General features: G+C 37.8%; 1 protein-coding gene and 2 pseudogenes across 1 annotated transcript; all 3 read left to right on the top strand.

Moving 5' to 3' along the window:
- Positions 1-28716: 28716 nt before the first annotated feature.
- On the top strand, positions 28717-99238 carry LOC133092401 (all-trans-retinol dehydrogenase [NAD(+)] ADH4-like). The gene is given in 6 exon segments (XM_061191698.1): positions 28717-28920; positions 84870-85130; positions 88604-88646; positions 88649-88738; positions 89227-89365; positions 99214-99238. Coding segments are annotated over 6 exon segments (753 nt in total). The 5' UTR covers positions 28717-28725.
- On the top strand, positions 32150-41152 carry LOC133092490 (uncharacterized; annotated as a pseudogene).
- Positions 89746-97520, top strand: LOC133092491 (DNA (cytosine-5)-methyltransferase 1-like; annotated as a pseudogene).
- Positions 99239-104101: the final 4863 nt, after the last annotated feature.

Raw genomic sequence — 104101 nt, forward strand, 5'->3', positions numbered from 1 at the left:
CATAAATCTCTGGAAGGCTATCTCAGGACACAGTAAGCTATTTTCTATCCTGAGGTCTTCATACCATCCTATGCCTGTATCTATGACATGTTGAGGCACAGTTCCCATCTGCTTTCACACACACAAGCACATTTGGGAATCTTGCCACCTGCACCCCTAGGAAGCATGCATGGGGCTCTCTCAGGGGAACGCATCCATACCTACAACCTCATAACTTCCTTTCAAGTCTTTTCTCTTCACCAAACCTAAACCAATACAATCATTTCCTCATTAGGGTTGGGAGATTGGGAGAAGGGGAAAAAACAGCTCCCCGTATCTAGATTAGATTAGAGAGACACTAAGTTGACTCTAATGCATCAAAATTGTTGCTTCCTCTTATCAGTCTTTTCCTCTGTGATTGACCTTTGAACAATTTTATAAAAACAGAGTCTTAGTTAGTTGTATTTCTGTAGCCTTCATAATATCTCTTTTCTACCTCATAGCCCTTAGGGTGTTTCCCTCTATTTCTAACACTGTCTTCGAAATGTCTCCAGTTATTTATTAGTGAAAACTTCATTTCACACACTTACTTCTGTTTTCTTTACCACCAGTTGCCTCATGTTCTGTCCTCCCTAGGACAGTTGGGTAGGTTTTATATCTTGTCTGCTTTTGAAAAAAAAAACAACCCAGATTTGAATCAGATAATTTCCCTAAGTAAAGAATTATTAATTACATAACATCTTTCTTAGATTTCAAGAAGTCAAAGTGTTATGGGGTCATTATTTCTCTTGTGAGATCACAATAGCACCATCACACTTTACGAATATTATCTCTTGGTTTATCGTTTACGGCAAGTCCTGTGCCTTTCATATCTTTATCCCCTGTATGTAGCACAAAGTAAGTGCTCAATGAATTTTTTTGAGAGAATAAATCAGAAAAATTAAAGCCAAATTAAGAAGCTTTGCTCACTGCTGTAGGCTAAAACAACAAGTATTTTCAGAAATAAGGAAGGCAGAAAGGCAGGAAGAAAGGAGAATAATAGTCTAAGAATCTCCAATTCAGAAAGCACCAGAATAATGAAGATGCAGGAAGATGAGATGATGGAACAGGGCTAGAATGGATAAGGATTTGTATCCACTGTTATGTTTAAAGGTGAAGATTAAAAATTATCTGCCTGGTGATTTCAATTTTTATCTACTATACACAATGGATGCTGGAAGTTCGAAGAGTAATATGACATTCCCTTCCTAAATAAGCCACCAGAGTATAATTGAGTACTTACTAAATACTAGTCACTGTGCTAAGTACTCCATAATCATCATGTAATCTTCATCTCTGCCCTATATGTTGGGGAATATTATCTTCATTTCACAGATGAAATAACTAAGATACAGAGAGATTAATTAATTTGCTCAACATCAAATAGTTGACACAACAAAGACTAAAATCTAGGCAATGTAATCATAGTGTCTGTCCTCTTAAATCATTTTTCTTTATTACCATTTAGCAAGGAGTTCATAAACATATAAGGCTATTATTTATTATAATTTCTGTATTTGTGATATAAATAAATTGCTGTGAGAGAAGCACAAAGGATATGATCTGGTGGTACAAGAGCTCCAAAAACTGAGTAGAGAGTGAAAACACAGACTGAATTCATTTCAGATTGTGAAGGAAATGGAACAGTAGAGAATGGAAGAAACGGGCAGTCAGGGATTATTTTTTGTGCCTTGAATTTTAAAAATGGAAAGAGCTGATGCTTGATGTCTCAGCAACTCTGCTTTTAAAATGTGGCCTAAATACATATGGATATGGACACAGATATGGATATGGATATGGATATGGGACCCCTGGCTGCCCAGGTGTTTTTCCCAAGCTCATAGGACAGAAGACCATAAGCTAGACCCAGCCAGCTAACTTTCATTTCTTACCTCTCATAATTGGAATCATAGAGAACCATAGAGATTGAATGGAGGTGGAAAGAAAACAGCACATATAACTTCAATCAGATTCGCCTCCTCTCTCCTTGTCAATATTCCATGACTGTACCAAACCTGTGAAGTGCTGTTAATTGTTGGTGTTTTCAGCTGGGCCATAAACTGGCTAATATGTACCAAAACTATTTTTTCATTCCTCTAATCTGGGTTGTAAAGAAGATGAAGTTCTTTTACCTTGCACTTTACTTCTTATGTACTATTTGAATTTTTAGTATAAACATGCATAGCTGATGCATATAGAAGTGATGTAAAAACAAAAACTGAGTACATGAATTTTTTAAATATATATATGGCCTTGAATTACAACTAAATAATATTTTTAGGGTATGAGACTGGGCTAAATACCATATTGACTTTTAAAAGTTTTAGACATAAAAAGAACAAGAGAAAATTAAATGGTCAAATGTAGTTTTTAAAATCAAAATTGTGAACTATTCTAAATGGAAAGGACCTCAACAACCATTCACTGATTTCATTAACCAGTGGAAAGCATGTATCCCACATGGCATAGCTTTAAATGACACAAATAACTGAAGCCAATTTTCAACATGTTATACTAATATTGGCTCAAGTCCCCAATGAGAAAAACCTGGGGACGTGCCTGTAAGGAGTAGGAAACTTGCCTATCTTGTTTACCTTTTAAATATGAGCAACTGTCTCAGAATCTGGTTCACAGTAGGTGATCAAATGTTATTTGCAATAATGAATTAATGAATCCATGAAAGTGATGAGGCCACTTTTTCTGAAGTGGAGTGACAATGTCTGAAATCAGCTCAAAGAGCTATCTAGAATTCCAATAATGGAATTCTTTAAGAATCAACATGTTAGAAATTTTGATAAAACTTCTTCCTGAATTTTGGGATGAATGTGGACAACATAGACCTATTGCCTCTTAGCTCCTAAAATGTGCCCAAACTAATCATATAGTCATTAGCAAATCCTACAAAAATACATGAATATTCATATCTTAGTGTCTTCCCAGAGCTGAGAAAACATGACCCCTATTTATTTATTGGGGCAGAGACCACTAATCATCCCTCATGTATATTTGCCGTTTAATAATAAAAATGTTGAAATTTACTGTTTTAAATTTTAATAATAAAAACCTTCAATAATAAAAACATTGAAATTTAGCTTTTTAGAATAATGACCACGTTATTAGTCTCACTAACAGATGGGTATGGCAATGTGACCAAATTGTGGTCAATGGGATTTCAGCAAAAAATGATGAATGAAGTCCTTGGTGATGCTCCTACAGGGTAGAGCATTTTTCCATTGTATCCCCTTCCAACTAGCTGGGATAAGATCATGATAAAGGCCATCTTGGCCACAAGACAAAAACTCCATGTTGAAGATGACATAGCAGCATGACAGTAAGGAGCCTGGGTCCCTGACGGTTATGGAGCTGCCATGATAGCTTCAGACAACCTACTGGACACACATGACAAAAAAATAAGCTTCCATCCTGTTTAAGCCACTATAATTTGGGGTATTTATGTTATTAAAGCAGCCAAATAATATCCTATCTAATACACTGGCAGAAGGTCAATCATAGTCTGAACAGATCCAACTATCAAATTTTAGATATTGAAAATTATTAAAAAGCAAAGCATTCAGGTAAGTTAAATGAGAGAATATAAGAATTTTAGCATAGTACCTGGCACACAGTAACTGAACTATTACCATATTTTCAATTATTAAAACACAAGATAAATATTCATAGAAAAAAATGGTGGTTTTAAAACACAAGACCTACTATACAAAGCAATCTACGGATTTAATGCAATCCCTATCAAACCACCATTGGCATTTTTCACAGAACTAGAACAAAAAATTTCACAATTTGTATGGAAACACAAAAGACCCCGAATAGCCAAAGCAATCTTGAGAAAGAAAAATGGAGCTGGAGGAATCAGGCTCCTGGACTTCAGACTATACTACAAAGCTACAGTAATCAAGACAGTATGGTACTGGCACAAAAACAGAAATATAGATCAATGGAACAGGATAGAAAGCCCAGAGACAAACCCATGCACATATGGTCACCTTATCTTTGATAAAGGGGGCAAGAATATACAGTGGAAAAAAGACAGCCTCTTCCATAAGTGGTGCTGGGAAAACTGGACAGCTACATGGAAAAGAATGAAATTAGAACACTCCCTAACACCATACACAAAAATAAACTCAAAATGGATTAAAGACCTAAATGTAAGGCTGGACACTATCAAACTCTTAGAGGAAAACATAGGCAGAACACTCTATGACATAAATCACAGCAAGATCCTTTTTGACCCACCTCCTAGAGAAATGGAAATAAAAACAAAAATAAACAAATGGGACCTAATGAAACTTAAAACCTTTTGCACAGCAAACGAAACCATAAACAAGACAAAAAGACAACCCTCAGAATGGGAGAAAATATTTGCAAATGAAGCAACTGACAAAGGATTAATCTCCAAAATTTACAAGCAGCTCATGCAGCTCAATATCAAAAAAACAAACAACCCAATCCAAAAATGGGCAGAAGACCTAAATAGACATTTCTCCAAAGAAGATATACAGATTGCCAACAAACACATGAAAGAATGCTCAACATCATTAATCATTAGAGAAATGCAAATCAAAACTACAATGAGATATAATCTCACACTGGTCAGAATGGCCATCATCAAAAAATCTAGAAACAATAAATGCTGGAGAGGGTGTGGAGAAAAGGGAACCCTCTTGCACTGTTGGTGGGAACGTAAATTGATACAGCCACTATGGAGAACAGTATGGAGGTTCCTTAAAAAACTAAAAATAGAACTATCATACGACCCAGCAATCCCACTACTGGGCATATACCCTGAGAAAACCATAATTCAAAAAGAGTCATGTACTAAAATGTTCATTGCAGCTTTATTTACAATAGCCAGGACATGGAAGCAACCGAAGTGTCTATCAACAGATGAATGGATAAAGAAGATGTGGCACATATATACAATGGAATATTACTCAGCCATAAAAAGAAACGAAATGGAGTTATTTGTAGTGAGGTGGATGGACCTAGAGTCTGTCATACAGAGTGAAGTAAGTCAGAAAGAGAAAAACAAATACCATAAGCTAACACATATATATGGAATCTAAGAAAAAAAAAAAAAAAAAAGGGTCATGAAGAACCTAGGGGCAAAACGGGAATAAAGACACAGACCTACTAGAGAATGGACTTGAGGATATGGGGAGGGGGAAGGGTAAGCTGTGACAAAGTGAGAGAGTGGCATGGACATATACACACTACCAAATGTAAAATAGATAGCTAGTGGGAAGCAGCCGCATAGCACAGGGAAATCAGCTCTGTGTTTTGTGACCACCTAGAGGGGTGGGATAGGGAGGGTGGGAGGGAGGGAGATGCAAGAGGGAAGAGATATGGGAACATATGTATATGTATAACTGATTCACTTTGTTATAAAGCAGAAAGTAACACACCATTGTAAAGCAATTATACTCCAATAAAGATGTTGGAAAAAAAAACAACACAAGACCAATACTAGTAATTCAGATACTTGCCAAAGTTATCTTCAATTCTGTTTTATATATTATCTGCCATATACCTAATAAATACATACACTGCATTGTTCTTATTCTGGAGATATGGTGATCAACAAGGAAAATAAAATCCCCAGTCTTATTTTCCAGGTATATGGGGAGTGACATAATGAATAAGTGAATAAATAAGTGAACAAATTGTGAAGGTAGTTATAAAGAAAATAAAAGAGGGTGATGTGCCAGAGAATGTCTGAGTAAACTATTCTTGATTGGGTGGTCAGTGTGTGTGTGTGTGTGTGTGTGTGTGTGTGTGTGTGTGTGTGTTTAGGATACAGCAAAGAACGAATATGAACATATTCAGGATTTTGGGTCTAATAACAGAAAAACTTACATCAAAAAAAAAAAATCACATAGAAGCACAGAATTTTTAGAGCTGGAAGTTAAAGGAGATACTACAGTCCAGTCTCCTGATTTCATAGACAAGGAAATTGAAGTCTGGAAATTTAAGAACCCTGTCCAATGGGAAAATTTAACTCAAAGTGAGTCAGTACCAGAGCTCAGGCCTTTTTACTCCCAGTTCAGAGCTATATTCTCTTCATCAAAATTGAATCATTTGTAATGGTTACCAAAGGAGAAAGGTGGGGGGGAGGGATAAATTAGGAGTTTGGGATTAATGTATACACACTACTATACATAAACTAGATAATCAACAAGGACCTACTGTATAGCACAGTGGACTGTACTCAATATTCTGTAATAACCTATATGGGAAAAGAATCTGAAAAAGAATTGATATGTGTATATGTATATGTACAACTGAATCACTTTGCTGTACATCTGAAACTAACACAACATTGTAAATCAAATATACTCCAATATAAAATAAAAGTTAAATTAAAAGATAAATAAAATTACATTATAGACGAAAAAAATAAAATTTTCAAATATCAAAAAAAATTGAATCATTTGTAGAATTGCTTCCTGAAGACAATTTATTTTCATCAGTTTCCTTTTGGTGGTTTTGGAGTGCTTAGCAAAAATCAGGCACAGAAAAACTGAGATGAACCACACTGGATTTCCTTCAGCTGGAAAAAAGCTGTATCTCAATCTACAGAAACAAATGACTGATACAGCTGCTGTAACTGTCAATCATGCAGACATGCTGTGAATATGAGGATGGAGAAGGGGTAAGGAGAAAGGGCAGTTATTTTTAATATATATATCCAGGCACATTGATAAACCATTGTGGCAGGCAGAATTCTAAAATGCATTCCATACCCCACCAAGATTCCCCACCTTAATCCTTGGGACTGTGAATTGGATGAATGTTATCTCCATTATTATGTTACATGGCCAAAGGAGATTATCTAAACTGGCCTGATCTAATTACAAGAGCCCTTAAAAGCTGGGGGAGAAATCAGAGAGATTTGAAACACAAGGATTCAATGCACTGATGCTGGCTTGAAGATGGAGGTGCCATGTGCAAGGAAGGGCTGTAGAGTAGTCTCTAAGAGCTAAGAGTGACCCCTGGGTGACAGCCATCAAGGAAATGGAGACCTCAGTCCTACAACTACAAGGGACTGGATTCTGCCAATAACCTGAATGCGCTTAGAAGAGGATTCTTCCCCAGAGCTTCCAGATAAGAGCCCAGCCCAGCCAACACCTTGACGCTGGCCTTTTGAGGACGCAGTTGAGCCTGCCTAGACTTCTGACCTACATTGCCGGTCAGCTAATAAGTACGTGTTGTTTTAAGCCACTGAGTCTGTGAGGTTTTTTCTTTGTTTGTTTAGTTACACAGCAATAAAAACTAATGCAGCTCTCAAAATAATTGGTCATATTTAAACCACAATAAGGACATAAAAAGGAGGGTGTTATTAGCCCCCTTTTTCAAGCAAGAAAAATAAGAGACAGAGATATTAGGTGACTTGCCCAAGGTTACACAGATAGGGGAATCTAAATTTAGTTTGACTCTTTTTACAAAGAAGTTATGTGGTGCTAAGTATGTAGGAAGTTAGCCTTCAGAATAATTTGACAATATTTTAAATTGGAAAACCAGCCATTCTAACTAGTCGTTCCAACTCATAGATTAGTAAAAGTTGCAGACATTTTACAAACTCTGTGTGTTTCATTTGGATGTCTAGAGACCTAAATTTGTGTTCTTTTTTTTTTATCACTCCCTTATAAGTATTAAAGTTAAAAAAGAAAAGGATCCAGTATTTTTAAAAGTCAAGGTTTGTGTTGATTAGATGAGTCCCTAAGTCTATGGCTAACCAGGGTAGCATATTCTAATTTTGAATGTTTTGCTTTATGTTTATCACATGAATTTTAAAAATACATTTGAAATTAGTTTGACTTGCTTCAAGTATTTAAACACAAATGGTAATATTAATACTATGAAGCAAGAAGAGAATGGTATGAAAGGGGAACAGAGAAGAAAGAGTTCCTGGAAAGTTAAAATGATTTCTAAGTTTTTTTAAAAAATAATAATAATGGAAGCCTTTAAGAGCCATCCAAGAAAACCTTCAAAAAAAGAGAAAAAGATAAAACAGAAATCTGCAAATATGAAAACAGAAATCATGACAGGAAAAACAACTAAGGGGAGCAACATATAATACCAAACATGCAACTAACTGAAATTTCAACAAGTGAAGAAGCAAAAAGTCAGGAAATTATGAAAGAAATAAGTAGAAAATTTCCAAGATCTGAAAACATAGAATACTTCCCTCTCCACCCCAGAAAAGCTCTCATCAAGTACCAAAAACAATTAATGAAAAAAGTACCCACAAGTGGGTCATCATTATGACATTTCAGGACACCAAGGAAGAAAGAAGATTTTTTTTAAATCTTCCAGAAAAAAGCACATCATGACAATAAATTCATAAGTAAATAGATAAATAAAAATTTAAAATCAGGCTGATCTCATACCTCTTATCAGCTTCATTAGTGATATTAAAATATTAATGATGGCTTCAGAATCATAATGGAAACTATTTTGAACCTATTTTCTAAACCCAGCTATATCCAGATTGGAGAGAAAGAGCATAGGAGTCTGGGAGAGGTCCAGAGATCCAGAAAGTGGATCCTGTGCAAAAGAACCTATTACTGAGGGTTCAGACACTACAAATGTCCATGGCACATACCTAAATTTAAGTTCTTTTTTTTATTTGCTTAAATTTAGTAATTATCAATTATATTTTACTTCACTACTTGTCATATTTTCAGATTTTAATTAGAATACAAGTGTTGCAAATGTTTGCAGTTTGGGCCCACCTGGGATATATTTGCCACTCAAATTGGCAAAAGCACCAATTTATCTTTAGAGTAACACAGCCCTCCCCATGGTGGTCTAATTTCTGGCCTCAGCCAGGCTCCTGAGAATCTATCCAAGGATTTCCACTGGAGCTTTGTGAAAGAGGTCAGCTATTTCTGCCAGGGTTGCTAAGTTGGTAGAACATTTCTGACCAGCTCCAGGCAGCTAAAAACAACTGACCTAAAAGTGAAACCAAAACACAGGAAAGGCAATCCAAGAGATGGAGAGAGGTTGCATCCTCACCACATTGCTTTTACTCACCATTCTATGTACTGGACCTAGCATGTGCCTGGTACGTTAAGTTACTCAAGAGATGTCTGATTGAATTACTGACAATTAAATCTATTTACACTTACTATAATTACTGATATACTTGATTTCATTTCTTCATCATTTTTATGCTATCCTTCTATGTTGTGTTGTCTTTTCTATGTTCTTTCCTTTCTTCTTTTTGAGTACCTCACACCATTTCCTTTTGTGTGCTAGTTTAGAAGTTATACTAAACATTTTAATATACGTACTTATTTATAAACTATCTTTACCATTCTCTGAACAATATGGGGAACTTATAACAGTAACTCAAGTCATCCTGCTTCTCCATCTTTAATCTATATGGTTAAGAGGTCTTTTCTCTACAAAGAAATACACTAAATTTCTAAGCCCCTAGGAGCATGTGCCACCTATAGAAGAGTTTCATTCAATATTTATAGTAGCTTCTTACAGTAATCGAAACAGTGTGGTATTGGCACGAAAACAGACATATGGATCAATGGAACAGAACAGAGAACCCAGAAGTAAACCCACACACCTATGGTCAATTAATCTTTGACAAAGGAGGAAAAATATACAATGGGGAAAAGGTCTCTTCAGCAAGCAGTGTTGGGAAAGTTGGACAACTGCACGCAAATCAATGAAGTTAGAACACACCCTCACACTATACACAAAAATAAACTCAAAATGGCTTAAAGACTTAAATATAAGACATGACACCATAAAACTCCTAGAAGAGAACATAGGCAAAACATTCTCTGACATAAATCGTACCAATGTTTTCTTAGGTGAGTCTCCCAAGGCAATAGAAATAAAAGCAAAAATAAACAAATGGGATGTAATCAAACTTTTGCACAGCAAAGGAAACCATAAACAAAACGAAAAGACAACCCATGGACTGGGAGAAAATATTTGCAAATGATGGGACCAACAAGGGCTTAATTTCCAAAATATACAAACAGTTCATACAACTCAATAACAAAAAAAGCAAACAACCCAATCAAAAAATGGGTAGAAGACCTAAATAGACATTTCTCTAAAGAAGACATACAGATGGCCAATAGGCATATGAAAAGATGCTCATCATCACTAATTATTTGAGAAATGCAACTCAAAACTACAATGAGGTACCACCTCACACTGGTCAGAATGGTCATCATTAAAAAGTCTACAAATAACAAATCCTGGAGAGGGTGTGGAGAAAAGGGAACCCTCCTACACTGTTGGGGGGGGTGTAAATTGGTGCAGCCACTATGGAGAACAGTATGGAGGTTCCTCAAAAAACTAAAAATAGAGTTGCCATATGATCCAGCAATCCCACTCCTGGGCACATATCCAGACAAAACTATAATTCGAAAAGATGCATGCACCCCTATGTTCATAGCAGCACTATTTACAATAGCCAAGACATGGAAATAACATAAATGTCCATCAACAGATGAATGGATAAAGAAGATGTGGTGTGTATATATATATATATATATATATATATATATATATATATATATACACACACATATATATATATACACACACACACACATACGTATATATATACAATGGAATATTACTCAGCCATAAAAAAGAATGGAATAATGCCATTTGCAGCAACATGGTTGGACCTAGAGATTATCATACTAAGCAAAGTAAGTCAGAAAGAGAAAGACAAATACCATATGATACTACTTATATGTGGAATCTAAAATACGATGCAAGTGAACATATCTACGAAACAGAAACAGACTCACAGATACAGAGAACAAACTTGTGGTCACCAAAGGGGAGGGCGGATGCGGAAGGGAAGGATTGGGGGTGTGGGATTAGCAGATACAAACTATTATATATAGGATGGATAAACAACAAGGTCCTATTGTATAGCACAGGGTACTATGCTCAATGTCCTGTGATAAACCATAATGGAAAAGAATATGAAAAGAAATATACATATATATATCTGAATCACTTTGATGTACAGCAGAGATTAACACAACATTGTAAATCAAATATATTTCAATAAAATTTTTAAAAACATATATTTATAGTAGCTTCCACGTATTGAATGCTTTGAGGCTTCACACACTATGCTAAGTGCTTCACAGGCCCCTCTGGTTATCCTGACAAAAGCCTTATGATGTAAGTTTTCTTCATTCTACGTATGAACAAACAGAGGCTCTGGAAAATTAAACATATTTTTCAAGGTCAGCAATTAGGTAGTCGCAGAAATGGCTTTCAAACGAAGGCCTTTCTGATTCCCTTCTGTGCTGCTAGCACTAAACTAGATTACCAAGAGAAAGCATCACTACGGTATACATTCATTTATTCAGAATATGAATTTAGCACTTTTTATGTGCTAAATAGTTATAAAAGATACAGCAATGAACAAAACATATGTGATGCCTACCCACATGCCATGGATATTGGTGTCACTCTTGGGTATAGTTTTCCATGATCTTCAGGAAGATAATTTACATACATATCAACTTTTCTAATAATTAGAAAATTTATTTCTATTGAAATCTATTTGCCCAGGTTAACTTTAAATAGCAGAGATGGCTATGTGATCATATGTCACTATAATCTTAAGAGCTAATGGATGGATCCACCATACAAAATTTATGGTATTTAAATAACTTTATTAATCTTATGAGTCAGTTCAAACTGATAATCACCTTACATTTTCCTCTTCTTATTGATAATATTCTCATGTTTCCTTGTTGATGGTGCAGAGAGTGTACCTCCTTTTTAGGCCCCCAAATATGTCTTTTCCTAAAAATGAAGAGTTGGTTTCTTTCACTGACAACTTCTCACCAAAATTGCTTACTTCGTCACAAGTATTTATCCAGAGCTGAGCTTTTTATTTAACTCTTGTTACTGTATGCTTCCGTGTTATTGCAGAAAAATAAACTCCCTCTTGCTAGATGGACTGGATGGAAGTAATAGGTTTATTTTCAGAGGAAGATTTTTAAAATTTTTGTGGCACAAGAATGTTCACAGTATGTACTACCTGATAGGAGAGTACAGGTGTAAAAATGGTGAATTGTCCACACACTACAGAGCTATTGTTAGGCATGCCTGAGTGTTTCAGAGACATTGTCTATACAATGAACTAACGTTGCCAAGTCAGTCAAAGCGGTGGTGGTTTTGCTGATGATACAGGTTCATCCAGCAAAACAAGTTGAACAAGGTAACTTCTGAGTGCTCAGGTCACAACATGTTCCACCTGTATGACCAGTGAACATGGGGGAATGTTTTCAGCCATCATCTTGAAGTTCAGAGCAACTGGTGCTTCCACTGGGCTCATCAGCACTGACATCAGATGTGAGGAGAAACTCCCAGGAGAAGCTTTGAGGGATTGCCTCAACCCTCAGAACTTCAAAATGCTCGTCCATCAGGTGGTGGTGGAAGTGACTGGTTTGGGCACTGATTTTGCTTTTCAGGCAACCAAGCTCATCAATACACTGAATATTGGTTTTGGACACAGAGAAAGGGTATCAAATATCAATTGTGACTACACACTGAATTGATCTCATGTAGACAAAAATTTTTTAATTATAATAAGTGGTCTTTTTGAGCACTACGTTTAAGAATTTTATGAAGTGCTTCCTATAAACTCGCCTATGTAACTGTCTAAACAGCAAAAATCAAGTTTTATAGATTAAAAACTGATACTTTAAACCATTAACACATTTTCTCCATAACAACTCAGGTTATTACCTGAGTAATATTATCTTGTTAGATACCAAGACAAAATTTGAAGCCCATTCTAATTATACATTACCTGCACATAAAACTGAAAATAAATCCTGGGATTACAAATAAAAAACTAATCCCAGAGAGTGAGACCAGCAAGATGGCTGAACAGGAAGTCCTAGTCCTCCTTTCCCCACAGAAACATCAATTTAATAAAGATATACAAACCCAAACATCTTTATGTGAATTCCAGATTCCAGTTAAGAAGTTGCAGTACCACAAGCAAACACAAAACCAAGAACAGCTGCACTGAAAAGGTTAAGAAAAGCAATATCACTTTACCTGTATCAGCTCCACCGCCAAGCTAACATAGCTCACTGCCAAGAGAGAAAGACCTCAACTTGCAACTTCTACTTTGGGGGGAAAAAGAGAGTGGACCTTGCATCCCACACCAGCTTTCCAGAGCCCTGGTTTCTGCCTCGCCTCACTTTTCACTCAGAGCTGCTAACAGAACCACCGTAGGTTGGAGGCCCAGAGGCAGCTGAGGACAGTGGAAAACCGGAAGGCCCAGCTGGCACAGTTTTGCTTAATTGGGATAAATCCATCACCCTGAGACTTCTCTGGGAGGGAGGGAGGGAGGGAGGAAGAAAGAGGAGCAAAACATGCCTCCTACATCTGCGATTTTCTGAAAGCTGCCTGAAGGACTAGTTTCTGTCTCTCCTCACCCCTCAATCAGGGCTGAGGGAATCAGCACAGTGTGGCGGCCTGGGGCTCAGCAGAGATGCTGGAAAGTGGTGGGCAGCTTCAAGCACTGGCACAACTTTGTGCAATGGAGAGAAGGTGCACAACCTGAGACTTCTCCCCCAGGAGGAAGAGAAGGGAGTAGTGTGCCACCAACATACCAACCTTTCTGAGAGCAGCCTGCCAGATGGACCGATTTTTGTCTCACCTCACTCAGAGTGAGAGAGAAAGTGAGGAGCAGGGTGTGCACCCAGGGGAAGGCATTTCAGAGGAGTGTTCAAGGGGCTGAAATCTCTCTGGCCTGATTCAGGGCCCTGATGAGGGAGCTGCCTGGTAGACCAGGGAGAATAGAATGGCTTGTTACTGTAGAATCAGAGAACCTGCAGAGCCACAGACAGAAAACAGAGAAAACAAGATATAACAAGCTCCTGAAAAAAGAAACTGGCAAATCCCTCTAATTAGCACTTTACATACACAAGTTCAGAGAAAACACATCCACAGAAAAGGTTTGAAGCAAAATAAAAACTTTCTCAGACAAACATAAACTGAGGGAATTTATTGCCAGGAGACCTGCCTTGTAAGGCATGTTAAAAGAAGTTCTTTTGAAAGGAGAATTATATAGGTCTGACTCAGATCTACATAAAGAAGAGAAGCGCATCAGAGAATGAACAGGTGAAGGAAAAGTAAAAACTTTTACTTTTTCTAAATTGAAATAGCAGATAACAGTTTGTCCAAAATAGAAGAAATGTATTCAATTATTTGTGCTTGTGTATATACATTATATGCTTAGATTTAAGTGAAATGAATGACAGCAATGATACAAGAGAAAGGAGGGAGGAATTAGGATCATTTTGTAATTATAAGGTACTCATTACCCATGAAGCAGTATCGTGTTATTTGAAAATGGACTTGTATTAGCTACAAATGTATATTGCAAACCCTAGGGCAACTACTAAAAAAATAAGTAGAACTGTTATGCTAAGAAAAGAGAGTTGTCTGGGAGTGACATCAGCAAGATGGCAAAAGAGAAGTTTTTAATCCATCATCCTCCCACATAACACTGATTTTGGCAGCCACCCGGGGATGAGAGTACCTTTGTGGGAGTCTGAGAGTCCAGCAGAGAAGTTCCAGCATATTGTTGGAGCAAAAATTTCTAAGAACGACACATTGAAGAGGGGAAACAGAACATTTCACTTTGTCTGCATTACTCCTCCCCCAAAGCAGCATGGCCTGGTGCCAGGAGAGACCCCTGTGACAGACAATTTCTCCCAAGGGGGAAAGTGAGAGCGTAGAAGTGAGCGTCCAGCTTCCCCAGCCATGTGAAACACTTCCCAGGAGGCCCACTTGTTTCTCACCTGACCCAAATTTCTAAGGTAATCTGCAAAGTGGAGGGGCTGGGAGAGGCTGGAAGCATAGCAGCCAGGGCTCAGAACTCATCAAAGAGACTCTACTAACCACTTCATGGTTCTTTCTACCAACCATTTCATGGTCTCCACCAGGAATCCTGCCCAGGAGCCACTGGGGTGCCTCATCTATGGACCCCCAGCTGACCCACTGTCACCCCCAACACTCCAAGTGCCTCACACATGCCCTCCATCCTCTCTGTCCATCCATGGCCAGCAAGAGCAAGCCTTTGCAGACAGCTGATGCGGAAGTGCAGAAAGCTGGCCCAGCGCTGCAGGATGGAGAGAAGGCTCACAAACGTGAGCAGTCCAGGGCACCATCCTAGGGAAACAAATGAGGGGCTCTCAACACCTGGCCTGGTTTTGCAGGATTGAGAGAAGGCATACAATCTTAAGAATGCCCCTCTTCCAAGAGGGAACAAGAAATGTGTAGCAGGTGCATCAATATAGAGGTCTGAGAAAGCCTCAGAATACCTAGCCGGACTAACAGGTGAACCCAAAGCCAGTTGGTAAAGACTGGAGGAGGTTACTGCTTCTTCAGAGTGAAAACAGCAGTACAAGACTTCGAGAAACATGAAAAATCAAGAAAACATGACACTACCAAAGGAACATAATTTTCCAGTAACAAACCTCAAAGAAATGGAGATATGCAAATTGCCTGACAAAGAGCTTAAATGGATAGACAGTGGAGATTATCATCCCTTTTTTAAATAGGTCTTGTATAATGGCTTTCAACCCTTAAAAGCCCTATTCTAATTTATATAGTGCTGTATCAACTATTTTAACTAGGGGTGAGGGGTTATTTTTGCAAACCAAGTGCCAGAGATTTAATTTAATTTAATTTAATTTATTACTTATTGGGCCAGAGTATCCATGGCCACTAGGAGATATTTTAGGACAAGGACGCTATATAACCATGGGAAATTTAAGCAAGGCAATAGTTCTGATGGTTAAGACGAGGAATACCTAATTTTCCTCTATTTTATATTTGGTAACTCCCCTAAGAGTATAGGGAGCCTTTTATTTAAATTTAGTCAAATCTCCATGTAGGGGGTACCTTGTTTAAATGCAGTAGGATCCCCAGTTATAACTATACCTTGAGTCCTAATATTAAGTCCATGAAAGTTTGTCTATTGTTGTAGACAATTTAGAACCTACATGATAGAAGCACAAAACCTATTTTTGGTTTGTTTTTCTGTTGTATAAAGTTTTAGTAGTTTTGGATTTCCAATTGGGTCAAATTGTGGATGTCTCTTTTTTGGTAGTAACTGGCTATACTTTGAGGAAATCCTCTCTGCTCTATTTATATTTAGTTTCTTCCTCCAGAGAGTCTCATATGAGCATTGTCAGGGTTCAGGGCCTCCCCTACAGCAGTGCTTGCTCTATAGGGTTTAAGGACCCCCAGCTTAAGTTGGCTGTGCCATGGGTATTTTTCCCTATAATCCTGAGAAACAGGATCTTCGTTGGTGACAGAGGCATAGGCAGCGGCAGGAGCAAAGCATTATGTAGGGTCCTAGTGAATAACCTGTTTTAGGAATGTGAACCTCTCAGCTAAAATCTGTTCAAATGTGCACTGATGATGTCACATATGTACCAAGAGGGTGTGAAAAGATTTATTACTAACATAAGCTTTATGAAGAGAGCAGACATGCTCTTAAGCAGTTTCAAAAATGGCTTGAGAGAACTAGGTGGGGTGACTGGCTTTGGCCTTTATTGTGGTTAAGGGGTGGATCAGGGTGAGCAGGTCACGGCATGTGGTTTGAATTTTCCCCCAGAACCAAAGGAGAGTATTCAGGATTTCTTATAATACTGATCAGATGTGGGGCAAGAATAGAATAGGGATGGGTGAGGGCTTAAAAGCAGTCAGCAGTCAAATGTCCAAAATGGAATCAGACTCTGTTACTAGGATTAAATGTAGAATGTCTCCCTCATCTCTCATTAATGATTCTGCACCAATTTACTACATAATGTAGGATGTTTTAATTTTTGATGGCTCTAATTTTTTTAACCTTGTGTTAATATTTGCTTTTTACTTTCAAAGGGTGTTAAAACCACTGTGTTACCAAAGTGATAACCAACTACCTGCCAAAAGAATCAATATAAACCCACTTATAACCCATAAGTTACCTTTGGACAGAACCAATGAAGATTTTTAAATACCCTGAGCTGGAAAATGTTGAGAATATTGTTCATTGATCTCCCAGATGCCTCAACTTTGTTTTGAAAATCCTAAGGGATGTGTCTTTTAGGGTCCTCTGAGAAGTAGTTAGCAAGACAGAATTAGATATTCATTGGTTAAAAACTTGTGAAGGATAAAGAGGAAAGGAGCTGAAATGGGCAGAAAGGGATTCCAAAATGCAATGCTGATCCAATGCCTGTTAAAGGAGAGAGAGAAGGAAGGATTGAGTGGGAAGAAACTTATACCACAGCGTAGTTTTACAAAAATGTTGGGCATGCCAATGGCGTGTCCCCAACAAAAAAGTTTCCCTTTACACCAGGGGTTGGCAAACTTTCTCTTGAAAGGCCAGTGTTAAGCACCAGATTGTGTACCTTCTAGAAAAAGAATTTAAAAAGATATGTTGAGGTCCTAAGCCCTAGTATCTCAAAACGTGGCCTTGTTTGGAAATACAGTCACAGATGTTATTAGTTAAGTTGAGATGAGGTCATACTGTAGGAGAGTGGGCCCCCAATCCCACATGACTGGTGTCCTAAGAAGAAGCCAGCCATGTGAAGGCAGAGACACACAGGGAGAATTCATGTGTTGATAAAGTCAGAGACTGGAGTTAGGCAGCTGCAAGTCAAGGAACCTAGGATGTCATGGTGGCCAAAGATTGCCAGTAACCACCAGCAGCTAGGAGAGGGCAAGGAAGGAATACCGCCACAGTTTTCAGAGGGAACGTGTCCCTGCTGACATCTTGATTTTGGACTTCTAGCTTCCAGAACTATAAGACAATAAATTTCTGTTGTTTTAAATCACCCAGTTTATGTTACATTGTTGCAGTAGTCCTAGGAAACTAACACAGCCAAATAGTAAATATGTTAGGCTGTGAATGCCATATGGCCTCTGTCACAACTACCCAAGTCAGCCATTGTACCATAAAGCAGCCATAGGCAATGCATAAATGGATGAGCATGATTGCATTTCAATAAAGCTTTATTTGCAAAAACAGATAGCGGGCCAGATTTGACTGTGGGCTGTAATTTACTGAACACTGCATTAAAGGAATCCCTGGGAGCAACCAGAAGGAAGTGCAGTGTCATCATTTGTGGGAGTGGCCTTCCATCTACTATGCTCCCCACAACATTTATATATATATATAAATGATATATATATAATTATATATAATGGGAGAAGACTATTCTATTAATGTGGCAAAGTCAATTTTGGGAATCAACTGGGAATTTTCATAAAATAAAGTTTCACAATAATTTCATGACAAAATAATTTCCCTCTCTGCTAATTTATGTGCTCTTGCTTGATAGAAAGCAATTCTTCAAGGAGCTAATATAATTGAAAGCCAACTCAAACAGCTTTTAACAGATTAAAAAATAAACCTAGAATAGAAAGGCCTCGCTATTAACAACCCTAGGGATGGAAACTCCCTGTTGAGACCTAGAGGATATTTCTTTAAAGTGTGTATGCCTTTAAAATGTCTGTGGTAGGGCTTCCCTGGTGGCACAGTGGTTAAGAATCCGCCTGCCAATGCAGGGGACAAGTGTTTGAGCCCTGGTCCGGGAAGATCCCACATGCCGCGGAGCAACTAAGCGTGTGCGCCACAACTACTGAGCCTGCGCTCTAGAGCCTGTGAGCCTAGAGCCCGCGCTTAGCAACAAGAGAAGCCACCGCAATGAGAAGCCCACGCACCGCAACAGAGACCCAACACAGCCAAATAAATAAATAAAAATAAATAAAATTTTTTAAAAATGGTTGAAATTGTAAATTAAAAAAACAAATCTAGAGATTAAGACCTGGTCAAATTTGACTACGGAGTGCAAATAATACACAAATAATTTATAGTATCTTCTTACACCATTCCTGTCTGTGTCTAAGTCCCTGATCCTATGATTTCAACCTTCTTAATTACCTAAGACTTCTGTGAATTGTAATTTGTAAGTTTATATGTAATGTTAGGCACTATATATATAATGTAGGCAACCTCCTGGAACAAAATGAATAGTTGACAAAACAAAATCCAACAGGAATACTAGGGTATTATTTTTTTTTATCCCTTTGTAACAAAAGGGATAAAAGTAAATGAGGAAGGCCAGGACAAGACCCTACTCAAATTCTCTACTGAAAAGTTCAAAACAATTCAAGAAAAAAAAAAAAAGGTACAATGTATTTAACAACATGAAAAGATGCAGGAGTCCATAAACAAATCATTAGATGCAGGTTCTAGAGTAAGCAATCTAAAGTCTTATTGTATGGGGAGTGCTCCCTGGGATGCCTACACACTGTCAGCCTGGTGCTTGTACCAAAGAAGCTCCTACCTTGGCCATCTCACTTCCCACCATGTTGTTGCTTGCTCATTCTACAAGAGCTCCAGGACGTTCTTTCAATTCCTTAAATGTGCCAAGCTCATTAACACCTCAAGTTTTTGCAATGGTTTCCTCTGCTTGAAACTTCCCTCAGCTCTATGTGTGGCTAGAAATATAGTAGGTGCTCAATAAATATTTGTCAAGAAAAGGAAGAGCTGGATGGAAACTACTAACAAAATTTGATTGAAAGGCTAAAAGAGACTAATACAGAGAACGACAGCACTTGAAGCTACAAGGAAAAGGGATAATAAATTGGATAAAATTGCTCTACCAGCTATTGTTCTATTTAATGAAGAAACTAAAAAAAAAAGAAAGGTATCAGTGATTCAATCATTGAGTGCCTACATTTGCACAAGATTCATTAATACACATAGTAAAATAAGATACTATTCCTCATAGGTCATCTAATTCAACCTATGCTTACACAGATGAGGAAACACTGAGACAGACAGCTCCTGAATCACAAGTTTACATTGGCTCAAGTTCAGATAAAAACCTGTAAAAAGGTCTGTGATGAGGATCCACCATGACTTTTTAAAAATATATTTATTTACTTATTTTGGCTGTGCCAGGTCTTAGTTGTGGCACGCGGGATCGTCACTGCAGCATGAGGGATCTTTAGTGGCAGCATGCGGACGCTTAGTTGCTGCATACGAACTCTTAGTCGTGGCATACATATAGGATCCAGTTCCCCGACCAGGAATCGAACCCGGGCCCTCTGCATTGGGAGTGTGGAGTCTTACCCTCTGGACCACCAGGGAAGTCCCCACCATGACTTTCGTTTTTTTTGCCTTTTGAATTTTATTTATTTTTTTATACAGCAGGTTCTTATTAGTTATCTATTTTATACATATTGGTGTATATATGTCAATCCCAACCTCCCAATTCATCCCACCAGCACCACCTGCCCCCGCTTTCCCCCCTTGGTGTCCATACGTTTGTTCTCTACATCTGTGTCTCTATTTCTGCCTTGCAAACTGGTTCATCTGTACCCACCATGACTTTCTTACTAACCTTTTTATTCTCCATTGACTAGCCCAAGGTGTGGCATATATTAATAGACACAATTTTAAAAGTTGATGAATAAAGAAATGAATAAAATAAAAAGTCAGAGAGACATTGGGGTATTATTCTTTTTGTTTCTCAAATAGACTGAACAAAACTTAATTTAACCTGAAATTCCATCTCACCTCCCATCTGGACTGATCAAAACACAATCAAAGTAAAGTGAGAGGTGAGGAAACCTGAATAATTAAATGCTTCAGCATCACAAAGAACGTTCAAATCATCACAGTTTTCAAAAGAAATAATTTTGAAATAGTTTTGGAAAAGTGAATAAAGTGTTCAACTTAGCGTATTTTTATAAAAGTTGCTGTAAATTACATAAGCCACAATATGTTATAAAATATAACATTTATCTGAGGATTCATGAGAGATTATTCCATTATCTAATCTACTTGTTTAAAATTGGCATAAAACAGTAATTTTCAAATGTAGTGTGATAGAAGTAATAAATCTAAACTGTACTATCCTGATAGGTAGGGTTTTATGCTTCCATGTCTGAAGACGAGATCATGTTGAGTGCCCAGAGCAAGCAAATGAGCAGCAAAGGCAGAAACCACTCCTGACCCCTTTAGTCCCTTCTTCTCGCATCTCATCTACCCATTACTTTCCTAATATTCTTATTTTCTATCATGTCCTTTCATTTTTTCATTCATATTATTGTTTTTTCTTGAAAAATATGACATCCTATCTTGGGATATGAATTAAAAAGTGAGAGAACGAAATACAAATTATCTTATTTTCGTCATTTCAATTTAAAATTATAAATGTAACCAGTAGAAGAACTAAAAATAATAATGAGAAGCTCTAAGGAAGAGGAAGAAAGAGAGAGTTGGCTGTATCTTGCACAATATATTATTTTGTTTAAAATTAATAAATAAGGTATAGGCATATTACTTCATTCTATGGAGTAACTACCAAAAGATCTAAAATCAGGAAATTTTAAGTGTGTATACCTCTGTTTAGTGAAGTTGGACATGGTAAATTGTTTTCTCATTATAGGTTCTTCTGTTCTATTTTATTTTTGTTATGCACTTATATTACTTAATAAAAAAAATAGAAAATAAGGTTAAAATGGGAAGTTTAAGGTGGACTGTCTAAAATCCAAGACAGGGGGATTCTATTCATTAGCTCAGAGGCAGATCCCAATAATTCTGGGTGTTCCGATGCTGGTGGTCTCGCCAAGCCACATTTTGAGAAACACTGATTTAAGTATTATCCCATTTATGTAAGTCTAGTTATCTTTTTTATAGATACATATGTAGATAGACTCCATAGATATATAATGGAATGGAATGGAGGGGAGAGGAGGGGAGGGGAGGAGAGGAGAGGAGAGGAGAGGGGAGGGGAGGGGAGTGGAATAGAATAGAACAGAATAGAATAGGAAAGAAAATGTTCTGAAAGGATGTTCACTCAAAAGTCAATAGTGACTATGCTAGTACTGTGAAGTTTCAGCTAATTCTTACCTTCAAATTGTACTACTACGAATTGTTTTTTATGCAATGATCATGTATAATTTTCCAAAAAAACAATAAAGTCACATTTGTTTAAAATTCTTCCTTGAAAAGAAAAAAGTAAGCTTAAAGAAAAAGAACAGATTGAAAATTTAAAATAAAAATACGAGGCAAAAAGATAAAATGGTAAATTGAAAAATGAGATAAAATAAGTGAGTTTTAAAATAAAGCCCACATTGAGGCAGGTTTCAACCAGAGATGGAGAGATACTCTGTCTTATTTACAGCATCTTTACTCATCACTATTTCCATCAACACAGAAAGTACCTGAGGAACAGCAGGCAACCAGTAAATACATATTTACAGATTGAGTGTCAAGGTTGCAAAAGCTTGCTCTAGATCCTTCTGTTTCTAAAACCAGATGACGTGGATTATTTGGTTACTTGAGCCACTAAATACCCATTTTTGCAGTTTGAGTTAGGTTTCTGTCCTAACACAGTTCTTTTCTAAATAATCTCTTTAATTTTGTTTTCTTTTATGTTCTTTCCCTGCTATCTTTCACCAATCTTTACCATTCTTTCTAAACTTTTCTCTCTTCTCATCATTTCTTACATTTTTCTTCATTATTTGGCCCCCTAAATCATGGAATTTGAAATCAGAAATCTTATTTGAGCTGTAGCTAAAATTATATTTGTGAAACTCAGTCTCCTTATTAATAAAGGGATGATATGAACAATTAGTCTAGAGGTTGGGTTAAGAATAAAATGAGATTATGGATGTAGAATTTCCAAACCGTAAAGCACCACATACATTGTAAGAAAAGTTTGTTATTTTTACTTTATCTCTTTTATTTTTCCTTCTAAAACCCCCATTTACTTTCATTTTTTCCTTTCAAAAATCCTCCTTCCTTTCTCTTTAAATTGTTCTCATCCTCATCCTTCACCTCCCCATTTTATATCTTTCATTTTCCTTCTCCCTGTCTCCCTCAGTTTTTCATTTCTCCCCTCCCTTCATCTCTCCATCCCTGATTGGTGTGTAATGGCTATGAATCACGCTGAGGTCTGAGAACAATGTCATACTCAGTCTGGACTGGTGAGGGGAAGAGACAAAAGTTCTCACTTCTGCACCAGTCAAAGGGAATGATGGAGCAAGCTAAACTCTCCACAGAAATAGCTAGCAAAGTAAGGCATGGTTTACTCTTGAAATGTAGTCCTGTGTATGATCTTACTAGTGGGTGAAACTTTATTATCTAAGGCTGTGTTGAAGTTGCCATGGGAATACACGTGCACCATGTTTTACACAATGGAAGTATTCCTGGTAAATTGTAAGTCAATTTTTAAGAAATAAGATCATAATTGTGATAAAATAAGAACAATTATTATTTAAAGAAACATCTTAATCAATCATTCTGTAAAGTAAAAATATCCTTCTATAAAACTAAAATCATCCTCCAGTTGCAGCCAGCTACTAACATAGGGAAAAAATCGATAGATAATTATCTAAGCTTGAACTGTACAGAGATTTAAAAATAAAAATGCAATAAATGAATACGAGCTATAAGACACAGGAACTAAGCACCAAGATAAGATAAAATGTTCCTCATGATGTTTTACAAGAATGAATTTGACTAAAGAAGAAAACTAATATTGTTTCTTTTGTCCTATAACCAAAGTAACATCCAACTTTTCTTATAATTTTCTTTACATGAAGAATTATAATTTTCCCTATTTTAAATAAATGATTAATATTAGAACATATAATGCAGAAATTTAGACTCTATAAACTGAACTGTGCTCCATAGATCAGTTGGCTAAGATTAACCTCTCGGGCCATTTGGAATGAAAGAAATCCTTTAAGAGTGAAGTATATTAATCAGATGCCTGGGATAAAACAATTTTTAAATAAAGACTATCTATGTACCAATATCACAGAATGACATGAGATATATGAGAGGTATATACATAGGCTTACTTTTCTCTACAGATAGCTAAATTGATAGATATCACTGATTTCACATTACAACATTTTATATTATATATATTCACATGTATATACGCTATTGTTTCCTATGAATGAAGTAGATTATCTGCATTTCAAAGTGAGATAACCAGAATGACCAGTTAGCATAGTAGAAGTGAATTTAACTACATATTTCATCCAATTTTTGTTTAATAGCAATAAGCCCATTTCACCGTTTTATCTTTTTTTATGTTTTTTAAAAAATAAATTTATTTATTTATTTATTTTTGGCAGCGTTGAGTCTTCATTGCTGCATGCGGGCTTTCTCTAGTTGCAGCGAGTGGGGGCTACTCTTCATTGCAGTACACAGGCTTCTCATTGCGGTGGCTTCTCTTGTTGCAGAGCACAGGCTATAGGCCCGCGGGCTTTAGTAGTTGTGGCATGCAGGCTCAGTAGTTGTGGCTCGCGGACTCTAGAGTGCAGGCTCAGTAGTTGTTGCACAAGGGTTTAGTTGCTCCGCGGCATGTCGGATCTTCCCGGACCAGGGCTTGAACTCGTGTCCCCCACATTGGCAGGTGGATTCTTAAACACTGTGCCACCAGGGAAGTCCCACCATTTTATGTTTTTTTAAAATAGATTATCACATCCAGGCAGCCATTGCCTGGACAGCAAATGCTCCCCCATCCACTGAAGAGATTGAAGTTGATCCAACAAAGGCTGGTGAAGTTCGAATTAATGTAAATATAAATGAGACTTTTAGCAGGTGTGGATGTGGATATATGTGTTTATAATAATTGTATAAATTTAGGAGAACAAATGGCATTTTTTCTACTGAAAAATAATTAAGGCTCTCTCCAATTTATACTTAGATCTATAGGACCATACATAATAGTAAAAATCATTTCATTTTGTTAAAGTGGCACAAATATAGATAAATACTGAAATGTCATCAAATGTTTTAGATACACTTTTGGTTTTTTGGGTTTTTTTTTTTGGCTACGTTGGGTCTTCCTTGCTGTGTGCGGGCTTTCTCTACTTGTGGTGAGTGGGAGCTAATCTTCGTTGCAGTCCATGGGCTTCTCATTATGTTGGCTTCTCTTGTTGCGGAGCATGGGCTCTACGTGCATGGGCTTCAGTAGTTGTGCCGCGCGGGCTCTAGAGTGCAGGCTCAGTAGTTGTGGCAAACGGGCTTAGTTGCTCCACGGCATGTGGTATCTTCCTGGACCAGGGATCGAACCCATGTCCTCTGCATAGGCAGGCGGATTCTTAGCCACTGCACCACCAGAGAAGTCCCTACACTTTTGTTTTTAAACATTATGAAAGTTAACACAGGCAATTACTGACCGTAAGCTTCTTATTTTTTTCACAATTATATAGTATTTCTGACATGCAGTTATATAGTACATCAGACACCCTATCTCCAGGGGCTGAGAAGGCAGAGGCTCTCTTCCCCCACCCGGCTCCCATCCATAGAGGCTCTACTCCAGACGTGGCCAACCTAGATTACTGGGACCCAGATAACCTCCCTTTTCCTCCCCAGCTTTCACTGCTAGGCTCCACACTGGAGGGCAAGATGAGAAGAACTCAGGATACCATTTGCTGGCTCACTACCCTCACTCCCAACTCTGATGTAGTAGTGTAGAAAATCTAACTAAGGGGAAGGCAAGAAAGGAGAACTGGCAACTGCAGTTCTATTGAGTGGGCAGACTTTATTGGGAAGACAGTGTGGAGGAACTCAGGCTTTAAGGCATTGTCAAAAACAATAGAGGTCTGGGCTTCCCTGGTGGCGCAGTGGTTAAGAATGCACCTGCCAATGCAGGGGACACGGGTTCGAGCCCTGGTTCAGGAAGATCCCACATGCCGCGGAGCAAATAAGCCCGTGCACCACAACAACTGAGCCTGCGCTCTAGAGCCCGTGAGCCACAACTACTGAGCCCGTGTGCCACAACTACTGAAGCCCGTGTGGCTAGAGCCTGAGCTCCGCAACAAGAGAAGCCACAGCAATGAGAAGCCCGCGCAGCATAACGAAGAGTAGCCCCACTTGCCGCAACTAGAGAAAGCCTGTACACAGCAATGAAGACCCAATGCAGCCAAAATAAATAAATAAATAAATAAATAAATTTATAAAAAAAAATAATAGAGGTCTTAGTGATGAGCAAATAAAAGAAGGTTAAAAGCTCCATGAAACTAGTAGCAGCAACTTTAACACAGAACTGCGGAAAGAAACAGTTAAAAGAGGTCCTGCTAAGATCACATTTGTCCCAGAAGGCTGTGGGCATGCACTAAGGCTGCTCCCACTCAGGAGCAACCAGAGTGGGTACGTGAGAGCTACTAGTCACTGGGTGAACATGGGGAAGTCTTGAAAGCATTCCCCAAGATATATGCAATTCATCAGCAAAGAATACAGGCCTTACTGGCTCAAGGAGCTTGAGCACAACCTCTGATCAAGCACTAGTCAAATAGTAAGCCATGCTGATCCAAGGGTAACTTTTAGGTTTTATTTTATTTAAAAATGAAACCAAAGGAAAAAGGTGAAAACCTAAACATGACATCAGAGACTACACAATGGTGGAGAGTGGGGGAGAGGGAAATAGACTTCATAGAATTAGTCTATGTAAGCCACTAAACAAACTAACAAAAACAACAACATCAACAAGCCCCAATGGGAATGGAGGAGGAAGGGGAAACTAATCAGAATCCAGAGATGCTGCAATATATTATCGAAAATATCCAGTTTTGAGCAAAATATTACAAGACATATAAAGAAACAGGAAAGTGTGACCCTTAAACAAGAAAAAGAAAAGACAATCAAAATTACACTTGAGACGTCCCAGAGATTAGACTTAGCAGACAAATACTTGAGATCAGCTATTATAAATATATTCAAAAAACTAAAGAAAATCATATTGAAATAATTAAAAGAAAGCATGATGACAATGACTCATCAAAAAGTGAAAATCAACGAAGTAGACATTTTTTTAAAAAAAGAACCAAATGGAGTTGAAAAGTATAATCGCCAAAATGAAAATTTCACTGGAGGTGCTCACTGGAGTAGATTTGAGTTGGCAGAAGAAATCAGTAAACTTTAAGATAGATCATTAGAGATTATACAATCAGAAGAACAAAAAGAAAAATGAATGAAGAAAAACAAAGAGACCCTCAGAGACCTGTGGTATGCTATTAAGCATATCAACATATACATAATGGGTGTCTCAGAAGAGAGAGAAAAGGAAGCAAAAAAAAATTGAAAGAATTAACTGCTGAAAACATTACCAAATATGCTGAAAAACGTTAATCTACATATCCAAGAAGCTCAATGAATTTCAAGTATGATAAACGCAGAGATCCACACCTAGACATATTCATAGCCAAAGTCTGTGTTCAAAGACAAAGATAAAGAGAAAATCTTGAAAGAAGCATGAGAAAAATGACACATCACATAAAAAGGAACCCCAATAAGACTAACAATTAATATCAGAAACAATTAATTCCAGAGGGCAGTATTTAAAGTGCTTAAAGAAAAAAACTGCCAGCCAAAAATCCAACTAAACTATCTTTCAAACGTGAAGGTGAAATACATTCATAGATTTTTAAAAGACTGAGTTAATGCGTTGCTCACAGGCCTGACTTACAAGAAATACTCAAGGAAGGTCTTCAGGCTGAATTACAAGGAGTAATAATATTTCTTGAATGAAAAATTTGAAGTGAAAATTTTTACTTCCCACATGAAATAGTCACTGAATCTAAATTACAAATGTCTTTTTAAAATTATTTATTTATTTGGCTGTGCTGTGTCTTAGTTGTGGCATGCGGGCTGCAGCATGTGAACTCTTAGTTGCGGCATGTGGGATCTAAAAAAGTATGTATGATTAAGAGCTTTTTTTCTACATATGCACACGCACACACACACGTGCACATGATAATCCTTTAAATTGTCAGAAGGAGGCATTATTATTCTAACAACGATTATTGTAACAATGAACATATGTCATAGATATTTGGTGCCCCTTTTATGTATGAAGAAATAGAAGCTTTGGCAAATTAATTATCTTATCTTCAGTTGATTTAGCAACTTAATGGCAGAGTTAGGATTAAAACACAGCCTTCCTTACCTCAAATTCTGGGCTCTTAATCAATACTATAATATCTCAAAATGAATACTAATTCTAGCATTAACACTAGAGTATTAATTCATTCTTTCAACAAATATTAATTAAACACATACTAGGTACAACACTCTGCTAAGCTCCTGGGATAGAACACTAACCAAAATACATAAGCTTCATACCACAAATATTGGTGTCATTCTTAGACTTAGCTCGCTATTACTTTTGAACTTCAATGTTATTAGAGACAAATTTTTAATTTTTATTTTGTATTTTGAAGGTCCATTTGCATTAAAATTGATCTGTTTCTATTCTAAAGCAAAATGATAATTAACTTCAAAAATAATAACTGTCATTACAACAAACTGATAATATCTAGTATAAACAATTTCCTATCAATAAATATGGTATTTATCGCATTCCATGCCTCCACCCAAGCTGAGAATCACTTTCTTTGATCTTCTTTCCTTAGGAGATAAAGTCTTAATGTTCCCTCTTCCAGAGACTGTGGCTCCTGCGGGTGCGTCAAGAGCAATTTATGCTTGAAGGAAAGTTAGCTCCAATTCCCTTGACCTCCTTTCATCTAATTTGCTTTCACTGGTGCACGTATTGACTGGGAGCTAAAATCCTATATTTCTCTCCTTGTCAATTTATGTATCTGTGAAGCAGTATTCTTTCTCCAAATGGATTAATGTTAGATGGAACCAGATTTACCTGCAGAGGAAGGCAGATTTATCATCTTTATGGCACTAGCACATTCACTGAATATACTGTTAGGCGTGAAATTGCAGTGGGTAAAATTGATGCTGCTGCTCCCAAGGATAAAGTCTGTATCATAAGCTGTGAGGTGCCTACAGGCTTTGGACCTATGTTTAACACTGCAAAGGTAAGAATATACTTTTGTGTTGTTTTTCCATGACTCTATCAACATTCAGGGAGCCATGAAGTCAGAGAGCTTCTCCTACCGGAGATAAAACCAAAGTGACTTTTTTCTTTCCTATTAACACAGGAGCATCAGCTTTGAATGACTAATAGAAGTTTATCTTCTAAACTTGTAGGTCACCCCCCCTCTCCCTACATGGTCTTTGGACTTGGAGGAATCTACTCAGCCATTGTTATGGCATGCAAAGCCTTGTTGCTTCTGGGATCATCAGAGTTGACATCAATGAGGAGAAATTTCCCCAGGCAAGAGCATTAGGGGGTCACTGATTGTCGCAACCCTCAGAACTTCAAGAAGCCCATCCAGCAGGTAGTGGTGGAAATGATGGGCTCTGGGGTCAACTTTGCCTTTGAGGCCATCAGACTCAGTGATACTAGGGTATGTGGTCTTGGGGCAGAGTGACGGTCAGCTGCCTGACAACCTGTGGGTACACATTAAATTAACTTTATGAAGATATAATATTACTATAATTTTTAACCAGTCTTTTTGAGGACATCTTATGTGCCTTGCACTACGCCAAGATATTTACATACTTTATCCCATTCAATCTTAACATCATTTTATAAATTAAGTACTAACATCCTCATTTTAAAGACTGAAAAACTTAATTGTAATTAATTGCCTAAGATCTCACAGGGGGTGTACCATATGTTCTACTCTATATTATTTTTCTCATATAGCTACCTGGAAAATATGTTTTAGGATTGTAAGAAGAGGTGTGATTTGGGGCCACTGAGATGCTAATCAGTCTATTTCTGAAATTAGGTCATGGTTTTGGAGTCATGCCATCTAAGCTATGGAGTACACATGATTATTGGAGTAGCACTGTCAAATGCACAGCTCTCCTTTGACCCAATGCTGATTTTCTCTGGGAGAACCATAAAAGGTGATGTCATGGGAGGTAGGTCTCTGACTTCACATCATCTTTTCCAGAAATCTGGATACCTTGCATTCTCCTTGGCAAGAAATGGAGGGGTGAAAAGGTAGGAAAAATATTCCTCCATGAAAGGAAATAGAAGACAATGTGTTAAAATAGAGAAGCATAACTTTACCTTCCCCACAGGTATTTCTTACCTGTCCTGTGGAAACAAAAATAGATTAATATCCTGACATTATTAATAAGATATGGAACAGTCACATTTCAGTGTTCTCACTGGCACCCAGACATTCCATAATTGGGAAGTCATTTTACTTCTCTGGGCCACTCCCCAGCAAAGGATAAGACCAGAAGACAATCTCACTGTATTGACCTGCAATTCTCACCTTAACTGTCACCCTAATTTGCTATTTAAGAACAAAACAGACAATTCTAATGTGTTGTGTTATTTGAATTTCTCTTCTCCAAACAACACCTCCAAATCTCTCTCTCACCACCCCTCACACCCACAGCCAGTATGCTTCCAGACCAGCTCTGTCCAAGAGAATTTTCTGCGATGATGAAAATGTTCTATAGCTTATTGTCCAACTCAGTAGCCACAAGCCATATATAGCTATTGAACACTTGAAGTATGGCTAGTGTAGCTGGAAAACTCGCTTTTTAATTATACTTAATTTCAAGTAATTTAAATTTAAATAGGCACATACGGCTAGCGGCACAGTTGAGAGTATCTTGTTCTCTGGTTTTTGCTCAGATGCTTGGATAAGATTAATTTGAGGAAACTATGGCATAAAGCTTAAACACATGGGCTTTGCTTTCAGATCACTTACTAGACATGCGACCTTAGCAAGTTTTGTTTTCTTTTTTTAACGTCTTTATTGGAGTATAATTGCTTTACAATGGTGTGTTAGTTTCTGCTTTATAACAAAGTGAATCAGCTATACATATACATATATCCCCATATCTCCTCCCTCTTGCGTCTCCCTCCCACCCTCCCTATCCCACCCCTCTAGGTGGACACAAAGCACCGAGCTGGTCTCCCTGTGCTATGAGGCTGCTTCCCACTAGCTATCTATTTTACATTTGGTAGTGTATATATAAGTCCATGCCACTCTCTCACTTCGTCCCAGCTTACCCTTCCCCCTCCCCATGTCCTCAAGTCCATTCTCTACGTCTACATCTTTATTCCTGTCCTGCCCCTAGGTTCTTCATAACCATTTTTTTAGCATGTTTTTTAAACTCCTTAATTGCCAGTCCCATCATCTGAAAAATAGGGTAAATATAGTAGTTCTTTTCTTACCTAGTGTAGTGAGAACTAAAGGAGAAAATGCAGGTAAAGCACTTGGCAAACAAGCTGACACGTTAGGCACAAAATTAACGTTTAATTGTAGCAGAAACAAAAATGATAACAGTAGCTTAATGGCCCAGACAAAAGTTGAGGAGAAAGGCACATATATTGCAAAAGATAAGTGAAGGATTTCTTGCTGCTTTAAGATATCTGGGTGCTCTTTTATTTCTTCATTGGTGCGGTTTTCCATGAGTTGATTAAATGTAAATAAAATTGTATAAGTACTTCAATGTCAAATACTAGAGAAAACTTTACCATTGACCAACCTCCTATCATGAAAGTTTCTTTTTCCAGAAACTCTAGATGTCTGAATTTCCAATTTGAATAAAAACCTAATTTAAAAATTAAACCATTTCAAAAGTGATGAGGCTGGTGCTTGGAATGACTAAGCATAATTGACACTGATATTTCTTCTCAGCGCTAACCCTTTGCTTCATTGAAGGAATTTATTCACATTTTCTAACATTCCTCATGTATCTGCCATGTCTCCATTCTCTCTCACTATATGCAACACACTGAAGAAAATCACCCTTAATAAGATTCTTGTTTTGGATGGAAAAATCTGTGATGGGTTTTTCCTATCGTTCAATTCCATGCTGACAAGTTTCTAAGTTACTCAAAATCTTGTATAACAATTACATAATATTTTAGTAAAAATTGTCCTATTAGGCAAAATAAAATATTTGAGGCCAAGGCTCTGATAAAGTGTACTAGCTGTCTTTTATAAAAAGAAGTCAATCCCTTTTTTTTTTTTTTTTACCATATCCTAACATTTCAAAATAGCCTTAAATGCAATTTTACATAACATTTATAAAGAACATAATGTTGTAGAAACACAACCCTGCTAGGAATATAAAGACCTGGGTTCTAGGTTCAGCACTTCCACTTTCTAGATGTGCCATCAGTGTCTTAAAATGTACCCAGGATTTGATTTAGTCAGATATGGTACGATGACAGACACAGAGACAACTGCCTTGAAAGAAGAGTTTATTACCCACAGTTCCCCTAAAAGAAGGGAGCATGCCACGCCATGCAGGGCCATATGGGGAAGCCCAGGGTCAGTCAGGAGGCAGAAAGACCTAAGGAAAAGCATGGGCCAGAGCCTTTATTGTGGATTTCAGGAAAAGGAACAGGTAAGGTGGGGTAGGCAAGCTAAGTGAGTTTCAATGGGTTCTGGGCCATAGGGGTGGTCCCAGTTATCTGGTAACTGGCCCTGGGGTGATTTAGGGCAGGAGGATAGTGTCCCAGAATGTTGGCACCAACAAAAGGAGGTGGATGGGGCATATGGATTCGAGATTGGTTGGCTTGCATATCAAAGATGTACTGAAGCAAGCTGTTTGCTATCTCTGGAAATTAGCTAACCCTGGGAGAGGCAGTCCCTCGCTGGGTCCACAAGGTCCCAAGATATCAAAGTATTCTAAAATATATTTTAAAAAAAGAAAAACATAGTAAATACAATCCGTAAAAAATATTTAACCTCTCCGAACATCAGTCCCCTCAAAGTTAGAAAAATAGGGAAAATAATGCCTGCTTCTGCCTTACTCACTGTGATCAACTAGTAAATGGGATATAGGCAGGATGCCACCAGCATCCTCTGCAACTACTCTACTACATTACTCTCAAAACACTATTAAAGTACAGAATTTTATTTCTGAGGTTGAAATGTTAGGTTTGTGAAGGAGATATATCTAGAGCCTCAGAGAGGCTTGGTACATGGTAACTCAAATCATACCAGCTGGAGGGTAAGCTGTTATAGGAAATCACTGGTGCCCTGAGCACAAAGGAGAGCTGCGGGCTGATGGTCTGCGATCATGGCAGTACTGGATCCACTCCAACAGTCCACTATAGCCCATGTAGGGCTCAGCTACCATACTGGTAATCTTAGTACTACTGAGCAGTAACTGGATTCTGCTATGAATTAAATTACCTTGCTTTTGATGATTAGGAAAGGAGTCAAAAAGTAAATGGTTTACTATCCCCCATGAATGCTTTTGCCAATTTTCTACATAAACAGTTCATTTGATTCTTTGTTTAGTTTTGATTTTTTTTCACAAGTCTTGTTATTATTGACCTCTCCTTCTACAGAGTTTAAAACCAGAGACTCTATTCCTAAACTGTTAACTGACTACTTGTAAAAAAAATTTAAATAGATCTACTTATAACCCATAAGTTGCCTTTATTTATTTATTTATTTTTGGCTGCATTGGGTCTTCATTGCTGCGCGCGGGCTTTCTCTAGTTGCGGCGAGCGGGGGCTACTCTTCGTTGTGGTGTGCGGGCTTCTCATTGTGGTGGCTTCTCTTGTTACAGAGCACGGGCTCTACGTGCACGGGCTCAGTAGTTGTGGCATGCAGGCTCAGTAGCTGTGGCTCGTGGGCTCTAGAGCGCAGGCTCAGTAGTTGTGGTACACGGGCTTAGTTGCTCCGCGACATGTGGGATCTTCCCGGACCCGGGCTTGAACCTGTGTCTCTTGCATTGGCAGGCAGATTCTTAACCACTGCGCCACCAGGGAAGTCCCCCCATAAGTTGCCTTTTGAAAGAAATCAATAAGGCATTTGAATTGCTCCAAGATGGAAATTGGTATTTGTGTGTATGTGTGTTTGTGTAATGTGAGGTATCCTATGCATATGACTCTTACACCCAAGATTTTATGAGAAGTGAGAGGTCTCAGATCAAGTATAAAAGAGGGTGGCTGTGGGAAACCGTTTAGAGAATGGCAATGAAAGAGCTTTAAGTCAGTTGTGAAGAGCCCTTTAAGCAGTCACTGTGTGACCCCAGATGGCTACCTTTGCCCATGTCATCACTGTCCTCATCTATTAAATGGGGAAAATGATACCTCTTTTCTTGAGAAACAGGTATGAAGATCAAATGTGAAAATAAAAGGAAAGACCAATGAAAGAAAAAAATACTACAAAATTATGTTACAATAAAATTTTCATTGTGATTTGTTTGAGTACTGATATATATGACCAATAAATTAAATTAAATTGGTAATTAAATTAAATTATAGTACAACTTAATTAGCAACCAACTATAACACAATTCTGAAATGACTTAACTTCCTCCAAAAAATTATTTATTTATTTACAAGGTACAATTTGTGCTGCTTTTATGGGTTTATTTTCAATCAACAGTTTACAGTTTGATATTTCAGAAATATTTCTCTTCAGCATACATTCATTAAACATTTAATAACAACATTGTGCTAGACACACTGGAAAAGCAGAGTTGAATGAAATCCAGAAGACTACAGATTCAAGGCATAGAGACCTCATTTCTGACTGGAAGACTGGGGAAGCCCTCGGGCAGCAGGTCAGCCCTAAGCTGAGCCTTGGGAGCTTACAGAACTACAACATGAACAACAGGGTAAAAGACATTGTAGAAATTGGAACTGTGTGTAAGAACCCATAAAAGAGAGAACAAAACTTGCATATGGTAAGCAGCAAACAATTCTATTTGCAAGGGCCAGATTGTGTTTGTGTAGAGTACTGAGTGAGTTTAAAGGTCTTGATTGCAAAATATTTTCTATGTAAACAAGTAAGAGTGCAAGAATTTTTACATCTAAAGAGAACTGGGTTTTCCTAGGATATTATCTTGCATTTCCTGGGCCTTACTATATGATACTGCTATGCAGTCCCACCTAGTAGTGATTGACATAAATCAACAATAATTTTGGTTGAAATTATTAAAGTGCACTTTGTAGCTTGACTGAAATCAGTCAAGCTACAAAGCATCTCAAAAATACAGGTGTTGGAGTGTTTGACCTTGAAGCCACTTTCTAGCTCTATGAGTCTGCCCATGCTTCTATGTATATTGAGTTCAGAGCTGATGAGACTATGGTTATGGGTTCTGAAACAATGTGACCCAAATACTTTTTATGGAACTCTGAAACTGACCCTTAAGTAGCTCTCCTTTAAAAATCTTCAGCTAAATATTTCACTCCTATCTCCCGGCAGTATTTAAATAAATGTATCCTATTTTGTCACCAGCAGTAAGAGAGTACCAAAATCCATCCATCACTAGCCTAGAAAAACAATAGACAGTTCCCACATTATTGACTGTGGATTGAAGCTTCACATTCATAGGAAAAGATAAGCATGCTGAGAATTTAGAACTTAGATTCTTCTCCACTGAAGCATGAGGTTAACACAATGTTTCATACAATGGTGTATGCGAGAAAATCTAAACTGAAAATTAAATAACACATAGATTTTCAAGCATTTTAAATTTAGTGTTCTCAAAATATTTAAAGACCATGGTCACCAAATCGTGGGTGAAAATGCAAAAGGTGAATCTAATTTCCTGAGGAGATGAGGTAGGCATTGATGCTAATTTGATGGAGAACATGCATTTATTGCTAAATAGCCACTTTTGCAGAGTTTACAAGCACATAAAAAGATCAGAAAAGTTGCCACTTCTGCTCTTCACATTTACTATGACTAACAGGTAGTGACTATAAATAAGCCCCAGATACTAATTTAATATAGTCATCTTCCCTACCTTGAAACCTAATTTCAGAATTTGACCCTAGAAACAGGCAGTTTTTTCCAACTTATTCACAAAGTCCTCAAGCAATTTACATTACTGAATTGGAATAGGAGGAAATGTTACTTCTCTTTAAATTTACTTTATTGGAGTTGGCTTGATAATTATCTATGATTTAGCAACATTAGACTTTGGTACCAAAGGTTAAAATAAATAACATTACTCTTTGTAATATTAACAGTGTATGTAGTAATAGAACAAAATAGTATGTAGTAATACAACAAAACGGAGTGCAAAGAAACTGAGATGAACTTTCAAGAGAAAAATAAAATGCAGACCAAGCTTCTGGGTTTTATACAGATTCCTGGGATAGAATATTATTAACCCTTCCCAACCCCACTAACAGAAGCCATTTGTAGAAACCGTTCTGCAAAGGGACTTATTGAACTTAGCTTTGATAGGGTATGGGCAGATGTAATTTCTGAGGTCATTTGGCTGTCACCTTCATTTTATGGGGAAGAAAATCAAGACCCAGGGAAGTGCAGTGTAGTGACTTACCAGGATCACATAGCCAATTGCCAGCTGAGTAAATTTTGTATTCTTACCACTCCTTTCTCTACATGAATCTTCCATGTTACTCTCACATCTTTCATTTCACTCCTTGCGCACAGTGCCTCAATTACACTGAGCTTCTTTCAGGCTTCTCCCAGTCCCTGCCCCTCAAAAGATACCAGGCTCCCTTGTCTCTGAGCCTTCACACATGTAGTTCCTTGTTCTGAAACCCATCCATGCCCAAACCTCATCCCCACCAAACTCCATGTTCCTTAACTCCCAGCCATTGTCCAAATCACATTATAGCAGGGCCCTCGAGCTCCCAGAAATCTAGGTTACATATACTTCCTCTCTGTTCCTATTGCACCCTCTACTCCCCCCATTATAACATGTCAAACACTATATTGTAATTGTCTGATTAATTATTTGTTTGCACTATTAGACTGTGAACTCTTTGAATATCACATCCATCATCATTACCACAGCATCAAATGCAATGCCTGAAATATGGGATTGGCTCAGTAAAAAAAAAAAAAAAAAAAAAAAAAAAAGCTGTTTCAATAAATGAATAAATAAGAACATGTGTTAATGAGCCAAGGTACTACAAATGCATTTAGAACAATGGAATTCGAATACTGCACACATCTAGGGTACCTGCCACTATACAATGTATAATGCTTATTATTCTTCCTAACAGAGAACTGTTTTACAGCTATTGAAAGTGGTTGTGTAGCACCACAGGAGATGAGGGATGAAGCTAAGAAGCTGACATTTGAAGTGGAATACTATAATGATTCTCATGTAGCCATTCACAATTAGAAAACAGATGCTGTGGGAATCCTCCCTTTCCCATCATACCAGCTCGTGGGCAGCTACAAGGTGATTAAACGTCATGGAGTGAACAGTAAAAAATCAGATTTGTAGTTACTAGAGGTAGGGGTTGGGAGGGGGTGAGTTAGATGAAGGTAGTCAAAAGGTACAAACTTCCAGTTATAAGATAAATAAGTACTAGGGATATAATGCACACATGATAAATATAATTAAAACCGCTGTACATTATATATGAAAGATGTTAAGAGTAAATCCTAGGGGGCGGAGTCAAGATGGCAGTGTGGGAGGACTCGGAGTTTGCATCTCCCCACAACTAGGGCTCCTGCTGGATGCTGATGGGGGACCTCAACGCCCAAGGAGATGGGAGGAACCCCAAAGCAAACTGGTAGGATGTGTGGTGACTGAGCGGGGGAGGAGAAATGGAGGCCGAACAGGACTGGCGCCCCTGAGGGGTGTGGCTGAGAGGGGTGAGGGGTTCCCATGCCTGGAGGGACGCTCGGGGGCTCGGATCGTGGAGTGTGTGCCCAGTGTATCCCCTGCCCAATCGGCCAGGGATGTCTGCGGGCTCTCGGGCAGGGTCCTACGCCCTCAGAGGCCCCCTCTGGGCCGCACTGGTCTTGGGGGCATGGGAGGGAGGCTGGGGGAGAACAGGAGAGGCAGGCGGGAGGGGCCATCCAGGACCAGAGGAGCAGGGGAAGGAGCAGAGGGCGTTGGCACCACCCGCTAGAGCCCGGGAAACCTACTGAGCTCCCAGGCCAGTCCCCTGCCCTCCAAAGCCCCCTCCAGGCTGCGTGGGTCCTGGGGGCATAGGAGGGAGGCCAGGGGAGAAAGTACGAGAGGCAGTCAGGAGGGGCCCTCCAGGACCGGAAGAGCGGGAGAGGAGTGGAGGATGTTTGCCTCACCCACTCGAGCCCGGGAAAACTGCTGAGCTCCCTGGTGGGGTCCCCCGTCCTCTGAGACCAGAGGTGGGAGGCACGGCTGGGCCCCTTCTGTTCCATTGAGCCAAGGCCCCACACCCCATGCCCCCAGGGCCTTTTCCAGCCCTGTGGGTCCTAAGCATAGGCCCCGCCCACCACCCAAACCCCACCCCTGCTTAGGCCCCGCCCTCCACAGCCAAGGCCTTTCCACCTTTTTTTTTTTTTTTCTCCTCTTTTTTACTATTGTGGTTCTGTTTTACCTTCTGGTTGTTGTTTCATCTATATATATATTTTTTCTTTCTAACATATCTGTTTGTTTCCTAGTCTAATTTTATTTTTTACTTTGTTATTGTTCTCCTCTTTTTTTTTTTTTTTTGCCACCCTGTGCAGCTTGCGGGATCTTGGTTCATGAGCCAGGGGTCAGCTGAAGCTCCTGTGGTGGAAGCTCCAAGTCTGAACCACTGGACTAACAGAGAACCTCAGACTCCTGGAAATATTCTTCGGAGTGAGGTCTCCCGGAGGTCCTCATCTCAGCACCAAGACCCAGCTCTACCCAACAGCCTACAAACTCCAGTGTTGGAAGCCTCAGGCCAAACAACCAGTAAGACAGGAACACAATCTCACTCATAAAAAAAAAAAAAAAAAAAGAGATGGCAAAAAACTATGTCACAGATGAAGGAGCAAGGTAAAAACCTACAAGACCAAATAAATGAAGAAGAAATAGGCAATCTACCTGAAAAAAGAATTCAGAGTAATGATAGTAAAGGTGATCCAGAATCTCGAAAATAGAATGGAGGCACAGATTGAGAAAATACAAGAAATGTTTAACAAAGATCTAGAAAAACGAAAGAACAAACAAATGGAGATGAACAACACAATAACTGAAATGAAAAATACACTAGAAGGAATCAATAACAGAATAACTGAGGCAGAAGAACAAATAAGTGAGCTGGAAGACAAAATGGTGGAAATAACTGCCAAGGAGCAGAATAAAGAAAAAAGAATGAAAAGAATTGAAGACAATCTCAGAGACCTCTGGGACAACACTAAATGCACCAACATTCGAATTATAGGGGCCCCAGAAGAAGAAGAGAAAAAGAAAGGGTCTGAGAAAATATTTGAAGAGATTATAGTTGAAAACTTCCCTAACATGGGAAAGGAAATAGTCAATCAAGTCCAGGAAGCATAGAGAGTCCCATACAGAATAAACCCTAGGAGAAACACACTAAGACACATATTAATCAAACTAACAAAAATTAAATTCAAAGAAAAAGTATTAAAAGCAGCAAGGGAAAAACAACAGATAACATACAAAGGAATCCCCATGAGGTTATCAGCTGATTTTTCAGCAGAAACTCTGCAGGCCACAAGGGAGTGGCAGATATACTTAAAGTGATGAAAGAGAAAAACCTACAACCAAGATTACTCTACCCAGCAAGGATCTCATTCAGATTCCACAGAGATATCAAAAGCTTTTCAAACAAGCAAAAGCTAAGAGAATTCAGCACCACCAAACCAGCTTTACAACAAATGCTAAAGGAACTTCTCTAGGCAGGAAACACAAGATATGAAAAAGACCCACAAAAACAAACCCAAAACAATTAAGAAAATGGTAATAGGAACATACATATTGGTAATAACCTTGAATATAAATGGATTAAATGCCCCAACCAGAAGACAAAGACTGGCTGAATGGATACAAAAACAAGACCTGTTTATATGGTGTCTACAAAAGACCCACTTCAGATCTAGGGACACATGCAGACTGAAACTGAAGGGCTGGAAAAAGATATTACATGCAAATGGAAATCAAAAGAAAGCTGGAGTAACAATTCTCATATCAGATAAAATAGACTTTAAAGACTGTTACAAGAGATAAGGAAGGACACTACATAATGATCAAGGGATCAATCCAAGAAGAAGACATAACAATTATAAATGTTTATGTAACCAACATAGGAGCACCTCAATACATAAGGCAAATGCTAACAGCCACGAAAGGGGAAATCAACAGTAACACAATAATAGTAGGGGACTTTAACACCCCCTTAAATCAATAGACAGATCATCCAAACAGAAAATAAATGAGGAAACACAAGGTTTAAATGACACAATAGACCAGAGAGATTTAATTGATATTTATAGAATATTCCACCTGAAAGTGGCAGAATACACTTTCTTCTCAACTGCACATGGAACATTCTCCAGGACAGATCACATCTTGGGTCACAAATCAAACCTTGGAAAATTTAAGAAAATTGAAATCATATCAAGCATCTTTTCTGACCACAATGCTATGAGATTGGAAGTCAATTACTGGGAAAAAAAACTGTAAAAACCACAAATACATGGAGGCTAAACAGTGAACTACTAAATAACCAAGAGATCACTGAAGAAATCAAAGAAGAAATTAAAAAATACATAGAAACACGCACTTCCGCGGTCGCCGGCGTTCCGGAGCCCAGACGCAGCATCTGAGTCACCCGGCACCTTCTGTTCGGTCAGTGGCGTGAGGGTCTCGCCGTGGTGTGTCGTCCGCGCCGCTAGGCCTGTTGTACGCCCGTGCGCTCGCCCAGCCGGCCGGCCTGCGGAGCTCCCGCCTGTGTCCCCCGGCTGGTCCAGGGGGTCCGGGCACCGCCTCAACGGCAGCTCTGCGGGACGCGCGGACTGGACCGCAGCCCGCACCCCGAGCGGACAGTGTCACGAGGCACCTGCGGTACTTCTGCCACGGCCAGGTGGTGCGGGGCTTCGCTCGCGGCTCCAAGCAGCTGCGCATCCCTACAGCTAACTTTCCTGAACAAGTAGTAGATAATCTTCCAGCTGATGTATCCACTGGCATATATTATGGTTGGGCCAGTGTTGGAAGTGGAGACGTCCATAAGATGGTGGTGAGCATAGGACGGAACCCATACTACAAGAATACAAAAAAGTCCATGGAAACTCACATCATGCATGCATACTTTCAAAGAGGACTTCTATAGGGAAATTCTCAACGTGGCCATCGTTGGCTACCTCAGACCAGAAAAGAACTTTCTTTAGAGTCACTTATTTCAGCAATTCAAGGTGATACTGAGGAAGCTAAGAAACGACTAGATTTACCAGAACACTGAAACTCAAAGAAGACAATTTCTTCCAGGTTCCTAAAAGCAAAATAATGAATAGCCACTGATGGAAAAGCATCTTATTTATTCACTCACTGTTTTCTAATATTTTACTGCTCATAACTCTACAGTCTCATTTTGGTTATATTTTAAAAATCAAACATTTTCCTACAGCTGTGAATGAAACAGTACAATGTAGTTACCATATAATGTTCCAACTGTTCAATTAAACCCATCATGTTACACTACTAAAAAGGTTCATTTTAAAAATCAAGATTCTTTTTTACGTCATATGTTGATTAAAATGTACCACTGGAAAGGTCTTAAGTGTTTAATAATGGAAATGAAATATATATAAATATGGGTAACAGGCAAGTCACTATTTTGAGATGAGAACTATAATTCTCATGGTAAAATTCTAGCATGCATGTACCTGTATAGCATGCTCTGCTAATCAGAAGGCTTATAAAAGTAACTATATTAAGCAGACCTAATATTAGGTTTATTACAAACCTAAGGGGAAAAATCCAGACTTCGTATTTTTGATATTTTGTGCATTTATATATTATTATAGAAATGAAGACTTGTGAAATTTCATTTTAGATAGTCATTTCCTTTAAGGGCTCAAATCACTGTACTGTGTTCCATTTTTGTTACAGCTGCCTCAGTTCTAATTGGTCTAGACTCTCTCCCTATTATTTTTTTGTTTTTCTTTTAAAACAGTAAAATGAGTGTTTTTCGAATCTCTAGCTCTCATTTTTGTGTTGTATAACACTTCTCTCTTTTTAAGAGTAGATATTCTTCAACATTTTTCTTAACCTTTGTTTCCTGTAAACAATTGTCAGTGTCAGTTCTTCCATTTAGAATATCCAACTCTACATTTACAAAATGTAGAGTTTCACCTGCGCCTGTATCTGCCATCCCATCCCTTCACTATATGAACAGTGATTAAGTGCATATCTCTTGCATTTTAGAAAAAACACCCAAAAGTTCATCTGTAGGTTTCCTCAAAGTTTAAACGAACACCTAGCATTTCATTTATATATATCAGTTTCTTAAACAACACAAAATACTTGTTTCTCCCCCTAGGGAAACTATTTAAGAGCCAACTAAACTATGAAATACAAAGTTATTTGTTTTTAACGTGATTATATGTTCCTGACCAAATGCAAACTGTTGTAGTTGTGTGTGCACAATGTAATTTAACACTAAAGAGTGCTATCTAGAAGATAATTTTAAAGATAACTTATTATAAAACCATTTTCCCCTAATCTCCATAAATGAGAGAACTGATTTTAACAAAACTGTTTATAATATTTAGAAGAACATCTAAAGCTAATGTTGGAGAAGGGGGAAGCAGGAATAAATTCAGTTGGATTCTTTTGACTTTTTGGTGTATGAATTTATGGCAAACAATGTAGTATGTGTCTTTTTCATTTCTTCTTTATACAAATACTTAGAAAATGTAATTTAATGTTAGAAATCCTATACTTGAAAAAAGCCTCAAGTATCAGTGGTTCTATGAAACAAAGTTAAAAACAAACATGGAGGGCTTCCCTGGTGGCGCAGTGGTTGAGAATCTGCCTGCCAATGCAGGGGACACGGGTTCGAGCCCTGGTCTGGGAGGATCCCACATGCCGCGGAGCAACTGGGCCCGTGAGCCACAACTACTGAGCCTGCGCGTCTGGAGCCCATGCTCCACAACAACAGAGGCCGCGATAGTGAGAGGCCCGCGCACCGCGATGAAGAGTGGCCCCCGTTTGCCGCAACTAGAGAAAGCCCTCGTATAGAAACGAAGACCCAACACAGCCATAAATAAATAAATAAATTTTAAAAAAACAAACAAACAAACATGGAAAGTGTAAAAAAGATTTGTGTTTGAGTAGCTTGTGACTGATTGTGTCCTCATTAAGTGTGAAAATTTTTTGATATTGTCACCTTACATTTTGTTAAATAACTATTGCTTTTGAAAAGCCTATTGTGTGTGGTTTAGGAGTTAGTTAATAGTGTCTACATTTTTTTAAGTTTTATATTAAGTATTTATATATTATAAGAAATTGCAGTAGGGCCATTTTCGATTAGTCAGTGTTTTCAGGCCTTGAAATAAATCTTGACCAAGTGAAAAAAACGAAAATACATAGAAACAAATGACAATGAAAACGTGATGACCCAAAACCTATGGGACATGGCAAAAGCAGTTCTAAGAGGGAAGTTTATAGCAATTCAATCTCACCTCAAAAAACAAGAAAAGTCTAAAATAAACAATCTAACCCTACACCTAAAGCAACTAGAGAAAGAACAAACAAAACCCAAAGTCAGTAGAAGCAAAGAAATCATAAAGATCAGAGCAGAAATAAAGAAATAGTGGCTGTATCAATTTACATTCCCACCAACAGTGCAAGAGGGTTCCCTTTTCTCCCCACCCTCTCCAGCATTTGTTGTTTGTAGATTTTCTGATGATGCCCATTCTAAGCAGTGTGAGGTGATACCTCATGGTAGTTTTGATTTGCATTTCTCTAATAATTAGTAATGTTGGGCAGCTTTTCATATGCCTCTTGGCCATCTGTATGTCTTCGCTGGAGAAATGTCTATTTAGATCTTCCCCCCATTTTTGATTGGGTTGTTTGTTTTTTTAATATTGAGCTGCATGAGGTGTTTATATATTTTGGAGATTAATCCTTTGTCCGTTGATTCATTTGCAAATATTTTCTCCCATTCTGAGGGTTGTCTTTTTGTCTTATTTATAGTTTCCTTTGCTGTGCAAAAGCTTTTAAGCTTTATTAGGTCCCATTTGTTTATTTTTGTTTTTATTTCCATTTCTCTAGGAGGTGGGTCAAAAAGGATCTTGTGGTGATTTATGTCCAAGAGTGCTCTTCCTATGTTTTCCTCTAAAAGTTTTATAGTGTCTGGTCTTACATTTATGTCTTTAATCCATTTTGAGTTTATTTTTGTGTATGGTATTAGGAAGTGTTCTAATTTCATTCTTTTACATGTAGCTGTCCAGTTTTCCCAGCACCACTTATTGAAGAGACTGTCTTTTCTCCATTGTATATCCTTGCCTCCTTTGTCATAGATTAGTTGACAATAAGTGCGTGGGTTTATCTCTGGGTTTTCTATCCTGTTCCATTGATCTATATTTCTGTTTTTGTGCCAGTACCATATTGTCTTGATTACTGTAGCTTTGTAGTATAGTCTGAAGTCAGGTAGTCTGATTCCTCCAGCTCCGTTTTTTTCCCCTCAAGATTTCTTTGGCAATTTGGGGTCTTTTGTGTCTCCATACAAATTTTAAGATTTTTTGTTCTAATTCTGTAAAAAATGCCATTGGTAATTTGATAGGGCTTGTACTGAATCTGTAGATTGCTTTGGGTAGTAGAGTCATTTTCACAATATTGATTCTTCCAATCCAAGAACATGGTATATCTCTCCATCTGTTTGTGTCATCTTTGACTTCTTTCATCAGTGTCTTATAGTTTTCTAAGTACAGGTCTTCTACCTCCTTAGTTACGTTTATTCCTAGGTATTTTATTCTTTTTGTTGCGATGGTAAATGTGACTGTTTCCTTAATTTCTCTTTCTGATCTTTCATTGTAAGTGTATAGGAATGCAAGAGATTTCTGTGTATTAATTTTGTATCCTGCAACTTTACCAAATTCATTGATTAGCTCTAGTAGAGGGAACCCTCTTGCACTGTTGGTGGGAATGTAAATTGATACAACCACTATGGAGAACAGTATGCAGGGTCCTTAAAAAACTAAAAATAGAATTACCATATGACCCAGCAATCCCACTACTGGGCGTATACCCAGAGAAAACCATAATTCAAAAAGACACATGCATGACAATGTTCATTGCAGCACTGTTTACAATAGCCAGGTCATGGAAGCAACCTAAATGCCCATCAACAGATGCATGGAAAAAGAAGACGTGGTACATATATACAATGGACTATTACTCAGCCATAAAAAAGGAATGAAATTGGGTCATTTGTAGAGACGTGGATGGACCTAGAGACCGTCATACAGAGTGAAGTCAGAGAGAGAAAAACAAATATCGTATATTAATGCATATATGTGGAATCTAGAAAAATGGTACAGATGAACCAATTTGCAGGGCAGAAATAGAGACACAGATGTAGAGACCAAACGTATGGACACCAAAGGGGGAAAGTGGGGGTGGTGGGATAGTAGGGGGATGAATAGAAAGATTGGGATTGACATATATAGTCTAAGATGTATAAAATAGATAACTAATAAGAACCTGCTGTATAAAAAATAAAATACTATAAAATTCAAAAAATAAGACCTATCTGATAAAGGACTTATCCAAAATACATAAAAACCTCTTAAATCTCAACAAGAAAACACTCTATTAAAAAGTCGGCCAAATACTTAACAGACACCTCACCAAAGAAGATATACAAATAGCAAATAAAGCTATAAAAATATGTTTGATATCACATGTCATTAGAGAATTGCAAATTAAAACAACGAGATGGCACTACACACCTACTAGCACAGCAAAAATCCTAAACACTCACACACCAAATGCAGGGATGTGGAGCAACAGGAACTCTCACTCATTGCTGTTAGGAAAGCAAAATGGTGCAGCCACTTTGGAAGTTATTTTTGTGATTTCTTAAAAAAACTAAACATACTCTAACTACATAATTCAGAAACTATGCTCCTTGGTACTTACCCAAAAGAACTGAAAACTGTTCATACAAAATATCCATACAAAAACCTGCACATGAATGTTTATAACAGCTTTTTTCATAACTGCGAAAACTTAGAAGCAACCAAGATGTCCTTCAGTAAGTGAATGGATACACAAAACTGTGGTACATACAAACAGTGGAATATTATTCAGTGCTGAAAAGAAATGAGCTTTCCAGCCATGAAAAGACATGGAGGAAATTTAAATGGATATTTCTAAGTGAAAGAAGGCAATCTGAAAAGGCTACACAGGGGCTTCCCTGGTGGTGCAGTGGTTGAGCATCCGCCTGCCAATGCAGGGGACACGGGTTCGAGCCCTGGTCTGGGAGGATCCCACATGCCGCGGAGCAACTGGGTCCGTGAGCCACAACTACTGAGCCTGCGTGTCTGGAGCCTGTGCTCCACAACAAGAGAGGCCGCGATAGTGAGAGGCCTGCGCACCGTGATGAAGAGTGGCCCCCGCTCGCCGCAACTAAAGAAAGCCCTCACACAGAAACGAAGACCCAACACAGCCAATAAATTAATTAATTAATTAATTAATTTTTTTAAAAAAAGGCTACACACTGTATGATTCCAACTATATGACATTCAGGAAAAGACAAATCTATGGAAACAACAAAAGGAGCAGTGGTTATAAGGGGTTAATGGGGCAGGGGAGGGATAAATAGGCAGACTACAGAGGATTTTTAGGACAATGAATCTATTCTGTATGATATTACAATGGGTACATGTTATTATACATTTGTCAAACCCACAGAATGTACAATGCCAAGAGTGAACCCTAATATAAATTAATGATTTGGGGTGATAATGATATGTCAATATATGTTCATTGACTGTAACAAATGTACCACTGTAGTACAGATGCTCATAGTGGGGAAGTATGTACATGTGTGGGAATGGGCGTATATGAGAATTCACTGTACTTTCCAAACAATTTTGCTGTGAACATAAAACTGCTATAAAAAATAAAGTTAATTTAAAAAATTTTAAAAGAAGAAATAATGAAATAGAAAAGAAGAAAACATTAGCAAAGATCAATAAAACTAAAAGCTGCTTCTTTGAGAAGATAAACAAAATTGATAAACCCTTAGCCAGACTCATCAAGAAAAAAAAGGATAGGACACAAATCGATAAAATTAGAAATGAAAAAGGAGAAATCACAACTGACACCACAGAAATACAAAGGATTATAAGAGACTACTACAAAAAACTATATGACAATAAAATGGACAACCATGGAGAAATGGACAAATTCTTGGAAAGGTACAGTTTTCCAAAACTGAACCAGAAAGATTTAGAAAATATAAACAGACCTATCAAAAGTAATGAAATTCAAACTACAATTAAAAATCTTCCTACAAACAAAAGTCCAGGACCAGATGGCTTCACAGGCGAATTCTATCAAACATTTAGAGAAGAGCTAATACTGATCCTTCTCAAACTCTTCCAAAAAATTGCAGAGGGAGGAACATTGCCAAATTCATTCTATGAAGCCACCATCACCCTGATACCAAAACCAGAAAAAGATATCACAAAAAAGAAAATTATAGACCAATACCACTGATGAACATCAATGCAAAAATCCTGAACTAAATACTAGCAAACAGAATCCAACAACATATTAAAAGGATAATACACCATGATCAAGTGGGATTTATTCCAGGAATGCAAGGATTCTTCAATATACACAAATCAATCAATGTGATACACCATATTAACAAATTAAGGAATAAAAACCGTATATCATCTCAATAGATGCAGAAAAAGCTTTTGACAAAATTCAACACCCATTTATGATAAAAAACTCTCCAGAAAATGGGCATAGAGGGAAACTACCTCAACATAATAAAGGCCATATATGACAAACCCACAGCAAACATCATACTCAATGGTGAAAAACTGAAAGCATTTCCACTAAGATCAGGAACAAGACAAGGAAGTCCACTCTCACCACTCTTATTCAACATAGTTTTGGAAGTCTTAGCCATGGCAATCAGAGAAGAAAAAGAAATAAAAGGAATACAAATTGGAAAAGAAGAAGTAAAACTGTCACTGTTTGCAGATGACATGAGACTATACATAGAAAATCCTAAAGATGCCATCAGAAAACTACTAGAACTAACCAATGAATTTGGTAAGGTTGCAGGATACAAAATTAATGAACAGAAATCTCTGGCATTCCTATACACTAACAACAAAAAATCAGAAAGAGAAATTAAGGAAACAATCCCATTTACCATCGCAACAAAAAGAATAAAATATCTAGGAATAAACCTACCTAAGGAGGTAAAAGACCTGTACTTAGAAAACTATAAGACACTGATGAAAGAAGCAAAGATGACACAAACAGATGGAGAGATATACCATGTTCTTGGATTGGAAGAATCAATATTGTGAAAATGACTATACTACCCAAAGCAATCTACAGATTCAGTGTAATCCCTATCAAACTACCAATGGCATTATTCACAGAATTAGAACAAAAAATTTTACAATTCACATGGAAACACAAAAGACCCTGAATAGCCAAACCAATCTTGAGGGAAAAAAACGGAGCTGGAGGAATCAGGCTCCCTGACTTCAAACTATACTACAAAGCTATAGTAATCAAGACAGTATCGTACTGTCACAAAAACAGAAATATAGATCAATAGTACAGGATAGAAAGCCCAGAGATAAATCCACGCACATATGGTCACCTAATTTATGACAAAGGAGGTAAGAACATACAGTGGAGAAAAGACAGCCTCTTCAATAAGTGGTGCTGGGAAAACTGGACAGCTACATGTAAAAGAATGAAATTAAAACATTCCCTAACACCATACACAAAAATAAACTCAAAATGGATTAAAGACCTAAATGTAAGGCCAGACCCTATAAAACTCTTAGAGGAAAACATAGGAAAAACACTCTTTGACATAAAACACGGCAAGATCTTTTTTGACCCACCTCTTACAGTAATGAAAAGAAAAAGAGAAAGAAACAAATTGGACCTAATTAATCTTCAAAGCTTTTGCACAGCAAAGGACACCATAAACAAGACAAAAAGACAACTCTCAGAATGGGAGAAAATATTTGCAAACGAAGCAACTGACAAAGGATTAATCTCCAAAATATACAAACAGTTCATGCAGCTCAATATTAAAAAACAAACAACCCAATCAAAAAATGGGGGGAAGATCTGAAGAGACATTTCTCCAAAGAAGACATACAGATGGCCAAAAAGCATGTGAAAATATGCTCAACATCACTAATTATTAGAGAAATGCAAGTCAAAACTACAATGAGGTATCACCTCACACCAGTCAGAATGGCCATCATCAAAAAATCTCGAAACAGTAAATGCTGGAAAGGGTGTAGTGAAAAGGGAACCCTCCTGCACTGTTGGTGGGGATGTAAATTGATACAGCCACTATGGAGAACAGTATGGAGGTTCCTTAAAAAACTAAAAGTAGAACTACCATATGACCCAGCAATCCCACTACTGGGCATATACCCTGAGAAAACCATAATTCAAAAAGAGACATGTACCCCAATGTTCATTGCAGCACTATTTACAATAGCCAGGACATGGAAGCAACCTAAATGTCCATCAACAGATGAATGGATAAAGAAGATGTGACACATATATACAATGGACTATTACTCAGCCATAAAAAGAAACAAAACTGAGTTATTTGTAGTGAGGTGGATGGACCTAGAGTCTGTCATACAGCGTGAAGTAAGTCAGAAAGAGAAAAACAAATACCATATGCTAACACAAATATATGGAATCTAAAAAAAAAAAATGGTACTGATGAACCTAGTGGCAGGGCAGGAATAAAGATGTAGACATAGAGAATGGACTTGAGGACACGGCAGGGAGATGGGGACGCTGAGACGAAGTGAGAGAGTGGCATGGACATATATACACTACCAAATATAAAATAGTTAGCTAGTGGGAAGCAGCTGCATAGCACAGGGAGATCACCTCGGTGTTTTGCGACCACCTAGAGGGGTGGGATAGGGAAGATGGGAGGGAGGCTCAAGAGGGAGGGGATATGGGGATATATGTATGCATATGGCTGATTCACTTTGTTGTACAACAGAAACTAACACAGTATTGTGAAGAAATTATACTCCAATAAAGATCTATTAAAAAAAAGAGTAAATCCTAAGAGTTCTCATCACAAGGAAAAAAAATGTTTCTATTTCTTTAATTTTGTATCTATATGAGATAATCTATGTTCACTAAACTTACTGTGGTAATCATTTCATGATGTATGTAAGTCAAATCATTATGCTTTACACCTTAAACTTACACTGTATGTCAATTATATCTCAATAAAACTGGAAGAAAAGAAAAAGAAATGCAAAAAAAAAAGTGAAGGAGTGAAGTGCACCCTATAACTACGGATCCAAATGAGATGACTTCCAGGGCTCATAAGCAGAGATGATTATTGTCTCTGCTTCCTATTACTAAAGTCAAATCCTATGATTGCCAGTTACCCACTGGACTTGATTCAGGGGACATTTTCTGGTGCCTATGGGGAAAGAGGGGAGATAAATGCAGACATAACAAATGGGGGCAGGTAGACAATTTTGTCCTTTAAAATACTCATGCTGTAGTTATTTTGTCCTAGCCACATTTATGCAGGCAAGTCAGTCATTTCAGTGCTTGAATTTTTGTGTTTCAACATCCACTGTGGCTTCTCGTTTTGAGATCCCAGATGATGAAAATGGAGCATGAACATCCTCAGCAATGCTCGTTTCTGCTTTTTCCACTAATAAACCTACTGATTAAAGTTTGACATTAATTTGTAGGGTTTTTTTGGTATGAGTTTAATCCATCTACATTATTTTTTTAATTGAAGTATAGTTGATTTACAATGCTGTGTTAATTTTAGGTATATAGCACAGTGATTCAGTTATACGTATGTATGTATACATCTATTTTTTTTCAGATTCTTTTCCCTTATAGGTTATTACAAAATATTGAGTATAGTTCCCTGTGCTATACAGTAGGCCCTTGTTGGTTATCTATTTTATATATAGTCGTGTGTATATGTTAATCCCAAACTCCTAATTTATCCCTCCCCCCTTTCCCTTTTGGTAACCATAAGTTTGTTTTCTATGTCTGTGGGTCTATTTCTGTTTTGTATATAAGTTCATTTGTATCTTTTTTTTTAAGATTCCACATATAATGCATCTACATTATTTTGTTTGCTGATATTTTTATAATTATTTCTTATATTGTGTGGGGTTTGGGGGGTTTTCAATTTGTTTGTTTGTTTGCTTTCTGAAAGGTGGAGAGAAGGCAGAAGGCTAGAGACCTGGAGACCCAAGGAAGCTATGGGTGTGAGTCACCTGGGTTTTCTGTATGCCTCATATATCTCAGACTTGGAGCTGAAGAAGCCAGAAACCTCAGAACACCAACAGGCACAGATAAAAAAATAAGGCCCCAACAAAAGCCTGCTCTCTCTAACCAAAGAGTTAGAAAAAGGGCAGCCTAGTAAAACAGAAAACATTTAGATAATAGCTGCTCTACTCCCACCAAACACAACAGAAAGAACTGTAGCCCCACCCACCAGGGTGCGTCAGAGAAGGCAAAGGAAGGATCTGGGAATTTCAACCCCACGTGGCAGTAATGAGCACCCACCCCATAGTGTGGGTGGGAAGCCTAGACTCCCATGCCCACCCAGCAATAATGAGGTACCCCTCCCCTCCTTCCTGAGGTGGTGTCAGAGGAGCCCTGGTGAAGAGTCAGAACTTTCACCACCACCCAGCAATAATTAGGCTACCCTTACACACATACACACACACACACACACACGTGCACACACACTCACTCCCCACTGTGTCACAGGGGCCATGTGATAGCAGTAACAAGGCACTGCTATCCTTTCCAACTGGGGAGGTGTCAGTGGAAGCTGAACGGAGAGTTGGAATTCTCACCTCTGTCCAGAAGTAACAAGGAGCAGTCTCCGCCTCAGGAGTTGATGATAGCTAGTGGGGAACCTGAATTCCACTCCCCCTGACAGTAATGAGTCAGTCTCTCCCTCCCCTTCCCCTGCATAGCTACCATGGACCCCCTGCAGATTTCACCAGTTTTCACCCCAGATTTCACTCAGCAGCCTGAGTCCCTCCCTGCTCCTTCTCCTTCCTCCCTGCCAGAGCCTGGGATTGCACAGGCAGCCAGCCCCAGCCTCTGTACAAGTGCAAAGACACCAGCCTAGACCCCTGTGGCTGACCCCCACCACTGTGCACATGCTCAGGGCTAGCGCCTCCAGCTGTGCATCTGCATGCTGCCAGCCTGACTCCCACTTCCAGCCTCCACTGCCAAGTGCATACCCACGGCAAAACCCTGCAGCCTTGCGAATGCAGCCCCACAGCTCCTTGTGGGTCTTGATTTCGCCCTATCTCCAGTCACTAGCCTGCACTGCTGGGCCTACCTGCAATGAGCCCCTCCAGCTTTGCCCCTGCACTCCACTGGCCCAAGCCTGTCCACTGCCATGTGCCAGTTGCAAGACCCTGCAGCCACAGGAGTGTACACCAACAACAAGGGCGCCATAGCTGCTTGTCAGCCCCGACCTGACTGATTCCTGTCACTGGCCTGCACCACTGTGCTCACTTACAGCTAGCCAGTCTACCCATACAACTGCATCCCACCAGCCTGACTTCTGTCACCAGCCTCCACTGCTACACACATGCCCATGGCAAGACCCTATACCACAGGAGTTCTTGCCAACAGCCAGGGCCCCCAGAGCTGTAGGTGCACCCACAGCTGGCCCCAGCCTTTGCTACTAGCAATGGCCCTTGCCACTGCATGTGTGTCTGCAACCAGCCCCTGCCACTACACAGACACTTGCAGCTTCTTCCCACAGCTGAGCCGCTGCACAGACACCACCATTGCCTGCCTTGGTCCCTAGCCATTGGACCTAGAGGTACCCCTGAGAACCCCAATAGCTCTTGCAGCCACTGCAGACCCTTCCACAGCACTCACCAGGCCCATGCAGTTGTCAGTTGACAAGTGTACCAAGACATCCAATAGAGAAAGAATATCTTTTCAACAAATGGTGCTAGGACAACTGGATATCCTCACACGAAAGAAAATGTTGGATCTTCACCTCACATCATATACAAATTAACTCAAAATGGATCAAAGACCTAAATGTAAACACTAAAACTATAAAACTTAGAAAAAATTGATCAGTGTAAATCTTTGTAACATTGGAGTAGGCAGTGGTTTCTTAGATACAACACGAGAAGAAGAAGAAGAAGAAGAAGAAGAAGAAGAAGAAGGGGAGGGGAAGAAGAAGAGGAAATAAATAAGTTGGACTTCATCAAAATAAAAAATTTTTGTGCTTCTAAGGACATTATCGAGAAAATGAAAAGACAACCCACAGAACGGTAGATAATATTTTCAAATCATATATTTGATAAGAGATATGTGTATCTAGAGTAAAGAATTCTTCTAACTTAATAAAAAAGACAAAGAGCTTAATTGAAAACAGGCAAATAATCTGAATAGACATTTTTCCAAAGAAGATATACAGATGGCGAGTAAGCACATGAAAAGATGGTCGACATCATTAGACGTCAGAAAAATTCGAATCAAAATCACAATGAGATACCACTTTGTACCTACTAGGACGGCTATAATTTTAAAAATCGGATAATATCAGATGTTGACAAGGATGTGGAGAAATCATAATCGTCATACATTGCTGGTGGGAATGTAAAAGGGTTCAACCACTCTGGAAAACAGTCTGGCAGTTCCTCAAAGAATTAAACATAGAGTTCTACCATATAACCCAGCAATTTATTTTCTAAGTATACACCCAAGAGAAAAAAAAACATATGTCCACACAAAATTGTGCATGAATGACTATAGCAGCATTATTCATAATACTCAAAAATTGGAAACAACCCAAATAAGCATTAACTGATGAATAGATAATGTACTATATTAATACAATGGAATATTTTTTGGCCATAAAAAGGAATGAATTGTTGATACATGCCAAAACATGGATGGACCTTGAGGACATACTGCTAAGTGAAAGAAGTCAGTCATAAAAGACCACATATCATATGATTCTATTCAGTAAAAACATCCAGAATAGGTAAATCTATACAGACAAAAAGTAGATGAATGGTTGCATTGGGCCAGGGTGGTGGTTTGGGGCAGGGGGCATTGATGAGAAAGGAATAGAGAGGTATGGGTTTCTTTCTGAGGTGACGAAAGTATTTTAAAATTGATTGTGGTGATAGTTGCACATATCTGTGAATCTACAAAAAAACTGAATTGTACGATTTAAATGGGTGAATTGTATATTAAGTCAATTATATCTCAATAAAGTTGTTTTTTAAAAAGACAGAAATTGGCAGAGTAGATTTAAAAACATGACTCAAGTGTATGCTGTGTATAAGAAAGTCACTTTATATATAGGCAGGTTGAAAGGAAAGAGGTAAAGAATATATATCATGCAAACATTAATCAAAATAAAGTAAGAGTGACTATATTAATATCAGATAAAGTGGACTTCAGAGAAAATAAAATTATCAGAGGCAGAGCAGAATATTATATAATGATAAAAGGGCAATCCACCAAGAGGAAACAGCAATCCTAAATGTGTATGCACCCAGAGCTACAAATTTGTGAGGCAAAAGCTGATAGAACTGAAAGGAAAAGTAGACAAATGAACAATTTTAGTTAAAGACTTCAAAATCCTTGTCTGAAAAATTGTTAGACAAATTAGAAAGAAGGCAAAGGTATAGAAGAACTCATAACACCATCAATTAATCGAACCTAAGAGACATTTATTGAACATTCCACCCAAAGGCAGCAGAATACACATTCATTTCAAGTGCCTATGAAACATATTCCAAGATAGATCATATCCTGGGCCATTAAGCAAATCTCAACACAGGTAAAAGAACTGAAATCGTACAGTTTGTTATCTGATCACAATGGAACTGAACTAGAAATCAATAACAGAAATCATAAACATCAATAACAGAAATAAAAGGAAAATCTCTAAGCACTTGGAAGCTAAACAACACGCTTCTAAATAATCTGTAGGTCAAAGAAGAAGATTCAAGGGAAAGTTTTAAAAATACATATAACTGAATGAAAATGAAAAACATACCAAACTTTGTGTGACACAGCTAAAGCTGCACTGAATCTGATATATGGCACCAAATGCTTACATTGAAAAAGAGGAAAAACTGCAAATCAATAATCCACATTCACACTTCATGATCCCAGAAATAAAAGAGCAAAATAAACTAAAAACAAACAGACAGAACAAAGTAAGTTAATAGCAAAAATCGGCAAAATTGAAAAGAAAAAAATAGAGAAAAATCAATGAAACAGAGCTTGTGCTGTGAAAAGATCAATAAAATTAACAAACCTCTGGCAAGACTGACAAAGAAAAACAGAAAGAACATACAAATTACCAATAAGCAGGAATAATACAAGAGTATATAACTACTGACACTGCAAACATCAAAAGAGTAACAAGAGAATACTATTAACAACTCTACACACATAAATTTGACAACTTAGATAAAATGGAGTAATTGCTCAAAAACCGCAAACTACCACAACTCACCAAATATGAAATAGATCACTTACATAGCCCCACAAATATGAAGGTAATTGACTTCACAATTTAAAATTTTAAACATCCCAAAATAGAAATCTGTAGACCCAGATGGTTTCACTGAAGAATTCACCCAAACATTTAAAGAATTAACACCAATTCTACACAATCTCTCACAGAAAATAGAAGAGGAGGAAATAATTTTATGAAATTAGTATTACTATGAAACGAAAATCAGGCAGAGACAGTGCAAAGAAAGAAAACTAGTACACCAAGTAGAATGTGTTCCAGGTATGTAAAGCTGGTTCAACATTTGAAAATTAGTCAATATAATCCACCATAATCCACAGGCTAAGGAAGAAAAATCATATGCTCATATCATGACACAGAAAGAACATTTAATCTTCTTCTCTTCCCCTCTAGCTAAAACTTTCCCACTGGTGTTGCCTTTCATTGGGAATGTATTTCCTTGTCCCCATGTTCATCAGGGTCCTGGTCAAGACTCTCTTAATCCACATACAGAGATTTGCTCAAATCCAAATCCTGATTGTTAGACGTCTTACAGAAATTGGTTTCAATTTCTCTGAGTGACCAGCTCAGCATACCAAGAGGTGAGGAGCTTATGCTAAACTACTAGATAAAACTGTCTAGTAACATCCTAATTCCTCAAAAATGGAACAAATGCTTGGAAAATCAAATGGATTACTCAAGTTTAGAGTTACAGAGATCATATCTGCATTCGAAAAACAACATAGACACAATTCTGTACATGCTATGAGAAATTTTAAACTTGGACATTTAAAAGACCAAATTTAAAATTCAAGAGAGTGGATACTCAGAGGGGAACTTCATGATTGAGAGAAGAAAAAAAAGTTTGCACAAATTCACCTTTTGTGCGTTTTCACTGAGCTAAGTCTATTTCATATCATACTTAGGAACCTCCCTCAAGGAACAGGAAAATCTGAGTTTCCAAGCATCGGGTGTGTTAACTTCCTGATTATACAAAAAGCTCAGGATCCAACCTCTTAATCAAACAGTGATATCTACTCTCTTGGACTTTGAAAGTTGTAACCAGAATCTCCCTTTCTCAATATATTCATCTGTGGCCAGAAGAACACGGAGAAAGTCAGCATGAGTACTACAGGGAAAGTAAGTATAGTCTTCTTTATGTCATATCATAATTGTGTCAATCTGTGCGCTTGTCTATTTACCAACACCTCATTGCCCAACTAGTTTCTATACTCCTAAAGTGGGAGACAGTCTTAATCTTAATACCTCTCCTTCTCCTTCCCCTTTTCTTTTATTCCCTTTATGTGCTTTGCCTTTCCTCAGTTTTTTCAGTCCTTTAATAGGCAATATATCAAACCCTATATCAAACTTTCCAGAGTCAAAGATATACCCCCTCCTTCAAGGATCTTACAGAGAGACATAGTAATTATAAGAGTGTGCAAGAGTAATAAAAAAAGAGAGAGAAAGTGCTCCTAACTTGGCCTGGCTTCACAGAGAAGGTGACATCTAAGAGGAAACTTACAGATGTAAGAATTCACCAGGTAAAGGAGGAGACAATTGTACAGGCAGATGAAACAACATGAGGAGAATCTCCAGAATATTTTTTGTGCCTGTAAGTGACCAGAAATAAGGTTGAAGAGACTGACAGGAAGAAGATCATGGAGAGCCTTGTAGACCATGTCAACAGATTCTGACAAACAATTGGTGGCAATATCATTTTTAGGTAGGGAAAGAGCATGATCAGAATTATAGTTGAGATAGCAATTCTATAGAAGATGGACTTGAAGGTGATGAACCCAAGCCAGGTGAAAGGTAATGAGGACAGGACCACACAGTAGCAGCAGGAATGGAGAAGAAGGGACAGATTACAGAAACTTTTAGATTGTGGAGACTGAGGGAAAGAGAAAAATTAAGGCTACTTCCCAGGTTTCTTCCTTGGATGAGTGAGTAGGTTACATGGCCATTCACTGAAACAGAGAATAAAGTAAAGAGTAAAGAACAGATTGTGTGTTATGTCCACCACTGGGCAGGGGGAGGGGGGTGGCAGAAGAAAGAAATAATGGTGTGTATATGTTTTACCATGTGGAGTTTGAGGTACCTGTAGGACATTCAAGTAGCTGATGAATAGAATCTAAAGCTTAGGGACAAGTCTGTCCATAGATACAGATTGTGAACGTCATCTACATAAAGGTAGTAGCTGAATCTATAAAAATAGGTGAGACCACATAAGAAGAGAATTTATAATGAGAACAGTGGTGGGCTGAAATCAGAACCCCTAAGAACTACCTTACCACCAACAACCTCGTCAATCTCAATCTGCCAGTGACCACCACCATTTGATGAATTGCCACAACTAGATGGTCTCCATCCCTACCTCCACCCCAAAACTGATTCTCTCCCATACCTAAGATCACAAATAACTCCTACACTGCAAAGTCATTTCTACCCTGAAACTGGACAACCTCATTCATGGTAAGATCAAAAGTATGACATCTATCCTCTTGGTTGCGTAGCATTATGTAAATATAGTTAGAATTGCAAGACTAATTTGAATACAGAGACTGATAGTACAAGAAAAGTTGAATTGAGGTTCAAGAGGTTACATTCAGTGCATATTTAAGCGATGGTTTCTTTTTTTTTTTTTTGGCTTGAGTGCAGAAGAATTGGATTCAACCTTCAAATAATCATTAATACAGGATTTCTCCAACTCCCAAGCCTAAGGAGTTTCCTTTTCTGCCCCCATATTCTTTTTCCCAGGTTATCAGGTGCAGAGCAGCCATACTCTGGAAGCCTGCTGGACCATTTTCCATTGAGAAGGTAGAAGTGGCTCCACCAAAGGCAAAGGAAGTTCACATAAAGTTCGCATAAAGGTAAAAAAAAAAAAATCCACATTTCCACACCAAAATTCAGAGCTGTTCACTGTAAGTTATACATTATTTTCACAATGTTCAATTCAAAAAGAAAACTATACACTCTCCTATTTCTTTTTTATTAAAAATTTCCATCCGTCTTTAAATCTAGCCAGAGAAAAGTTTAGGGAGGTATGGCATAGGCTACATACCCAAAGGATACCTATTTATAACTATTACTATTTACTAATTAAAAGAAGTTTCTACCCACAAACCATATTTTAATCTGTACTTTCAAATTTCTTTATGATATTCCTCATGATATTTAAGTTATCTTGAAATACAGTCCTCCCTCTGTATCTGCAGGGGCTTGGTACCGAGACCACTCCCACTCCATACCAAAATCCTAGGATGCTCAAGTCCCTTATATAAAATGCTGTGGTATTTGCATATAACCTACACACATTCTCCCATATACTTTAAATCATCTCTAGGTTACTTAAAATAGCTAATACAAGATAAATGCTATGTAAATTGTTGTAAATACAATGTAAATGATATGTAAATAGTTGCCAGCATGCAGCAAATTCAAGTTTTGCTTTTGGGGACTTTCCGGAATTTTTAAAAATAATTTCAATCCCTTGCTGGTTGAATCGTGCATGCAGAACCCACGGATAAGGAAGGCTGACTGTATGTTGTATGAAAGTTTGTTTGATTATAGATAAATCAAGTCTGAAGCCTTGGAATTCAGGTTAGAGCTGGAAGGGACTTAGGGATACCTGTTATTTTACAGATGAGAAGATTGAAATCCAATAAGGTGCAGTGACTGTTCAAACGGCTAAGTAAGAACACAGACTTCAACAGTTTTTCTCAACCTTGCTTATACATTTGGAATCACCCGGGAGCTTTGAAAAATGCTGAAAACTGAGTCCCATCCTCCGACATTTTGAATTTGTGATTTAATTGGTGTGGAGTGCAGTCTGGTCATGAGAGTTTTGAAATCTCCCCCAGGTGATTCTAATATGAGGCTACCAGCCCAGAAGGTAGTTCACCTGACTTCTCGTTCAGGTTTTTTAAATTGTCATTATTTAATTTTAACAATGATGAATAAGTACTGTTCATTAATGGATTGCAGAGAGTCATTTTCTTGCACAGTTACCTTGCCTGTGCAATCCATGCCTTCTTTTCAGAGAGTCTTCTCTGGTCCATATCCCCTGCTGAGGGCACAGAAGTCCATTTGGCTATCCCCATCCACTCTCCACCCACAGACTCACAACTCATACAACGAGATTTGGACACTAACTCAAAGACATCTCCAACCATTATCTGATAAGCTACAAATCTGAATCTCTCATCCATGCATTTGAACAAGATACAGAGAGACTGAGCAAGGCAGGGGATGGTGGAAACCGGAGAGGCTGGAGGGGCTCAGGGCTGGTAGCCATTTTAACCATGTGATCATGACGAATAAGAGAAAGCCTGTCTGCAAAGAATAATAGGAAAATGCAACTATGCACACAATGAATCAAAGTAGAAAGATGAAGACAAAGGCTGCTTGATGGATTTCTAGATCCATTAGGTCTGATTGCACTTCCTACAATAACGTTACAAGCAACTTTATGGTATTCTTCCAATAATCCCCCTTTTACATGGGCAAATTTCAATAGATTTCAATTCTTGACTTAGTTCTGTATGTGTGTGCGTGCACATGTGTGCTGAACCCGTGCTCATTTTAGAGATAAAGAAACTGAGACTTGGAAGGATAATTTACCCCCAGGTCACACAGCTAAGAAGGAGGGGTGGGGACAGAGCCAGGATTCCAGCTTTGAACTCTTTCTTAACCACTGCTTTGAGAGTCTCCACTTTAAACTGTCTGGCTGATTTACAACAAAAAATGGGACTATGACTTGTACCAATAACACAACTATAAAGCCCTAATGTGAAATAAACTAAGGCCTCAATTATAATAGGAGACATTATCCTTTTCCTTCCTGTGTTCCAATTCCTTCATTTCTATAATTGTTCCTTCTCCTCCACACTCCCACCCACAAGCTCCAATGAAGCACAAAGTCAGACCTTTGATGTCACACTGTGGTTTTACAACCATCTCTTCTAAACCCATCCTGCCCTCTCCAGTAAGTTTTAAAACCATCATTTTGATTCCAAAAGTAGCTAATGAAAAACACTGCATTGCTTTAAACAAATTACTGACCCTTGTCTGAATTAAAACTAAGAAACGAATGCATTAATATTAATGCAGCATATCAAACTAGCAAAAAGGTTTAAAACGTTAACAATTCTAGAACACGTTTATCTGAGACAGAGAAAACTATATTACTTTTGCCTCCCATAAAGATCGTGGCCACGGGGCTCTGTGGTACAGAGATGAAAACGTTGAAGGATAAAACCCTTCACCATCATCATTATCCTATCATGGTGGGCCATGAAGGGGTTGGAATAGTCGAGAGTGTGGGAGAAGGAGTGAGCACAGTGAAAACAGGTATGAATTGGCACCTGCAGTTAGGAAATAGCAGCGACTTAGAACTCACCTCAGGAAATTAAAAAAGCATCCCTTAAATATGTTAAGGTTAAGTGAAATAAAAGGTAAAATGTTGCCCATTTCTTAGAAAAGGAGGGATAATTATTTATAAGTTACACAAAAACACTAAATGTATTCTTTGCATTTATATTTGATATTAATAAGAACAAAAAATAGAATGCACTGAAACTGAACCTGAAAGTGCAAACAAGACAAAAATTTCCCAGAAAAAGGTCAACCAAGGGAAACTGTTGAACAATTATTTAAATGAAGCATATGATAAATAGTTGAACACATTAGTGGAACCAAATAGGGAAGGAGTCCAGAACTGGACCAAATATATACAGGAATGTACTATAGGATTAGGTTTACCTTTCAAATTTGAGGGGGAAACATTGATTATTCAATATATGATGTTGAAACAACTGGATAGTTATCTGGGGAAAAAAGGTAAGTTGAGTTGCTATTGCATTCTTTACACACAGAAAAAGAATGCTATATGAATCCAAGAATTAAATGTGAAAAGTGAAATCACAGAAGTGCTATAAAGTACCACAAGAGAACATTGTAGGAATGGAAGGAAAGGAAGGAAAGGAGAAGGAAAGGAAATTTCAACCAATACAAAAATCCGTAAGATGTAAAATAACATAGATAAATTTGAAAAGTTTTTTAAAATTCAGGGAAGGAAAGGAAATTTTAACCAATACAAAAATCCATAAGATATAAAATAACATATAGATAAATTTGAAAAGTTTTTTAAAATTCCATATATAAAAAATATCCCCCCCAAAATCAACAAAACAATATGACAATAGGCAAATTTCCCCAATATATAAAGAATTCTTTAAAAGCAATTTAAAAGCAATTTACAAAAATTGGCAAAGAAAATACATATCTAGTTTGGAGGGAAATATATAGAGAGATAGATACAGATATATACACACACACACAAATGCTTTTAAGCATGTGAGGAGATGCCCAACCTCAAACCCTCAAATGTTAAATAAATAAGTGGGGGAGGGATGGATTGGGAGTTTGGGATTAGCAGATGCAAACTATTATACATAGAATGGATAAATAACAAGGTCCTATTATATAGCACACCGAACTATATTCAATATCCTGTGATAAACCATAGTGGAAAAGAATATGAGAAAGAATGTATATATATATATATATATATATATGTGTGTGTGTGTGTGTAAATGAATCACTTTGCTGTACAGTAGAAATTAACACAACATTGTAAATCAACTATACTTCAATAAAATAAAATTTTTTTAAAATATAGTGGAAAAACACCGTTTACCTAAGAGATTAGCAAAGACTTAAAAGTATGATAATATATAGGGCTTACAACCCTTGAGGTTGTAGGACTAGAGTTCTCATCCTCAGCTGATGGGCTGTCAGCTGGGGCTGCTGCCCTTAGCTCCTTGAAGCTGCTCACATTTCTTCTCATGGGGCTCCTTCACCCCCTTCCAGCTTCAAAGCAGCAGTGACACATCAAATCCTTCCTGTCCTTTGAATCACTATATCTTTCTCATCTGCTTTCCTCTTGTCTCCTTTCAAGGGCTTCTTTCATGAACTTTTGGTCCACCTAAATAATCCAGGATAACCTCCTATTTTAATGTTAATTGATTAGTAACCGTAATTACATCTGCAAAGCACCTCTTCTTTCCATGTAACATATTCACAGGCATGATAACTTGACATATTCAGTTTCTGGGGACTAGGATAGGACATCTTTGGGGAGCCATTTTAGAAATTCTGCCTAACACAGCCCATGTGTGCCCCAAATATTCATTTCATTGTTGTTTTTCATGTCAGGGAGAAAACAATCATAAAAACAGGAAACAACCTAAATGTCTATCGGTATCCAGGGGACTGGTTAAATAAATTATGATATATTTATACAACATATACTATGTAACTATTAAACAAAATGATAGAATGCTACATGTACTAAAATGAGAAGTCTCCAGAATCTATTGTTAAGTAAAAAAGCAAGGCCTACGACAGAGTAAATAATATGCAGCCTTTGTATTTTTAAAGGAGTTATATCTCTGAAAGATATCTCTGAAAGATATTGACAAGAGTAATTGTGTCTAGGGTGGGGTAAGGAAGACTGGAGACCAAGATGTCGGTTTTCACTTGTGCAGTTTAAATTTTTACCGTATGTATGTGTTACTTTTTAAAAAATGAAAATAAGTGAAACAGAAGAGTCTAAATCCTACAAGTGCTTTTAACTGAAAATATGAAGAAAATTGCTCTGGTTTACAGCAGTAGACAATGGGACAGTCAGTAAGTCCATCACAGGCAAGTTATTCTAATGTTCTCCTTATACTTTGAACATTACTAGAGAAAACTGCCTACCATTGGTCTCCATGGCCAAAGAGAAAGGGCTGATGTAAAACACAGAAGACAGCATGGAGACAATCCTTCCTCCCTGATGATTTTTTAAAAGAAGAGTAGAACCAGGAGTAAGACCTCTGGAGTGGGGTTTTTCAAAGGTACTTGTATATTGTAAATATTTGAGTAAATATTTGAGGAGGTCACAAAAGGAGACAGATGCAGACCTGGGATTGCAGGAAGTGAGGACAGGAGTTAAAGGGTCTCTCTAAAGATACTTTCATAAAGAGCTTTCCCTTTGGCTCTTTAGAAATATTTTCCATTTCTTCACATTTTCTTAACTGCTCTGAAAATATTTTGATAATAAATGAAACTGTATTAACAAAACAGAAAGAGAACTCTAGCAAACAGCAGAACCCATGGAGCACTGCCTCGTTTATATTGCTTAAAATCATGACAAGATTTAACTTAAAATAAAAACAAAAGACTTCTTTGGTAGAAAAAGAAACCTCGGATTTTATCTGTGTAATCCAGATATTTGTCGTGCATGTGTGTCCCCACCTTTCATTCACTATCCCTCCTCCAAAAAAATGGCTGGGGTCCCCATGACAATTACTGAAGTACATACTCCCTCCATGTTTTCTGAGCATCCCCAGGAGCTAACATTCATGTGGTCTGAATTCCTGCTCCTGCTGAATTGTTTTTGAATCATCCCACTGGTCAGTTGTCTTCCTGGAGCTACTGCTATCTGGGCTACTTCACTATATGCTGCACTTTCCCTCTTCCTGTAGTTCCCAAAGCACTACCAACACAAAGCCCTAGTGGATAGCAGACTTTGCTGATGATTTAGGAAAGACAGATTATAGTACAGTGTGACATGAACAGACAACATTAAATTTAATGTTAGGCTCTGCTGCCCTCATGTCCTCTGGCCACCCCCACTCATGGAATTTTACATGAGCTGTCTCTTTTCTCACTCATATCTCATACAAGCCGATTCTTACCCTTCTCTACACTCTTTCTCCAAGAACTGGTACTTCTGTTGTACCCACCCACAAGCGAAAGACCCAAAATTCCTCCTATTTTATTACTTACACTAATATAATTCTTATTTGTCTATACCTCTTCCACCTAAGCTCTAACCAGAACCCTTGCCCTACGTTACAACCCACACCATTAAGGCATTTTCCCCGTACCAATCTGAAACTTTCATTTTCCCTTGGCCAATTGTCACAAACTGTAGCCAGATTCTAAAATAACACTTTTTCAGGAGAGGGACCAACATGGAAGAGTAGGAGGACATGGAGCTCACTGTCCCTGAAAAACACATCAAAAATACATCTACATGCGGAGCAATTCTCATTGAAAACAAACTGGAGACTGGCGAACAGACTCTTGTACAGCCAAGGCTGTACGAAAGACCCACACAGAATCAGGTAGGAAGGGAAGAGAAGTGGTCAGGTCAGGACCTGCACATCTAGGAGGGGACACAGAAGAGGAGGAGGATTACATGGGTTCAGAGATCCTCCCTGTGGAGTGAGCAGTGCAAGCCACATATTGGGCACCCCAGCTCGGGGGGGCAAGTCCCCTTAGCTGGTTTGAAAACCAGTGGGACGGACAGTGGAGCTGTAAGAAACCTACACTCTGCTCATGAAGAACGTGCGCACACACTTGCTCACTCCTGAAACAAGGTAGAGGAAGCAAAATGAGATTGTCTGGGACCCTGACAAGTTCCCTACAACTGCTCCAGCACGCGCCCCAGCCTGAGCCAAGTGTCCGCTCCAGGCCCTCTTGTTCCGTGGCACAGCTCCACACTAGCGCAAGGGCTGATGGAACCAAGGGGAGTGCACAGTTGTGCAGGATGGAGCCGACTCGGACCCAACATGGCATCGTAACAGGGTGAGGGTGGCCATTGCTGGCGCCCATGGAAGCAACAGATCTAGAACTCTGACTGGGTCCAGGACGGCCACAGCCCATTCCCTGACCCTTGCTGAACATCCACACCAGCCTCTCTTGCTCAAGCACTGCTCCCCTCTGGGGTGAGGGTGCAGGCACTGGGAGGGGGGAAAGCACACAATGAGAGGGATTGGAACCAGCTCAGATCCGACCCTTAGAGCTTTTGCTCCAGCAGCTAAGGACCTGACCCCACTCCCAGAAAAGTCCTGTTGGCCACTGAGCAGTAGAGAAGCCCCAGCTCACACCTGGCTCTGGCACTAGCCCTTCTATCTCCAGCCCCACCTCCTACCAAGGTGATAGCTGCCAGCACATCCTGGGGGAAGATATGACTCATGCTCATGTCAGATACAGCTCTCCCCCCAAAGCCACTGGGCACACACAGACTGTATAGGGATGTTCCCACACAAGCACACCCCTTCAAGACCAGAATAGGTAACTGTTTCACACAATATCATAGAGACAAGAAAGTTAAGCAAAATGAAAAGACAGAGGAATTTATTTCAAATGAAAGAACAAGAGAAAACCCCTGAAAAAGCAACTAATGAAACAGAAATAATTTACCAGATAAAGAGTTCAAAGCATTTGTAATAAGAATGCTAACTGAATTAAGGAAAAGAATCAATGAACATAATGAGAATTTTAACAAGGAACTAGAAAATATAAAAAGAACCAGTCATAACTGAATACAATAACTGAAATAACTAGGAATTAACAGCAAACTAGATGATACAGAAGAATGTATAAGTGATCTGGAAGACAGAATAATGAAAATCACCTAATCAGAACAGCAAAAAACAAACAAAAAAAATTTTAATGAGAACAGTTTAAGGGACCTCTGGGACAACATCAAGTGTACCAGCATTTGCATTATAGGGGTCCTGGAATGAGAAGAAAGAGAAAAAGGTAGAAAATATAGTTGATGAAATTATGACTGAAAACTTCCCAAACATGAAGAAGGAAACAGATATCCAGGTACACAAAGCACAGATAATCCCAAACGAGATGAACCCAAACAGACCCACACCAAGACATATCATAATTAAAATGGAAAAAGTTAGAGATAAAGAGAGGATTCTAAAGGCAGCAAGAGAAAAACAAAGAGTCATATACAAGAGAATCCCGATAAGGCTATCAGCTGATTTCTCTGCAGAAACTTTGTAGGACAGAAGGGAGTGGCATGATATATTTAAAGTGCTGCATGATATATTTAAAATGCTAAAAGGGAAAAACCTGCAACCTAGGATACTCTACCAAGCAAGATTATCATTTAGATAAAGAACTTCTCAGACAAGCAAAAACTAAGAGTTCATCAATACTAAACCTACCCTAAAAGAAATGTTAAAAAGTCTTCTCTAAGTAGAAAAGAAAAAGCTACAGCAATCATGAAGTAAGAATCCCTAGGAAAGGAAAAAAAATCCCACTAGTAAAGGCAAATATATAGTAAAGACTATGGATCAACCGCTTAAATAAACTAGTACAAAGATAAAAAGACAAAAAACTGTAAAATCAACTATAACTAGAATAAACAGTGAAGGGATAAACATGAAGATGTGAAATATGACATCAAAAACACAAAACATGGGAGACAGGAGTAAAAGAATGCAGCTCTTTTAGAATATGTTTGAACTTAAATGACTACCAGTTTAAAACAAGTAGATAAAGTTATACGTCAACATATATAAACCCCACGGTGACCACAAATCAAAAACCTACAACAGATACATAAAAAGTAGAGAGAAAGGAACACAAGCATATCACTAAAGAAAATCATCAACCCACAAGGGAAGAAACTAAAAGAACAGAGAAGAACTACAAAAACAACAGAAAACAAGTAACAAAATGGCGATAAGTACATACCTATCAATAATCACTTTAAATGTCAAAGGACTAAATGCTCCAATCAAAACACCTAGGGTTATACACTGATGTGTATAAAATGGATGACTAATAAGAACTTGCTGTATAAAAAAATAAATAAAATTAAATTAAAAAAAAAACACCTAGGGTGGCTGATTGGATTAAAAAAAACAAGATCCATCTATATGCTGCTTACAAGAGACTCACTTCAGAGCTAAATACACATAGAGACTAATTTGAGGAGATGGAAAAAAGATATTTCATGCAAATGGAAATGACAAGAAAGCTGGGGTAGCAATACTCATATCAGACAAAATAGACCTTAAAACAAAGTCTGTAACAATAAAATAACATTTTTTCTTTCTGTTATATAAGTATATATTTGCCTAAATAATGTATATAAATGCATCTAAGGAAACTGCATCTGAAGCAAAAAGTCATGATTCCTTAACAAGGAGTGATAAAGACTCTCCTTGACTGAACTTGAGTCAGGCTGTTCTGAGCCCTCTTCTGACTAGGCTCTGACCTTGGGTTCTGTCCTTAGCCTGCTTAGTCCAGTTTTAGCACTAAACCTGCTGGGTCAGTTTAGCAAAACTCCTCCACCCTCAATATCTGATCAAAGACCTCAACCCTCACCCTTTACATCTTACCACCCTAGCATGCCTCCAACAAGAATCTACTGAATTGGTCTAGCAAGAATCACCCTTGTCTTAATGTTTCCTTAGTAAACTTCCTTCCACTGACTCCCAGCCTGTTCCTTGACTATAAATCTCCACGTCCTTGCTGTATTCAGAGTTGAGCCAGATCTCTCTCCCCATTGCAAAACCTCCATTGCAGCAGTACCTCTTGAATAGTCCTCCTTACCATCTTTAATTAGTGTCATGAATAATTTTTTCTTTAATAGGAGTCAACTGCAACTGAAGGTTATTAGAAAGTGAAAGCATCCCAAGAAAATGACTTGTATGTTTTCACTGAATCATCAAAATATTCTTAGTTTTTAAAAAAACATGAAAGAACATAAAGTTTGTTGGGCTTAAATTCAATATTTAAAGAGAAGTTAAGACAAGAATTAATGAATGGCATGTTGTTCTTCAAAAAAGTTAATGTCATGAAAGATAAAGCCTAAGAAACTGTTCACAATTAAAGGAGACAAATGAGATATAGCAACTAAATGCAGTACATGATCCTGGGCTGGATTTTGCACTCATAGGGGAAAACATGCCATAAAGGGCATTATTGGAAAATGGTTAAAAGTAGAATATGGACTGTAGTTTTTTTCTTATACTTTAAAAAAAATTTTCTATTTTGAAACAATCCCAACTTACAAAAAAGTAGCAGGTACAGAACAAAGAATTTATATTTCTGAACTATTCAAGAATAAGTTGACAATATAATATCCCACAATCCCCAAATACTTTAATGCATATTTTGTACACAAACATTCTTACAGTAAAAAACATAAAAATCAGGAAATTAATATTGATATTCTATGACCATTTAATCCTCAGACCTATTTTAATTTCTTTTTTTAAATTGATTTTTATTGGAGTATAGTTGATTTACAATTTTGTGTTAGTTTCTGCTGTAGAGCAAAGTGAATCAGTTATACATTTACATATACATATATCCACTCTTTTTTAGATTCTTTTCCGGTATAGGTCATTACAGAGTACTGAGTAGAGTTCCCTGTGCTATACAGTAGGTCCTTATTAGTTATCTGTTTTATATATAGCAGTGTGTATATGTCAATCCCAATCTCCCAATCTATCCCTCCACCCTTTCTCCCTTGGTAACAGTAAGTTTGTTTTCTATTTCTATTTGAGTTTCTTAACTTTCCCAATAATGTCCTTAGAGCAAAAGGATCCAATTCAGAATCACAAGTTGCATTTAGTTATCATGTCTCTTTAGTCTTTTAACTCCTTCATCTTTCCTTGACTTTTATGGCCTTGGTACTTTTCTGTAACTTAAAAATGTTTTTTAAAAGAACAAGGTTTAAAAAAAAAAAAAAAGAATCAATGGCATTACTAGAAATTTTGTGACCTTAAGCAAAATTTCATTAAGAGCTCCCTCCTCAAGACTGAGAGGATATAACTAAAGCAGCAATTACATATAATCACAGTGTTTTATAGAACCATTGAGAGTTCTGTAATAATCTATAAAAAGTAGATTAGGTATCAAACTTCTGTTTTACAGTTACCCTTACTAATTAACCCAGGCCTTGCATAGGTGGTTCCTACTGGATGCCTTTCCCATACTGGGATTTCTAAATTGATTTCTTAGGACTGGTTTATGAGCTCCATGCAAGGCTCGGGATTCAGAAACCAGTGCTAAGATATCAATTTATAAGCTACAAATGAAACTAACTCCATAATAGACAACAACAAAGAAAAACCAAGGAGCGTAAAAAGAAAAATTTCTAATTAGAGACACTAGTGGTATACATTTTGGGATTTCAAAATGAAATTATAAAAGGAACAAAATAAATGTCTAAAGTTTAAAAATATGCCAAGAGCAGAAAAATTCAAATGAAAACAACTCCGTAGTTGGATATGTTAACTATATTATAATATGTAAATGTTCTTTCCAGCTTCAAATTGTTGAAATAACAAAAGGTCAGAAAGTAAGGATTCTTGTAGTATCAACCCAAGAATCTGGGATTTCACTTTGTTGGTTCTACCAGATGAAACATTTCTTCTTCCAACATAGTTTCTTAAATTACCCGGCTTTAGAACTGGAAGGGATATTTAAAAGACAAGATCTAGTTCAAGTCTTTCACTTTAAAGATGATGAAATCTAGGCACATGGGTAACAATTTTTGCTCAAGAGTACATAAAAAATGGTTGAGTCAGGACTTGATCCAAGGTCTCCTGACTCTTAGTCCAGTACTTTACCCCTACACAGAAAATTAAGTCATTGATTTTGTGATAGAAAGGGAAATCCTATCCCCATGTAAATATAGGAATGAAAATTATTTGAGCAATTTACTATAGGTCAACTTAAAAGAATGAACATCTATGAGATTATGTATCTAGTTCATCTCTTCACTAGGTTCTGCCTCTTAAATTTCTAAGATCCTAGGAGTCATCTTTGTTGATGGGACCAGGTGTGGTCACAAAACTCCCTGGAAATTGAGACTCTAGACCAAAGAAATTATGTTGATTCAGGCTCTTTCTAAGAGTCTGGCCTAGGAATATGTGACCTGGGGAAATAGTAATCATAATTTCAACCAAATGAACAGCAATCAAAAGAAAGCCAGTCTGCAGCAAGAGAAATGAAGATGCACAGAAAAAAGCAGAGAAGAGAAATGGAGAAGTTCTCGTGGAGGTCTAGTGCCTAGTTCCAGTTCCTTCCTGAGGCCAATTTGCCTCTGCTTTGGGATTCCATGATACGTCCCTGTATATTTATAAATAAATCTCTGGCCAAAAGCCAGCTCAAGTGAGATACTGCAACCAAACACTCCCAAATAATTCTATAGCCTTTGCAATACAAAGTAAAGTAGACTTCAAGCAACCCTTTATCTGTGTAAGGTGATATGCACCAAAGCAAACCCATCTTTTTTCTCATTAGCCGTAATATATTTACTTTGATCTATTAATATTTTCTCATCCAATCCTCTTTGTAATGCTTTGAGACAAACATTAGCAATTTCACAATTTGCTCTAAAATCCTGGAACAGAGAAAATCTAATTAACCCACAGGAGTTGAACCAATGACGGTGACATAGCACAGTTACTCAACCTACTGGCTAACAGAGAGAAGCATGTGTAATTGATACACACATGAAACGTATACACATGGAAAAGGAAAATCATAAAAGTAGAAGGTGCCAATATTTTTCCATGTCTATTCATGGGAGATATTGTTTTGACTTTAGGCCATTAAATTTTCTTTAAGTAAATATATATCTAGAGTAGAGAGTAAAGAGCATTCATTCAGGTTGTGATACTGTTTGATTCCCCAACATTAGTCTTCTCCCAGATGATGAAACTAAGCCTAACAGCAGTTTTTAACATTTTCCCTTGCAATTGTTATTGGCTTAGAAATGAGCATGTGATTTGAGTTGGCCTAATTAGCTTACAATCGTCCATGAGTTTAAATGGGTTATATCTGGCTTTGTTTGTTTTTCAGGACTACCTCACCCTGGGTGAGATGACATTTTTTTTTTCTGGAACTGCAAATCTAGTAATCAAATTCAAACCAGTTTCTTCTCTCTCCCTCTTCCTTCTTCCCTCTCCCCATCTCTCAATCTCATGTGAACAAGGAAGCATGTAGTACCAATCAGGGATTGTAATCAAAAGGAGAAACAGCCCTTGATGAATTCAAGTGACCGCAGAGCAGAGAACAAGATAAAATCGGGGTTCTTACTAACATCACTGAACCACTAAGTCAACCAACTCCAGAGCCAGTCCTGCCCCTGGAAATCTGATTAAAGCCATAATGATCTTATGAAGCTAGTTTGAGTCAGAGATTTCTATCATTTTCTGCCAAAAATGTCTTAAATAATTTAAACCCCACTTAGTCTACTCAAAATAACCCAACTTTCTTTTGATTTCTCAAAAGCCAACTGACTTGTCTGAACTCTGAATTCTAATTTGAGTTTCATAAATGGACCTACTGATCAGCAAGGAATGCATTTCTGACAGGCCCTGTATATCTCCTATTATAAATTAACTAATTGACATTACAGAGTGCAGTCACCTATGAGTTTAATTTTATGCCTCTTTTCTCAGAACTATCTTATCCTTGGACGAAGAAAGTTCCTATTTTTTAGAACTTTAAAATTACTAAGAGAATCATGGGCCAGAGGTTTGTGACATGCTGTATGAATATATTAATCTGTATTCCAAAATATACTTTAAAAAGATGAATCACATAAACTTAAAGTGTAAGAGTAATCATCTCCAGAAATACACAAATCACTAATTTTCTCAGTAATTTTTACTACCTTCTAATTATTCTATCCCACCACCACCCCTACCCCCAATCAAGAAAAAAATGCAACAGTTAATATGCTTTCAAAAAACACATTGAAACCATTTCCACTAAGATCAGGAACAAGACAAGGTTGCCCACTCTCACCACTATTATTCAACATAGTTTTGGAAGTGTTAGCCACAGCAATCAGAGACGAAAAAGAAATAAAAGGAATCCAAATCGGAAAAGAAGAAGTAAAGCTGTCACTGTTTGCAGATGACATGATACTATACATAGAGAATCCAAAAGATGCTACCAGAAAACTACTAGAGCTAATCAATGAATTTGGTAAAGTAGCAGGATACAAAATTAATGCACAGAAATCTCTTGCATTCCTGTATACTAATGATGAAAAATCTGAAAGTGAAATTAAGAAAACACTCCCGTTTACCACTGCAACAAAAAGAATAAAATACCTAGGAATAAACCTACCTAAGGAGACAAAAGACCTGTATGCAGAAAATTATAGGACACTGATGAAAGAAATTAAAGATGATACAAATAGATGGAGAGATATACCATGTTCTTGGATTGGAAGAATAAACATTGTGAAAATGACTCTGCTACCCAAAGCAATCTACAGATTCAATGCAATCCCTATCAAACTACCACTGGCATTTTTCACAGAACTAGAACAAAAAATTTCACAATTTGTATGGAAACACAAAAGACCCCGAATAGCCAAAGCAATCTTGAGAACGAAAAATGGAGCTGGAGGAATCAGGCTCCCTGACTTCAGACTATATTACAAAGCTACAGTAATCAAGACAGTTTGGTACTGGCACAAAAACAGAAATATAGATCAATGGAACAGGATAGAAAGCCCAGAGATAAGCCCATGCACATATGGTCACCTTATCTTTGATAAAGGAGGCAAGCATATACAGTGGAGAAAAGACAGCCTCTTCAATAAGTGGTGCTGGGAAAATTGGACAGGTACATGTAAAAGTATGAAATTAGAACACTCCCTAACACCGTACACAAAAATAAACTCAAAATGGATTAAAGACCTAAGTGTAAGGCCAGACACTATCAAACTCTTAGAGGAAAACATAGGCAGAACACTGTATGACATAAGTCACAGCAAGATCCTTTTTGACCCAGGTCCTAGAGAAATGGAAATAAAAACACAAATAAACAAATGGGACCTAATGAAACTTAAAAGCTTTTGCACAGCAAAGGAAACCATAAACAAGACCAAAAGACAACCCTCAGAATGGGAGAAAATATTTGCAAATGAAGCAACGGACAAAGGATTAATCTCCAAGATTTACAAGCAGCTCATGCAGCTCAATAACAAAAAAACAAACAACCCAATCCAAAAATGGGCAGAAGACCTAAATAGACATTTCTCCAAAGAAGAGATACAGATTGCCAACAGACACATGAAAGAATGCTCAACATCATTAATCATTAGAGAAATGCAAATCAAAACTACAATGAGGTATCATCTCACACCGGTCAGAATGGCCATCATCAAAAAATCTAGAAACAATAAATGCTGGAGAGGGTGTGGAGAAAAGGGAACACTCTTGCACTGTTGGTGGGAATGTAAATTGATACAGCCACTATGGAGAACAGTATGGAGGTTCCTTAAAAAACTAAAAATAGAACTACCATATGACCCAGCAATCCCACTACTGGGCATATACCCTGAGAAAACCATAATTCAGAAAGAGTCATGTACCAAAATATTCATTGCAGCTCTGTTTACAATAGCCAGGACATGGAAGCAACCTAGGTGGCCATCATCGGATGAATGGATAAAGAAGATGTGGCACATATATACAATGGAATATTACTCAGCCATAAAAAGAAATGAAATGGAGGTGTTTGTAATGAGGTGGATGGAGTTAGAGTCTGTCATACAGAGTGAAGTAAGTCAGAAAGAGAAAAACAAATACAGTATGCTAACACATATATATGGAATCTAAGGGAAAAAAAAAAAAAAAAGAGGTCATGAAGAACCTAGTGGCAAGATGGGAATAAAGACACAGACCTACTAGAGAATGGACTTGAGGATATGGGGAGGGGGAGGGGTGAGATGTGACAGGGTGAGAGAGTGTCATGGACATATATACACTACCAAATGTAAAATAGATTACTAGTGGGAAGCAGCCGCATAGCACAGGGAGATCAGCTTGGTGCTTTGTGACCACCTAGAGGGGTGGGATAGGGAGGGTGGGAGGGAGGGAGATGCAAGAGGGAAGAGATATGGCAACATATGTATATGTGTAACTGATTCACTTTGTTGTAAAGCAGAAGCTAGCACACCATTGTAAAGCATTTATACTTCAATAAAGATGTTTAAAAAAAAAAAAAAAACAAAAAAAAAAAACAAAAAAAAAAACACATTGACCTCAGAGGGTAACTCTACTGTCTTAACCCAAACCGTCTCAGATTAGAAGTATCTTTTTATTCAATAGCCTTACTGTAATATTGTGAGAAAAAATGCAGCAGTGCAGAGCAACAGTGGTCTGGGGCTGGGAGAGCTCCCCCATTCTTCCTGGGGAGTGTCCCAATCTCCCCTTGGGAAAAGAATCAGAGCCACACACGCACAGCCAGATTCACTGCCCTCAGACAAGGTCACCCTTTCATGGCAAAACTGCTTTCACCACCAGCAAATGCTCTGTCATTTGGTTGTTATTACTTTAGTATCTGAATTTAGTATCTCTCACTGGCATAAAATTAAACTATCTTTATAAAATCATCACCTCAGCCCTGCTTGCTCTGTAAAACCCCTCTGGGAAAACAAAAGTTTCTTAACAACATGGGTCATTGAATTTCTAAGCCACTTAACAGATGACATTGGAAACACAGGTGAACACAATTAAAATCAACTAGTAAGATATATGCTAAACTTGAAACAATTTAATTTACTAGATTTACTGCAGAAACTGTCTTTTTTCGATTGTGCTCCAGCTCTCCTAAATAATACTGTCCTTTAAATTATTGTTTCAGTTCAACTTCCAGGAATCTGCTTTTATTCCACCCACCGCTTTTCCAATTCATCAGCATGAGTCCTCCCTTTTTTTTTTTGGCTGCGCTGGGCCTTCATTGCTGTGTGCAGGTTTTCTCTAGTTGCGGCGAGCGGGGGCTACTCTTCGTTGCAGTCCACGGGATTTTCATTGCGGTGACTTCTCTTGCGGAGCACGGGCTCTAGGCACGTGGGCTTCAGTAGTTGCAGCATGCAGGCTCAGTAATTGCGTCACGTGCGCCCCAGAGCACACAGGCTTCAGCAGTTGTGGTGCACGGGCTTAGCTGCCCCGCGACGTGCGGGATCTTCCCAGACCAGGGATGGAACCCATGTCTCCTGCATTGGCTGGTGGAGTCCTAGCCACTGGGCCACCAGGGAAGTCTTGATTCCTCCCTTTCAAGCCAGGTTTAAAATTATTATATTCATGGATACATGTTTCTATAGGTTTCATATGTCAGTGCTGTTTCTCTGATTAGATTGAAGACAGGGTGATTCTCTTTTCCCTAGTGCATAAGCCAAGTACACAGTACTGTAACCAGAAATGGGGTCCGGCTGCTCGCCGCTCAAAAGCCAATAAACAGGCAAGGTTGATGGAAAGGAAAGTTTGCTTTATTTTGGATGCTGGCAACTGGGGCGGGGGGCAGGGGGGGCCAACTCCCCACCCCCAGTGACAACCAGTGGGCAAGAGCTTTTATAGACGGAGGGAAGGGGCTACCTGTAGAAACAGCACAGCCAGCTCTGACAGTCATCTTGAAATTGGTCAGCAGTGGTCTGACCAGCATCATCTTGATTGTTTTAAGTACAGTTAATCTTCAGTTCCAGGGTTGGTTTGTTCCCATTTCTTTGAGGCCAATTCTCAGAATTGTGGCAGCTTATGTCATGGCTTCAGTCTGGTCATCATGTAGTTAACGTCTTCCACCTGGTGGAGGTTTCAGTATGGATAAGGCAGCTCACAGGATATGGCTCAGAACATTACCTATAACCCTTGAGGAGAAACTAAATGTCCTTAACTATGCTTAATGACTAAACTATTATTATTTAGTCTTGTTGGACTGTTTTTCTTTGTTTCTGCATTTTCTCACTTCTCTGATTAAACTTATTCTTTGGCTAAAGCTTTTCCACAGAAAAAGGTAGGCGGAGGACATGGGGGGCAAGCACCATAGGGTCCTGCTCCATTTCACTACCACACAGCACACTATACCTCAAAAAGTTAATCTGCTATCTGTGAATATTTGAATAATTTCAAATTCAAATTAGTTAATAATTTTTAAATAGTTTGTAAGGCACTGTAGGGACACAAGATGAGTAAGGAGGAGAGTCAAGAAAAGAACTCAGTGTTTCAGATTACAAGGCAGAATAAGACGGATGATGTAAAAAACATAACAATTTCTCTGGATGCTCAAAAGAAGGAAAATAATGGAAGGATGGAAGAATCAGGAGAGGCTTCATTTGGAAGAAGATTTCTGAGATGAGCCCTGAATGAAAAGTAGTAATTTCACCTGCGGAAGTGGAGGTATAGGAAACAAAATTAACAAAGGCAGGTAAAAGGATAGTATAAGAGAGAGTTTAGTGACAGCTGAATTTTCCAGATTTGTTGAAACCTAACACACCAGTAGTGAAGGAGTGAAATACTAGCAAGCAAAATGTATGGAGAGATAGATTTAAAATCCTTGAGTTCCAGTATAACAAATTCATACCTAATTTGACAGGTTTGTTACGGAAACATTGAAGATTTTTGAATAGGAAAGTATATGACTTTAACTTCCCTTTGGAAATCTATTCTGGAAAAAAAGAGACCAGAAGGTCAATGAGGAAGTTATGAGAGAAATACCATTTAAGAAACAGTGAGGACTCAACCAGGCATAATTTCACCCCTCAGAGGAGAGCTGGCAATGCCTGGAGACTCTTTTGATGGTCACCACTGGAGGGGGGAGTGTGACTGGCCAGGGATGCTGCCAAACATCCTACGATACACAGAACAGCCTCTCCAACAGAGACTTATCCAGTTTAAAATATCAGCTGTTCTAAGGTTGAGAAACTGTAATTAAGACAAATTAATTTACAGAAAAGTTTACATAGTACAATTTTTTAAAAAAATAAAGTTTTCTACTTTAAAAAAAAAACAGTGAGGAATACCATTTCACACCTTCTAGTATGGCTATAATGAAAGAACAAAAAAAGGAAAATAGCAAGTGTTGACGAAGAGTAGAGAAAATGGAAGCCTCATACATTGCTAGTAAAAAAGTAAAATGGTACAACCATGTAGAAAAGTGTGGCAGTTCCTCAAAAGTTAAACAAAGAGTTATCACAATTTAGCAATTTCATTCCTAGTTATATATTCAAAAGAATTGAAAAGATATGTTTTCTACACACAAACTTGCACATGAATATTCATAGCAGCATTATTCATAATAGCCAAAAAGCGAAAAAAAAAATTAACTGAAAAAATATAAACGAATTGTGGTATATCCATGCAATATAATATTACTTGGCAATAAAAAGGAATGACGTACTGATGCATGTTATAATATGGATGAACCTTGAAAATGTTATAAGTGAAAACATAAAAGGCCATACAGTGTATGATTCCATTTAAATAAAATTTCCAGCATAGGCAAATCCACAGAGACAGAAAGTGGATTAGTGGTTGCCAGAAGATAGGCAAAGGGAGAAATTGGGAAGTATGGGGTTTCTTTTTGGGGTAAGAGAAATATTCTGAAATTAACATTGGTGCTGGTTGCATAATATTGTGAATATATTTAACAGTCACTAAACTGTACACTTTAAAATGGTCAAAATAGTGAATTTTATGCTAAGTGAATTTATCTCAATTTAAAAAAAAAAAACCAAAAAAGAAATAGTGAAGAAAAGAACTACAATGGTGGTCATGTGACTAGAAAGACAAATGAGGGAAATTTTAAGGAATTACAATCTACATGTTTTTACAACTAACATATTTCATCAGATCTAAGACACCATCAATTTTAAGATACACCATAGGGGCTTCCCTGGTGGCGCAGTGGTTGGGAATCCACCTGCCAATGCAGGGAACATGGGTTCAAGCCCTGGTCCAGTAAGATCCCACATGCTGCGGAGCAACTAAGCCCGTGCACCGCAACTACTGAGCCTGCGGTCTAGAGCCCACGAGCCACAACTACTGAAGCCCACATGCCTAGAGCCCATGCTCCGCAACAAGAGAAGCCACCATAATGAGAAGCCCGCTCGCCACAACTAGAGAAAGCCCGTGTGCAGCAACCAAGACACAACGCAGCCAAAAATAAATAAAAAATAAAATAAAATAAATTTTAAAAAATTTTTCAATAAAAAAAGATACACCATAATTTTATATACCACTAAGAAAGAAAAATACTGCCAATTAAACTATAATATCCCAAAGATGGCAAGAAGCAACTGATATCAGAGATTTTAACTTGTAAAAAAAATGCTTTAGAATCAAAGAAATGTGTAATTGGATATAGGAAATAAAGGAAACATGCAGTTAAAAACAAGATGATCTAGGGCTTCCTTGGTGGTGCAGTGGTTGAGAATCTGCCTGCCAATGCAGGGGACAAGGGTTCGAGCCCTGGTCTGGGAAGATCCCACATGCTGCGGAGCAACTAGGCCCGTGAGCCACAACTACTGAGCCTGCGCGTCTGGAGCCTGTGCCCTGCAACAAGAGAGGCCGCGACAGTGAAAGGCCCGCACACCGCGATGAAGAGTGGCCCCCGCTCGCCATAACTAGAGAAAGCCCTCGCACAGAAACAAAGACCCAACACAGCCAAAAATAAATAAATAAATTTTGAAAAAAAAAAAAACAAGATGATCTAGTTTGTGCAGAAACTCAATGAATTCAGTTTGAACCACCATGGGTCCCAAATATGTTGTTTGGGTATTTATATTGAGATTAATGAATTATTATTTAAAATACTGTATATACTAATTCAATGGGTGGGAAATTATACTTTTAAACATATATAACATTGGGAATTTTAAGAACAACTACAAGCCTGAAAATCAACAGTCAGAAAAGGTAAAGCCATTCTCATGGAAAGAATCCATGACATTATTTTTAGCATTAGGAAACACCCTCACATTCAAAAGCCCAGGGTTCCACCATTCTCTCAAAACACTTCTTAGCAGGTTGTTTATGAAAGAAAATAAGACAGTCCCTATCTTTAAAGAAGCTCATCAAAACGCAGCACAGAAAGAAAGGCAGAAAGAAGGCATATACCAAGCATTCAGAAGAACGTTAATGCGTATTGTTTCCAAGGTAAATACTCAATTTGATCATCATTTATTAAGCACTTAGTATCTTTCAGGACTATGAAGTGCTCTCTGCAGGATACAAAATGTAAGTAAATACAATCATTATTGTCAGGAGGCTGGAGGTTGGACCGGGGGTGTCAATAAAGGACACAAATAATAGATATGAGACAATAAGTTTTGCTTCATGTAGCTATCTATGTGTGAGGAGTAAGGGGATGGAAACACAGTGAGTGCTGTGGGGATTCAAAGACGGAAAAGATCATCCTGGATAGAAGAGCTGGAAATGGCAAGATAGGTATCAGGAAATGGACCTTAAGAATATGTTAGTTTAGTAGGCAGAACTGGCAGCAGTAGGTGTTCTAATCAGGGGAAACAGTTTAAATAAAGCATGGAGGCAGGAAGGCACACAGTGCATTGGAGGAAGGTCTATCTTAGGTTGATATGAGACCAGAAATAGGGAAACCTGGACGATAAGGTTTGAAACACAGGTTGGGTTGTAGATAAATGGTCTTGAATGCCAGAGTGAGCTCAGAAGGGATTAGAGAGTTCTTAATGGTTTTAGACTAAGAGAATAATACAATAAAAACTGTTAAGAATACTAATCTAACAACATTTTGAAACACTGACTGGCAGAGAGAGCTCTGCAAATAGGAAAATTAGTAAAAAGGCTATTGTGAGTGTTAGCAAGTAGTAAGAAGGTGATTACACTTATCTACAGTGTAATAATAAAAACAGAAGGAAGGAAATGAAAGGCACATGGCAGGCAGAATACACAAAGCTTGTAAACAATGCAGAAAGCAAGGTAAAGGGAGGTTTCAGAACAATAAAAAAAGAATGGAGATGCTAGTGTCAAAACAGGGAAGTTCAAGAAAGGAGTGTGGAGCTGTGAAAGAAGGTGAGGTTGTTCTGTGGACATGAACACTATTAAAATAGAAACGTCCAGGAGCAAATGGAAACTCCTGCCTAAAGTTTGGATTAAAGGGAAAGAAATCATAAAAATATGATAAGAAAGCCTAGAAAATCAAATGCTAGATGGAAATTTTTTAAAGGTCATTTTTTAAAAAATTAGGCCACTAACAACGTTCCAAAAAAGTTTCAATTAAAAGATAGAGATGGAAACCAGACAAGTAAAGAATTGAAATGTGGGTAGTGAGAAAGTGGAAACAGAGTATAAATCATACTTCTAAAAAGTGTAATAGAACAACCTAAATATTCAATAATAAAATATTAGTTAAAGTCTGGAGGAGGTAACAGAATACTATGGCTTTTTACCAACAGGATCAGAAGTATTACAATATTTTAACAATTGGCATCACCTTAATAGGGTATATTAGCTGCATATAAGCCCTGAATTTTCCCTAAGGAAAAGCACAAGTACAACAGGATACATGAAAAGACTTTTTATGCAATTCTGATTCATCACAAAACAGAAAATGGATGAAAAAAAAATGTGGTCAATTCATACAATGGAATACTCTATGGTAATGAAAATAAACAAAGTACAGCTACAGGCAATGTCGATGAATCTCACAAAAATAGAGTTGAGAGGAAAAAAAGACATGAAAGAACACATACACTATGACTCCATTTGTATAAAGCTTTTAATCACTAAAACTAAACTATATTGTGTAGAGAAGCATAAATCATAAAAGAAATGCAAGGAAATTATTATTAGGATTGTGAAAGAGAAGGATGGATATAGGAGGGATTCTGGATCAGTGGAAATGATCTTCACTTTATAATTATTTGTTAATTTATCTAATAGGTTTAATGACCTTTTCTCTGTTATCTTATATTTTGCAATAAAAAAAGAAAAAAACAAGTAAACAGAAATCCCCAAATAGCAGTTGGAAGCAATGAGGGTTTGCAGCTGAAATATGACACCACAAATGATGCTGTGGAGAGAGATGGGCAAAGTTGCAGATTACGGCAACAAAAAAGGAGAGAAAATAATTGGAGAATAGAAGAGCAGAAACGGTATTTATTCAAAGACAATTCTACACAGGACACGGAGCACCCTGGATAGAAGAAGAACTTCTTAAATCAGAAAGAAACTTCCAAGGCAAGTTTCCCAAAGAAAATGGGCACCAAGGGCAAAGTAAGCAAATATACTGTTTCTTTGTTCAATTCTTGTTTTGTGTGTGTGTGTCTTTATACATTTGCTAAAAGAAGCGTCCTTGGGAATTACTCTCAGAAAGCAGCAGTTTAAAGTTGATCAAAAGCTAAGTCCCCATCAACAGATGTATGGATAAAGAAGATGTGGTATATATATACTCATATAGGTAATTCCCTGGTGGTGCGGTGGTTAAGAATCCACCTGCCAATGCAGGGGACACAGGTTGGAGCCCTGGTCCGGGAAGATCCCATGTGCCTCAGAGCAACTAAGCCCATGCGCCACAACTACTGAGCCTGTGCTCTAGAGCCCGTGAGCCACAACTACTGAAGCCCGCGTGCCTAGAGCCTGTGCTCCGCAACAAGAGAAGCCACCGCAATGAGAAGCCCGCGCACCACAACAAAGAGGAGCTCCCGCTCGCCGCAACTAGAGAAAGCCCGCGTGCAGCAACGAAGACCCAACGCAGCCAAAAATTAATAAATAAATTTTAAAATATATATATATACACACACATATACATACACACTCACAACAAAATATTACTCAGTCATAAAAAAGAATGAAATCTTGCCATTTGTGACAACATCGGTAGACCTAGAGGGTATTAAGTTAAGTGAAATAAGTCATACAGAGAAAGACAAATATTGTATGATTTCACTTATATGTGGACTCTAAAAAGCAAAAACAGATGAACAAACGTAACAAAACGAAACAAAATCATAGATACAGAGAACAAACAGGTGATTGCCCAGGGGGTGGGGGTGGGGAGTTGGGAAGATGAGAGAAATAAGTGAGGGAAATTAAGGGATACAAACTACCAGTTATAAAATAAACGAGTCACAAGTATGAAATGTAAAGCGTAGGGAATATAGTCAATAATTATTTAGTATCTTTGTATGGTGATAGATGATAACTAGACTTTTCATGATGAGCATTTGAAATGTATGGTATTAGCGAATCACTATGTTGTGTGCCAGAAACTAACATAGTGCTGTAGGCCAATTATACTTCAAAAACAAACGAACTCATAGAAAAAGAGATTGGGTTTGTAGTTACCAGAGGCGGGAGGGTGGGGCAGGGAGGAATTGCATGAAGTTAGTCATAAGGTACAAACTTCCAGTTTTAAGACAAATAAGTAGTAGGGATGTAATGTACAGCACGGTAAATATAACCAACACTGCTGTATGTTATATATGAAAGTTGTTAAGAGAGTAAATCCTGAGTTCTCATCACAAGGAAAAACTTTTTTTTCTATTTCTTTAATTTTATGTCTATATGAAATGATGAATGTTCACTAAACTTATTGTGGTAATCATTTCATGATGTATTTAAGTCAAATCATTATTCTATACACCCCTTAAACTTATATAGGGCTGTATATCAATTATATCTTAATAAAACTAGAAGACAAAATAAAGATGATGAAAAGGATATGAGTGACCCTCATGCTAGTTATTTACTCTAGGAAATAACTGTGAATTTGCCAAAATGCTTACTACAAAGGTGGTCAATTAAATATTATTTATAATGGCCAAAAAAAGAGAGATTTGAGTAACTGTGCCATAATCATAAAATAAAATTTGTATTCATTAGAAATAATGTTAGAGAATATGGAAAATATTCATTGTATATTAATAAGTAGAAAAAAGTAGATTATAAAATATTACATACAATATTGTCCCATGTGAAAAAAACTCAAATGATTTACCTCAAAATCCTAAAGTGGGGGATAAAATTACAGATGGGTTTTCTTTCTTTTTTCATATTTTCATTTTGAAACTTTCCATAATTAACACATGTTGCATTTATAAGACATGATATTTAAAACACAATTCAAAATTGCATAACACGTATCAAAAAATATGTATTCATATGAAAAAAGACTGGGAAAATCACACCAAAAGTAAAAATAGTAGCATTAGAATGAAGGAGTATAGGTTTGTGTCTTTCCACTTTCCTTCAATGTTACTTACATTTAAAATTAAAAATATAATTTTAAGAGGTTAAAATTTTTTAAATCTGGGGATTATAAAATTTTTAATGCTTAATTTCTTTTCATACATCTTTACCCAAATTCTTTCAAAGGGACAAAATTTTTATTTAACGTATATTCTACTGATAAATTTAATAATTATGTAAGCCTCACTTCTCAAACTTTTATGTGCATGTGAATCACATGGGGATCTTGTTCAAATGCAGATTTTGATTCAGTGGATTTTGGACAGGGCTTATAGCTCTAGCAAATTCTCAGGTGATGTCAATAACTGCTGGTGGCAGGGAGGTCCACATTTTGAGCAGCGAAGATGTAAAACACATCTGCTCTAGCAATAAGGATTCAGGTAATGCAGAGCTGATAACAAATCGTTCGATCAACAAATACATATTGGCCATCTACCCTGCCCAAATCCTATAAATTTATCCTCTTTATTCTGGAGAGAAAAAAGTCAAGGGTTTATAATAGGGTAAACTTTAATACACCTGTTCTTTTCGAAAATTAAAAGTGCAATGACTACAATGTAGAATTTGACTTCTTATTTTCAATTAAGGTCCCTTGTCTTTAGAATAATATAATTATATATAACATCCAGTCACAAGCTCCAAAACTCTTTCATGAAGTAATAGTATCAACATGTTCTTTCATTTTTTTTCCATGATATTCTTTCTTTCCCTCTCCCTCTCTCTTCCTCCCTCCTATCCTTTCCCCCTCTCCCTCTTTCTCAAGTTATTAAATGCAAAGCAGCTATCGCCTGGAAAGCAAACAAGCCCCTCAGCGTTGAAGAGGTTGAGGGAGCTCCCCTCAAGGCTCATGAAGTTCGAATTCAGGTGTGTGTGGACTTTCCCAGGGCGGGACAAGTCTCTTTTAATTTATAGGTTCTCACCCCACCCCTTGTTTTTTCCCTGCCGTTTATTTGTTGAAGGAACAGTCATTTGGCCTACAGAATTTTCTTCACTCTAGATTTTTCTGATTACACTCTTGTAATCTGGTTTAACATGTTTCTCCATCACTGTATATCCTCTAAACTAGTATTTTTGATCTAAATGCTTGATCTGATTCAGGTTCTATGTTTTTGTAGGAATATTGCTAAAATAGTGTATATATGTCAGTGCTACTCTCTCACTTTGATCTATTTTAAAAAGAAACCAATAAACCCATTAAAATGTGTGGGCTTCAGTTTTTGTTCTCATAACACCAAAGGGAAAAGGAAGACAAAAGAATGATTTTCACTTGGGTTTGTTCGTTATGAGCTGAATATCTAATGGCCTTCAAGTGTTTCTGCAGATTTAGCCAGTGATTCATCCATTTTCATGTTGGCAAATTTCCCCCATTTAGCTATATCATTTAGTTTTATGACAGGCAGTCTTTATTTACATGGTCCTGCCCCCACCTCACTCTGTCCCTTTTTCACAGAGTGGGACCAGGGACTCCTGGTGGTCCAGTGGTTAAGACTCTGTGCTCCCCATGCAGGGGGCACGCGTTCTATCCCTGATCAGGGAACTAAGATCCCGCGTGCAGCACAGCGTGGTCAAGAAAAAAAAAAAAAAAAAAGTGGGACCAGCTGCTTGAGAAGTTAATTTACAATTTTCTTGCCTGCGCGTCACACCTGGTTCTGCATGTGCCATCTTTGGCCTAAGAGGTGTCGGTCTTTCTGCTGTAATCAGTTATAAAGCAGCAGGAGCTTCCAGAATCATAGTTATTGACATCAAAAGTGAGAAGTTTACAAAGGCCAGAGCCCTTGGAGCCACCGACTGCCTCAATCCTAGAGACCTAGATAAACCCATTCAGGAGGTCATCGTTGAAATGACCAATGGAGGTGTGGATTTTGCCTTTGAGTGTGTAGGTGGAGCTAAAATCATGGTATGTATGTTTTTTATAATAGGACATAATAAATATTGCTTATTAACATTAACATTTATAATGTGTATATTAATATATTTATTAAATTTTAATATTTATACACGTGTATAAATTATGTTTAAGAATAGTTATTAATACTAAATTAGATATCATTATATGTTACATACATATAATTAATTTTTTACTTAATAAATATTAATAATTACTATTTAATATTAATGTGTTTTAATATTTGTTTATTCTTTCACATGAAATTCAGCAAAAAATTAAGAGAAAACTTAGAAATAAAAACTTTCAAAGAATTGTGCCTATGAGAAGTGAGGAAAAAAAATAGAAAAGACAGATTTAGAGGAGGGAATAGACAGGGTGAATGGAGTCACCCCTAACAGCCAGAGGTATCCACTCTCATCTTAAAGTAGAGCAAGGAGAGGTTAGCAACCTACAAACAAGCCAGTTCTGTCCATCAGATCTCAATAATCAGGCTGCAGAATTAGGTCCAAATTATATATGTGAAATTTTCAATTAAAAAAATCAACAAGCTGCAAAATTAAAAACTCAATCTTTTTTTCCTAAACACTACAATTTTGCATCATTCAGATTTCTTCTCCTCTCAGGACAGGAAAGGCGGGCCCTTCTAAGTGCAGGGCCCTGGGCAACTGCACTGGTTGCAGGCCCACATAGCCAGTCCTGTCTGTTCTGCTCCAGAAAATGGGGTAAAGAGCCAACTGCACAGGCAACATAGGGAGAAGTTAGCCTCCAGAGCACGCAGCCTTAGTCTCCAGCAAATATTCACCTAATGCATCTTTGCTCAAAGCCACTAAGTAGAGTTTTGTTTTGTTTTTTTAACAAGATGACCAAAGAATTCATCAACTAACTTTTCTGCTTCTTAGTTCATTAGTGAGAGCTGTGAAGTAGTTATGACACTATCCCCTTTTATTTACCCCTTCACTCAGCCTGGCTCCTACAACTCTCCTCTAGAGAGGGTACAAAGAATGAAATTCTGTACTTCAACCTCCCAGGAGCAGGCTTTGGCAATTTTCCCCTTGGTTCTTACCTGACACAACATGATACGACAAAAGAGAATGGAGACCGGGAAGGCTGCCCTTCCTGGGTCTTTCCTCTTAGAGTGGTTTCATTATAATAGTGCAACTGCTTAAAAGAGGATCTGGCAGGTAATAAGCACTCGATAAATGTTAGCTATTACTGACATTCGTGCAGTGAGGACCCCTTGTACTGTACCACTCCCCTGCATCCAAAGCTTCAGGCCTCGCTTTTTCAATTGTCCTTGGGACCTGCGGCCTGCAATGTGCCACATCCATTCCTCCACTTCCCACAGCTCATATGTTTCACAAACATTGAAATTCAGCCCACTTATTTTTCTAGTATAGTGATTCTCAAAACTGGCTATACTTCAGAAGTACCTGGGGAGTTGTTGTTGTTTTCCAGTATCAGTGCATCGACCCATACCCAGGATATTCTCATGTATTGGTTCTCAAGCTGAGAACCACTGATCCAAAACTTGGCAGGTTCTATTATTAACTTATTTATTACACCAAGAAATGTATTTTAAATTATGGAATAGAATTACACTAGAGAACCCAAATAAAAAGAGATGGGTTTATTTAATCACAAGAAGATGGGCTAACTACCCTTCCACCAAAAGCTTCCATAACTAGGGAAAGCTTTATTTCTACGTTGTGGAGGAGATTCCAGTAATGGGAATGAACTTAATTTCAATGACCGCTAATGCTCTAAAGCAGTCTAAAGAACCCAACAGAACAGTTAGAAATTTACAGTAATGGACAATTTTATAAGATTTTGAGAATTAAAAATAATTCTCATCAAAAGTTATCAGAGGCTATTAAATAAAACCGTGTATTTGCATATAATACCCATTTAACTAAGTTATAATTATGGAGGTTAATTCCCTGCTTGGAGCAAAGCTCAGAAATGTAGAGAAGGGTAATAGGAAAAACATTAAATTAAAAAAAAAAAAAAAAAAACAGGAGTAATGTAGGCAGCTACCTTAAGGTCACAAGCAGTGCCTGTGCTCTTTACCTCTCTCTGTGGATCTCTCTGTACAATATACATTAAGCAAAAATATTTCTGCCATATAAGAAGTATAGAAACTAGAAGAGTTGCGATTTAGAAATGTTAGAAATTCTCAAAACTATAAATAAACACATATTCAAATAAAGATTTCAAAACACATTCTAAAAGTTCTAGGTCATTGCACTATCCATCCCTAGTAAGACAGACAGAGAGAAGAGGGAAAGAATTTACTGTACTTCAGATTGCTTCTTTCATATAATGATCACTGATGAACAGGAATGGTATTCCTATTGGGACTTCTGTAGAAGTAAAATTTGCCTCAACAGGTGAGAACCAAGTTGACCACTGGCTATGATAAACGATATGGGATGTTTATATTTTTCTTGTATAATATTAGTCTCAAAAGATTTTAAATGTTCAACTATAACATAGGGCTTCTATGTGAAATGGCCATCCACAAGTTTATATCTTTCTTAAACTTATTTACATTTTCAATCTTGGCATTTTTATATTAACTCCAAACCTGCAGTAGGTTAAGATAATATTTTCTCTTTCTCTCATGCAAAGATCAATGCAAATCCCCTGGGCCCCTGTCTTCCATGTGGTGACTCAGCAATCAAGGAAGTTCAAATTTGTGGCTTTACAATCGCAACATGAGGTCCTCTTGGTTGTTAGAGCAGAAGGGACAGCTGGCGAGTTGTACACTGGCTTTTCTATTTTGGTTAGGAAATGGCACACGTCACTCCTGCCCATAGCCCAGAACTAGTCATATGACTCTACTTAACTGCAAGAGAGCTAAAAAATATAGGGAAGCAGATGTAATGTTTGATGAGCAGCAGCCACTGTTATTTTCTGTTTAACCGTTTTGCCTTCTGTTTTAAATAGCATTTCTTTTAAATTATCCTACATTGAGATCTACTAAGTTTACAGTATATGCCTCATTTTTAGACTCTAAGTGAATACTTATTCACCCTCTGTTCGTGACTTAATTTTGATCCTATGTCCCTGGAATTGCAAATATCTTCATATATACCATTGTACCTGGTCAAAAACTTGTTGACTAGAGTTTATAATATCTTCTATAGATCTTTCTTTACCTTCACGTATGTATATTTTTCTTGATATACAATGAGATATGTTCTAGGTTCGGCATAAGTGTGGTATTAAACAGAGTAAAATATGTTTTGTTTCTTTTCAATATCTTTTTTGATGACATTCAAAATTTTATTGGATGTTCTATCCGAAACAGAACACTGGTGCCTCAAGTCTCAATCTACAATATTACAACCTCATTAGCTGGAATCCCATTATCTTGTACGCAGAGTTGTGTAAATTTTCCCTGAAGTATTGTACAAACCCACATTGGAGTTCACTTTCTACTTTTCTACTTACTCAGCTAATCTTTTTGTTTGACCTTGCAGAGAGCAGCCCTTGACAGCATAACAGTAGGTTGGGGAGTATGTACATCATTGGAGTAAACATTGGTGACAACGGATTGAGTGTTTCTGCAGTGGAGCTAATAATGGGCTATACTCTAAATGGAACAAGCTTTGGTGGTCAGTTTTTTTTTCTTTTAATTTTCTTCATAGTAGTACTCAAATTATCATAATTAGGATTATTGAAAGGAAAGGAAAATAGTTTATTTTTTAAATATTGAATGCCTAGAACACATCTGAAGACTACATGAAAGCTATTTATTCTATTAGTTACTTGAAAGTAAACAGTTTCTTTATAGAAGGATAACTATAATTTGCAAATTGAAATTCAATTTGTATTAAAATGGACCAACATAGGGGAACAAAAGGTAGACGATGATCAAATTGAGATACTTCCTTATCTAGAAACAGAAAATAATCTTGAATTTTTCTTTTGAAGAAAAAAAATTTAATACATAAAAGTACAAAAAATTAAAGATGGCAAGGGGATAACCTATTTGAAGCAACCCAAATCTGACCTAATAATTTCATTCATTTGACAAACACTGGTTAAACTACCTTTTCATGTCAAGCACCATGTCTTTATTTGGCATTTTGGCCAATTACAGGTTGGAAAGGTATCGATTCTGTCCCAAAGCTGGCTGCTGACTACAAGAATAAGAAATTCGATCTGGATGCATTGGTGTCCCATACCCTTGCTTTTGACAAAGTTAATGAGGCATTTGACCTAGTGTACCAAGGAAAAAGGTAAATTACCAAAGAGATGAGTGAGCAGTTTGAAAAACCTTTATGATGATTCTATTTTCATTTGATGTTGAAAACTAACCAGTGTGTCTTTTCTGACACTTTCCACATCATCAGAAGTACTCAATGTCCTTAAAAGATTAAATAGTGGCCATTTGCAAAAAAGAAAACTTCCTACTCTATTTCCATAATGTACATGGACATACACTGTTCCAACATAGACTGGTGATATAAACTGACACATATTTTCCCCTTCACAAACAATTGTTAACTCAGTTGGGGCTGCTCCATAGAAAGAGAGGTTTCTAGAGTATAATGTCAGGTTCAATATAGTACAATATGGCCCTGAGTCTGGAATCATTGTGGTCTGCAACTGACACAGAATGCCCACTCCAGGCCCTTCATTATCAGACTCTGGTGAAAACCATGAAGATGTGAGCAGTGAGTGGCAGGTAACAGATACTTAAAGGGTGCCCCAACTGTCTCATTCTCTTGCTTTGTCATGGTTGTCTTATAAGTGATTCAAGTCTACAATTTTAGCTACATTGTGCTCTCTTGGCATAGACCCTGAGAACTGATTTATAAAAATGTCCCAATCAGGGGATCCCTGGTAATTGGGGAGTGGGTAAGACTAGGATCAATGATTTTGGTTAAAATAATCAACCACACTGTTGGTCAGTAGAAGCAAAGGACAAAACACCAGGAACAGTGTTACACAGAGGAGATGCAAAAAGGCAACAAAAAGAAGTGAAAGGGGGAAAGTATATAGTTAAATGACAGGAGTTTGAAGCAGAGAATAAATGTTGCAAAAGAAGAAAATAGGTCCATGGTGTGAGGACCTAGGATACTTCCTGGGAAAGAAATCTGAGAAAATATCTCTACTGATATGAACTCCCTAATTTGCAAAAGTGCTACCTGCAACATATCAAAAAGAGGTTCAATAAAAAGAAAAGAACAATTAAGAAAATGGTAATAGGAACATACATATCGATAATTACCTTAAATGTAAATGGATTAAATGCTCCCACCAAAAGATATAGACTGGATGAATGGATACAAAAACAAGACCTGTAAATATGCTGTCTACAAGAGACCCACTTCAGACCTAGAGACACATACAGACTGAAAGTGAGGGGATGGAAAAAGATATTCCATGCATATGGGAATCAAAACAAAGCTGGAGTAGCAATTCTCATATCAGACAAAATAGACTTTAAAATAAAGACTATTACAAGAGACAAAGAAGGACACTACATAATGATCAAGGGATCAATCCAAGAAGAAGATATAACAATTCTAAATATTTATGTACCCAACATAGGAGCACCTCAATACATAAGGCAAATGCTAACAGCCATAACAGGAGACATTGACAGTAACACAATCATAGTAGGGGACTTTAACACCCCACTTCCACCAATGGACAGATCATCCAAAATGAAAATAAATAAGGAAACACAAGCTTTAAATGATACATTAAACAAGATGGACTTAACTGATATTTATAGGACATTCCATCCAAAAAAACCAGAATACACTTTCTCCTCAAGTGCTCAGGGAACAGTCTCCAGGATAGATCATACCTTGGGTCACAAATCAACCCTTGGTAAATTTAAGAAAATTGAAATTGTATCAAGTATCTTTTCTGACCACAATGCTATGAGACTAGATATCAATTACAGGAAAAAAGCTGTAAAAAATACAAACACATGGAGGCTAAACAATACACTACTTAATAACCAAAAGATCACTGAAGAACTCAAAGAGGAAATCAAAAAATACCTAGAAACAAATGACAATGAAAACACAACGACCCAAAACCTATCAGATGTAGCAAAAGCAGTTCTAAGAGGCAAGTTTATTGCAATACAATCCTACCTCAAGAAACAAGAAACATCTCAAATAAACAACCTAACCTTACACCTAAAGCAATTAGAGAAAGAAGAACAAAAAAACCCCAAGTTGGCAGAAGGAAAGAAATCATAAAGATCAGATCAGAAATAAATGAAAAAGAAATGAAGGAAATGATTGCAAAGGTCAATAAAACTAAAAGCTGGTTCTTGGAGAAGATAAACAAAATTGATAAACCATTAGCCAGACTCATCAAGAAAAAAGGGAAAAGACTCAAATCAATAGAATTAGAAATGAAAAAGGAGAAGTAACAACTGACACTGCAGAAATACAAAGGATCATGAGAGATTACTACAAGCAACTATATGTCAATAAAAAGGACAACCTGAAAGAAATGGACAAATTTTTAGAAAAGCACAACCTTCCAAGACTAAACCAGGAAGTAATAGAAAATATAAACAGACCAATCACAAGCACTGAAATTGAGACTGTGATTAAAAATCTTCCAACAAACAAAAGCCCAGGATGAGATGGCTTCACAGGCGAATTCCATCAAACATTTAGAGAAGAGCTAACACCTATCCTTCTCAAACTCTTCCAAAATATAGCAGAGAGAGGAACACTCCCAAACTCATTCCATGAGCCCACCATCACTCTGATACCCAAACCAGACAAAGATGTCACAAAAGAAGAAAACTACAGACCAATATCACTGATGAACATAGATGCAAAACTCCTCAACAAAATACTAGCAAACAGAATCCAACAGCACATTAAAAGGATCATACACCATGATCAAGTGGGGTTTATCCCAGGAATGCAAGGATTCTTCAATATACACAAATCAATCAATGTGATACACCACATTAACAAATGGAAGGAGAAAAACCATATGATCACCTCAATAGATGCAGAAAAAGCTTTTGACAAAATTCAACACCCATTTATGATACAAACCCTCCAGAAAGTAGGCATAGAGGGAACTTGCCTCAACACAATAAAGGCCATATATGACAATCCCACAGCCAACATCATTCTCAATGGTGAAAAACTGAAACCACTTCCACTAAGATCAGGAACAAGACACGGTTGTCCACTCTCATCACTATTATTGAACATAGTTTTGGAAGTTTTAGCCTCAGCAATCAGAGAAGAAAAAGAAATAAAAGGAATCCAAATCAGAAAAGAAGAAGTAAAGCTGTCACTGTTTGCAGATGACATGATACTATACATAGAGAATCCTAAAGATGCTACCAGAAAACTACTACAGCTAATCAATGAATTTGGTAAAGTAGGAGGATACAATATTAATGCACAGAAATCTCTTGTATTCCTATACACTAATGATGAAAAATCTGAAAGAGAATTTAAGGAAACACTCCCATTTACCATTGCCACAAAAAGAATAAAATACCGAGGAATAAACCTACCTAAGGAGACAAAAGACCTGTATGCAGAAAACTATAAGACACTGATGAAAGAAATTAAAGATGATACAAACAGATGGAGAGATATACCATGTTCTTGGATTGGAAGAATCAACATTGTGAAAATGACTATACTACCCAAAGCCATCTACAGATTCAATGCAATCCCTATCAAACTACCACTGGCATTTTTCACAGAACTAGAACAAAAAATTTCACAATTTGTATGGAAACACAAAAGACCCCGAATAGCCAAAGCAATCCTGAGAAGGAAAAATGGAGCTGAAGGAATCAGGTTCCCGGAGTTCAGTCTATACTACAAAGCTATAGTAATCAAGACAGTATGGTACTGACACAAAAACAGAAATATAGATCAATGGAACAGGATAGAAAGCCCAGAGATAAACCCATGCACATATGGTCACCTAATTTACGACAAAGTAGGCAAGAACATACAATGGAGAAAAGATAGCCTCTTCAATAAGTGGTGCTGGGAAAACTGGAGAGCTAAAAGAACGAAATTAGAACACTCCCTAACGCCATACACAAAAATAAACTCAAAATGGATTAAAGACCTAAATGTAAGGCCAGACACTATCAAACTCTTAGAGGAAAACAAAGGCAGAACACTCTATGACATAAATCACAGAAAGATCCTTTTTGAACCACCTCTTAGAGGAATGGAAATAAAAACAAAAATAAACAAATGAGACCTAATGAAACTTCAAAGCTTTTGCACAGCAAAGGAAGCCATAAACAAGATGAAAAGACAACCCTCAGAATGGGAGAAAATATTTGCAAATGAAGCAACTGACAAAGGATTAATCTCCAAAATTTACAAGCAGCTCAATATCAAAAAAACAAACAACCCAATCCAAAAATGGGCAGAATACCTAAACAGACATTTCTACAAAGAGGATATACAGATTGCCAACAAACACATGAAAGAATGCTCAACATCACTAATCATTAGAGAAATGCACATCAAAACTACAATGAGGTATCACCTCACACCAGTCAGAATGGCCATCATCAAAAAAATCTACAAACAATAAATGCTGGACAGGGTGTGGAGAAAAGGGAACCCTCTTGCACTGTTGGTGGGAATGTAAATTGATACAGCCACTATGGAGAACAGTATGGAGGTTGCTTAAAAAACTAAAAATAGAACTACCATACGACCCAGCAATCCCACTACTGGGCATATACCCTGAGAAAACCATAATTCAAAAAGAGTCATGTACCACAATGTTCATTGCAGCTCTATTTACAATAGCCAGGACATGGAAGCAACCGAAGTGTCCATCAACAGATGAATGGATAAATAAGATGTGGCACATATATACAATGGAATATTACTCAGCCATAAAAAGAAACAAAATTGAGTTATTTGTAGTGAGGTGCATGGACCTATAGTCTGTCATACAGAGTGAAGTAAGTCAGAAAGAGAAAAACAAATACCGTAAGCTAACATATATATATGGAATCTAAAAAAAAAAAAAAGGTTCTGAAGAACCTAGGGGCAGGACACGAATAAAGACACAGACGTGGAGAATGGACTTGAGGACACGGGGAAGGGGAAGGGTAAGCTGGGCCGAAGTGAGAGAGTGTCATGGACTTATATATACTACCAAATGTAAAATAGATAGCTAGTGGGATGCAGCCCCATAGCACAGGGAGATCAGCTCGGTGCTTTGTGACCACCTAGAGGGGTGGGATAAGGAGGGTGGGAGAGAGATGCAAGAGGGAGGAGATATGGGGATATATGTATATGTATAGCTGATTCACTTTGTTATAAAGCAGAAAGTAACACACCATTGTAAAGCAATTATACTCCAATAAAGATGTTAAAAAAAAGTAAAGAAATGATCCCCGTTCAGTGTGGTGAGGATGATTTTCTTTGCAGTTCAGGAGCAGACTCCGTGTTTTTTCAGATAGCTTAACAGAAAGGGAATGTGTGAAGGAGAAATTGAATCCCTTGCATGAATTTCTGCAAACAGAAATAAAGAATCAGCTGTGTGACTTTATATAAATTACATAAAGAAGAATTATCAGTGGAGGGCTACCTGGCTAAAATCAAATCCCTTTAAATAAAGATTTATCCTTGGAGAACAGACGTCAGGCTTTCAGTTGGGAAGTGAATAGATGTCTAGAAAACAAGTGGTAAGGACCGCAGAGTGGGAATGGCAGAGGAAAACAAGTCTCCCAAAACCATTTCTAAACTTTGCATACCCAGAAGAAGCAAGTCTGATGGAGAAACAAAGTCTGAAGTCTCATCTCGGCCCAGGATTATAAGGCAAACTACCAGTCAGATCACAATCACATCTCATTTCGCAAGGAAACCTGAGGAAGAACTTGAAAGACCGAAATTGGATGATTCTATCAATGAAGAAGAAAAAGACTAGGAGGAAAAGAGATATAAAGTCACATCCACAGAACCAGTTGCTAGACCACTCCCTGCAGAAGAACCAGAAAGAGTAAAACCATAAACACACACGGAGGAAGAAGAACAAAGAGATGAAAAAGAAGAGATTCAGAGGTCAAACTAAAGAACAAGCACCTAAACAGAAATCTAAGGAGCCAGGCAGAACAAGGAGTGCAAGATAAAATTCAGGATAAAGGAGATAATAAAGATGAAAAGAGGCACAGAAGACAACCCAAAGATTCTAGCTGCCAGAGACCTGAAGAAAAAGAACCTGAAAGAGTAAAATCACAAGTTTCTGATTAGAAAGAGAAGGATGAAAAGTTTGGAGACTGAAAGTCCAAGATTAAAGTGTCAGCAGGGAGGAGAAGAGATGCAAAACTATATCCAAGGACCCAACTGAGAAAAAAATAGATCAAACCAAAATAGTTGTGTCCTCCAAGACCCATCCTCCAAGGTGCATTCAATGCAGACAGTACCTGGATGACACTGAACTAGGATATGAAGAGCATCCTCCTGATGCAGTGGATGAGATACAGTTGTTAATAAATGGGAGAATGTCTATCTTCGAAGCCAATGAATCTGGCTTTGAGAGGCTCTTCCCCAACCAAAATGACATGCTTCAGCATGTACTGTAAACGCGGTCACCTGTGCCCGATCGACACCAGCCTAATTAAAAAGAATGTCAAACTCTTCTTTTCTGATTCAGCAAAATCAATATAAAATGATGACCGATCTCTTGAAAGTGGTGTTAATGGCAAAATTCTTGGCCCCATAAATCAATGGTGGATCACTGGCTTTGACAGAGGTGAAAAGGCTCTCATGAGCTTCAGCACCTCATTTGTCAAATATATTATGATGGATCCCAAAGCAGAGAATGCACTGATGTTCAGCATGATGCAGGAGAAGATCTACACAAGTAAGGTAGTAGTTGAGTTCCTGCAGAACAACCCTGACTCAGCCTATGAAGACCGGATCAATAAGATTGAGGTTACTGTTTCTCCTCTGTGCTCATCCTAAGTCAATTCACTGCCCAGTTTGTGGTGGAACAAGTAGAGAATTATGATGAGACTGGGGATAGTGACAAGCAGCCCATCTTCCTGACCCACTACATGAGGGACCTGATCAAGTTGGCAGGGGTCATCCTGGGAAAAAGGCAAGCTGAAAGATGTCAGACCATTGGGCATTCTGCCAAGAAAAGGACAAAGGCCCCACTAAAGCCACCACTACCAAGCTGCTCTACCAGATCTTTGACACTTTCTTCACAGAGCAAATTGAAAAGGATGACAAAGACAAGAAGAATGCTTTTAAATGCCGACTGTGTGGCATTTGCAAGATTTGTCAACAGCCTGAATGTGGACAGTGTAAAGCCTGTAAGGATACGGTTAAATTTGGTGGTAGGGAATGGAGCAAACAGGCTTGCCAAGAGAGGTGTCCCAATATGGTCATGAAGGAGGCAGATGACAACAATGTCAATGGCAATATCCCAGAGATGCCATCACTCCAAAAACATGCAGCAGGGGAAAAGAAAGTACAAGAATCTGATCTATTGGGTTGGAGAAGCCATCAGGACTGCTGGGAAGAAGAGTTACTATAAGAAAGTATACATTGCCTCAGAAACCCTGGAAGTGGGGAACTGTGTCTCTTTTATTCCAGATAATTCCTCAAAACCACTGTCATGGCACTGTGGGAGGACAGCGGCAAAGGCAGAGCTTGCATACCCACTGGTTCTGTGTTGGGACACACAACGTCCTCGGGGCCACATCAGATCCCCTGGAGCTGTTCCTGGTAGACAAATGTGAGGACATGCAGCTTTTCATACACTCACAGCAAAGTGAAGGTCTATAAAGTTCTGTCATAAAACTGGGCCTTGGAGGGAGGCATGGATTCTGAGGCCCTGATGGCAGAGGATGATGGGAAGTCCTATCTCTACCAGCTGTGGTATGATCAAAACGATGCGAGATTTGAGTCCCCTCCAAAAACTCAGCCGACGGAGGAAAAGTATAAACTGTGCACAAGCTATGTTCATCTGGCTGGAATGAGGCAAAAAGAAATTCCCAGGATCACAGAGCAGCTCGAGGATCTGGATGGCCGGGTTCTCTACAGCTCAGCCACCAAGAATGGCATCCAGTATCGAGTGGGCGATGGTGTATACCTCCTCCCTAAGGCCTTCACGTTGGACATCAAGCTGTCAGTCCTATAAAACACCCACAGAAGGAGCCTATCAATGAAGATCTGAATCCAGAACACTACCAGAAATACTCCAACTACATCAAAGGCAGCAACCTGGATGCCTGTGAACCATACCAAATTGGCCGCATAAGAGATCTTCTGTATCAAGAAGAGTAATGGCAGGCCCTATGAGACAGACATGAAGATCAGTCAACAAGTTCTACAGGTTGGCAAAGGCCTCTGCTCTTCCAGGAGGCAGCAGACTCTTCCAGAAAACTGTGCCTGAAATGGGGTTGTAACATAGCACACACGGTGGTGTTTTAAGAGTTAGGTAGAGGTAGCTGTTTTCCCGAGTGTTTCTGATTATCTGTGGGTACTGACAATGACTATAACTACGTCATAGTCATTGCTTTTAGACCTCTATTTTAAAGTTGCAGAGTTGCAGAATTCTCCAAAAGAAATCCATGAGCGGAAGTCCAGGGCGTGACAAAAGCAGGGGTGGAGTGTTGTGGGCTCTGCCTGAGGCACCCCCAGAGATCCTTGAGTTCTGTGTACGACTGTCCGCATTCTGCTCCTTCCCAGGAGTCCCTCCCCACTCCCGATCCTCCTCCTCTTCACGGGCACCCCCCTTCCTCCCTTTTTCTAGGGTTTCTCTCTGTCCACACTTTTCCCAAGGTCTTGGCTTCACTCGGTCTTTTTCTGGGATCCTAACAGTAGTTAGGAGCTAACCTGAAACTAATCCATACAGATAGATATAAAGTTGCTTCACTTCTTCGCTATTACACATCAAAGATTTTCTAAAGAAAAAAAGAAAAGAAAAAATAAACATTATTTTTTAAGCTACACAAAGTAACTTAGTGTGTAAGCCCTAAAATATCTTGTACAATCTCAATATTCCCATAAGCAGTATTCCTCAAGTTAGGAGTCAGGTTGGGGTTTAGGGCCTTAGACCCTGGCACTCATAGCTCCTCCACAGCTACCCTTTTTCTCAGTCATGGAATATACCCACAAGGACTGCTAAGTGGCAGCCAAATGGAAAATGCTGCACTACTTTATTAATAGCTGGGCAAGTCTTTCATACTATCCCATGTAGGCCTGGTAGTCAGTGGCAGAATGGAGGCTTAGGGGTAGACACCTGAATGAGGCCTCCTACTTCCCCCTGGCCTACTGAGAAGACCACCTGACTGCCCACACACCTGGAAAGGTGGCAACAGAGAAGGCAGAGGATGGGCCTCCCCAGGGATGCTGACCATACAGGAACATGAAGCACAACTGAGGGTAGGCCCTCCTGCCATACCAACTGCACAGAAGCAAGGAACTGGAGGGAACAAAACACGCAGTTGGCCTGTTAAGGTGTAGTGACCCTGACTCATGGTGAGGAAAGGCCACAGAAGTTCTCCCTCCATAGGTAGGTGTAGCTCCAGGTGCTGGGTGAAGAAAATATTTGTGCATGGCAACCTGCTGATGCCAGGGGTTCTACAGCTCCAGCAGTAAGGTCCAAGATAAGAAATTCTCTGCCTTTGAGGCTTATCCCCCTCCTTGCTTCTACATGTTGAAGGAGTAGGAATTTTTGAGTTCTCCGCAAGCAATATTCCAACACACCAACCACCCCTTCTTTTGATGCCCAATTTTCCCTAAGCTACAGGAGAGCCAAGAGCAGTGACTATTCCAAGACGAAAATCTCACGACAACCTCAACATGCTCTACTTCTCTATAACACCACTGGGCCACAAGGATCTTGCCCAGAATCAAGTGAGGGTCCCCAATTTTTCCCCAGCTTACTAACACCATGTATAAAGTATTAGTAATGTCATGAATGGAAGTGGATGACAAGATAATAGAAATTAGACTTAGCAAAGTTGGTATCTATAAAGAAATATTAAGCCAAATCTTGAAACAAAAAAACAAAAATTATTCATGGGTTTTGGTGAAATCTGTCATGAAAATTATACTGATTGTTGTTTTATTATTATTAACAGCATTAGGACAGTCCTGCTCTTTTGACAACTCCAGGAACAATTTGGAATACTAGCTGACTAAATCTTAACCTGTCTGGTTAATTCATTACCTGATATGATGAACAATGATTACTGTGAGTTTAAACAGATATTTACAGTTAACATGTCAATATCAAATAGCTATAGAGATTACAGCATTTTTATCCATAAAATATATTAGTATTTCCTATGTTAAATAACTATGCTAATTTATGTGTTTATGAATAGAATCATATGATGTTTGGGCATTGTTTAAAACTAGTTCTGGAGAGGTGGGAGTGGGGAATGAAGGGATCATAAATAAAACTAGATTGCCTATATGTTTATACTTTTTTAGGTGGGGTGATAAATATATGGGGTTTCATTATACTGCTCTGTCTACTATTGTATACGTTTAAACTTTTCCATAATAAAAAGCTTTTTAACAGAAAAAAATCACTATTAATATGTAGAATGTAATAAGATACATATATCTTTAAATCTTGTGTTATCTATATCATATATGTAACACAAGTTACAATAAGTTACAAGCTACTCTTCTTTAACAAGCTGCTAAATAATTTCCTTTTTAACATCTGTTCATTTCTCTTAGCCCCACTTTACTACTGTGAACTATAATCACTAGTACTGGGATATCAGAAACTGTATAAATGAATATATATATATATATATATATATATATATATATATATATACACACACACATAGATATAAAGATTTTTTAAAAAGAAAATACATTTACACTCTCAAATTTCCATTTTTATTAAATAATTGCCCTTTTCATCTTTGATAATTATCACAATGCATAATGTTTAGACATTAACAGAGTTAAACATCTGTAATTTGCACTAAGTAATCTATTTTCTATATTCAACTAGAAATGACAAAGAACAATGTACTTATAATAAATGTAGTAAGTAAAACTATTTATAGTTGCAAGATATAACAGACAATAAGATTTATATGAAAAGCAAAATGAGCGTTTTCAAACTATTATACTAATAGATGCTACAATGGGCAGTTTAAGAATAAGACAGATAATAATTTAGATTAGAGTAAGAAAGACTAGATCTCAGTTTAGCATAATTTCTGAAATCCACCAGTTTGGGGTTTTTTTTAATGTTTACCACACGTCTAACTCTGAGAGAAGATAAACTCTGAAACTTTGGCTGAGGAGGGTAGTAATATCTCAAAGCAGAAACTTATATTCCTGCTTATTTAAGATTCTCTTTCATTAGAAATGGAAGCCAGTTAATCCATCTGTAAAGGCTTCCTTTGTTGGCACTGTGGGGAATAGGACGCACCCCTCAGGTGGTTGGCCTTTCTCATGTTATTCTCTATATCAGTTGTGTTTTCTCCTCCTGCCCTCCCCACCTCTCTTTGGGTTCCTCAATCCTTCCCAGGTCCAGCTTGAGACCCACCTCCTTCTCAGATCTTGGCAACCAAAAAGCTGTTTTCCTTCCCTGATATCCTTTGGCTCTTAGTATCTTTATCGCAATCTTAGGACATGCTGTTTCCACTGCTAGTTTTTCAAGTATATGTTTGTAAACTCCTTGAAGGCAGAACAATCCTTGAATCCACCCTTCTGTCTGTTAGAGATGCTCAATAGCTATGTGTTGTCTGATACCAAAGTTTACCCTCACAAGTGTCCAAATAGTTTATATTAGCCTTTATAAAAAATTAATTAGGGCTTCCCTGGTGGCGCAGTGGTTGAAAGTCTGCCTGCTAATGCAGGGGACACGGGTTCGAGCCCTGGTCTGGGAAGATCCCACATGCCACGGAGCGGCTGGGCCCATGAGCCACAACTACTGAGCCTGCGCGTCTGGAGCCTGTGCTCCGCAACAAGAGAGGCCACGATAGTGGGAGGCCCGCGCACCGCGATGAAGAGTGGCCCCCGCTTGCCGCAACTAGAGAAAGCCCTCGCACAGAGACGAAGACCCAACACAGCCAAAAATAAATAAATAAATAAATAAATAATTTAAAAAAGAAAAAAAAAAAAAAGAATTTAAAAAAAAAATTAATTAATTTATTTTATTTTTGGCTGCTTTGTGTCTTCGTTGCTGCACATGGGCTTTCTCTAGTTGCAGTAAGCAGGGGCTACTCTTCATTGCAGTGCGCGGGCTTCTCACTGCAGTGGCTTCTCTTGTTGCAGAGCACAGGCTCTAGGCATGCGGGCTCAGTAGTGTGGCTCGCAGACTCTAGAGCGCAGGCTCAGTAGTTGTGGCGCATGGGCTTAGTTGCCCCGTGGCGTGTGGGATCTTCCCGGACCAGGGCTCGAACCCATGTCCCCTGCATTAGCAAGCGGATTCTCAACCACTGCGCCACCAGGGAAGCCCTATATCAGCCCTTTTGAGTGAAATTTTTCCAAAACATTTCTATACTCCTCTTTTTTACTATATAATCACAAATCTAATCCTAATAACTCAGAATAGTCATTATGAGCATTATTTTTATTAATAACATTAATTAATAAAACCTATTAATTAGTAAAATTAATAACTAAGTTAATAATAAATTATTAACTAAGTTGTGAGGCAGTAGTTTCCCTCTCTCCCTCTCTCCAATTATTCCTGCAGTCACCAACCCTGCCTCTATCAGTCTTCTATTTTTCCATGTCTGGTTCTATGATTTGAAAAACAAAAAAATCTCATTATTCTTAACAAGACTGCTGGGATTATTTATAAAATCAGTGAAAACCCAGGGTGATATGTGTGGGGTTTAAAGCTTAACCTTTATCATTCCTTTAGCAGCAGAGGCCTTTTTTCTCATCCAGGCCCCCAACTGAAATTCTTAGTAAACGTAATTATAGTATAATTCTTCAAAATGTACACCTAATTTCTAAGTTACCCAAACATCTCTCTCTTAAAATAAGAAATGAATGCTGAGTCTTTATATGATACTCCAGAAACAATAAAAATCTTGTAACAATAATTCATTTGCTAATATGCAGAAAACTTCCATTTAGAAACTGTACTGTAGAGACATAAAAATAATCTGCAAACTACTGACAATTGTCTGCTTTTCCTCAGGGCTCTAATATTTATTCATTATTTTTAAATGTTAATTTTTAATTTTCTTTTCTTTTTCAATTATGGTTTATTACAGGGTATTGAATATAGTTCCCTGTGCTATACAATAGGACCTTGTTGTTTATCCATTCTCTATATAATAGTTTGCATCTGCTAGTCCCAAACTCCCAATCCATCCCTCTCCAAAATGTTACTCTTTAAAATACTAGGGGCAACACAAGTTATACTGTTTCTAGGGCATCAAGCCACTGAAACAGAACTGGAATGGAACTTGACCCCTCCAAAGGAAAAAACAAAACAAACAAACAAAAAACATATTATTTAAAGGTTTTCATTCTCTAACGTATTTAGATACACAGGTCTATTTTTGTAATGATATTTTGATCTAAAATTATTACAAATCTTTAAGAATGCCAGTTAATAGGGTGAATAATACCTGAATTTAGAAGCCAATAAAATCACAGTATATTCTTCTAAGAAGAAAAAAAAATGCATTTTAAGATACATTAACTGTCTTCAAACATCTTGGACTGTCATTGTTTATTAAATGCTACCACAATGCCCTCAGGTGTTTGTTTTTTTTAACATTTTTCCATCTATTTTCTTTGAGAAGAATTCAGAGAGAGACTAACAACTTTCACCTATATCACAGCTGACATTTTTTAAAGTACTTTCATGTGCATTATTTCATCTGATTCTTCAACAGTTTCACTAGACTACAGCTTCTTGAGGGCAAGGCTATTTTTCATATTCTGCAAGTGCTTTGCAGAGAGCAGGCCAATTTTTCCCTTATGGTTAAAGCTAGGGTTTGCCTCCCTAGTTCTGCTCTCTGGAGCATCACAAAGTTCAGTCCCTCTGCTAGTTGAACCCAGCTGGCACACCCCCTTCTCCCCTACCATCATGTCCTCTTTATTCCTAATTACATATCGCTAAGTATTCTTAAACTCAATACACCATATACAGTCTGAGTAACATACCTATTCTGAATAATATACCAGTAAATGCTGGCTATATCTGTATATTCTTTAGTCAATCATATCCATTGTTGACAAATACTGAGCTATATAAAAACCCTAAATATTTCCTCTCTGGAATGCGATTAAACCAGAATGCTCTTATTCTATCACTTAAACCCAGGGATAGACCATTTGTCTTCTCTGAAGTTTCAAGGTCTTTTTAGAAAGAAATTATAAGTATATAAGGCATTTAATAATAAAGAATAAAAGCTATATCCTCCTTATTTTATTATTAAATAACATTTTTATCCCTTTCTCTATTTCTATCAATAAAATTCTGTTCTATAAGCCTGCTGTTAATATAACTAATAAAATTTCACAACCTGACCTTAAAAATAAAAGTCTTCATAATTAACCAAAGGAGTCTGAGAAAGAAATGAAAGAGATGTCCCTTCTTGCAGCTTTGAAAAGAGAAATAAATTCTGCATCGTAAGCTGCTTTTAAAAACCTGATTTGATAAAGTATTAAATTAAGAATCTTTCCAAGAATATCATTTTGCTCTCCTCAGCAATATGGAGACATGTAAATACTCACAAGTGTTACTAAAATGTCTTCTGATCTTTGTTAAAAAGAAAGCCATTCTCTGTTAATACAAATGTTATTTAAACCAAAAGGTCTTGTGAAACTCCAAAGACTCCAGAGAAAGTGTTGCCTGCTGAACAATATCCCCAGGATGGGTCACCTTTTTCACCTGATCATTGACAATCTCTTCCAAAATCAGACCTTTTGTCAAGATTCACATGGAATATAAACTTCCTCACACTCAGTGCCTGTTATGGAAGGTCCATCCATATATCTCTTTTCCAGACTTCCTTATTACCAATC

This window comes from Eubalaena glacialis, chromosome 5 (assembly GCF_028564815.1).
Source record: "Eubalaena glacialis isolate mEubGla1 chromosome 5, mEubGla1.1.hap2.+ XY, whole genome shotgun sequence".
In the NCBI taxonomy this organism is placed as follows: domain Eukaryota; kingdom Metazoa; phylum Chordata; class Mammalia; order Artiodactyla; family Balaenidae; genus Eubalaena; species Eubalaena glacialis.